Source organism: Phyllostomus discolor, chromosome 5 (genome assembly GCF_004126475.2).
Source record: "Phyllostomus discolor isolate MPI-MPIP mPhyDis1 chromosome 5, mPhyDis1.pri.v3, whole genome shotgun sequence".
Lineage (NCBI taxonomy): Eukaryota > Metazoa > Chordata > Mammalia > Chiroptera > Phyllostomidae > Phyllostomus > Phyllostomus discolor.
In genome coordinates, this window is record NC_040907.2 from 13,273,627 (window position 1) to 13,405,577 (window position 131,951).

General features: G+C 57.5%; 2 protein-coding genes across 14 annotated transcripts; one reads left to right on the forward strand and one right to left on the reverse strand.

Annotated features, from left to right (window-relative positions):
* Positions 1-7,171: 7,171 nt before the first annotated feature.
* On the forward strand, positions 7,172-17,205 carry LDLRAD2 (low density lipoprotein receptor class A domain containing 2). Its single transcript, XM_028512604.2, has 6 exons — positions 7,172-7,496; positions 9,206-9,649; positions 12,983-13,114; positions 15,747-15,905; positions 16,030-16,105; positions 17,196-17,205. The coding sequence occupies exons 1-6, from the start codon at positions 7,415-7,417 to the stop codon at positions 17,203-17,205; spliced, it is 903 nt and encodes a 300-aa protein (XP_028368405.1). The 5' UTR covers positions 7,172-7,414.
* On the reverse strand, positions 16,657-113,020 carry HSPG2 (heparan sulfate proteoglycan 2). 13 transcript variants are annotated; one of them, XM_036025486.1, is made up of 98 exons: positions 112,875-113,019; positions 80,635-80,770; positions 80,347-80,391; positions 74,607-74,716; positions 74,446-74,504; positions 73,982-74,142; positions 72,843-72,893; positions 72,268-72,396; positions 71,769-72,011; positions 71,556-71,675; positions 69,841-69,972; positions 69,526-69,670; positions 69,281-69,432; positions 69,040-69,186; positions 65,902-66,065; positions 65,215-65,397; positions 64,901-65,097; positions 64,664-64,811; positions 63,816-63,943; positions 63,410-63,496; positions 63,266-63,324; positions 63,053-63,120; positions 62,061-62,201; positions 61,768-61,944; positions 61,400-61,579; positions 61,162-61,280; positions 60,413-60,524; positions 60,118-60,231; positions 59,911-60,038; positions 59,430-59,516; positions 58,888-58,937; positions 58,454-58,548; positions 57,999-58,139; positions 57,406-57,597; positions 52,353-52,445; positions 51,930-52,010; positions 51,477-51,707; positions 50,102-50,215; positions 48,823-48,950; positions 48,599-48,685; positions 47,539-47,597; positions 47,174-47,338; positions 46,968-47,078; positions 44,867-44,967; positions 44,590-44,770; positions 43,684-43,809; positions 43,396-43,548; positions 43,174-43,316; positions 42,715-42,850; positions 42,476-42,630; positions 42,074-42,236; positions 41,315-41,484; positions 41,078-41,225; positions 40,479-40,630; positions 40,166-40,301; positions 39,919-40,070; positions 38,768-38,903; positions 38,510-38,661; positions 37,959-38,097; positions 37,711-37,862; positions 36,993-37,128; positions 36,736-36,887; positions 36,343-36,481; positions 35,630-35,781; positions 35,271-35,418; positions 34,068-34,219; positions 33,504-33,645; positions 33,058-33,212; positions 32,551-32,692; positions 32,297-32,437; positions 31,837-31,971; positions 31,396-31,577; positions 30,763-30,958; positions 30,326-30,505; positions 29,819-30,079; positions 28,555-28,759; positions 27,960-28,057; positions 27,309-27,575; positions 26,469-26,578; positions 26,139-26,286; positions 25,936-26,052; positions 25,156-25,267; positions 24,310-24,454; positions 24,125-24,224; positions 23,861-23,970; positions 23,663-23,771; positions 22,981-23,079; positions 22,380-22,601; positions 21,835-22,079; positions 21,300-21,471; positions 21,076-21,198; positions 20,915-20,971; positions 19,101-19,176; positions 18,909-18,987; positions 18,692-18,762; positions 18,424-18,507; positions 17,946-18,049; positions 16,657-17,826 (listed from the first exon to the last, which is right to left on the reverse strand). In XM_036025486.1, exons 1-98 carry the CDS (start codon positions 112,935-112,937, stop codon positions 17,654-17,656), a joined length of 13,266 nt encoding a protein of 4,421 aa, XP_035881379.1. In that variant the 5' UTR covers positions 112,938-113,019; the 3' UTR covers positions 16,657-17,653. The 13 variants fall into 13 exon arrangements, with proteins under 13 accessions (XP_035881379.1, XP_035881381.1, XP_035881380.1 ...); XM_036025488.1 differs by having other exon boundaries at positions 42,521-42,630; positions 47,174-47,341; XM_036025487.1 differs by having other exon boundaries at positions 42,086-42,236; positions 47,174-47,341.
* Between the last annotated feature and the right edge of the window lie 18,931 nt (positions 113,021-131,951).

Consider the following 131,951-nt stretch of genomic DNA (forward strand, 5'->3'; position numbering starts at 1 on the left):
CCTCTGGCTGGAGACCGGCCCTCGGGTATCAGGAGAGTGAAGAACCGTACGCCCTCCCGTTGCATCAGGATTAGGGTTCTTACTATGGAGGCCTCCCCTTCTGTGTGTACCGGTTTCCTAGGGAGGCCATAACGAATTATACAAACTGGGTGGCTTACAACAACAGAAATGGATTATTTCACAGCTCTGGAATCTGGAAGTCCAAAACAAAGTTTTCCTCGGGCCATGCTCCCCTTTTTCTGCTTCTGGTGGCTCCTGATGTTCCTTGGCTCACGGCTGCATGACTCCATTCTCTACCTCCATCTCCACAGGGTCTTCCTTCCTCTGCATATATCGTTGGGTGCTCTCTCCTCTTCTTCTGAGGACACCAGGCATTGGACTCGGGGCCTGCCCTGATCCAGGAGGACCTCATCTTAATTTATTACATCTGCAAACACATTACTTCCAAATAGTCTCACTCTGAGATTCTGAGTGGGCATGGATTTTGGGTGGACACCATCCCACCCACCACACTGTGAGCGATCGCTGTCTGTGTGTCGCTGTTCACACTCTCGCTCTGATTGGTTAGAGGCTATTTAGCAAGCCCTAAGGTGTTGCCCCTTGATCCAATTACTGCACACCCTGGTTCTTGCCACCTCACCCTCTGGACTGTAGATTTTACAGGAGTGGAAGTGAGAGACAACCCTAGTATTCGAACACTGCTAAGATGTGGGCTGGCCCTCACCGGGGTGCAGGCAACCCTCAACAGTGGGAATCAGTAAGATGCTGTGACCAGAAGCGGGGCGTCATTCAGAAACACGTGCACTCTACAGTCTACCCTGCCCGACTGTGTTACATTTATGCTTTACCACAAAGCTGAGTCAGTGTTATCTGAATCACAGCAAAGAAGGCATATCCTTAAGTACCTGACGACGTCGCAAGGTGTCCCATCACTGAGGTCATACCACAAATCCCACAAACGCCCATGGCACAGCGTCTTACCAAGCCAGGAGGAGACAGAGCTCCAGCCACTGTTATTTTTGCTGTAATTATTCCAGGGTTCGCTTTAGCTTACCACGGCTACGTGCAAGTTTATCCTTCTGCCTGGAACACCGACGGCCCTCTGTTCACCTGGTTAGGTCCTTCTCAGACCTCAGGTTTCGGCTCCAACGATTCTTCCTTGGAGAGGCAGGCTGGTCCCCCACTTCATCTCTGGGCCTCGACTTCTTCATCTGTAAAATGGGAGTGACAGTAGGACCCACTTTAGGGCACCACTGAAGGGTAAATGAATTGATGTGTGAAAACCATCCCTTGCAAACAGAAAGCACCCAATACATTAATTGTGATTAATGCAATCATTAATGACAATTTTCAATAGTAATTATTATTTATTCATTTTATTAATACTTGTTAATTTTATTATTCCCTGACTTCTCTGCTCTAGAAAAGGCTGGGTTACCCCCTCTCTGTTCCCACAGCCTCGGATTGTACTTTTGCTTTGCTTGTCTGCTGGGCTCTGGGCTGTTTGAGAGCGGAGGGGTGTCCTTACCTCTGTACTCCAGCTCCTAAGGCAGGGCCGGGCACCTTAGGACTCAAGGTCAGAGCAGGATGACACGGTGAAAAGAGAATGGGGTCTGTAGCCCATGGAAATGAGCCGTCCTAGCTCAGCCTCCCACTTCAAGGGCTCCTTTGAACAAGGCCCCCCTTCCCTCTGGACTCTCGCCTTCCCCCTGTGGAAGGAGGTGGTCAGACCCGCCTCAGGGCTTGCACCTTGAGGGCAGGAGCTGTGGAGCCACAGCGAACCCTTGAAGTGAAGGCATTCAAAGCACCAGGCCTGGAACTGCTGTCAGTGAAGAGCTGTTTACTGGTAGCTCCCCGAACTGCACGTTGCCTGAAAGAATGTGACAGATGAGATGTGATATCCGTGACACAGAAGCATCAGCCCAAATCCAAGACTCAGAGAAGGTCTAAGTATTCATCTGGAACTAACGTGGAGTGGCATTGAGTGGAGGCTGTAATTTAAAAAGAACAAGAAAAGAAGGTCTGGGGGGGAAATCCCTGAGAGATAATCCACCTCCTGACCCCTTGTACAGAATGTTAAGGGCATGTTGATTGGGCGGAGCGATGGTCCATCTCTACAGTTACCTGGACATGCAGCCATGAGACAGAGCCTCAGTCCTGAGATACTGACAGCTCTTGGTCTCTTGGTGAGCTGCCACCATCGGGGCATGTAAGCCAAAGGGCATCCTGCAGCCTCCCAGTGGCTGTATCTAGGGTGCTGGGCAGGGTTCCTCATCCTTGTGTTCCTGGCTTTGACTGCCCCCTAGTGGACATTTTCCCCTCCAGAACCTTGGGTACTAGCTGATTTCTCCAGGGTCAGGGTTTAGGGCACGGCCCAAGCCCCTTGTCCTCTCCTCTTCTCTCTCTGTGCTCACACGCAGGGCAGTATCGCCCCATCTTGTGGCTTTACTTTCCACCCATGTAAACTGACTACTTCCATCTGGAAGTGGAAGTCATCTGGAACTGGAAGTCATCTGGAAATCATGGAAATCACATCTCCAGCCCACACTTGCCCCGGTACTCAAGACCTGGAGACCCACAAGTAGTAGAAGACTACTTGTCTTCTCCCCTGGAACATCTAAGAGGCATCTCAATCTGAACGTGTCCCTAACTGAGCGCTTTATTACTCCCCAACCCTGCTCCTACCCAAGAGTCTCCCCATTCCAGTCACGGCAATAACATCCTCCCAGACGCTCGGGCGAAACACAGGGCGCCATCCTTGACTCTCCTCTTTCTTTCACGCCCCGAGTCTAACCTGCCAGCAAATCCTACTGTCTGTGCCTTCAAAATATGTCCAGAATCTGACCACCTCTTGCTGTCCTGGGCCAGGCCACCATCATTTCTAGACTTGTTAATAGTCTTCTATTTGGTCCTGAGGCATCTGGCCTTGTCCAGTGGTTCTCATCTCAGAGAAAAAGCCAAAGTCCTCACTCTGACCTCCAGGGCCCCATGTGATCTGACTCCTCCAGCAGTCCCTGCGTTGCTGCATGCACTCCACACTGGCGTTGCCCGTGCCAGGCATACTCCTGCCTCAGGGCCTTTGCACTTGCTGTTTCCTCTGCCCAACATGCTCTTCCTTCAAATAACTGCATGGCTGACCCCTCACTTCCTTCCTTAATATCTTTACTCAAAAGAACCTCTTCCTTGAGATCCCCTAATCGCTTGGCTCTCTTATCAAACTTTCAACGTCTCTCTGACATTTCATATCTCCCAGCATCGCTTTATGTATTTTCTTCTTAATATTTATCACTATTCAATATATCATACATTTCACTCATTTATTCTACACTGGAATGTCAGTTCCACATAAATAGAGTTTTATTTACTTTGTTCTCCAAAATATCTCCAGTGCCTAGACAGAGGCTAGCAATATTTGAAAAATGAATTTACATCCTTCTTTTATCTTAATCTTCCCAATAACCCAATAAGATACTTTAGTATTACCTCTGCCTTACAGATGAGAAGACTGAGGTACAGAGAAGTTAAGTCACTTGCCCAACACAGCTGGGAAATGAAACCTGGGGGAATGTCATTCTTCCCTTACCTTACTAGACTCATGTATTATCATTACTTGCACTCAGATGTCTCATCATTTTGATGAAGCTCATAGGAGTGTCCTTTTGACCCTGACCAGCATGGCTTTGTTGGTTGAGCATCATCCCTCAAAGCAAATATCGCCAGCTGGATTCCTTGTCAGGGCACAGGCCTGGGTTGCAGGCACGGTCCCCAGCGGGCGTGTGCAAGAGGCAATATATCAAGGTTTACTCTCGCACATCGATGTTTCTCTCCCTCCCTTTCTCCCTTCCTCCCCTCTCTCTAAAAATAAATAAATACAATCTAAGAAAAAAAGAGTGCCTTCTTTGTAGGGTCACTGTGAAGCGTAAGTGTGGTAAGCGCGTAACAAGCTTGCACCAGTGCCTGGAGTGTTGTAAACACTTAAGAAATGGTCATTAGAAACATGATAGTTTCTATGAGGAGTTTGTCCCTGGTTCGGGAAAGGGGCGGGGGTGGGCATTCCAGGCACAGAGCCCAGTCAAGGGGCTGGGAAGTTACTACTGATGCGGTCGCCATTCACATCCACTTCTCCGTGCAGCACGTCTTAGCCATACCAGCCTGCTCCCAGAAGCGGTTTCCCTGTGACTGCGACATGTCCCGGGCACTCTGCTTGGAAGGCATGTGGTGTCGTTTCTGCACAGAAGCTCCTACACATCCTTCAGGGCCCCGCTCAGAGACGCCCTCCTGTGGGAAGCCCTTCCTGACTCCCCCAAGGACCTCAAGTTCCTATTACAGTTAAGATGGCAATTTACTTAATAATTGGTTTTCTGTTCTCTCTTTTTTTTCTGTTCATTTTTCAAATTGTAAGGATTATCATTTGTTTAACATGAAGCCCCTACCAGGCTGTGAGCTCCCTGAGGGCAGGTGTCGCAGGACATGAAATATGGACAATTTGAGGGCCCTCTTTATTTATTTACTTTTAAGATTTTATTTATTTATTTGTAGAGAGAGGGGAAGGGAGGGAGAAAGAGAGGGAGAGAAACATCAATGTGTGGTTGTCTCTCTCTCGCCCTCTACTGGGCACCTGGCCTCCAATCCTGACATGTGCCCTAACTGGGAATCAAACCTGCAACCCTTTGGTTTGCAATGGCTGGTACTCAATCCACTGAGCCACACCAGCCAAGGCTGAGGGCCCTCTTGAAAAATATGAAATTATAAATGCAAAACCGAGCTTGAAAGTGAGTATTTATTTAGAATGAAAAGGAATCACAACTTTACCTGAAAAATACCACAAACAATATAAATCCAAAATAATAATAAACTGTTACTAACCAACTGCCTAGCACTCCTCTAATATTCTTTACTTAGTTTTTTAGCTGCACGCTCTTTTGTCTCTTATGCAACAATAGCGACATGGCATTTTCTAAAGCAGGACTAAAAAAATAATTCAGTCTTTCCTCCAGCACAATCAATCAAAATTAGTGTTTTTTATTAGTGATTGTTTTTATTTTTTCCTTCACCTTTGCAATTCATTACTGGTAAGGTTATTTATACTCTTAAAGGTTGTCGTCAAACTTGGGATAACCTCTATCCCATTTCTTACATGTGTGAGCCGTAAGATTTGGGAGGGTTTTTCCATTGACTAGCTCTGGCTTCATACATTTCAAACCTATTTCTCCTCCAATACCCTCATACCATGGGGCCCGCCAAAATACTGGTCTCTGTCCTGCACCTTCATATCACAACCCTGGGGAGGACAGCGCAGTGGGCATTAGCAGTATTCCCGGGAGGGAAGCCATTCGGGGGCACCTAGAAATGATAAGGCCACACATGCAAGGAGATAGGGCCCTGTGCATACATACACCCCCCCAGACCTAAACCCAGGCCAACGTCCCTTCTTCAGTCAGATCCCATAAAGGCCTGCGGCCATCTGACCTGGAGAACGGTTTGATGGAGAGATTCAGCGGAAAGAGACAGTGGTCTGAAGCAACTGTGGTTAAAAATATCGCACTTTTGCAAATTTTTAAAAAAGATTTTATTTATTTATCTTTTAGAGAGGGAAAGGAGGGAGAAAGAGAGAAAGAGAAACATCAATGTGTGGTTGCTAGGGGCCATGGCCCTCAACCCAGGCATGTGCCCTGACTGGGAATCTAACCTTCGACACTTTGGTTTGCAGCCTGCGCTCAATCCACTGAGCTACGCCAGCCAGGTTGCAAATTTTATATAACTAAACAATCCCATGCAAATAATGTATCTAAAGCTTAAGCATTACGAGCTTCATGTGAAATCCATTAGGCAGAGTTGAGTACCCTCAAGTCCCCCAAGGCCTAGCCTTGGGCATCATACACAGGAGGGTGTCAAGGTCGCCTCGGATGTCAGCGCTAGAAGGGAGAGCATCGGACCGGACCACTGATTTCCACCTCCCCATGGAGTCCCGGCACTCGGAGGTGGTGTCGCAAAGGCCTCTGCTGGGGTTTCTTGAAACATGGAGCACCTCTGTTTAAATCATAATGATGACCTTGAGAGTCATCATCCAGCCCTGGCTGGTGTGGCTCAGTGGATTGAGTGCTGGCTTGTGAACCGAAAAGTTGCCTGTCCAATTCCCAGTCAGGGCACATGCCTCAGTTGTGGGCCAGGTCCCTGGTTGCGGGCATGTGAGAGGCGACCTATCAATGTATCTCTCACTCATCGATGTTTCTCTCCCTGTCTTTCTTCCTCCCTTCCCCCCTCTCTAAAGATAAATAAAATCTAAAAAGAAAAAAAAGAGCCGTCATGCAGCCGAACACGCACGGGCATTTTACAATGTGACAGATACTATTGTATGTGCCCAGCCTGTAGCAGGTCACTTCACCCCGACAACATGCCTGTGAAGTTGGAGCCATCATTATCCCATTTTTCAGATGAGGAAACCGAGACTTGAAAAGTTTCAGTTTTGTATATTAAGGTTCCATGTAAGAAACCTTTTGAACAAAAATTTTTCTACGAATAAGTTTTGAAAAAGCCTGAAATGATTCAAGCCCTTCCTTTCACACACAGGGAAGTAACACCCTGAAAAGCGGGGGCCACCTGCCCAGCGCTGCACATTCACCCGTAACTCCTGGGCTCTGTCGCTGTGCCGGACCCTGTGTGCGCCACGACCTCGGGGTTCGGAGATCAACAAGGTAGTCATGGGGTGCAACTTTAGTGGGGGCCCACAGACCGTAAGTACAAGATCTGAATAAGCAAATGATCCCAGTGAGTGCTGACAGAGTGCCTCTGGGGAGATGTGATTGGGTGACAAGGAGGGAGGGTGCTAATTCAGAGTGAGAGGTGCTCAGGGGAGTGTGGTCTGAGGAGGGGACACTCAGCCTGAGGCCTGAATGACCTGAAGAAGGCAGCCATGGAACCCTACGGGATGAAAGCGCTCCAGGTGGAGGGAACCCTGAGTGAGTGCCGCGGCCTGGAGGCAGGAATTCTTTGCCATAGAGCCGACTCCTGGGCTGGTGCTCCTTCACCACTCGCTGCCTCCCCAGGCCCTCCCAGAGGTTCCCACTCCTTCCCAGAAGCCCTGTGGCTGAACAGGATCTGAGTGTCCTGGTTCCTGTCTGCCAGGGGGTGAGCAAACGTCCTCCCCGCCTTCTCCCCACTCCCCGCTCTGGCCCTAGCCCCAAATCTCCATGACAACTTCAGACACAATCCTGATCTGAAGGAGGATCTGGAACGCAGAGCACAAAGATCATCGTGAAGAGACCAGAGGAGCCGGCGGACTGGCCACTCCTTGCGCCTCGTCTCCTGTTGGCCTCCCCACTGGCCTGGCCAGGCCCCACACCCCGGTTTCCCCGAACACCCCAAACTGAAGGCTCTGCAGGTCTGTCCCGTCGCTGGACACAGCAAGGCCTGGATGGAGGCCCGTCTTCTGCAGCTGCCCCAGAGGCTGCTCCTGTTGGGGGCAGCCGCCCTGACGGCATCTGCTCTGGAGACAGGTGAGTGTACAGGGCCTTGGCTGGGGTGGGCAGGAGATTCAGACCCCACCACCCCACTGGGGTGAGGCTGTTTCCCCAGCCAGCACTCACCCTGACGGGCTGGGACCTCTTGAGTTGGGGGAGGCTGGGAACCCCTGTGCCCGGTCTTGCCTGGCACCCCCACGTCTACCCAAACCCCTCTGGAAGACTAGAGTTCAAAGTCACCCAGAAGCAGGTGTCTGGGCATGGGTGGGAGAGCCCTCAGATCTGGCAGCGGGAACCCTGTGTTCACCATGCACTCCGCCTCTTCCTGCATTGCTACCATTGAGATCGTTCTTTCAACTGGCTAGGTCTCCGTTTCTGCAGCAGTAAAATGGAATCCTAGCAGACCCTTGCCCCTTAGGAGAATTTACTGTGCATGTACGATGAGATGAGCCGTGCAAGACTCCCACACACCTGGCACACGGAAGGTGCTCAGTTCACGCCTACGCCTCGTCCCCCACACGGGCATGTTGCTCCCTGGCAGCTGGGGCTAAGTCAGGGTTTTGCTTTTTTTTTTTTTTAATGATTTTTTAAAAGATTTTATTTATTTATTTTTTAGAGAGAGGAGAAGAGAAAGAGAGAAACAACAATGTGTGGCTGCTTCTCCTGAGCCCCCAACTGGGGACACAGCCTGTAACCCAGGCATGTGCCCTGACTGGGAATTGAACCCGTGACCTGCAGGCTGGCACTCAATCCACTGAGCCACACCAGCCAGGGCTACATCAGGGTTGTTTTGGCAAGGAGAGGGAAAGGCTGCTGGGGGGGCAGGTGCCCAGCTCTGTCTACCCACCCGTAAGTAGGGTTACAGTAACAGCTGACACGGCTGGAACACTCATTAAGTGCCTTACTCACTGAGCACGTCCTTGTCCAGAATCCCCAAATACAAGAAGCTGTGAAAACCAAAATTTGTTCTTAACTAATTTACTGGCGACACCCGACCGGAACTGACAGGAGGCTTTATTTGTCTTTATTTGTCCTGCTTAGGACAAATGTTCTTACAGCTCGGAAAATGTGACCGTGGAGGGCTGCAGCACAATACACAGTACAGGGTGCGGCAGAAGCATTAACAGGGTTGCAGTGGCTCGTGTGGACATTAATACAATAATTAATAAACAACAGGCCCTGGCTGGTGTGGCTCAGTGGATTGAGTGCAGGCTGCAAACCAAAGGGTCGCCAGTTTGATTCCCAGTCAGGGCTCACGCCTGGGTTGCGGGCCAGGTCCCCAGTGAGGGGTGCTGGAGAGGCAACCACACACTGATGTTTCACTCCCTCTCTTTATCCTTCTCTTCTCCTCTCTCTAAAAATGAATAAATAAAATCTTTAAAAATAAAAATAAATGGGAAATAATATATTTGGAAAAAATAACCATACTAGAGTGAACTGTTTACTGTACTCACAACTGTAAACCTACTTCTGCCTCACCCTGTATACACATCATATTATCTTTGTGAAATCTGGAACGTTCTGAAACACCTTCTAGGGTTTTTGAATAAGAGATGGAGGGTGTGAATTAAATTATTCAATCCTCACAAACATTCAGAGATTGCTTGCTCATCCCCATTTTACCGATATGGAAACTGAGGCTCAGAGAGGATGAGGCCCTTACCCTGGGTCACGCAGCCAGCAGGAGACAGAGCCAGGCTTGGCACGAGGCGCGTGGCTTCAGGGTCCGTGCTTTTTCGCTGCAGCCGACCTGGTGGACCTCTGCGGACAGACGTGGCAGGGGGACGGGCTGCTCCTGCGCTCGCACTCCGCGTCGCGCAAGTTCTACTTCGTGGCCCCGGACACCGACTGCGGGCTCTGGGTGCGGGCGGCGACCCCTAGCGACAGGATCCGCTTCCAGTTCCGCTTCTTCCTGGTCTACAGCCTGACCTCCGCCTCTCCGACGTCTCAGGAGTCCCCAGCGCCCAACGCCTCCACCCCAGCGTCGGCGGTTGCCTGCGCCCCCGGCTCCTACCTGCAGTTCTACGAGGGTCCGCCAGGAGCGCCCCGACCTCTGGGCGCTCCTGTCTGCGGCCTGACTATCCCTGTCCCGGTGGCGTCCACCGGGGACTTCCTGGGCCTGCGCCTGGTCACCAGAGGTCGCCAGCCCCGCGTGGACTTCGTGGGCGAAGTCACCTCTTTCCGGTCTGGTGGGTTAGGGCTGTTGGTCAGGACCAGGGCCTCCAAGCTGGGGACAACTGCGGGGCTGGGGCCACCACCAATGGGGCGCTGGGGGCACTAGAGAAGGAAGGGGGCTGGCTCCTAAGGGAGGGAAGGAGGTGGTGAGTGGTGGCAGCGTTAGGGGTGGTCATAGTCAGGGACATTCCAGACCCAAAGAGCCAACCCCATAAATCTAGCTTCCATGGCTGTGCACACACACACACTCCTGCACACAACCCACACTCGAACACCCACCCCTTCCACACACTGTACATGTACACAACTCACACCTCATACACCCGTACCCCCAACTCCACACCTCGCACAGCCACACTGCAATGCACAACCCACGTGCCGCACACACGCTATTTACATCACACACACCTCGCACACACACAGTACCCCCTTGCACACTTCCACATAACTCACACACTCTCATGTTCACACACTGTGTCCTCTGCCCGGGTCAGCCCTTCAGAGAGTCCTAGTTAGGAGTCTCATAATTGTGAGTGACAGGACCCCACTCAGGCAGGGAAAGGGAAGTGATACTAATACCCGTCACTCACTGAGCATCGCCTTTGGCCCTTTGCACGCGAGATCTCCTCTGTCCCTCTCAGGGGCTCTGCTGTGGCCGCATTCTTATCCTCGTATGTATAGATGCGAGACAGCCTCAGGGAGGTTAGGGCAAGCGCCCCCGGCGTCCCTGTGCACAAGAGAAGCAGCAGGATTTTCGCTGCTAGAGTGTGTCCTCTCTCTCATATAGAGTTCAGGGCTTTAGCACCGATGGGTTCCCTCAGGACCAGAGACACAACTCACTGATGTCACAGCCAATGTCACAGAAAAGGCTGTGTCCAGGGACAGCAAGCAGGTGATCTGCCAAAGTCTGGAAGATCCCCAAACCACGGAGAAGCTCTATTGCCGCCTGGGGCTAAAAATCTAGACTGGAAGATTACACACGGGATTGTGCACACTTCAAGACAAGAACACGGGGGGACCCTGAGAGCCAACGCCGCTCCGCCAAGAACTAGCCACTGGCACACCAGACCCTGGACCGCCAGTCCCGAGACACTGAGCGTGGGGCTGGGCACTCTCACGCTGTCTCCTGTGTCTCTTTAGTCGAGTCCCACGGTACTTCTTTCCTGCAATTTTGCGTCGATGGTCTGAATATTGGATTTTTAGATTCTCTCTCTCTCCCATTAGATCCTCTGACTCTGGGAGGAACTGTATGAACTTTGTTCCCTGAATCCTTGGGGCCATGAGCCTTGGTGACTGGAGTCTCTTTCTGACTCCTGCAGGTTCCTATAATTTTTAAAAAATTATTTATTTGAGAGAGAGAGAGAGAGAGACAGACATTGATTTGTTGTTCCACTTATTTATGCATTCATTGGTTGATTCTTATTTGTGCCCTGACCGGGGATCGAACCCACAACCTTGGTGTATCATGATGATGCTCTAACCAACTGAGCTACCTGGCCAGGGCTCCTGTGATGTTGTTTTGCAAACAGCTCTCACTGGCTGATTAGAAATCAACCCCTCCTCCTCCCTCTCTCCCTTCCTCCCTCTGCCTTCTCCTCCCCCCACTTCTCCCAGTGGCCTTCCCCTCTTGAGGCGCAGCTGTCAGCCAAGGAGGCTGAGAATGCTGCTGCTGCTGGTGCTGCTGCTGCTCTGTGTTTGGCAGGACTGGGCTCCAAAGGGACGGTGGTGGTGGTGAATTCCTATCACAACTCTGGTTTCCTCCAATCGGTTTTGTCCTTTGAATGAAGAAGGTTCCTTTCACATCCCTGGCCTATACACACAGTCTCACTTGCTCATACCCGCCTGGCTCAGGCACACTGTCTGACGTCTTACAGTCACATGTGACTCCCCACACGCGACCACACTGCTGTTCGTTTCCTCTCTCAGAGACTTCCACTCTCACACCTAAACACCTTGTGTATGTTAGATGATTCACTTTCATTTGCAAATGAAAGAAACCCAACTCAAGTTGGCTTATGCCAAAGGAGAACTTTGGGGGTCTCCTGTAACTGGGGTGTGTGGTTCAGGTATAGCTGGATCCAGTCGTCCAAGTACTGTCCCCTGGGCTTTGTCTCTTTGCTCTCTCCCTCTCTCTGCGTTGTGTGGGTCTGTTGGGTTCCATGTCAGGCACCTCCTCTTTCCACTAGGCAACAAGGGGAGCCTGCAGCTCCAAGTCCACGGTCACCCTCACAGCTCTAACTTCAGTGAAATAGAGAGCAAGCACCTTTTTCATGGTTTTGGCAAAAGTCCTGAGGTCAAGTCTGATTTGTCCTGGCCAGGGGAGGGAACGCTCGGGTGCCCATGCCCACCTCTGAGCCCTGGTGTGGGGCAGTCCCACCTGAGCCGGCTTTGCTCCACCGAATGGGACGCTGGTTGAGTTGACCGGCCCGCCACCCCTTGCACTGAGTCATGCAATTCTTTCACCTGCGTGCCTATTCATTCACTTAGCAACTATGGACTGAGCGCCTGCCATGTGCCGGGTGCTGCTCTAGGCCTAGGGATCTGGCAATGAACAAAAGGGAAGTCCTGGCCCTCTCTGAGTTGACGTTTTGGTGGCGGAGACAGGCCGAAAACAAATAATCAAGTACATCCTCATTCTGCTTAGGGGGGTCTGCTGTGCTGCAGAGGGACTCGAGTCGGGACCGGGAGGGTGGGAGGACTGCAGGAGGGCGGTGTGCTGTTCCCGCAGGGAGGCTAGGGAAGGCCTCCTGAGTGGGGACCCGCAGGGAGCTGCGCCAAGACTTGGGGAAGAGAATGCCAGGTGGAGCTGATGGCGGGGGCAGCGCCATGAGCGAGGATTTGCTTGCAAGTGTTCGGGTCACTGGGATACTGCAGGCTGCATGCGTGCACACACGGACACATGGTCACGCCCACTGTGCCACAGTGTCTATGAGCAGGGACCGAGTTCCTATTCTGTTGCTTAGATGTGAGCTGTGTGGCCTCGGTTTTCTCATCCCAGATGGGGTTACTTTGAGAACTTACTGAGCTGGGAGGCCAATGAAGGCAGTGTTTCAGACCATGCCTGGCAAGGAATAGGAACTCCATAAATGTTAGCCACCACCGTCATCATTGTCAGTGTCATAGTTACGCACCTGTGTCCCATCACCACCAATGGCCTCATCGTGGCTACGCACCTGTCTCCCATCATTATCAACATCATCATCGTGGTTATGCACCTGTGTCCCATGAAATGCTCCTTCCTACTCTCCTGCCCACACCTCCCACATCCCCTCACTATAGGGCCACACCTCCTGCTTATTACGGGCTGGCCTGAGGTCCTCATAACATGCTCCCCCTTTGGGTTCCAGGTTTCTGTGGTCCCTACTTCCGCTGTCGGAATGGCAGGTGCATCCCCCCAAGCCTGGTGTGTGATCTCTGGGGCATGGACAACTGTGGCGACGGCAGTGACCAGGCTTCCTGGCCACCAGCCAATTGCACAGGTCAGTGATGGGTGCAGTCTGAGTCCTGCTGAGAAGCTGGGAAGGAAGGTGGGCCCCAGCTGCCCTTCCCCAGGGTCTGAGTTGGGGAGGGGGAGGGGCGGAGGCAGGGGCATGGCAGGAGAGAGCCAGGGGAAGCACAGTAGTGGGAACTGCGTTAGGCCAGAGGACCCGAGGAGCGGGGCAGTTAGAGCCAGGGTGACGCTAGGGGTGATCTGATCCACATGCTTTCAAATGGTATTTTAGTGGCGGAAGCTCCTCCTAAGTGGGACCTTGCACAGAGGCCCAAGGTATTGAAAAGAGAAACGCTCTATTTAAGTGGACATCGGGGGCCCCACGTCCCACTGAGGAACCTGACTTGGACTCTTTAAGACTTACTTTGAAAACCACTGATCCAGTCTGACTCACATATTTTACAGATGGGGAAACTGAGGCTCAAGGTCATAGAGTCAGTGAGTGACATAATCAGGAATGACCTCTGAGTGCAGAGAGACCAGGTCACCCAGGAACATCCTTCTTGGGAGTCCGGAGATGCCCCTTCCCCCAACAGGGCTGGCGTGTACTGTTGAGCAGGTTGTTTACTGAAAAACAGCGCCAGGCTGAGGGGTGAAACCCAGCCTCCCAGGACCCCACAAGCTTACCTCCCAGGCTACTCCTCAGTCCCCTTTGCAGGTTCCTGCTTATCTCCCTGTAGCTGTGCCACTCCTCCTCCACCCTCCACACCCGTTCCCCCGGGGGTCTCCTTTATGACGCATCACCAGCTGGAGTCGTCTTTGAACTCCGTTACATAACCACCTCCCTGCTCATCTCCATGTGGATGTGTAGGCGGCGTCTCAGACTTAACTTGGCCCCAAACTGAACTCCCTATCCGCAGCCCTCCGTGTCCAGCTCCTCACCGGCTTCCCCTTCTCACCCAAACTGTGGAGTGCCCCTTCGTTCCTTTTTGCAGCTCACAACCAAGCCATTGACATCGATTTGTTTGACGTTTTTCTCATGGTCAGACTGCAGTTAGGGCTCATTAGGAGAAAGACAACGGAGGACAAGTGTCATTTGCACCACACCACATCACAGGTACATACCCGCAGCCTGACTCGTGGCTGTCACTGTTGGCTCTGACCACCCGGCTGAGGCCGCGTTTGTCAGTGTTCTCCTCTGTTCCTCTCTGCCTCCTCTCCATCCTGTGCTCTCCGGGAGGCAGTCACTCTGTGCGGCCCCCACGTAATCAGCAGTGGGGAGTTAAGCTCCCTGGCCAGAGGAGCCACCTAAGACACTAAGTCAGATCAGGTCACCCCCGCGCTCAGAACACTCCCTGCTCCTCACTCCAAGACAAAGCAAAGCCCCCCGGGGGCCCACAGGCCCTTGCGACCTGCTGCCGGCACCTCCCACCTGCCTTCTCCGTCCCTCAGCGCCTCTGGCCTCACAGCCAGCTCTCTCCCCTGCCTGGAAGGTGCCTCCCCAGAGATTTTCATGCTCATTCCTTTGCCTCCTAGGGGTCTCTGCTTAACCCTCACTCTTAGTGAGCTCTCTCCTGACCCCTTTATATAAATATATATATATATATATATATATATATAAAACAACCCTGTGTCCAGGTCTGGGTAAATGGATAAACAAAAATATGATATGGCCACACAATGCAGTTTTATTCAGCCTTAAAAAGGCAGAAAATGTGGACACGTGCTACAACATGGATGAAGCCTTGAAGCCACTCTGTAAGGGAAGGGAAATAAGCTAGCCGGAAAAGGGTCAATGCTGAACGAGTCCACGTACTCGAACCTGACGACCTGGAGTCGTGGGATTCTAGAGGTGGGAAGTAGAATGGCGGTTGCCAGGGGCTGGGGGCAGAGGATGCAGAGCAGGTGTCCGATGGGGGCAGGGTTTCAGCTTTGCGAGGTGAAGGGTTCTGGAGACGGGCGGTGGTGACGGTCGCACAGCAACGTGAGTGTGCTTAATGCTGAGCTGTGCTGAGCTGTGCGCTTGAACGTGGGCACTGGTTGGTCGCGGTCTATTTCCCAACAATACAATAAGAAGAAGCCCCGCCCCCTGTCAGCAGGCCCTGTCCCTTTTCCCTGCTTGATTTTCTCTCCATGTGACATACTTTTCGTGCTTCTCACACTTCCACGTCTCCAGTTCCATGAAGACCTTTCTGTCTATTCCGCTCCCAGGCGAACCCCGCCCCCCCACCCCGGTCCCTATGGCAATGCCTGGGGCACAGTAGATGCCGGAGAAATATGAGTCAAGTGAGTGGGAGGACGGGCCTCTCTATGCCCCAGCTTCCTTATCTGTAAAACGGGGGCACTGAGCCTAACTTCTCAGAGTTGCCATGAGCTTTAAGTGAAATAGGGTGGGTACAGGGCCCAGCAGAGGAAATGCTCAATACGAGCACATTCTCCCTCCTGAGCAGCAGCTCCGTCCATCAACCCCGGGCCCTGGAGCTAGGCTTCATGAGTTCGAGTCCTCCCCCATCACTTCCAGCTGTGGGACCTGGGCAAGTGACTTAACCTCACTTGCCCGATCTATGAAACAGAAACACGAATTGTAACAAGCTCCGAGAGGTTTGGGGAGGCTTCAGTGAGACATAGTCATGCCTTCAAGGGGCCGTTCTCGGTGTTAGCTCTGCTGTTTCCCACTGCAGGTCCCTCTCAGACGCCCAGCCAGGAGGGGAGTACGGACAACACCTCCAAGCCCCCAACGGCCCCCCTAGCTCTCAGGTCGGCAGGCCCCCTTGGGCTTGCGGCCGGGAGCAGCCCCCCAGCAGGCTGGGGCCCTGCGCAACGGGATGCAGCTCTGGAAGGTAGATGGCTCTCCTTACCCCCCGCGCCCACGCCTCCCACGAAGACCACTGCCCCCTCTGCAGGTGATGGGGATGGGGCAGCAGGCCCGCGCTGAGGCCTGAGAGGGCTCTCCCTTTCCTGCAGGTCCCTGGCTGCAGAAGGTGGCGCTAGCCTCCTCGCTGCTCCTAGCCTCTGCCGGCCTCCTCACTGGCCTCCTCTGGTGCTGCTGCCCTGTCCGCTGGTTGGCCTGGTGTCCTGGTGCCCATGGCCTCTGCCTTAGCTTCCCCTCTTGTCGCATATGCCCCGGCCAGGTGGCCCCAGAGGGGCTGCAGCCCAGTAGGCCAGCCTTCCAGGGTCAGGGAGGCCATCCATAGAGGGGCTGAGACTTCAGAGGAAGGAGAGTGGGCTCTGGGGTCAGACTCTGGGTTCTGTCCCCATCCCCTAGCAGGCTGTCTGATCCTGGGCAGGTCACATAACCCTCCGAGACTCAGTCTGCTTCTCTGGAAAATGGGATGACTCCTGCCTCGCAGGGCTATGGGGAAGGCCACAGCGGGGCAAGTGGCCCTATAGCTCCTGCGGTGGCTGGGACTCTGCCGGATCAGCGAAGGCCAGGACCTCCATGCCCAGAGTGGGGAGCAGGGGTCCTGCTCACCCGAAACTGCCTTGATTCACCCCCCAGACCTTGCCTGCCCTGCTCTGCCTCGCTGGCTCCCCCCCGCCCCCCACAAGGCTCCAGAGTCAAGCCCTAGTCAAAGACACAGGGGACCGCCCTGGCGGGGATAGCACCGTTTATTAAGAAAAGATCAAGACAAAGACCACAGGAGGGTCCCTTGTAGGACACAGAGGTCAGGTGTCCCAACCCCACGTCTGGGGGACTGCTGGCGAGGAGGGCGCTTGCCCCCATCTGGGTCCTCAGGTTCCCAATGATGGGACAGGGCTGTTTATGGCCCCTTCCTGTCTCTCCATTATGAGGGGCTCTTAGCTCCCCCCACCCAAGGCACTGGTTCTTTCCACCCACCAACGACTCCTCCCCACATACCCCTTGGGTCTTCACTTCCAGGTCAGTAGGGGGATGTGGCCTGGGCGGGCAGGGAGACCCTCTCAGTGCTGGGCTCTGCCTGTAGCAGTTCCTGGTAAGAGCTGGGATGGATTTTCCCTTGTAGCCCCTGAGGGCTGGTGCCCTGGGCTAGGTGTTGGGGTGGGGGTGCAGACCAGCTGGCCAGGCGGAGGTGAAGGTGGAGGGGGGCAGGGACATGGGCCAACGGGGGTGGGGCTGCCTGTCCAGGGGTGAGCTGCCTTTTGCTCCACAGTTGGCACTAAAGAGCTTTTGCTACCCAGAGGAGGGTGGCAAAGCCCATTGCAACGCCCTCTGCTCCTAGTGGCTGGTGAGGACCCAGGCTGTATGCTGAGGCTGGCTCTTGTAGGGACAAGGGCTGCCCAGGGCTGCCCGGGGCTGCAGGAACGGGCGGCCCAGTGTTGCCACGGGGGCTCTCCTGGTGGGGGCGCTCCTGAGCCCACTGAGCCACCTTGCCTGCCCCTCTGAGGCACCTGCTCCCATCCACCTGCCCTGTCCCCCAGCCTGTGGCTTTGCCCAGGTGTTCGTGTGGGGGGTGACGTGCCCACCCTCCAGTCCAGCCCAGGGCAGTAGCAGCAAAGCGTGGCATCGCCTCAGTTTCTTACAAAATAGTCATAATAATAATATTAATAATAGACTCGACGTTGTGGGGCTGGGACGCCGCCCAGCAGTCCTTGTGGGCCCGGTGGCTGCCTACGAGGGGCAGGGACGAGTGTTGGCCCCCGCCTGGGCACCGTGCTGCAGGTCCAGTGGCTGCGGGGGAGGGCCACCGGGCTGGGCGGAGTGCAGCACCAGGTTCCTGAGACAGCCTGTGATGCCCGAGGAGAACCTGCCCCTGGTCAGCGTGGCCACGTGGGGGGCTCCGCCTGTGGGGAGGGGAGAGGACAGGACCCGTCAGCTCCAGGGGCCCCGGAGGAGAGGAAGACACGTGCTGGAGGTCTGCAGGGGCCCCACTGCTGCACCGAGGCCTGAGCCCAGGACTCACCGATGTAGATGCTGGCCTTGGTGTTGACTGCCACGTTGGGGCCTGGGGACTGGCCGCTGACCAGCTCCTCACCATCCACCTGGATGGAGCCTTTCCGGCCCTCTCTGTGGTGGGTAGAACTGGGTTAGGCCCTATACCACCGGTCCCTGACCCAAGAAGAGTCCCCTCCGTTTTCCACAAGACTCCAGAGAAGTCTGCTCCCTGAGTTCCTTCCTTCCCCACGGGTTGAGAGAGATCATCGTCCCCCCCACCCCGCCCAACCACCCACCACACACACAGCTTCCTAGCACCCTCCCAGGCTTCGTCCACCCCCAGGGAGCTTGCCCGCCCCCCCATGGCCATGGAGTTCTGCCCTGCCCTGGAAGCCCGTGCTTGGTTCTCCCTGACACAGGCTGCGAGCTGTCTCCCCAGAGCCCAATGCCTGCCTCCCCGAGCACGGTGGGGGCCCTCGCCCTAATGCCCAGCTGGGCTCCCTTACCGCAGTGCCGTCACCCGATGCCACTCGCCGTCATTGATGGGATCCTCAGAGACGAGGCGAGCCTCCCCGCTGCCCAGCTGGTAGCTGCAGTCACATGGGCCCAGGCAGGTGTGAGTAAGGTGGGGTAGGACGGGAGCGGGGTGGTGGGGGGTGGTGGTGCATCACGGGGACACTGGGAGCTGCAGCTTCTTGTGGAAGGAGCCATGGGGCTGACCAGAGAGGAAGTCACGGAAGGGGAGACGGGGGCCAGAGAAGGGAGGGGACCCACCTGAAGACAAGGTGCCCTTCCTGAAGTCCGAGGCTGATGAAGTCCTTCCCTTGGCCGGCCCTTCCCATCTCCTGCAAGGGAGCACAGGCTCTCTGGGGTCCCCAGCCTGGAGAACTACGGCCCCTGATGGCTGTGGCCTCTGCCTTTCTCTCTCCCACTGCCCTGGCCACCAGAGGGCTGGGAACACTAGGATCCCTGGCTGGATGCCCACACTCACCATGCCCTGCCAGAGCAGGAGGCCGCTGGCCGTGCGGGTCCGAACTTCCAGCTGGATGGTCTCAGGCACCCCCGGCAGGCTGGGGGTGTGGAGCGGGCAGCAGGTGAGCGGGCAGAAGTCCCAGGTTCCCATTCTCCTCCCTGCCACCTGTCCCCTCCCCGGGCCCACCAGCCTTCCCAACACCCGTCTCACCTCCTGGAGAAGACGTGGCTGGGGAGGGCTAGGAAGCCGTCATCGTGGAAATAGACTCCGTACTGTCCCGGGGCATCTGTGGGAGGAAAGGGGGTATGAGACAGCTGCTCACCTGCTCTGAGTATCCATCTGGCGTCAGCTCCCCGCACCCCACCTCCACCCCGACACGCACGACCAGAGGGCTCTGAACCTGCAGGCCCCTAGAGACCCGGGGGGCTGTGGACAGAATCCAGACGCCTGTGAACTTGGACAGAAAACACTACAACCCTCTGTTCACTCACATCTCGCTGAAATCTAGCAGCTCCTTTAACTACGCACGTAGGCAGCGCGCTAAAGGAGCGGCAGCAGCACATGCGACCTCCCCACTGAAAGGTTTCCTTTACGAATCACAGTAGGGGCAAGCCGCTCAAAATGCTGTTTATGCTTATTGACCTCGCGTCAGTGGTTAGGGCCAGCACTGCATCTTATTTAATGTGTTGATAAAGAAGTACACAGGTTACAGCCGAGAAAATGTAAAATATTTTGAGTCTTACTTCAGTGTAATTGGTTTCCTATGCATGTTTCAAAAGCAGTCAGTAGGTCTGGGGGAGGGGAGCAACCATCCCTGTTTGCTAAGTCCTTGTCCTGGTTTTAGCCTTGAAAGGCCCACATCCCCAGACACTCCCAGCCCTGAGGACACTGGGACAGTTGGTCACCGAAGTCCACGACACCTAAAAGGTTCAGAACCTTTGTGTTCCTTCCATCTCCCGGATGAGAAGATCGTCTGGGGGTGGGGGGAGGTGAGGGACTTGCTCAGGAAGTGGGAGGCCTGGATGGCAACCTGGACCTTTAGCCTCCAGTGTCCACATTGGGTGCGGCCCCAACACCCCCGCCCTGCCTGCTCAGACCCGTCCCAGAGGCCAGCGCTGGCCCCGGTGGGCCTCGCAGCTACGAAGGTCAAGGAGACTTTGCTGCCTTCCACCAGATGATGTGCCAAGCACTGTGCAAGGAGTTTCACATCTGCCTACAAATATCATCTTGTTTAACTGGAGCCTTACAGCAATCCTGTAACTTGCGTATAATATTAACAAAAACTAACATAATATACCCACTCTGGACCAGAAATTGTTCTAAGCATTTTAAATATATTAAATAGTTTCACCGTCACACAAAATTTTATCTGAAGCCTTGTGGCAGGATGTTACTTCTCTCCATTGTATGCATAAAGAAACTGAGGCACAGAGAGGTTAAGTGACTCACTCAAAGTCACACAGCTACCAAGTGGCAGGGCTAGGATTTGAAGCCAGGTAGGCTGGCTTCAGAGGCCACGTTCTTATCCCCTACGCCACCGGCTCTCCTATTACATTCGGGATCAAGAAGAAGATAATGTCCATAAAGCAGCTGGCACAGTGCCTGTGGGTGTTCAATGAACATTCATTTTTTAATTATTCTCAGTGCTTTTAAATGGACTGTGGAATCCTTGAGAGTGAGGGTCCTGCCTTACTCCTCTGACAGTCATTGCTCCCGGGACAAGGAGGGGCACATGATAGACGGACACTGACAGAATGCAGATAACAGAGGAAGAACAGGTCAGAGCGGTATATGGGCCTGGCCAAGGTCACCTAGCCAGTGAGTACATGGTAGGGCCCAGCTCCACGTGGCTTTGCTCTTCTTTATCCTGTCTACATGTGCCCAGTGGGCCTCTCACATGGACCTGTTCCGCTCAGAGGCCAGCATTAAGGGTGTGGGGTGACTGGACAAGGGGGCTGAGAGACCCGCCACCAGGGGGCGACAAGGCCGCTCAGCTGCTCTGGCTGGCCTCGGTGAATACGCACCGTTGCCCCCGCTGCCTTCAAGATGCCAATCGGACTCCGCTGCCCCGTGTCCAGAGCCTATGGAGAAAGGCAGGGTCCAGTCAGTGGGCACAGACAGCCGTGGGTGCTCTGCCCAGCCCCAGGGCCCCAAAAAGGGGGTGGAGAGAAGCCAGGGCAGTTACCTTGTTGGCAACGTGGGCCAGAGAAGCCGGGGGGACAGAGGCAGCGGGTGCCCTGGCAGGTGCCCCCATGCAGACAGGGCTCAGGGAGCTGGCAGGGGTTCTCCTCGTGCTCGCAGAGGTCCCCTGCGGGCCGTGGCGGAGGTGAGTGGGCGTGGGCTGGAGTTGCTGCCGACCACTCTGTGCCCCGCCCCTGCCCCCGCTGGGCCCCGGGCAGGTCCACGCACCTTTGAAGCCGTCCCGACACAGGCACTGAAACTCATACTCGCCAGCAGGAAAGCACGTGGCGCCGTTCTGGCAGGGCTGGCCCTCGCACGGCGAGTTGTCGTAGCACTGCCCGATGCCCCGACTGCCCAGGAAGCTGTAGGTGAGGTCTAGCCGCTTCCCATTCACCGACACCTGTGGGCACAGGGACACTGACGGACTCGGGGATGCAGGAGGCAGGGGCATCGCTGGACCGCCAGGGAGAGGCGTGCAGTAGAGGTAGCTGGGAACCCAAGTTGGAACTTGAGTGGTAGTAACGTGGGACTCCAGGGGAGCGGGCAGCAGAAGGAACAGGAAAGCCTGCCTACTGCGCGCCACCAACTCCATCAGCACAGTCACTCCACCGTACAACCCTTCACGTTAGGTGCAATGATCTCCACTTTACGGAGGAGGAAACCGAGGTGAAGATCCTGGTCCCAAGGGCCTTCGGCGAGCTGCAGGCGGGGGGGCCTGGTCTTCACCCCCCACCCCAGCTGTCCCCTGGCAGCTGTTCCTCACCTCGCCTATGCAGCCATGGAAGGGAGTGCTCATGTTGGTGGCCGGGGACAGCTGCACGGAGGGCTCCACGCCACCGAGGTAGAGGAGGGTGTGCAAGTTGAGGCCTTGGCTCTTGCCCGGTGAGGAGCGCAGCACAGGGCGCCCGCCGTTCACCCGCAGGCTGCCGTCCTTGTTGAGGCGCTCGGCGGACACGCGGTGCCAGCGGCCCAGGGCCAGCGGCTCTGTGCTCCGCAGGACAGCCAGCCCTGGGGGGGACGCCAAGAAGGGTGGGCACACGGATGGCCCCCTGCCCTGCCCCACCCCACACAGGGACTTGAGGAGATGGGGAGCTTCCTTCAGTGTCCTAGTGTTCCCCGAGGAAGCTGAGAGGGGTCTTGGGACTCAACCGAAGTCACACACACAGAGAAGGAACGGGAAGGAGCAGGGGACTTCGATTGGCCTGACTCCTGAATTCATCCCTCTGAGCCTCCTCGGGGCACAGACAGCCAAGGGGGGCACGGAGGGTGGCACCTAGAGCCCACCTGCGTTTGGTGCCCAGCGCTCACCTGACCCTAGCTCGTAGCGGAACTCCAGGTGGCCACCAACCATCGCCAGGGACACGAAATCTTCCACAGGCTCCCTCTTCCCTCCGCTGAACAGGAGGATTCCGCTGGGCGCCAGTGGCTTGAACTCAATGTCCAGGCGTAGCTCGTGGTGCGTGTTGGTGAGGGCGGGCAATGCCAGGTAGGAGCCGATGCCCGACATGGAGGGGGTGGTCACGGTCACACCTGTAGCAGCCACAGCTCAGCCAGGGGCAGTGGGGGCACCAGAGTCCCGGGAGGGGTCCAGCGACTCCGCCTTACTCTGGGACCCCTGCCCACCTTACTCTCTCATGCCGGAGGCTCAAGATCAGCTGGGAAACAGCGGTAGCTGCACGGGAACTCCCGGCCCACCCAGCACTGCAGACCAGGCCGGAAGGACCTCCAATACGACGGACATCCCTTTTGGAGGCTCTCACGTAGGGATGCAGACCAGGCAGAAGCTTGGCCAGTGACTCTGAGGCTAATTTTACCATCCTAGGACCCATCATGGCCTCAGAGGGCCCCTGCCCAGCTGCCCCCGATTCTTACTGGAGTCCCAGGGGGTCTCAGGCTGGGCCCCACTCACCTTCCTCACACCTCGTCCCTGAGCGGCCCAGGTGGCAGCGGCAGGTGTAGCCTTGGCCATCGGGCCGGTTCACACAGGTCGCGTCGGGCCCACAGGCCTCTGGGGGACACACAGGCCACGAGGAGGACATTGAGGTGACACAAGAGAGGGTGGGGGTCCTGCCTGCTGTACCCCAGGGGCCTCGGCTCTCTAGGGCTGGGCCGGCCTGAGGAGGGGGAATGGGTTAGAGCAAGGGTGGGGCCAGAGGAGCTGGGCAGGGGAGAGCAGGCGGGAAGTAGATGAGTGGTTCTGTCTGCAGGGTTCCTGAAAGACCGCACCTGGACCGCAGTAGTGGGGCGATGGGTACCTGGGTGGCAGGTGATGGGGCGAGTGCCTCGGTCACAGAGGGGGAGGGGCGGTAGTTACCTGGGTTGCACTGATAGAGGGGAGGCGAGTACCTGGGTCGCAGTAAGACGGAGCGAGTGCCTGGGCATCAGCGTGGGGGTGAGTTTTGGGGGAAGCAGAAGCGGGAGGCAGAGTATGAGGGTGGCAGTGATGACAGTCCGATCTAGGGGGGCCGGTTGGTACCCAGGTACGAGTGACGGCATGTGGTAAGTGCAGCTAGCATTTGGGGCGTGGGTGGACATGAAGGGGCACAGGCGAGCACCCAGGGTGAGGGTGGGCAGGAGGGGCGCACACGCACCTGGGTGGCAGTGCAGGGCCTGGGAGTGCTCACAGCGGCTTCCGGTGAAGCCTGCCTGGCAGATGCACACGTAGCTGCGGCTCTCCGAGTCCTGGCACCAGCCCCCGTTCTGCAAGGCAGCCGCCAGGGGTCAGGCCTGGGGCACTCTGGCCCCCCGCCTACTCCGGGCCCCAGGTAGCATGCGAGGCGTGGGGCTACCTGACAAGGGTGGTCCCGGCAGGTGGGGCAGTGGGAGATGCCGTGCGCTGTGAGGTTGAGGTCGTGGAAGACGATCTCCTCGCCCTGGATTCGTAGTTCCCGGACGCAGCCTGCAGGGTGGGCAGGTGGAGGGGTGAAGGTGGGGGTGCTGGGAGGCTGGCCCAGTCCCAGCCGTGCCCTGCTGGGCCCTCCCAGCCCCTCAGGGCTCTCTGCCAGCCAGCCAGGTGAGGCTTGGCTCAGGCTGGAGACGGAGAGGGGGCTCACCTATGAAGCCGCTGCTCTGCCCTGCTTTGGGGATGGTGCTGTAGTCAGGGTAGCCGCCCAGGTAGAGCTCCTCATTTAGGTCCAGGCCCTGGAACTTGCCCTGGGGAGTGGAAAGGTCGGATGTGGCAGACGGGCTGGGTGGAGGCGGGGCAGGGGCTAGGAAGAGGGGCTGGGTGGGGTCTCACCTGGGAGGTCCCGTTGACTGGGGCCAGGCTGCCCACAATCAGGGAGCCCTGGGTGAGGCTGCGCAGCAGGGTCACGGTGTGGAACTGGCCCAGGGCCAGCGGGGTGGGGTGGCGGATGGTGGCCATGCCTGAGCCTGCGTCAAACCTGCTCCGTGGGGCAGGGGCAGGGCCGGGGCAGGAGAGAGTGGCTGTCTGATTTGTAAGAAGAGCTAGGCAAGGGGCCCCGCTTGGGCAAAGGTGACGTCACCATTCCCTTCAGGACTGCTCCAGTGCCTGTCCCTGCCTTGTCCTCCACCCCATCCCCCACCCCCAGCCTGCCCCATCCCTGCATCTTCCAAGCTCTTCTATCCCCCCCACACCCCTGCCCTGGGAGCTTATGCAGAGCAGCCCCAGGGTTCTGATCGCCCCGGGTCCCAGGGCCTGCAGCCTCACTGCCCCTCCGAGCACTGCTTCCTCTGAGATCGCCTTGTTCCTTCCTTCATTGTTTAAGGCTGGCCTTCCCCAGCTAGAGCACACCCCACCCCGCCCCAGGGCCAGAACTCGATCTGTTTTGTTTATCCCAGTACCAGTGCCTGGCACGCAGCGGCCCCACTTCCAAAGGACACACGCAGCACCACGGAGCGTCTGCATGCAAGTCTCAGGCTGCCGCCTCCTCCCCCCCGGCTGGCTCACTGTGCCTCCTCCAGCAGACTGAGTGGCACCGAGGGTAACGGCCACATCACCTTCCTCCAGAACCTCCGTGTCCAACTCAGCCCGGGGCGGTGTGCGGCGGACTGAAGCCCTGAAGTCCAGTCCCCCTGCCCCCCCGCCCCTGCCCCTTGTACACTGGGAGGGCGAGGGTCTCACCGGAACTCGGGCCTTCCACCCACGAGGCCGAAGGAGATGAAGTCGGGCAGCCTGCTGGCCAGGTTGGTGCGGCTGCCGGGGACCCGCTTCTGGCCGTTGTACAGCAGCATCCCTGGGCGGCAGCACAGCCGTGTCAGGGCTTCCCAGCCAACCTCGGGCTCCCTGTCTGCCCAGCCCAGGAATGAACCACCCAGGCCGGGAGCCCTCCACTCTAAGAGCTGCCCCTCCCTCTGGCACTCTTTGCACGGCCAGAGCCTTCCCACCACCTCGGGATGGTGCCCTAAACAGAAGGCCTGGCTGCCTGGCTCCCAGAGAGAACCTGAATCAGCTTCGTTCCCACTGCAGGCTCTCCCTGAGCGGGGTGATGGCGGCAGACACTCACCCGAGAAGAGAAGGAGGCCTGGACAGTGAAAGTCAGAGACCCGCGAGAGGTGGGAGGAGACAGATGAGAGAGAGAGAGAGGGGGAGAGGGTGAGAGGTGGGAGGAGGAGGAGGGCAGAAGGAGCAGAGACGAGACTAGGAAGATGGGACAGGAGGACTGGGTGTGGATGCACCAATGGCGGAGGGACCATGGGGAGGCTCGGATGGCAGATGTCACAGAGGCGGGGATGCAGGAGAGAGGAGGCATGAGAGAGGGCCCAGAGGGGCAGCCTGGGGGCTCCAGGACAGAGAGGGCTGAGGGAGGTGAGGACTTGGGGCTTCCAGGGCTCACACCGTGATGGCAGCTACTCCAGGAGATTCCCTACCCTGGGCCCCCACATCAGCTTCTCTCCCGCTCACCATCAGCTGAGTCGGGCCGGAAGGTGATCTTGATCTCGAACTTCCTGTAGGCATCCTTGATCGTGGGCAGCGGCAGGAAGGAGTGGGGGGTCTGCGTGAAGTAGGGCACCACCCGCTCTGTCGGCAGAGAACACAGAGAGGATGCTTGCCGGGCAGCGGCCAGGGCACTGCCAACCCTGGGGGGTTAGGGGTTACTGTCTGACCTGGCACCTGCAGATTGGCAAAGGCTTTGACCTTGCCCTGACGGTTAGTGGCAGTGCAGACGTAGGTGCCTGCGTCCTGGGGGCGGACCGAGGGCAGCAGCAGCACGTTGTTCTCCACGCGGCTGTCGGGCGGCAGCTCCCCATCCAGCTGCAAACACACCCGCACTTGGGACCCTGGCCTTGGCCTGTCTCCCATGTCTGCCTCAGGTCCACCCCCTTACCCCGGGGCGCTGTGTGCCCAGCCTGGTCCAGGTCGTAGGGGCACAGAGATGGTGGAGACCTGGTCCCTGACCCTCAGGCATGCCCGCTGGCCCCCTGCCAGGCACTTACCTTGTTCCAGGTGATGTCAGGAGTCGGGTAGCCAGAGGCCATGCAGGGGAAGACAGCTGCAGAACCAGCAGGCACACGGACCTCGGGGGGCGTTGAGATCTGGGGCAAGGCTAAGAGGAAAGAGACCAAGGCCATCAATGCCAAGGCAGGCACCATTTGGGAGCCCAGCCTGTGCCCGACTTGTTTAATCTTCACGTGGTCTCTTGAAGGGAGGCAGTGTAACCCCCTTTTCACAGACGAGGAAACTGTGGCTTAGAGGGAAAAGTGGGCGTTAATTCCTGGTTGCAAAGCGGGAACGGGCTAGAGTCAGGGCTCAGGGACAGGCCCATTTGACCCCACAGCCCAAGACCCTTCAACGCACCTGGGCAGAAAAAAATGGCGTGGCCCTTTGCGGGCCTGCGAAGGGGGCACTGGGGCAGTGCGGGTCAGGAAGTTAAGGGGCAAGGCCTGGGGTTTGGCATGAAAAGGAATCGCCATTGAGAAAAGCACCGATCTGTGCCCGCCCTGCATCCATGGCCCTGTTTCACCCTGTTATGTCTGTCTGGTGTTCTCCTGGCTCCGCCCCCAACCGGGCTGTAGGTCTCCCTCATTGGGGCAGGTGCTTCAGGAGGGAGGGACTACGTATCTGTTTCCTCTTGATGCCCCCTGGCGCGGCCTTTTCCTGCGAGCTCCAGCCTGCCCCAGAGGAACACTCACTCTGACCCCCCCGCTGCCTCCAGCAGCTATGAAACCTGCCCCTTCCATAAACAAAACTGAAAATTCCCACGAGAGTGGAAAGGAAGAGTAGAGCAGGAGAGTGCCGCGCAAGAAGCCCCCGCCACGGTCCCTGCCGGCCTTCACCTTGCACGAGCAGCAGCACATGGGACTGGGTGGTGCCGGCGGCATTGGAAGCGGTGCAGCGGTACTGCCCGGCGTCTGCCATCTCCACGTGGGCGATCCTGACGATGCCCCCGTTCTGCACGATGCCAGGCCGCATGCGTCCTCCCACTTTGCTCCACGTCACTTGAGGCTTGGGGTCCCCCAGGGCCAGGCACTCAAACTCCACAGCGTGGCCGACCACCACGGTCTGCACAGAGGTCCGGATGTTGATGAGCACGGAGGGCAGGGCTGGGGGAGGAGGGGGCAGAGGCAGCGTGAGGCCAGGCCGGAGGGTCCAGGAAAGGTGAGCACGGGAGCCCTGGGCACTCATTTCTTCGTTCACTTTCTCACGCATTCACTCATTAACGCACTTGTTTCCTCTTGTGTTTATTCCTCTACTCGCTTGTGCATCCACTGTCGTCCTTCGTCGGTTTGTCTGGGCGCCACTCACTCCCCCCACTTCCCTTCCTCTGCCTTCCCTTGCGATGTCTGTCAAGCCCCCTTGCTCTACGCTAGACACAAGCACGCCGCAATGGAATCATTCTCTTTATTCACACACATCGAAGGGCTTCCCGGGGAACACGGTCCCTGTGCCCTGTCCTCAGCAGAGGTCTGAGCCACCCACCGTCTCACCTTGGACAATTAGCTGGGCACTGGCCTGGGCCTGTCCCCATGGCCCATGGGCCTGGCAAACATATGTCCCTTGGCAGCTCTGGTCCAAGTTCTGGATTCTGTGAAAAGAAAACAAGTCATCAGTGAATAAGAACAACTGCTGAGAATGCTTTGCAACTGCAATGGGAGTTTGAAGCCATTAGAGACCAGCACACGGTGTCAACGTCTAGTCTCGTAGTCACCATGGGGGGCAGGCAGGCAGGCGGGCTGGCTGTCACCACCCTCTTTTTAGACTAGCACCTTATGGTCTAGAGCTGAAGACACAAGTCATGGAGGAGCAGAGCCGAGACCTGGGTCACGTGTATATATCTGGCCCCAGAGCCTGTTCTTTCCTCTATACAATACGTACACGGGCCACTATTCACTAAAGCACTGTGTTCAGTGCTTTAGATAATTTCATGTTGGCCTCCTCTGACCCACCGTACAGCCGAGGACACTGAGGTTCAGAGGCGGAGGGACTTGTCCAAGGACCTCGTTTCACGCAGAGCACCAGGGGGCAGACACTCTAACGGCCCTGCCGTACAGCTCGGGCTGGGGTGTCCCCGCCCCCACTCACCGGAGCACCCCGTCCTGCACACTGTGGCCAGGAGGCAGCTGACCCCCTTCCTTGAACCAGCGGAGCTGGGTGCCTTGGTCGGTGGGCACGGCGCAGTGGAACTCCACGCTGGCCCCGGTGCTCTTGGTCTCCTGCTGAGGTGTGACCTGAACGGTGGGTGTGGACCCTGCTGGGCTGGCGGTGGCAGGGAGAGAGCCAGAGGGGCCTGCGGGGACACGTACGAGGTTCTGCGTGTGTGTGTGATCCCTGACGCCTCCCCAGGGCCCAGGAAGCCCCCATCCTAATGTTCAAGGAATGTTGTTCTTCTGGCAGCTTCCCTGACCAGAGAAAAAGACTTGTCATGGGCCCATCACCCATTTGCTCACTCATGCAGACACTCAGTCAACACACGCAGGAGCCAGCGGGGCGCAGGGCCCCGCAGTCATGGTGAGGGCACCTGCATGTCCTCCTGCAGGGAGGGGTGGGAGGTTGAGTAGGGGTGGATACATATCATCGGCACTTACTAAGGGCCTACTGTGTGCCACGGGCTTTACACATATGCATCTAAGTCAGCCTATGCACTGGCATTGTCCTCTCTGCCTGACAGATGAAGAAACCAAGGTGCGAGATGACTGGGTCACGCCTTGTCCTACAGCTGCCGAGTGACGGGGCTGTATGCTGAACCCGGGCTCACTGTAGCCCGGGCTCTTGACCAACGGGCTACATGCTGTTGCACTTCTAGAATCCGGGGCCTCATAGCACTTGTTTGGCTTTGTGTGATTGATGGAGGAGACCGAGGAGCCACTGGATTCTTTGGAGATCCACCGAAACCCTGGGAATGCTGGGGACAGTGCCGCCCTGCCACACATGCTCACTGTCATCGCTGCCCAGCCTTCACCGAGCCCCGTCTGGGTGCTGTGGTGGGGAAGCCCAGGGCTGCTGAAATGCCTGGGCCCAGGCCCTGCCCTGAGCGTCCTCAGTTGGGCTGGTGAGGAAGGCTGCAGTGTTTCCGTAAGCAGCCCTTGGCAGTGTGAGGTCACCGCCAAAAGAGCAATGCAGCCACGAGAGCTAGAGGTGCTGAGAGCTCAGTGAAGGGGGTCTTCCTGGAGGAGGTGGGCCTGCTCCAATCCTTGGAGAACAGGGGGAAAAGGAAGGATTTCCGGGTGGCGTAATGGAGGGAGGCCTTTGCATCCTAAGTAGGGGTCCCCAGGTGCCAGTCGCTGGGTAGGTAAAGGGCCTGGAGGGGGCCTGACCCCTGCGGCCCAGCCTGAGCTAGGTTGCTCACCTTGAACCAGCACCACGGCGAAGGCCTCGGCCAAGCCCACCTTGTTGGTGACCTGACAGCGGTAGCGGCCCGAGTCCTCGGGGGCCGCAGACTCCAGGCGGAGCATCTCGTTCCTGGCCGTCACCCTCCCGGGGAGGCCACCACCCACGCGGCTCCACTGGAAGGTGAGCGGGGGCGTCCCGTGAGCCAGGCACTGCAGCTGCACCGTCTCCCCTGCCCTCACCGAGGCGTGCTCCGGGACCGTGGTGGCATACGGTGGGCCTGGGGAGAGGGGACAGGGAGGTGGGGTGAAGGCAGAGAACAGAGACCACGATGGGAGGAGACTTGCCGAAGGACCGAGGGAACTGAATGGTGAGCCCCAAGGACTGAGGGTGAGGGACTCCGAGGCCCCAGGAGGGAAAACGGGTTCTAAGTTAGGGCAGGGTCTGGGGTGCAGCCGGGTAGGGGGGCTCAGACCTCCATGTAGTACAGAGAGGGTGGCACCGGGAGGGCAGATTAGAGCCTTACTGTCCACATGCAGGACGATGGTGGCCTCAGCATGTCCGAGCGGGCTGGTGGCATTGCAGATGTACTGGCCCGAGTCCTGCTGGGCTACTCGGGGGATGATCAGTGTGTTGCCTTCCAGCTTGTGCTGCCAGGGCAGGGGGGAGCGCAGCTTAGACCAGTGGATGGTGGGCGTGGGGCTGCCTGTGGAGTGGAGCAGAAGATGGCAGAGGTCGCCGGGCTGCCTCGGAGACCAGCTGGGGGCAGGGGTGGCGAGGAGGGGACCTGGATGACCTCGCCCTTCGTGGGGGGCACTAAGTGGGCCCCTCAAGAATCACTGGGGGATGCAGCAGCAAAGCCCCCTCCCCAGGCATGACACCATTGTCAGATTTCGTGAGTCTAAAATTCAAGCCCCAGGGCACTGCTGCCCGGCCCGCCCGGGTGCCAGGCCCCGTCCGTACCTGTGGCTGAGCAGCGCAGGGTGGCCGTGTGTCCAGCTTCCACGGTCAGCTCCACTTCCTCCACCTGGACCTGCGGGGCGCCTGGGAGCACGTGGCCCGTGTCCACGATCACCTCCACCTGCTTCTGTGCCGTGCCCAGGGCGTTCTGCGCCAGGCACACGTAGGTGCCAGCGTCTGACGGCTTCGCTGACGGAATCTGGAGGGAAGCCCGAGGGCAGGCTGTGAAGGTGCCGACCGGGGACCTCGGCATCTGTCCCCAGCTCTGCTTTGGCTGCGCCTCTTCCCTCTACCCTCCCTTTCGTTTTTATTTGACTGGCTGCTTGAGAGCTAACACTCAAGACATCCCGTTAGTCCATCCACCCAGTCACCCATCAAACTGCCCGCTTGTTCATCCATATACCCACCTGTTCTTTCCCCTTCCCTTCCTCCACCTTCCTCTTCCCACCCATCTGCCAGTCTACCCACCGTCCCCTTACCCCGCCCACCCCCCCTTTCTCTCTCCTTCCACTCATCACCCGTCTGCCCAGCCAACATCCCTTCCTCCCAGCACCTGCTCAAGGATGGGCCCTGACTGGGCCTCAGACCCAGAGCTAGAGCAGCTGTGGCCTCTGGCCAGTGGAAGCCACACCTCACCTGCAGCAGCGTGTGGCTGTCCACGACCCCGAACACCTGTTGCTCCACGCTGGCAGGGGTCCCGAGCCGGGTCCAGCGAGCGGAAGAGCGGGGCTCCCCGGCACCGACGCATTCCAGGGTGATGGCCTTGCCCACTTTCACCCGCACGGGGCCCTCGGGGAGCACAGACACCGCAGGGGGCCCTGCCCAGGGGAGTGACACGGCTGACACAAACGCAGGGCTCTGCTGGTCACATCCACTGTCACGACCCGCTTCTCAGTAACCACAGGGTGGGGACCGGGGACCTGTCTCCCCACCGCACCAACATGGGAACCGAGGTTCAGGGAGGAAGAACGCCCAAGAGGGAGGCAGAAAGAGGCAGGATTTAAACCCAGGGGGTTCCGAGCTTGGAATCAGGGCTGGAAAGAGGAAGGCAGAGCCCATGGGGTTGGTGTCCCTCACCGTGTACATTGAGGTTCACGACACTCTGGGCCACGCCGTAGACATTGGAGGCCACGCAGCGGTAGGTGCCGTGGTTGCTGGGCCGGGCGCCGACAATGGTGATGACGGAGCCATTGGGGCTGATGTGGACGTTGTCTGGGGGCGGTGGGGAAGGGACGGTTGGTCAGGGTGTCCGAGTGCCCTGCTGCTGCCCGTAGGTGTGCCTTGGCCCCACATTCCCGACCCCTCCAGCCTGGGTGTCTGGCTCACAGGGTGACAGAGAGCAGATGAAAGAGTCCTTGCAGACTCCTGGATCCAGTCCCCTGACCATCCAGATGGGGACACTGAAGCCCCAAAGGGGAAAGGCTACCCCCAGGATCGCACAGGGAGTCTGGTGTCATCCTCAGCCTCTGCCCGCCCGCAGCGGTGATCGCCATGCACTCACACCCGCCTCCAGCCCCACCCGGCCCACCCGGCTCACCCTCCAGCTCTTGGTTCCGCGTCTTCCACTCAAGGCTGATGGGGGCTGCCCCGTTGTGGACGAGGCACTTGAAGCTGGCGTCTTGGCCCTGCTGCACGGTGCTGCTGGGCGGGTCGATGGAGATGACGGGGCTACTGAGGCCTGGGGAGTGAGGGGCGCAGAGGGCTGGGCTCAGCGGGCTGGGCTGGCTCAAACCCCTGCCTCGGCACCAGAGTCTCCCCTCCTTCCCTGCCCATGGCATCTGCCACACTCACGGTAGGAGGAGCCTGCACTGGGCGGTACGGTGACCGTGAAGGAGGCCTCCTGCTCGGGGCCTGTGGCGCCGACCACGCGGCACACGTACTCGCCGGAGTCGGCGGGGGACAGGTGGGGAAGCCGGAGCAGGGAGCCGTGGGTCTGTTGGAGTGAGGGTGGGGCAGCCATCAGGCCAAAGCGCTTGGACAGGGTGAGTCCCCAGGCCGGGCCCTGCTGGTGCCCAGGAGCTCAGGGCTCCGGCTGATGCAGACAAACTTCATTCACGGAATCCTACGCGTCCAACCCAACCACCTCACAGAGGAGGAAACCGGCTCAGGAGTTGGTTTGGCAGCAGAGCCAGGAGAAGACCCGGGTGTTGCAACTCCCAGGCTGGTGAACTCTTCCCCCCAATAGTATTTTCTCCCCTGGGGTCCCAAGCAGGCTGGGGTTTGCATGAGGTTTGGGGTGCAGAAGGCACCTGCAGGTCAAACCCCGCCGGCCTAGAACCACCCGCCCTGCCCCTGTACCTGGTGCCGGGCGGGGAGGCTGCCTCCGCGCTTGTACCACGTGACTTGGGCGTGGGCCTGCCCGGGCACCACGCAGTTCAGATCCAGGGTCTGCCCTTCAGCCACGTGGGAGGAGGAGGAGGCCTCGACGTAGATGGGCTGGGCCAGTCCTGGGGCTGTGGGCACAAGGGGTGGGTGAGGAAGGCAAGGATCCCAGAAGTGAAGGCGGGAACATGAAGCGGGGGGGGGGCGGGGGGGGGGCAGTGAATGCTAATTGGTCCTGCTCCTAAGGCGCAGTGACTTGAGTGACTGACGTGGCCGAGCACCATTGGCCTAAGAATGATCTCCATTCGCCAGGGGCCAAGGTGCCTGTGGCGAGACCCAGGGCTGGACCCCTCTGGTTGGGGGAGCAGCGAGGCCAGAAAGCACCCCCCCCACAAGCACTGCCCACTGCTGCCGTCACTCACCAGGAATGGGGCCTGGGCTGGAGGCCTCAATCGTGACCAGGACGGAAGCCTCCAGGGTGCCCGAGCTGCTGGTCACCTGACATGAGTACTCGCCCGAGTCAGCAGGGGACACTTGGTTCAGCCTCAGCAGGGGGCCGTGGGTCTGCCAAGATTGGGGTGGGAGTGAGGAGAGTGAGCCGGGGGCCAGCGGCCAAGGCCTGAGGATGGCCAAGCCCTCTGGTACCCGTCCCCGGGACTGCCATGTATACAGTTATGTAGGCTGCGTCCCGTCGAAGGTAAGCCCCTTCAACATCAGACACTGTGGAGCATGTTTATTATGACACTTGTCCTGGTAGGAGGAAATCCAGTCTTGAACAAGAGCCATTTTCTTTAAATTGCCACCAAGGTGCTGGGGGGCCAAGGGTGGCCCTGCCGTGCCCAGCCTGTTCTTGACCTCCTGGTTCCCAGTGATCTTGGGGCCACCTCCCTCCTGGGGCTGGATCCCAACAGGACTGCCCCCCCCCCCCGGCAGGGGGTGGGGTGGGGTGGGGAGTACCAACATTCTGCTTTCTCCAGCCCCCTCACCTGGTGCCGGGCGGGGAGGCTGCCCCCGCGCCTGTGCCACGTGACCTGGGCGTGGGCCTGTCCGGGCACCACGCAGGTCAGATCCAGGGTCTGCCCTTCGGCCACACGGGAGGAGGAGGTCTCGATTCGGATGGGCGGAGCTCTGCCTGGGACTGGGGCATGGGAAGAGATCAGTGAGCTGGGTCCCCCACCCTTGTGCCCTCAGCCCCTGGGCTGGGAGCCCAGATATTCAGACTAGAGACTGTGGGGAGGTAGCCTTGATTCCCCCTTTTCCATTCTCCTGAGCCAGGAGCAGCTGGGCTAGTCTGGGGGTAGAAGTGCCCCATTTTCCCAGTCCCACCCCAGACACTGGTCCCTGTGCACCTCGAACCACTGGCGACCAGCGCTCAGGTCCCAGCCCCTCCACACAGATCAATGATGTTTCCTAAACTCGGGTAGTGTGTGGCTCAGAACCCAGACTCTGGGGCCAGACTGCCCAGGTTCAAAACCCAGCTCTGCCATTTATTGGTCCTTTGTAAAGGTACTTCACTTCTGAAGCTGTGTCTCAGTTTCCCCATCTGTAAAATGAAGAGAGCAATCCTACCTGCCTCCAGGCATTAGCATAAGGATGGAACGAGGTGACATGTGTGAGCGTAACACATATTTATGTGTTTATTACTTGTGCTATATCATGTTTATTACTGAACAGCTCATGCACTTTTATCATGACGTCTGCCCTAGTCATGTGCTCCCTGTGCTGTTAATTACAGTTCCTTTCTGTTGATTCACTTTCAAAAACCCTTTAATACTTAGCCCCATTATAAGCAACGATTTCCATGAAACCGTGACAGGTGTGATGTTGCTATTTTCCCCCTAATATATCACTATTAATATAAAAGATGTCCATCAGGCGCCACCTCAGACCACCTCACATGCCCCTAGAGGTGCAGCTCCAGCCTTTAGGGTGCTCAGGTAATTGTTGCAAGAGCTCGACTGTCCCCACTTTACAGACGAGGAAAGGGAAACGCAGAGACGACAGGACTGTGCAACATCTCAGAGTGCGGACAGAGGAGCCGGGACTCGAGCACATACATGCCAGACTCCAAGTCTGTGCCCTTGGGCCCTGGAGCTGAACCCCACTTGCCCTCGCTCCCGACCTCTGCCTGCTGGCCCCCTCCCTGTCCCCCTTCTCTAGCCTCCGAGCACCACCGTGGGGAAGCTCACCAGGGACAGGAACAGTGCTGGGGCCCGAGGCCTCAATGGTGACCAGGACCGAGGCCTCCAGGGAGCCAGAGCCGCTCACCACGCGGCACACGTACTCGCCCGAGTCAGCCGGGGACACCCGGTACAGCCGCAGCAGTGAGCCGTGAGCCTGAGCAGGGACAGGAGAGGGCGACAGAGGAGCAGATGTGGCAGTGGGAATGCTTGAAGGACTGGGGCAGGTGGGCACTGCATCCCACAGGGTCTCCAGGCCTCCTTCCTGGGCAGAGCTTAGGGGGCAGACCCCTGTCTGGGGCCTCCTCCTCCTCCTCCTCCTCCAGCGGCCCACCCTCCCACTATTTCCTGCCCCCAAACTCCGGTACCTGGTGGTGAGCTGGGAGGCTGCCCCCACGCTTCTGCCATGTGACCTGGGCGTGGGGCTGTCCAGGGACCACACAGTTGAGATCCAGGGTCTGCCCTTCGGCCACATGTGAAGATGATGACTCGATTCTGATGGGCGTGGCACTGCCAGGGACTGAGGGTACAGAGATACCAAGTCAGGGCGTTGGCCGTAGTCGGATTTGGGAACAACTGGGTTGCTGGACTCTTCAGCCACAGAAGCACCGCCCCCACCCAGGGTAATAACAGTAGTTAACACTTATTAAGCACTCACAGCGTGCCAGGCCCTGTACTAAGCAGTTTATGTGTGTTAACTCATTCAGTCCTTGTGACATTCACACACTTTCTTCAATGACAGAAATGCTCTAACACCTGCAGTGTCCAGTACAGTGGCTACTAGCCACACACATGTGGCCACTGAGCACTTGACATGTGAGGATGTGAATCTGCAATTTTAAATGACTGAATTGCCACATGTGGGCGGCAGCCACCGTATGGGACAGCTCTGTGAGGCCGGAATGACCCGTACACCCATTTCACCGAGGAGGAGACTGGAGCTGGGGAGGAGGGGAGCACTCAAGTCCCTTGGGGGCACAGGCGGGATTCAAACCCCAGCGTCTTTCGCAGGGTCCTTCTTCCCCAGGGAACACTGTTCCCTGTGACGCCCGGTCCCTTCCAGGGTCTTCATCAGACTTACCGGAGGGGTTGCCGGCACTGGGGGAGACTGAGACCATGATGGAAGCCTCCCGGGCATCGATGTTGTTGTTTGCCCGACACACGTACTCGCCCGAGTCAGCCACGGACATATGGTGCAGCCGCAGGCGGGAGCCGTGGGCCTGGCAGGTGGGCGAGGGAAGAGGGGAAGAGGGAAAGAGGGAGCAGAGGGGCCAAGCGGTCATGGGCCGGGTCAGGGCTCCCCGCAGCCTTTCTCATCAGACCTGCTGAGGCTACCCTCTGTCTATCCAGGGCAGGAGGGAGGACTGCCCCAGGATGGCCAGCGAATGCCTTGGGCTGCCTGCCCCTGGAGCTGTCCTTGTACCCACCCCAGGAGGCGAGGGTTCCATCCTCACTGCCACATTCCGCTCTGTACCTGGTGTCGGGTGGGAAGGTCGCCCTCACGCTTGTACCACGTGATGATGGCCTGGGGCTGCCCGGCGACCACGCAGTTCAGATCCAGGGTCTGCCCTTCGACCACTGTGGGGGACGAGGACTCGATCCTGATTGGTGGTGAGACGCTGGGCACTGGGGACAGAGAGGGTCCGATGTGGCCAGAGTCAGTCAGCAGCGATTACGCCAGGGACCTCCCCCTGCGCCCACCTCCTGGACCCCCCGTGTGTGCACTCTCACCGTGGGAGGAGCTGCTGCCCTGGATGGTGATGATCAGCGAAGTCTCCTGGGAGCTGGCACCGTTGCTGACGTGACACACGTACTCGCCTGAGTCTGCTGGTGTCACCTGGGGGATCCGTAGCCGGGAGCCCACGATCTGAAGGGGAGCAAGTGTCAGCAGGTGAGGGCAGCACATCCATGTCCTGGGCACTGCTGCTCAGGGGCTCCGGGAGCGTCCCTGCCTGGCCCAGGGCCAGCCCCCACCCCAGCCTCCTCCCAAATACCCCCAGGGGCCTCCCTGAGGCTCTGGGCCTGGGAGTACACTGCCTCTGGCCTTAACACTGCTCTACTGAAGCCCACGCCCAGGGGCTCCATAGCACCCTGCTGTGGCTCCTGCCGCACTGCCCCACCCTCCAGCCTGCGAGCTGCCTGACGACAGGCACCTGTCCCAGGCCGTCTGCAGTCCTCAGCGCCAGGTGCGGGACCTGGCTTGGAGCAAGTTGTTAGGGAGATGGAGCAAGTGATGGATCACAGAGTGTTCTGTTAAAGCACAGGATCCGACTGAGGTCAGAGAGACTCGTCTCTGGGTCCTCAACACTGGTCCAGGGCCCATATAGTGAGAATACCCAATGTTTGTTGAATGACTAAATGAGCACTGGAGAGGTTCTGAGTGCCCCTCCTGATTCCCATCAGGGCTGGTGAGCTCAGCTTTTGTTCTCTCTGCCTGCTGGCTGAGTACCTGGTGCCGGCTGGGCAGGCTGCCTCCACGCTTATACCACGTGATGGTGTGGGGGGCTTGGCTGGCCACCAGGCAGTTGAGGTCCAGGGTATGTCCGTTGGCCAGGGAGGCCGAGGAGGACTCGATGCGGACGGGGTACACCACACTCTGGGCTAGGAGGGCGAGACACGAGGCAGGTATGGGAGCCGCTGGGGATGACGCGGCCCTCGCAGCTGCACACCGCTTTCTGTGGCCCCTGAGATACTCACGCACGGAGGGGCCAAGGCGCTTCTGGATGGTGACGAGGACGGAGGCTTCCTGGGTGCCCGAGCTGCTGCCCACGCGGCACACGTACTCCCCAGAGTCGGCTGGAGTCACCTGGGGCAGCCGCAGCCTCGAGCCATGCACCTGGGAGGGCACAGGGAGGCAGGCACAGGGGTGGACACTGGGGCTCACAGCCAGGCCCCGGCCCCCTCCTCTGGCCCCTCCCAGCCTGGCTCCCCCGCTGGAGCTTGAGGGAAGCGCTGCCAGGGAGAACCACCATTCGTGACCCTTGAACTCCCTGTCCCAGTGTGCGGACTGGGCCCAGCAGGACCTGGGGGACTGGCATTTGTTGATGGATGGGCTGCAGGACAGGCAAAGCAGACAGTGAGGGCCCATTTGGCAGACAAGGACACGACGGATCGGGACGTCAAATGACATGGCAGGCCAGAGCCGAGAGCAGCATCTGAACCCAGACATGCCTGGATCCAAAGCCTATGGCCCTTATTCTGTAGTCACGAGGGTCCTTCAGGCCCCCCACTAGCTCCCCACCTCCTACCTGGTGCCCAGCAGGAAGGCTGCCCCCGCGCTTGTGCCATGTGATCTGGGCGTGGGCCTGCCCCGTCACCAGGCAGTTCAGATCCAGGGTCTGCCCTTCTGCCACGTGCGAGGAGGAGGACTCGATCCGAATCGGGAGGGTCACCCCGAACGCTGGGGACAGAGAGCAGAGGGGTCAGCCCCTGGCTGGGATGGGAGGAGGAGGAGGGGTGGGTGAGGGGGGTCAGGGCCTTTGTTCTTCCACTCCAGCTCCACTTACCGGGAACGGTGCCTACGGGCTCAATGGTGACCAGGACGGACGCCTCCAGAGGCACGGAGCCCCCGACCACGCGGCACACGTACTCGCCAGAGTCGGCGGGGGACACCTGGTGGAGTCTCAGCAGGGAGCCGTGGGTCTGGCGGGGACGGGGTCGAAGTCAGGGGGGCCCTGTGAGACCCCCGAGCCTGTAACGTGCCTCACTCTCTGACTCCTGAGGCCTGGCTCTCAGCTCTGTCTGCTGAGGGGTAGGGACGAGGGGTCTCCTCCCAGGGGTGGTGGGTGGGTGGCCGGAGGAGCCACGGTGAGCTGAGCAAGCACTGATAACACACTCCATCAAATCTGGGACACACTTGTCCACGTCTCTGATGCTTCTTACAGTGAATAATCTTACAGCTGAACGGCAGCTTTTTGTTCTTACAGGCACATAAAATAACAGTGCAGCTCGCAATCAGTGGCATCCTAAGTTCTATAAAATGCAGTACTATATTTTATGTATTGTTACATAATGGTGGGGGCACAGGTGAAGAGGGGAGGGGATTGAAAAGTACAAATACGTAGTTACAGAATATCCACAGGGATGTAAAGTACAGTGTAGGAAATGGAGAAGCCAAAGAACTTACTATATGTGTGACCCACGGACATGAACAACGGTGGGGGATTGCCTGAGGGAGTGGGGGGTACTTGGTGGAGGGGGGGAAAGGGGGGAAATCGGGACAACTGGAATAGCATAATCAAGCAAATAGAAGTTAAAAAGGTAGCTAATGGTATCACAGTAAGAACACAGTTCATTGCGCTTTGTATGAGCCAGAGCCCTGAGTCCCTTGCATCTGTATTAATTCACCTTATCCTTAAGACAGTTCTGTCAGGTAGGTACTATTATTACTACTTAACAGGTGCTGCAACTACCACACAGAGGTTAAGGAACGCGCCCAAGGTCATGAGCCAGTCAGTGGTGGACGCCGCATTCACACTGAGGACCGCTGCTCCAAGAGCCTGGGCTCTAAGCACCCATCGGTACGATGGGGGCCGAGGCCTCCCCTGTCTCAGAGGAGCCCCCCCCCCTTCCCCTCCCCCTCCCCCATCTCTGACCTCAGCACCCAGGAGCCTCTCTCCTGTCTCCCTCTTGGCCCACGCTTCCTCCAGTCCTGTACCTGGTGCCGGGCGGGGAGGCTGCCCCCACGTTTATGCCACGTGACTTGAGCGTGGGCCTGCCCGGGCACCACACAGTTCAGATCCAGGGTCTGCCCTTCAGCCACGTGGGAGGAGGAGGACTCGATGCGGATGGGCTGGGTGCCAACAGGAGCTGGGGGAGACGGTCAGTGAGTCACTCCAGGTCTCTGCAGCTGCCGCCACCTATCCCCTTTCTCTGTCCCGGCCCAGCCTGGTGGCCCTACTCACGGTAGGCGAAGTTGGCCCCCTGGGTCCTGGTTACTGTGACCGTGATGGAAGCCTCCGCACCATTGCTGGCCCGGCAAACGTACTCGCCTGCGTCGGCTGGCGACGTCTGGAAGATGTAGAGGCGGGAGCCGCGCACCTGGGCAGCATGGGCAGTGGTGTGAGGGTGGCATCCCGGAGCCCAGCAGATGCCCCCCTTGCCCTGCTGCTCTGAGCTGGGCACTGCCACCCCTCAGCTCAGGGGCCAGGATCCCTGCAACCCACTGTCCATGGCTTGTCCTGGCTGGCCCCCTCCCACCTTGTTGCCACTCTGTACCTGGTGCCGGGCGGGGAGGATGCCACCACGCTTGTACCACGTGACCTGGGCATGGGCCTGCCCTGCCACCACACAGCTCAGATCCAGGGTTTGTCCCTCAGCCACTGTGAAGGACGAGGACTCGATCCTGACAGGAGGGACAGGTCCTGGGGCTGTGGGGACAGGAGTGAGGGTAGTAGATGCTTCCAAAAGGGAGAGCAAGAGCTTCCCACCCTGGAGCCAGCTCAGCCTTGTCTTCCAAGGCCAGAGCCATAGGTTTGGGGGTTTGGTGGCCGGGGCTTGATGTCCTCAGCTGAGCAACCCCGAGGGAAGGCCTGGGGCAGGGTGAAGCCTTGCAGAGTAGGGTGCGGCAGTGGGAGAGATGAAGGCAGTTCAGGCTGGGAGAGAGGAAGAGGGGGCAGTGGCAGGAACATGGGGAGTGGTGTGTCCAGAGAAGAACGACGGGGAGATGGTAGATCACTCTGAGAAGTAGAGTCTGCCTGGGTCAGGCCCTACAGCTGGCTTCAGCATGAATCCCCTGCCCCGAGTCACAACACGAGTCCCAGGACCTCAGCCCCTTGGAGGTCCTCCAGGTAGCCCTGTCATCCGCAGTCACTTACCAGGCATGGAGTTAGTGCTGGAGCCAGAGGCCTCGATGGTGACCAGAACAGAGGTCTCCACGGGCCCAGAGCCAAGGACTACTCGGCACACGTATTCACCGGAGTCGGCTGGGGACACCTGGTGTAGCCGCAGCAGGGAGCCGTGGGTCTAAGTGCAAATGGGGGGCAGGGTTCAGAGGGCGCCAGAGCAGCTCAGCCCCATCCCTCCAGCGGGCCGGCCCTGGGGGGCTATTGTACCTGGTGCCGGGCGGGGAGGCTGCCCCCGCGCCTGTGCCATGTGACCTGGGCGTGGGCCTGCCCGGGCACCACACAGTTCAAATCCAGGGTCTGCCCTTCAGCCACGTGGGAGGAGGAGGACTCGATGCGGATGGGCTGGGAGCCGCCCCGAGCTGGGCCTCCACCAGGAGCTGGGACACAGAGAGTCTGGTCAGTAGGGAGGCCTTTCTGGGGTGGGGACCACGCTCTTCTGCCTCAGCGTGGCCAGCCAAACTCCCCTCCTTTTTCCCCCCATCTCCAACTCCGAGCTCAAGGTCCATTTGCCTTGATCTGTGATGAGCTTCTCTGGCCTGCAGGGCCAAAAGATGCAGACAGTAATGCCACAGCTCCCTCCTAAAGTGTTGGCCGTTTTCCTGCCGTAGGGTGGTGGTACTATCCTCATTTCCCAGAGGAGGAAACTGAGGCCCCAAAGGGTGAAATAACCAGTTCACGGCTGATAAGGAGTAGGGCCAGGATTTGAGCCCAGGTCAGCCCGGCTCCCAAGTCAGTGTTGAACCCTGACTCTACTGCCTCCTGGTGAATTCTGAAAACAGCACCTTCATCATGGTGCACCAGGTAAGCCGCGTCAGCCTTATCCCCACCTGCAGTGCCCTCATCTCCCCAAGCAAGGAGTGGAGGGCCACAGCCTGCCTAGTGGCCCCTCCTAACCTGAGGAGACCACGGGCACCTTCCCAGGGAACGGTGAGGAGACCCCGGGGCCCGGCCTCCGCCCAGGCCCACCCGGCTCCACACCTGGGGTGTAGCTGGGGCCTGAGTGGGTGCTATGGAGGACAGAGACGGTGATGGAGGCCTCCTTGGCGCCTGACCCGGTCTCCACACGGCACACGTATTCTCCAGAGTCAGCGGAGGAAACCTGGGGGATCCGAAGCCGGGAGCCGTGCACCTGGGCCGGGTGGAGACAGAGGTATGTGAGGATGGGGAGGGGGCCATGGCCGACACCCCCTCTGAGCCTCAGCGGGTCATCCATCAAGTGCTCACTGGCCCTGCTGAGCCGGCCCATGCCAGGGAGGGGGAAATCGAAGGGCTGGCCCTGATCGCAAGGAGTGCCAGGGCTGTGTGAGCTTCCACCTGCACACAGACCCACCCCCAGCACCCCTGCCACAGGCTCCGGGACCCTCGTACCTGGGCGCGGGCAGGCAGAATGCCCCCTCGCTTGTACCACGTGACCTGGGTGTGGGCCAGCCCCGCCACCACACAGTTGAGGTCTAGTGTCTGCCCTTCAGTCACAGAAGGTGATGAGGACTCAATCCTGACCGGCAGGGGGCTGGTACCTGCAGCTGGGGGCAGAGGGGGAGTGAGTAGGCCCCTCAGGGGGCCCTGGCTTGCCCTCCCTGCTCCTTCAGCCCCCAGAGGCCCTGCACCTGAGAGGACGACCACTTCGATCCGGGCCTGTGCGGTGCCCGCAGGGCTGGTGGCCACGCAGATGTAGAAGCCGGCGTCGGCGGCTGTGATGTCTGGGATGAGCAGCGTGGCGATGTCCGTGTGCTCGGGCTGGGCCTGCCGCACAGGAGACGGGTCAGCTGCCTGGGCGGCCGAGGCAGCCTGGCAAGGACCCGCCAGCGAGGGTGGGCAGAGTGCGGGAAAGGTACAGGCAAGCACAGAGGCAACATGAGGGCCCGGCTGGGCACCGAGGAGGGCAGAGTTGGGCTACAAAACGAGAGGCCGACAGCTGCTACCTGCCGGGATGTCTGAGCAGGCCGCCCTCTTGGAAGTGAAGGGGACCAGAACGGGGTGGAGCAGGAAGTGCAGGTGGGAGGGGTAGGCGGCAAGTGCTGGGACTCTGCTGAGCCCATGGGCCTGGTCCCGATGGATCTCCTCACCTGTGGGGGGAGGCTGCCCCCTTCCTTCCTCCAGGTGATGGTGGCACTGGGCACACCTGGAGCCCTGCAGTACAGCCTGACAGTGCGGCCTTCATACACCTGGGTCCTCTCTGGACTCACCTGGACCCTGGGCCCATTGCCCCCTGCAGACAGAGCCCTGTGAGAATACCTCTCTGGGCCGCCCATGCGCTCCCAGCCCCACCCACAGCCCTGTCTTCTCACCGTGCACGTGGAGCACAGCCCTGGCCACGTGCTGCCCAGCGCTGCTGAGGGCCCGGCACAGGTACTGGCCTTGGTCCGAGGGCTCGACGGCTGGCAGGCGCAGGATGCCGCCGTGGATCTGTGCCTTCTGAGGAAGCTGGCCACCAGGGCCCCCTGACGTGGGGGAATGGGGTCAGCACCTGCTGGGATGGGCATTGCTGTCCCCTCCCCTCCAGCCTAGAACCCTGCCCCTGGCCTCCCACGTCCAGGAGAGCCAGGCCCTAAACGTCATTGCTGTCACCGCCTCACCTGTCCACTCAAGGGCGGGCAGGGGGTGGCCTGTGGCGCTGCAGCGGAACTCGGCCAGCTGCCCGGGCTGCACCGTGAGCTGTGGTGGGTGGATAGAGGCCACGGGGGCAGATGGGGTGCCTGAGGCTGAGGAGGGAGGAGAAAGAACACGCGGTTGGGGCAAGAGTCCTCTGACCCATGGCAGCAGCCTCTAAGCTGCTGTCTGCTTCCTCTCCAGCCCCTCATAGCCCTTCGGCCACAGAGCAGAGGGAGCTCTTGAAATACCAATGGGATCCTGTTCCTTTCCCATTTAAGGTCTATCCGTGGCTCTCTGTCACTTTTTCAATAAAATCCAATCTCCCTGCTGTGATTCCCCACGTCCACGTGCACTCACCTCCGCTGACATCTTCCGGTTCATCATCCCCCCCCCACCCCCCGTCCACAGCTCCGGCCACACTGGCCTTGCCTCAAACACATCAGCGTGCTCCCGCTTCAGGGCCTCAGCACGTGCCGCTTCCTCTGCCAGGGGCACCCCCTCCCAGCTCTTTAAGTGGCTGACACCCGCCCTCCCTTCAGGCCTCAGCGCAGACGGCGCCTCCTCAGGGAGGCCTCCCTGACCACCCCACGCAGAGTAGCTCAGCCTTCTCCCAGCTGCTTTCTCACTTCCCTGTCACCGTTTGCTACGACCCCCGTGTGCAACTGTGCCGTTTGCCTGTCTGCTCCCATGTTTATCTTTGCGCTACTAGAACACGCGTGTAGTGCAAGAGGGTGGGGCTCCTGTTTGACCTTCTTTCCCCTGTTTCTTCAGAGTCTAGGCCAGGACCTGGCATGCCGTGGAGGCTCAGAGGCTGTCAGCGGAACACGTCCTGGGGGGGCACTGGGAAAGGCTGGGGGTGGGCGGGGCAGGCCTGGACGTGAACGGTGTACCTTGCACATGCAGCGTGGCTGTGCCTTGGTCCATGGCGAACATGTTGGAGCCAGTGCACACGTAGGTGCCCGCGTCACTCGGCTGGACATTGCGAATGGTCAGGATGCCGTTGAAATCCATGGCGCGGGCTGGCAGTTTGCCGTTGTGCAGGCGGGTCCACACCAGGGTATACGCCGGAGACTGCAGGTGGGGCCGGGGATGGGGTGGGGGTTAGGGGTGGCACTCGGAGGCTCTGGAAGACAAGTCTCCCCCGTGACCGCTCCCTGCCCCGCCCACCTTGCTCTTGGCCGTGCAGATGAAGGTGACGTCGGCCCCGGGGCGCACACTCTGGCTCCGCTGCTCCTCCACCTTCACTGTGATGGGCTTGCTTGGAGCCTCTGGGGGGGGGGGGCGGGGGGTTGGGGGGGTTGGCGGGGTGGGGAAGCCCCCCAGTCAGTGAGGGGCTGGCCAGGCCCCGTCCTGTGACCAGCTCTCTCTCTCCGTCATCTTGTCTGCGTGCCGCTTGCTTCCCAGTCTGGCTTAGATTCCATTCCACTCCCTGGCACTTCCCGCCCTCATCCATCCGATCCCCATTATCTGTCTTTTTGCTGCGGGCACTGAGCCGCCGGCGGGCTGTGACGGCAGAACCGCACACCAGGAGTCCACCTGGCTCCAATCATGACCACAGACCGCAGATGAGCTCTGAACACTTTGCACTTCACTCCAACGGGGCTTCCCTGTCTGGTTCAAGTTTCCGTCCGCCCCAAAACCATTTCACACCTCCTCCCATCTTCTTCACCCTCCCAACCCCCCAGGTTGCTTTCATGGCTAACGGTTTCAGCTTCGGTTCACACTTACTGAGAAACTTGAAACTGCTAGACAGGACTTTTCCCATCTCCCCAGGTCCACCTGCCTCCCCCTTTCCGGGTCCCTGAAGAACGAGACTCTGCCCCCCACTCCCTCCACTTTCCGAGTGGCGGAGCCCCCCCTCTGCTGTGCCCCCTGGCTGCATCCGTCTCTCCCCTCCCTCTCCTCTGGATCATCCCCCCCTGCAGACAAATGTGTTCTGGAACTTCCCATCTCTGAAAAGGGCCCCTTGACCCCGTGCGCTCCCCAGCTACTACCCCACTTCTTGGTCTCCCTTCAGAGCCAACACTCTTGAAAGGGTTGTCCACACTTGCTGCCTCCCCACCCATCCTCTGCCTCACCCTAATCTGCTCCCTCCCCCTTCCCTCCACTGAAAACAGCCCGTGTCAAAGCACGGCCTCCAGGGGTTATTTCTGGGCCATATCTCACTTCCTCGGGGCACATGGTGAGGCCGAGCGCCCGCCTCCTAGAAACCTTCTCCCCTCTCAGCTCCCAACACACCTCTCCCCAGACTCCTCCTCGCTCACTGGCCCCACCCGCTCAGTCTTCTACAATAAAAGACTCTTTAATTTGACCTGTTGAAATCAGGGTTCCTTGTGGCTCTGTCCCAGCCCTGTCCTCGAGCCACACTCTCCCTGGGTGATTTCACCCTGGCCCGTGGTTTTAAATGCCATCCCTGCGCCAGCAGCCCCAGATTCATTTCCCCAGCCAGGGCCTCCTTCCTGAGTCGCACATTCCCATGTCCGAAGCCTGCCTGATGCACCGACTTAGTCTCCACCTCGGGATCCCCTCTGATCTGTTTGTAGCAGCTGCTGCCGGTGACCCGCCCAGTTCCCTCATCCTGTCCCTCCGGTGCCATCCCGCCTGACTCCTGCCAGCTGCTGCGCTTCTTTGCACGAGGGCTCTCTCCGGTCACCAGAGACCACTGTGCCTGCCCAGGAGGGGCAGCAGGGCACAGGGGAACTGATGCTCCTAGAACAGGCCCCCAGCGATGACCGACAGGAGCTGGCACGTACATACCCCAGCTTCCTTGGCCCTGGGGTGCACGTTTTACTCGGGCATTTCCCAGAGTCCCCTTGGCTACAGTGAACGACAATAGTTCACGGTGGTCACTTGCTCAGTAGCACACCCTTTACTGGATGCCTTCTCTTCCCTCTCTCACTTCGCCTCTGAATAAACTATGTCCACACAAATCCTTGTCTCGGGCTCTGCTCTTTGGGGGAGCCCAAATAAAGACAGCCTCCTACTGAGCCTCTGTAAATGGCACCCCACTTGCCCAGCTGCTAGAGAGCTGATGGCTGGGCACCATCCTAGACTTCTGTCTCCCCCTCAGTGACCACAATCAAGTCCTGACCTCTGCTCTAAAACCAGCCTTGTCTCTGTCACCTCTCCCCGTCTCCACGGCCGGCGGCCTTGTCCAGGCAAGCACCACCCCCTCTGGTCCATAAATGCTCCTGCAGCCTGGTCTGCAGCCCGCAGCCCCCCCCAGCCTAGGCGGTCTTGGGGACGAGCGAGGCAAGCAGGGACTCACCGGTGACCAGCAATTCTGCCCGGCTGGTGTTGGCATGATGGAGGTTGCGACAGGTGCAGATGTAGACTCCGGCGTCTGCCGGCTGGACGCTGGGGAAGTGCAGCTCGGAGCCTGGTGGGGAGCAGGTGGGAGTCACCCCTCCCCCACCACCCAGCCCCGGGCCTCCCCTCCCCCGGGTGGTTCCTGGGGCTGGGGGCCACGGGTACCTTGATGTCGCTGCTGGGTGCCACTGGGCAAGGGCCGCCCATCCTCACGAGACCAGTAGAAGTAGTGGGGCGGGCTCCCACTGACCTGGCACCGCAGGGAGTGGGGGCTGCCTTGGGATACTATGCTCCGAGCCGGCTGCACCTGGACCACCAGAGGGGCTTGGTCTGCTGGTGGGGGGAGAGGGGCGTGGGAGAGCCCATTCAGGCGGGAGGCCCCCCGCACGCGACAGCATCTCCGAGTCTCTGTCTTTCCAGAGACGGTCCTGCCCCATGCCGAGCCCTGTCCTCCAGACCTCGTGCCTCTCAAACTCCCCAGGCTCCCCGACTTGCCCATTACCCTGGCCTGCGGCCGTGGTCCCACTTACCCTGGTGCAGGCACCGACCGCCCTGCACGTTGGGGTTCCCCACGTAACCTGGGGCGCACCTGTAGGGAAGAACGAGGACCAACTCTGTCAGCTTCCAGGGCACCTGGGCCTCATGGCGGACTTGGGGAGCCAGAAGTTCAGCCGGCTGCCCAGCGTGGGGTGGGAAGGCTCAGTGCTCTGGAAGGATCTCAGGCACCAAAGAGGCCCCCACACGGGGCCTTAAAGGAGGTGCAAGGGAATATCAGCAGGTCGGGTAGTGGGGGTGGTAAAGCCTTTATTCTCCAGGAAAACATTCATTCGACAAATATGTGTTAAGCAACTATTATGCTAGGTTATGGAAATCCAATGGTGAACATGGAGTCCCCTGCTCTACAGAACTTACCCGTCGTCGGGAAACCAACACGAAACCTATGTGAAATCAGAGTGAGGGACACGTACTGGGGGCTGTGCGTGCACAGATCCGGCCCTGAGAATGAGGCTTCCCAGAGAATGGGGCTCCTGAGCTGTTATGATCCCTGGGAGCAGGCTGCCCTCTTCCGAGAACTCATCGCTCTGCCCGTGACTCTCTATTGGTGTGACTGCCTTTTTGCTGTCTTGTCTCCCGTTACAGGTGGCAGACTCCACAGGGCTGGCACTGAATGTTTTGTCCACCACTGAACCTCCATCACCTCTGCACGCTCCACGGTGCTCAGCAGATGCTCAGTAACAATGTGCTGAATGAATGGATGAAGCTGAGCCTTGAAGGCTAAACAGGGGTTAGCCAGGAAGGGGCAGTTCGAGGCTGAAGAATGTTCCATGTAAAGGGAACAGTACGTGCAAAAACCTGAACATCGACTAGTCGAGAAGTTAAGCCCACCTAGAGCAGAGTTAGGTGCTGACGTGGGGTGAGACTGAAGGGTGACAAGGCTACCTAAGGAGCTTGGGACTGTCCCAAGGGCAACGGGGAGTCAAGGGGAGGAGCGTGATCCTGGTGGAGACCTTTCTGAGCAACACCATCCAGGGCTCTCATCAGGGGTTACCATATGCCCCCTCCCTTCACCCTTCCCATTTGCAAACTTACTGCTCACAGTACTGGCCGGTGTAGCCAGGTTCGCAGGCCGTGCAGCGGTACCCACCGGCCGCCAGGCTCTCACAGGTGCGGGAGAACCTGGGGCAGAGAGGCACAGGTCAGGCCAGGGGACGTTCCCGCCCCACCCTGCTCCCTTCGCTCTGCCCTGACAGCCGGGGAAAACCCTCTGCTCCTCGGTGGGAATTCCTCCCTGGGCCTTGAGCAAGGGCACCCACATGTTCTCGGGGTTGGTCAGCGGGCAGGCACAGGGCTGGCAGTCCTCGGGCGTTCCGGCCGTGGCATCTCCGTAGTAGCCAGGCGCACACAGCTCGCAGAACTCCCCGGCGGTGTTGTGCTGGCATTGCTGCGAGGCACAAGGACGTCAGCCACTCACCCCGGGTAAGCCTTACAGCCTCGGAAGGCTTTGCTCTGGAAATGCCACGTCTGTGGATGCATCCCAGGGGTGCTTATAAAAGCGAAATGCTGGGAATAAACCTAAACATCCACGAACAGGGGGCTGGATAAATGAAAAGCAACACTCACCCAAATATCTATCAAAAAGGATGATGTTGATTGCATTTCTTATATTTTTCTACCTAAACACCTATAGAATTATAGCACAGGCGGCAAACGCAAGGCCCTCCACCTTGTTTTATCCGGCCCGGCACCTTGTTTCTACTCGGCGGCAGCGCCAGCTCCTTGCCCCGAGTTAAGGAGTAGTTACACTTGTACAGTCCTGACATTACATTCAGTCCTTTGAAGGCAACCGTGAGGCTGATGTGGCCCCTGGTGAAAATGAGTTTGACGCCCCTGAATTATAGGAAAGTAAAAGTATACACCTGGGTATGTGGGGGGAGAGCTATTGTTAAAATAAATGTTTTATTATAAAAAATGCGTGAGGGTTTTTATATAGCCTGTTTCTTGCTCTGTCAACCCAATCCTTGACCCCATACCCTGGGGGGCTATACACACTGTGAGAAGTTCCGGAAAAAAAAGTGCTTAATGATATGGAAAGATAGTCATGCACCTGTAAGTGAAAACAGCCGAACACTAAACACGATGACCCTATGTCTGTTTTTGGAAAGCAAAAGGCACATTAATATGTATAAGTGTTTGCCCAGAAGAAGAGCGAAACCACCCCGCACTGATGCTGACCGGGATGGCAGGGTCACGGGGGACTTGCGCTTCCTCCTGGGCTACCTCTGCAGCCTCACTCTTCTACGGAGCGCATATGCCCCTTGGGCGGTGAAAAATCGCAGAGACCCAAGTCTTCTTTATAAAGATAGATGTTATTCTACAGTTCCGGCCACCCCACCATGCCTGCCGCCCCTGGGTGACCAGACCGGCTGCTCTAGGTGCTCTGTCCCACAGCTCTGGGGCCATGACCTTGGCCTTGGACCTAGGCCTACCTTCCTGAGCCACCCCCTCCCGATCCCACAGCCAGCCCCTGGTACCTGACCCAGACCCCGGTACCCAGCCAAGCGGACCCCTGCCCCGGCCCTGCGTGCATCGTACCGAGCAGGCCCCAGTCTCTGGGTGGCACAGGTCCGAGTGGCCGTTGCATTCACACAGCTCGCAGTGGCCGAGGTAGAGTCCACTCCCAGTGCGTGTGTAGCCCGAGGCGCAGTCCTGGGGGGAGAGAAAGGAAGGTTGGTCTCCATCTCCGGCGTGGTCCCATCAGGAGCCAGGGGACTCAGAAACCCACACCCTCCGACCCCTCCCACCATCTAGACTCCCATTGGCTGTTGGAGGGGCAATCCCAGGCCCAGCCCTCCACGCCCCCAATCCTCTCTCGGCAGATCCTCCTCCATGTCTCCGTGGTCACTTTCTCAACACTCCAAAGCTGGGATACTGTCCGACCCCAGCCTGGCATCTCCACCCATGCACATGTACTAAAATAGTAGCTCTTTCTGAATGGAGAACCCATCTGCACCCCCAGGACTTTGTTCCTGAAACTTCTTCTGGCGGGGTCTCTGTTGAAAACCTTAACCTCCGCATGGAAGGAGGAGACTGGATTTGGAACGAGCCCTTGAAGATCTTGATGACTATTTTCACGTTCACTAGAGTGAAGGAGGCTGCACGCACACGGCCAAGGATGTCTCGTCCGTTCTAAGTGAGTAATCGGGGGCTCTGAAGACAATGAATTCCTGTTCGCCACCCGTTCCTTTGAGACCTCCCCAGGCCCTCCCTCTCCCCCCCGCCCCCGACCATTTCAAAGGCATGTTTATACATCTGTTTTGCTTCACTGCACAAGATGCGCACCAGGGATTCTGCTTTCCCCAGGGGTTCTCCTTCAAAATTGCTACATTTTATCATTTCAAGGGACCTGAAGTTCACATAGTTGGATTCAGAAAATTCCTGTGGCCACAGCAGAGGAGCACAGAGGTAAAAGTGCGGCGATGCGAACGGCCCACTGCGGGGTTCCTGCGTGGGGGGTGGGGCTGTTCTCCCACCGGATCTCCCAGTGGCCCACTGGCACTGCAACCCCGCCCCTCCCTTCCTGTGGCTCCCCTTCTGCAGCTCCACGTTCACTCATCAGATGCGAACTGGTTGCCTGCTGTGTGTCTGGGGGTTGGGGTGGTCAGCGACGGGCTCAGGCCCTGTCCTCCTGCAGTTCTGCCTCCAGCCAGCCTTGCAGGTGCTCTTGGATTCTCTCCAACTGGCAGCCCCTGTCCCACCCTCACGGCCCTTCCCTCCCAGTAGGACTCTCCTACTGACCCATGCATCTCGCTCCCCACTGGCAGAGGCATTTTCCTGGGGCCTGGCTCCCATGGACAGCCTTATTACAGGCCTAAGGAAGGACCCCCACCCCTCCCACCCCCCTTTCAAAGGGTGACCCTTCTGCATCGAATGGCTGTGCCAGAGCAGGTGTTGGGCTGGCCATGCTCACCTGGCAAGACAAGCCGACATAGCCCGGGGGGCAGCGGCATTCCTCCACCTCCAGGGCCCGGGGCCCCTGTGAGGGCTCTGGCCGGGCGACCTCCAGGCTGACGGAGCTGATGCTGGCTGCCACTGGCATCGAGGAGAATGTGGCCCGGATCAGGATCTCGTCAAGGTCAGCCAGCGCCATCAGGAGGTGTTCACGTGTGGCTGGCTGTCCGTCAGGCCGGCGCCAGAATTCCTGGGTAGGGGGATGACGGCAAGTGTGGGTGAGGGGTGTTGGGCTTGGTGCGCTGCCTCTGCAGCCTCCCACCCCGTCCCCCAACTCCTGCCCTCCAGGCACTGGTGAAGGACTTCGAGGTGAGAACACAGAAGTGGGAAGCAGTACAGCTGGCATCAAAGCCAGGCTCCAGGGCGAGGGTGGAGGGGTCAGTTGGAAACAGGGTGGCCGAGTACCCCTCACCTCTCGGAAAACAATCTCATAGCGCTTCCTCTCGGGGCCCTGCGGCGCTGGCTGGGAGGCCACCAGCATGATGTTGTTGCCCTGGGGAGACAGCAGAGGGGTTGGGAGGGAAAATAACAAGCTCCTGCGGACAGTGGGGCTCTCCACCAGGTTCCAGCCTCTCTGTAACACCAGCCTCCCCTCCCTCCAATCTCCCAGGCTCTTGTGCCCAGAGGAATCTGGTACATGCCCACTGCCCCCTTCTCCCAGCAGCTGGGCCTCTGCCTGCATACTGTCCAGCCAGATGCAGAGGTGGGGGCATGGGCCTAATGCCTCCTGCTTGTGCCAGGCCAGCTGACGGCTGGACTGCAAGGACAAGAGAAACTCTGAGGGTGCCCACTGACTTCCCCTTCCACCCGCCTGGCATGGAATCCACATGCTCACCGTGATCTGGACATCAGGGTCAGAGAGCGGGCTACTCTGGGCCCCGGATGTGTAGGACAGGGTGTATCGCAGCTTCCCGCCATAGGCTGCCACCTGCAAAGAGGCCAGCCCTGCAGTCACAGCCTGACTCTGTCCTCCTCTGGGGTGGGGGGCGGGGTGACTGTACAGGTGAGGGGGTGGAGCCTCTCAAGGCACTTTTACACCTGTGCTGTCCCTCCCCTCCCCACCATCCAACCAGAGGCCGGTTACTGTGCATGGCCTGTGCTCACCTAGGAGACAGGATGTCGCTCAGTTCCTTCACAGCCTCAGAGCTGGTGGCAGTGGCCCTGAACAGTCTCTTTTCTGTTTTGGGAGGGGCTCCCCATTTCCCAGTGTCTGACAATCACAGCAAACATGCTCCAAGTCCCTTTCCGTTGAAAGGAATTTCCCAGAAAGCAGACGAGGGTAATGATGACAGTGACCACCAAGGGGAGGTTGGCCATGGGGGTGGGCCCTCAGAGTTCTTGCCTCCTGGGCAGGTGGGTTTTCTTTGCTCAGAATCCATTCCCCTGCTTTTTGCCAACTGCAGCCCTGTTTTGCGTTAAAGGAAACTATTTCCTACAAGCAGGCCATGTGGTCTGAAAGGAGACATTCGCCAGGCCTGGCCAATCTGTCATCCTACCATGTTCCCTCTCTGCTCCATCCAGGGTGGACACATGAACCTGGCAAGTCTGCTGTTTCTACTGAAACAGAAATTTCCTTCACTAGTCATATTGAAAGCCAGAGAAGGACGCCAACTGAGATAAAGTCCTAATGAACCCCTGGATCCAGCCATGCCTGATAGCAGCTATCCTTGGACTTTGTAGTCACATGAGCCAATATATTCTTTGCTGCAGGCAAGCTAGCCGGATGAGGTTCTCTATGGCTCACCATGGCACAGCCCTCGTGTTGGCTGCAGGCGGCTCTCCAGTGGGCAGCCAAGGCCTCGGCTCTGCCCCACCAGACTTTCCTTTCTCTCCTCTGCCACCAGGGCAGATCTTCAAACCGATGCCGCCGCAGGGCGTCAGGCCTGGCCCATTTGTTCACCTTGTGCTCATTCAGTTGGGAGCACTCATTAAGGACCTGTTGACCACATGCCAGGCCCTGGGCTACACGGGTCCCGAGGATGTTCTCTACCAGCCCAGGGGAAGGTAAGAAGAACATGGCCATAACCAGGCAGCCATGAAACAACTGGTTTTCCGTTTGCGTCAGATGCCAGCAAGTTCACTGCCATGCCCAGGACCAAGCTGCAGGCGTGTGCAGCAGGGTGGCTAAGGGAGCAGACTCTGCAGCCTGAGACTGGGGTTCAAATCCAGCTCCACTGGCTGGACAGCCTTGGAAATCACTTCACCTCTCTGAGCCCCACTTTCCTCACATGGAAATGGCAGTAAAAATACCCGGAAGGACAGCAGGAAGATTAAGTAACACAGGCCACGTAAAACACCTTCCTCGAGCCTGTGAGCTCACAGCCTCGGTGCTGCCAAGCCCCCAGCACGCCCAGCTCCACCCGCGGCTGCCACGGAGCTTCCTGCCCTCATTTCCCCCAGACCAGACCGTCTCGTCTGCTCCTCTGTGTGGTGTGTTATTGCAGATTATGCGTGTCCCTTAGAAGATCCTAAATCACTTGGGACAAGATGGTGACATCAGTACTGACACTAATGTTAAAAACAGTGACGACGCCGCTGAGGAGAACATGCAAGATCACCAGACTAACGGTGAGCCGGCTCTGAGAGGCCAGGTCTTCCGCCCACGCACAACGCAGCGCACAGTAAGTGCTTGATTAATGCTTCTCGAGTGAACAACCGTAGTGCCAAGAGCCAGTCCAGTGATCTAGATACAGGGCGAAGGGAACCTAAAGAAGGGGTGTCTACTTCCCAGTAAGACAGCTCCTCTGCCAGGGGCCTGTGGCCGCTGAGGAGCAAGTGCTGAGCTGGGTTCGACCTCAGCCCTCCTCTGACCCGAACGTGGGACCCCAGACAAGTCCCTTCCCTGCTATGGGCCTCGGTCTCCCCATCTGACTGTGGAGGGCTTTGACAAAGGGCCCTCTGCTATTTCAGGGTTCCACGACACCCCTCTAACCCTCCCACCTCCCTGTTACCTTGTTCCCCAGGAAGGCCTGGGGCAGCTGCCAATAATAGAGGCTTTCAGGAAGCAGAGAGAAGCCCTCGTAGGACAGAGAGAACTAGGACAGAAGGACAGGCGGTGAGAGCTCAGGGAGCAGGTGCGGGGCCACGAGGCCGAGGAACAGAAGCCCCTACCCCACAGCCCAGGTCCCGGCCTGCTCTTGGGCAACTTGCCCCTCCCATCCAGATCGGGACACCCAGCTGCTCTCCCGGGGTACGGCTTGGGTCTGTCACCTCACTTCAGGTGAGTGAGTGCCTCCCATGGACCCCAAGATGACTGATGCGGCATGCCAGAAAACATTTTAAAGTTTAGTGGCAGTCTTAAAATGCATTTAAAAATACATAGCCGGCATCATTGAATTGGTGTATGATGGATTTAAAGGAAAATCTGAACTGAATAATAGTCCAGGTAGTGTGTGGAAATGGCGGAATTTGTAAACTTGGTTCAGAAACACCCGACGTCTAGGAAGCGTGGCGTGTGGGCGCCCGGATGGGTGCCCCGGCACGTACCTGAGAGCCTACAGGAGAAGGCAGAGAAGCTGAGGAGGAGGCAGAGGAGGAGGGTGGAACTGCCCGCAGTGCAGCTGCAGGCTGGGGATGGGGTGAGAACCCTGGGGGAGGGGGGTGGGGGTGGGCAGCGAAGCTGGAAAGGAGCTGCCAGATCTCGGCATCCATCCTCCTCTGGGCCTCATCCACCTGGGGGACCAGGGGAGGGAGGATGGGGGAGAGGAGCAGAGAGGGACAGAAAGGTTGCCGTGAGGCGTGAGGCTTTGCCTCCCCTCAGGCTGTGCTCCGGTTCTATCTGTTCACAAGGTCTGATGCCTGATGCTCCCCTGTCCCCACCTCCCTCTTGCTCCTCATAAGCCTGGTGCAGCTCTCCTGGGACGGGCCCCCTTGGCTGTGGGCCCTGACTATGGGGAGAAGCTCATACAGAGGGTGCCCGGGGCAAGAGAGGGGCAGGCCCAGGGGCATCAGTGTGTGGGAGGCTCGCCTTGGGCCTCACTGTCCATGTGGACCACGGTGCCACACCAAGCTCTTCACGGCTCTGGAATGTTTCCCAGGGCAACCCCGGAGGGGACTGGGCACCAGGCCGGGGCCTGGCCTGGGGTGGGGAGATGGCCCAGGAAGGCCAGGGCGTCTGCTCAAGGCTCCTGATGGACTGTGCTCTCTGCCTTCCTCCCTGGGGCCCCTGACACAGCTCAGACCAGGCCCCGAGTTACCTGTGGTAGCCGCTGCGCCTGGCCCCTGCCCTCTGGGGGTCCCGGGATCCTCCCAGAAGTCACAGCTACCCGCAACTTCTCCTCTGAGAGGGACGTGCGGTTCTGATGGGTGGAGGGCACAGGCCAGCTCAGACCTCCCGGGGCCCCAGCGCTGGAGCCCTGGGGAGTGTCCTCTCCCTGGGGCTGTGATAGCCAGAGAGGCTCACACTGCCCACGGAGAAAGATGGGTGCTCCCCTCTGCAGGCTGGCCCACGGGGTTAACTCTGGGATGCTACAGGGGCACGTGCACACAGAGGGGGGTATAGAGGCTGCTTGGGAGGCGGTGCTGCGGTAACCTGGGGGCCAGGTATGGTCATGTGGCTTTTAGCGTTGAGTTAGTTTCCCTGCCACCTGAGTCACCACTCTAGCCACAGACGGCTGGCACCGGAAGCAGACCACATAGCAGATGAGGCTTGCACCCCTCCTGGCTGTAACTCCTACCGTCGCAGGGCTTGGGCACAGCAGTGACCTGACTGTGGAGCCACAGGGCACTGCCTGGCTTCATGCTGATCCACGCTGCCTTGGGCCCCAGGTATCACCCCATGCGGGGCTGAGGGCATCGAAGGACACACCATGCCCACGTCACAGCAACTTCACACCACTCAGATCATGGGCCTACCTGGTGAGCCCGGCGCATCCGCGCAAAATAGGCCTCCCTCTGTGGGGAGAGGGGAACGCCAGGAGAGGGCATCAGAGAGAGAAGTATGGGAACCGCAGGGCAGGGCAGTGGTGAGGCAGACAGGCAGGCCAGCAGAGGAGGAACCCGAGAAGGGAGAAGGGACGAGAAGGCAGCCAGGCCTAGGAGGAGGCTGGGACGCTTGGGTCTAGCCAGGGAACAAGCATGGGGCAGCCTCAGGACTCCCCCTCCCAGGGAGGCTGACCTCCCTGGGACCCTGGGTAAGGGGGCACATCTGCTGGAACACTGGCCTCAGCCAGCAGGTGACTCCTAGACCAAGACCCCCTTTCCCCGGGTACCACCAAATGACCTTGATTGGGGAACACATTTGGGCAGGCTGCCCTGGAGTCAGCCCAAGGTCCTGCACCCACAACATGACCATGACCATCACTTCCCCGCTAGACCTGGTCACCTAACCTCTCTCACCTCGGTCCCCTCACTGATGACATAGGGCAGTGGTAGAACGTAGCTCACACCACTGTGATTTGTGGTATGTAAATAAGTGCTCGGAATGGTGCCAAGCACAGGGTAACATAAATGACCTGCAATGAGAGTTATTATGATGCCTGACACCAAACAGAGCCGGAAGCACGGGTGAATCGTGAGTGAGCAAATGAACAGAACCTCGACTGTGTCTCATTTGTCCTTGTGTTTCGAGAGCCTCGCCCAGGACCTGACTGCACGAAAGCTAATAATCATTAACAGGTGAGCACGGCTTTGTGCCAGACACAACCTCCAATCCTCCCACCACCCTGCAGCTGAGGTTTATCAAAAGGCAGTCAGCTGGTAAGTGGTAAGGTCTATCTGACCCCAAAGGCTATGTGTCCTTAGCCATGGCGTGGCTGACACCTGCCTGCCGGCCCAGACTTCTCTGAGGTCAAATCCTGTCTGTGTCCCCACTGGCCCCGTGCTCAGCAGGGGCCTGGCCCAAAGCTGACAACCGGGGAGAGCCTGCCAGCTCCCGCCGCGCACCACACCTTGTCTCCCTCGTACGTCTCCGGCAGCTGCCAGTAGAAGGATTCGTGGCCAAGTTGGGCAAAGTTGCCAAAAGAGAGCCGGGCACCCTCAGGCACGGGTTCCACGGTGAAGCCCCCCGTCAGGCGGCTGTTCCGCTGTGGGTTCACCAGGGCGAAGCCTTGGAAGTCCCCTGGGGCAAAGTGGGTGGAGATCTGGAAGCAGGAGGCTAGGTGTCAGCCTGGGCCCTGGGACTGGCACCTTGGCGGGGGAGGGGTGGGGGAGGGGCACGGGAGGGCAGGAGGATAGGTAACAGGAAGGCTGGCTGAGATAAGGGCTGGGGCAGAAACAAGGGGGGAACAGGGAGGACACCTGGGAAAAGGGGGGATTGGGCTCGGTTCCGATGTAAGCAATAGTGGGGTCATGGGGGGTATTAGGGCAGGAGTGAGGGCTACTGGGATCTGTGCTCATATGGGCAATAACAGGGGTGTGGGCACAGGTGTCCTCATAGGCAATGGGGATGCCTCTGGGCCAGGCTTCTGACGTGCCCCAAAGGGGAGCCAGGGCGAGGCAGGTGGCAGGGTCTGGGGCTGGACCCTTGTGTGCAGGCTCTTACCAGGTGTCGGGTGTAGGAGGAGCTGGCGCACTGCTGGGTGATGCCCATGCAGAAGCAGGGCAGGCAGCCATCGGGGTTGCTGATGCTCAGGTGGAAGTGGTGGGGTCGGCAGCGGTTGCAGGTGAGGCCTTCCACCTGGGCCTGGGAGGATGGATGGAAAGGTGGGTGCAGGGAGCTAGGCTGGGTCTCTTGTACCTCCAGCCGCTACGGAGGCCAGCCACCCCAGCCACTTCCGAAAGTTCTGGGAGCCCCTGCTGCCCCCTGGCTTGGCCCCCAGCTCCTGTCAGCTGCCGCCTGACATCCCACCAGGCCCCGAGCAGTGGGGCAGAGAAGGGCCCTCTGGGGAAAGGCGGCAGGGGCGCAGCGACAGTCTCGAGGGTGTGGGGAGAGGGAAGGCCTGGCAACCATTGCGGCTGCAGGTCAGGGCCTCGTAAAGGGCAGGACTTTGGACTGACCTTGCACTGGCATTGGCCGGCAGCGTCACACTGGCTGCCGACGCTGCCCTGGGGGTCGCAGCCACAGCGGATCGGCTCTGGCATTTGGCCTTCTCCTGCGGTGGAGGGAAGCCACAGCTGGAATCCGAAACCCACCACCAAGCACCCGCATTTCCACCGGCCCCTGCTCATCTAACTCACCACCCAGAGAGGGAGTGTTTATTTCCAAACATCTACCACGTGCAGTCCTTCTACACATTCACACAGCGCTCGGGGTGGGGAGGGGGGGTGGGGGGGACGCCTTTTACTATCCCCATTTCACAGACAAAGAAGCTGAGGCCCAGAAGGGGAAAGTCACTTGTCCCAGGTGGAAGGAGAACAAAGGTAGTGTTCTAGCTCCACCCGTCGGGGAGACTGGGCAGCCCAACCCCAAAGGCCTCCCCAACCCCACTCACTTCGGCACGGCTGGCCCTGGCTGGGATTGCCATAGTAACCTGGGGCACACCTAGGGAGAGAGAAAACACTGGATGAATGGAGGGCAGAACTACAAAATCCCGGTGAACCTGCTGTGAGCCAGGGGTCAACAGCCTCACAGCGCTGGAGGGAACCAATCAGCTCAACGAACCCATTTTACAGATGGGGAAACACCTGGGAGAAGAACAGGCACGTGCCGTAGGCCATAGAGCCAGTGTAGTGAGCATGATTAGGCCTCGAACCTACAACCTTCATAAGAATGAGGTTTTTTCTGAGAGCATTCTGGTCTGCCTGAGGAAGGGGTGCAGGGGTTGGAGGTGAACTGCAACCCCAGATCTCTGAGGACCTCAAACGGCAGGCTGAAGGTTGAGGTGCTCAGGGAAGGGAGATGGTCATCTTCGGGGGCCTGTGTATGGGGAGCGAGAGACTCCTGGTCCCTCCGGGTCAGGGGGCACTGGGCCCAGCCTGACTCCAGGGGCAGCCTCCCCTACACCCAACCCACCCTGCCGGCCACCTGCCTCACCTCTCACAGTGTCGCCCACTGTGGCCTGCGGAGCACGCGTCACAGGTAGGGTGGCCGTCTGTGTCCAGAAAGCAAGTGTGGGTGGCCCTGAGAGCATGGGGACACATTTCTAGTTAGAAGGCCAGCAGCTCTTCCTTCAGGACCCAGGGAGACAGGTGAGGAAGGGCGGGCACGTGAACGGGCACATTCCGAGTGCCAACCACGTGCCAGGCATGTCGCTGAGTTCCGTGTGCATCACCTTGTGCAGTTCTCACATAAGCAAACAAGGTGGAGCACACCGTTATCCCCCTTTCACAGATGAGGAAGTCGAGGCCCACAGAGGGACATGTATCACACCTTAAAATGATACACTGAGGAAACCGTAAGGCCAGGATTTAATCACTGCCCTTCCAAAGGGCCTGGGAGGACACGAAGACTTCCTCTGTCGAGGGGCCAGTGGACATTTCAGGGAAGGGCAGGTACAGGTGGGAACTGAACTCACTGGCCAGCAGAGGGGGGCCCATAGCATGGGCATGGCTGGCAGTCCTGCGGTGTCCCTTGCTGGGCGTCCCCATAGTACCCTGGCTGGCACTGCTCACACCGAGGGCCAACTGTGTGGTGCTGGCAATCCTGAAGGGCAGAGCGTGGTTAAGGCTGGCCCCCGCCCGGGGCTACAGATCCCTGGGGTAGGAAGAGTGGTGGGACTCACCTGGCAGGCCCCTGTTTCGGGCTCACAGACCTCCGTGTGGCCATGGCAGCTGCAGCGTTCACAGGTGCCCAGGTAGAGGCCACTGGGCATGCGTGTATAGCCTGTGTCACAGTCCTGGGGGCAGGAAGAAGGCAGTGGGAGGGGCTTCCTCAGCAGGACCCATTCTGGGCAGCAACCACTGGGTGGCAGGGCTGGGGTGGGCTTGGGGAGGTGGAAAGAGCTAAAAGTGGAGGGGCCAGGGAGCACCCACCACAGAGGGAGCTGGCTGGACAGGTGTGTGGGGCCCAGGGCTCACCTGGCAGGATGGACCACGGTACCCGGGTGGGCAGGTGCACTGTTCCACTTCCAGGGCAGGGTCCTGGCCAGTGTCCTCGGGCACGGCCACGTCCATGCTGATGCCAGAGATCCTGGGCGTGACAAAACCCTGTGAGTGAGCCCCGGCTCTGTGCCAGGCATCTCCGGAATCCGATGGGTGATGGTCTCATTCACCCTCCCAGCAGCTCTGTCCTGATGCTAACTGGGCGTCCATCCCCCAGCTGCTGTGGGGATTGTGGCAAATGACTTCTACCTGCAGCTTTCTCCAGAGAATACATTTTCCTCTCCCAGAAAGGTCACACACACCACCCTGATCCCTAGGGCGACCGATGACAGACGGACTGAGGGTACAAAAGCCCCTTTGCCTCAGAGCAGGATGACTCTGCAGAGCTCCAGGGGGATGCAGTGGAGGCCCCACCTGAAACTCCTTCCCTGCCTGGCCACTTCCCCCTCCCGCGTCCCCCCCACCCCCCTTCCCAGGTTCCCCTCGTGAATCATGCACAGCTCAGTCCCCATCTCGGGCTTGGCTTCTGGGCAACCTGACCCGAGATGAGCCCAGTGCGGGAAGCACTGGTATAATCTCTATTTCACGGCTGGGGAAAATGAGGCACAGGATGGCCTCACAGCCTGCAAAGAAGGAGAGCCGGCGGCCTGGTGGCACCACATCACACACTTATACCGGAGCTGCCCGCCCGAACCCCCTTCCGGCCCCGCCCCCGCCCCAGACACCTGCTCTCGGCTGGCCGCTGGCTGTAGGATGCCTGGATCAAGAGTGTGTCGATGCCCGCCAACGCCATCAGCAGGTGCTCCCGCGTGGCCGGCTGCCCGTCAGGCCGCTGCCATGCTTGCTGCCAAGGTAAGGACACGCGTGCTACAACCCCTGCCATCCTGGGGTGCGGATACCCCTGAGTGGGAGAAGCAGGGGGCCTCCCCCACCCCAGAAGACTCCTGGGACAGTGTTGCTCACCTCCCGGAAGGGCACGGTGAAGGTGCTGGGCTGGCCGGGGCTGGGCTCCCGGGAGGGGTGATGCTCCAAGACGATGCCATTGCCCTGCAGTACCACCAGCGGCTGCCTGTGCAGGGGCAGGGAGCCAGGCTGCGGCTGCTGGGTCACTGTGAAGCGCAGCTCTCCTCCATAGGAGGTCACCTGGGACGGGGAACGGGCGCTCAGCTAGGGTCCCCGCAGTCGGACCCTGCCACTGCTCCGCACTCCCACTGCTCCCCCCACCTCTTCCACCTCTTCTCCAAAGGCACTGTAACACTCCTGCTTCCAAGCCGCTGCCTATGTGGTTTCTGCAGCCTGGAATCCCCTTTCTTTTTCCACCCCCTGCCTACCTTGTCCCCCAGGAAGCGTGAAGGGAGGGCCCAGAAGTAGGGTCCAGATAGGAGGCTGTGGAAGGAGGAGAAGACCAGTTCCCCGGGCACAGGGGATGAGATGCCCATGCTGGTGGTGTGGGTGCTGGCAGCGTTGATCAGGCTGAACTCAAGGGGTGTCTCAGAGGCACCGAGCACCTGGGAGAGAAGAGGCCGGTACACAGCTATGGCCCGGGACTGGCACTGCGTCCACCCGGCCTGGGCTTGGCGGTCCCGCCTGCCTGCGCGCCCCACCCCCCACCTCAGATAGGTACCTGGGCTCGGCTCCAAGAGGAGCTGGTGCACTGGCGACTGACACCCATGCAGAAGCACTTCAGGCAGCCGTCGGGGTTGCGGGCGCTCAGGTGGAAAGAACCAGCGACACACTCATTGCACAGGCGCCCCACCACGTTGTTCTGCAGGCACAGAGCTGGGAGCTGCAGGGCGGCCCACAGGAGGGGCTGCCTGGAGCTTCCGCCCACTCCACCCGCATTCAGGTGGGGACCCAGGACCAGGGGAGCCACGGAAAGAGCACACGTATGACAAGTGGCAACCGTGTGAACAATAATTCCCTCTTAAAGGGAATTTACGCTAACCAATCCTTTTTTCTTGGGTTGCTAGGCAGCTGACAAATGCATTTAGATTTAAAATACAGCAACATAGTTAGAATAATTACCACTACTGTTTATGGAGTGTTTCAAGCACTTTGTAGGTTTCTCTTCAACCATCATGTCATTTAAACCTTCTAAGTAGCTTGAGAGGGAGTGAGGTCTCCAGTGCTTCACATGAAGCAACCGAGGCTCAGGCACGGAAAATGATTTACACAAGGTTTGCTAACCTACTCCGGGAATCGAGGTCGGGGTGCTTGACTCCAAGCTCTGTTCAGTTCTTTTTTCCCATGACATTCTTGATGCAAATGACTCCCCTCCTCTAAGCCTCTATTCCCTCACCTGGAAATTGGCAATGCTACAACCTACATCACCGTGTCCACGTGAGAACTGAAGTATGGTACAAGCAAAGGTATGGTACACATACAATGGTCATACAAAGAATGATGAGCAAAGGGTCTGAGATTTGAACCCGGGTCACCTGACTCCCCAAGCACCTCTCATGAGGGGAAGATCGGCCAGGCAAGCCCATCAGCCTCTGGCTACGCCACCACCCACCAGCCCAGGAGCTATGGAGAGGATGGATCCTCCTTTCTCCCTCTCCCAGTGCTGTGCCAGGTCCCAAGGCCCCTGGGGTGCAGCAGGGGACGCATGCGTACCTTACAGCGGCAGGCCTCCCCAGGGGTCCCCAAGCTGCCTCGCTCATCACAGCGTGTAAGTTCCTGGTCTGGAGGCACAACGCAGGTGTTGGTAGGGTAGGAGGAAATGACACAGACGTAGTCTGGGCAGACGGGGGACAGACTGGGGCAGCTCCCCAAGGAGCATGGGGTCTGCGGGCAGAGGGGCCAGGGGAAGGTGGCTGGGATACTCACTGGTGGGCCTGCACTTCCCGCCCGGCTGGATGGGGTTGCCCTCATATCCGGGGGCACAGCTGGGGGAGAGAGCGGGTCGTGAGTGGCACTTTCATGCCCCCGCTCGGTACAGCCTGCTTCCCCCAGCCCCGCCGGCCTGTTCACCTCTCACAGCGGCGGCCTGTGTAGCCTGGGGCACATGCATCACACGTGGCTTGGCCATCTGTGTCCAGGAAGCAGGTGTCTGAGAATCTGTGGGGATCGAGTGGACAAGACATGGGATAGGGCTACAACGACGGGAAATGACTGCAGTTCACACTGACAGCCATGATGTCACCTCCCTTCCCAACTGTTCCTGATCTGCAGCCTCACAGCAACAACAGGAAGACCGATGGGCCCATTCTATAGGAAAGGAAACTGACTCCCAGAGAGATCAAGTGGCATAGGACAGTTGAGTGGCCGGGTTAGGATGCGAACCCAGGCCTCCCACCTCCTTGCCCACGTTTGCCCCTAGCACGTTGTACTGCCCGCTCACCTAGGTATATTCGCCCCATCCCAAGCTGGGTCCTACCTGCGGGAGGCATCGATGTACGGGCAAGGGCAGGGCCGGCAGGCAGTCGCCGTGGCCTTCGTGGCATCCCCAAAAAAGCCGGCCTTGCACTTGTTGCACTGTGGCCCTTCGGTGTTGTGCTGGCAATTCTGAGAGGAAGGGGAGGGAGTGGCTCAGGTGCTCCAGAGCAGCCCTCTGCCCCCCAGTATGGGGCCCGCACTGAACCAGATGGGCTCCTGGAGGGCGGGCCTCTGAGGCTGTGGCTCCGCCTCCCCTGGCACGCCGAAATCCCTCCACAGCTTTCAGACTGGGGAGCATCCAGCTGCATCCTGATGAGGAGCTCATCACCTCACATGGCAGCCTGTCCCTCGGAAGGTTCCAAATGCCTACTTTCTAAGGACCCAAGCCCACCTCCTTCTTCCAACCTGCACCCACCGGCCGGGTCTGTCCTCTGGAGTCCGCTCCTTCCACGCCTGGACAGCTCTTCGGAGACTTGGAGAAAATGCTTTTCCCTGCTCGAGGCCTCTGTTCCGTCAGCCCCACAACCCCAGCTGTCTCCACTATTCTTGAGAAATACCACGATTTACGGGCTCCTTCCCCTTAGGGCTGCCCTGCTAAGGGCCATGCTTTGCATGGACTCTCCAGGATTGTTCTAGAAGACCAGGGTGGAGGAAAGTAGGACTTACACTTCCCTGGTCTGACATTACATCTCTGTTCATGTGTCCAGAGATCACAGTAGTTTGTCTGGAGGCCATGACATTCTGGAGGTCGTGCTAAGCTTGTGGGCACGGGAAGCCTCAGCCTGGCCTCCTACCCTGCTTCTGCCTCTTGCCCCAAGCCAGGGTCAAGTGCCAGCTGGTACTACTCACCAGGCAGTGGCCGTACACAGGGTCACAGTAGCTGGCATGGCCATTGCAGTTGCAGCCAGAGCAGGTACCCAGGTAGGGCCCACCGGGCACCCGGGTAAAGTGGGCCTCGCAGCTCTCACAGGATAAGCCAGAATAGCCAACGGGGCACCTGTGGGGAGAAGACAAAGACAGTGGCCACAGGAACCACGAGGTTCCTCTGTTTCTCACCTTCGCCAGGGTCCCTGCTGGATCAGGCACCTGCACTCCTCCACGCTGTGGGCGTGGCCGTGGCTGGTGGCATAGGTGACAGTAGTATCCATGGCGATGTCGCTCAGCCCCACGCTGGCCATCTTGGTATTGTACACTGTCTGGATGAGCACGGCCTCCAGGCTTTGCAGCACCTGCATCATCTCGGCCCGCTGCACTGGCTGCCCAGACTCATGGACCCAGTGCTCCTGCATGTGGACAGAGGTGTTTGTGGGGGTGGGGGGATGGGTGCGGGTTCACATGTCAGCGCCTGTCCAGCTTGCACCCCCTGTACCCCTAGTCGTGAGGACTCAGGCGCCACTCACCTCAGAGAACTGGACCTGGCGCTGGTTCAGAGCACCGGGCTGGGTGGGCGTGTGGCCTCGGGAGAGTAGGCGATACCCGGCACCCACGAGGACCACGTCCGGCCGCTGCTGCACTGGCTCCAGCGTGCCACGTGCCAGCTCATAGCTCACCTTGTACCGCAGCGAGCCTCCGTAGGAGTCCACCTGGCCATGACAGGGCAGGTCAGGGCAGGGCAGCCATGGACGTGCCTGGTGCCCACCACGTGTCCAGTTGTCCCCCTCCCCTCTCACTCTGCAGGCCTGGTGCTCCCTGTGTGCCTGGCACGGAGCCAGGCACACACACAGCAGAGAGAGGTGAGACCCGGGCTCTGTCCTCGGGGCGTTCAGTCTGATGTGGGGAGCAGGACGATAATGCTACACAAAGGTGCCCAGGGAGGCCAGCAAGGGTCCCTCAACTCAGCCTAGGTGTGGTGATCTGGGAGGGCTTTCTGAAGGCAGAGTTGGCGTTTCTCCCAACCTGAGAAGGGGGGCAGGATGGAGAGCCAGGGCCCACAGGGGGCTGCACAAGGCCATGACCACCCCTTTCCCCACAGTGGGGTCTTCTCTGCTGCCCACCAGCTTCAGAGGGAGCAGCGCCCAGGCAGGTTCTGGGCCCGTGAGGAGGCGTTCAGCCCTCTCCCTATCCAGGGTGGCAGCCAGGCCCCTCACCTTGTTGCCCAGGAACTGCTCGGGCAGAGCCCAGAAAGAGTCGTGGACCAGGAAGCGGCGGGACAGATCGACCAGCTGGAACTCCTGCAGGGCGGGGTCGATCAGCAGCTGGGTGGAGGAGAGCGGCGGCATGCCAGGCTGCGCGGGCATCGTCACGTTCACGCCTGCAGGGGGCACCAGGGAGGGGTGCAGGGCTGTAGCACGTGACGGCCCGAGGCGACACCTCGAGGGGTGATAACCCAAAAAGATGGGAACGTTCTGGGAGAATTCTGATTTACAGAGAACCTTAGTCTCTCCCAAAGAGGGAGGGAGGAAGAAAGGAAGGAAGGAAGTTTCTTTTTCATCTTGAAGTTTTGGAGTGGCTTTTCCCAAAGCACGCTGTGGGGAGAGCCAGTGCAGTGGAATGACGGGTGATGGCTGGGAACTATCAGGGGAAGTTCCTGATAGTTCCACTTTCCCTGTGGGAAACACAGGGTCAGAGAAAGGTCAAGGGGAATCTTTGCAAGGGGACTTCTCAGAGCCTTTTGCTTTCCACTAGATCCGTGGACTGTCCAGGTTGGAATAGCCCTCGGGGGCAGTAGAGATTACACGGGGCTGAAGAACAGGTACCCAAGGCCTGACTCCACTGCCCTCCCGATATGTGAGTCTGGGCAAAGGCCTCAGTTTTCCTGTATGTAAAATGGGCTAATAGCAGCTTGCCTGACAGGGTTCTTGGGAAGATAAAATGAACAAACTGATAGAATATGCTTAAGACAAAGTGTGGCACAGAGGAAGTGCTCAAAAACCTGTTAGCTGTTGTTATTTGTTACTCTGACAGGTTGCCGGGTCCAGCACTCTCCTACACACACACACACACACACACACAGAGGAATTCTCTCCACAGCGTCCCCCAGATCTCCAGGGCAGCACCAACCATCCAAGAGGCCTTTCTGTGATGATGAAAGTGTCCTATATCTGTACTTTCCAATATGGTAGCTGTTGGGGACCGCTCTGTGTGGTTTCAGAGACTGTAGCTCCTCGAGAACAGGCCAGTAAGTCTCCCTGGAAAACCAGGTAACGCAGGTGGCAGTCACGACCCGACTCTAACACTGAGGGTTCCCGTGGGAATCAGGCCTGAAAATGTACACTTTATCCTTTGAAGCTTGCTCTGCCCAGCATAGCCCTCTTGATATAAACCGGATGTTTAAGTTCCAGGCATAAGGAGTAAATTCCTTATCTCATGAAACACGTCTTAAAGACCCTCTGGCGTCAGCATGACTCAGACCCTGACCTATGACACATCTCTGTGCTCCTTCAGTTGTTATCTATAGATAATACCTGTTTTTGTATAACTATAGCCTTTTGCATTGATTGACGAACTATGCATGTATATACCTACACACACCATTCCCGATAAAAGCCATTTGGGAGAAGGGCTCAGGGAGTGCCCCACTAGAGGGAATTACCACCCCCTTCCCCGCCGGAACAGCAAGATTGTGTCTGGGACAATTTATTCTCATCTGCGGTGGCCGGGAGAGCTCTGCGGGACGGAGATCTCCCACAGGTAACTACTAACCACACGTGGCTGCCGGGCCGTTGAAATGTGGCTGGAGCGACTGAGGAAATGAATGAATGTATTTAAATTTAAATAGCTACATGTGGCTAGTGACTACCACGCTGGACAACTCTAAGGGATGAGGAGCTCATTACTTCCAAAGGCAGTCCCTCCCGAGTCCGGGCAGTTTTGACTCTTTGAAAGTTCCCCTTACCCTGCTCCTATGCCTGTCTACACCTGCCAATAGCTTTTCCCCTTGATCCTAAATGTGCCCCTGCGACCATGGAGGAGTAAAGCCCCCTCTCCTGCAGAATGACCACACGCAACCCCAAGACCAGGCTGCCCTGCCCCACACCTGCCTTCCTCTGTCCTTTCAGGGATGTTTTTAGGTCTCCCTCTGTCCTGATTACCATCCACATGCAGGCTGCCTACTCATTCTGGAGCCCCGCCCACTTTGACCATCCCAATTCCAATCAGACAGGCCGGGGTTCCAGTTCTGCCTCTAAAATAGCTGTGTGACCTCAGGGGCGCCCCACAACCTTGAAGAGCCTTGGGGTCTTCATTTGAAAACAGTAGAATCAGCCCCAACCTTGCCAGGACTATTGGCCATCTAATGACTGTGTGACTCAAGGCAGGGCGCCAACCTAGAGCTTGTGAGGTGGCGCCTATGGCCATTATTATTCTAAATATACCACGGGCCAACTTGGGGAGGTAATTACATCTTGTAAGAGTCACTTGGAGGTCCCTCAACCCACAGAGGGACATAATAGGCAACACCTGCCGAGTGCTTCCTGTGTAAGGCGCTAAGCCCTCCACCTGCATTTAATCTTCCGTGATGAAGGCAAGGAGAAGCAGGGCTGCCTGACGTCAGGGGGTGAACGACAAAGCTGGGACTTGAACCCAGGTCTTTCTGATGTCTGGGCCCGTGCCGTTCTGCCTCGCAGAGCAAGAGAACTTCGTCCAGGTGCCTGCCTTTATGTTTGGGAAAACAGGCCCAGAGAAGCCGAGAGACCTGGCCAAAGTCACATAGGCAGTAACTGGTGCAGCTGGAGGTCAGTCCTGGGCTCAGATGCCAAAGTCTGGACTATTGCGCTCTGGGGACGATGGCACGTCTGAGTCTGTCAGGACGAGGGTGACCGGAGGGAATACTAACTGGGCACTCACCATCAACCAAGCACTATTTTGAGAGGCTGACCTAGATGAACTTACGGAGTCATTACAGCTACCTGAGAGGTAGTTATTATTTCCTACCCATTTGGAAGACGTGAAAACTGAGACATAAGCTAGCAACTTGACCAAAGGTGTACAGGCCGTAAGGGTCAGGGCCAGGATTTGAACCAGGAATCTGACTCTAGAGCCCATCCTCTTCACAACCTGAAGCAGGTAAATATGAAGCGTGGATCTGGTTTTTCCTAAAGAATGTATGTTTTTCTCCCTGAAATGCTTTCCTCAGAGGGCTTAGCATTTCTTCAACAGCACTGTGTCCCTTCCGAACCTGGTCCCACGGGTCTGGTGCTGCTGCTCTCCCATGTCTGCCTCCCTCTAAGCCCGCTGGAGCTGGTGCCCGCCTGCCTACCCACCCACTCACCCACCCACCCACGCACCCTTGAAGTCACCAGGCTGGTCAAAGCGCAGCCGGATCTGGTCTCGGAAGCGGCGGCTGCTCTGGCACACGCTGGTAACGCCGAAGCAGAAGCAGGGCAGGCAGGAGGCGCTGTGCTCCAGGTAGAAGTGCCCGTCGGGGCAGGGCCCTGCAGGGTGGTGTAGGAGTGGGCTGCAGCAGGCCCCGGCAGGCAGTCCCAGCTCTGCCCCCTTGCCAGGTGCCCTCCGGCCTGGTGGTGGTACCTCGCTGTGGAATGAGCTCCAGGACACCGTCAGGGATGCCAAACACCATGCCTCGGGCATTCATGGCCTCGCAGGTGTAGGCACCCTGGTCTGCCTCCTTCACATCTCGGATGGTCAGCGTGCCACGGCCTCCCTCACTGGTCACTGTCACCCTGGTGGGCCCCGAGACAGAGGCAGAGTCAGGCCTGGTCCACTGGCTCCGCCTCCTCCACATCCTCAGCCCCCACCTGGGCCTAGGGCCACACCTGGGATGAGATGGGATATGGCCCCAGTTGAGCCGCCAGTTGATGATGGGGGTGGGGACACCACTGGCCACACAGGTGAAGGTCACCGTCTGGCCCCGGGAAGCCTGGATCAACTCCTGAGGAGGGGTCACCACCTGGGGAGCCACTAGGAGACAGGAGTAGGGGTGAGGGGGGTGAGGACAAAGGGATGAGGAGCGAGGGGAACGGCTCAGAGGAGCCAGGCAAGAGGAGGTTGAGGCCGAGACTGTGGAGAGGGGCACCCGGAAACCCACCCAAGGCCCCCAGCTCGCCCCCCCACCCCAGCTCCCTGCTCACTGCAGCCAATCTCGTCGCTGCGGTCAGGACAGTCACTCTCCTCATCACAGTGGAAACTGGCCGAGATGCACGTGTTCGTGGAGACGCAGCGGAACTGCGTGGGCCCGCACACGTCCTCAGGGCGCTTGGCAGCTGGGACACAGAGCAGGGGGTGTGGGTGAGGGTGGCTCCCCCACTTCTGACCTATGCCCATGGCCCCACCCTGTCCACCTTCCCCAGGTGTTCCCAAGGTCACTGTCCCATCTCACCTCCATGACACACAGCCGCCCTGACCAGGCCCTGACACTGTCGCCACAACGAGGCTCACAATGTCACGGTCATCAGTCGGCCGTCAAACGGATGATTCCATTACCCTGCCCCCACCTCTTACTCCATCTGCATTCCCCGAAACCTGGCCCATCGCAGCCACTCAGTTCCTCCCACATCCGGTCTCCTTTAGAAGCACAAGGCCTCTGCCAAAGGTACAGCCAAAGGGCTGGTATCTCTGGACTCTGGGTAATACCCAAGGCAGCTCTCTCTGCCAGAAAGGCCCTGCAAGGGACCTGCCACAGCTCAGGCCTTGCTGCCCTCTGCCACTCTCACTTTTGGCCCGGGATGGCACCTGGCCTGAGGCAGCCACCTGTGCCCTGGCCAGAGGCCTAGACTTGGCCTGGTGCCAGGCCTGGGCCCTTGCTTGGCACCTCTAAGAGACAGTGACAGATGTTCTTCCTCGGGAAGACCAAACTGGAGACAGACACGGACACAGGGACGGACAGGACAGAATGGGACAGGGGTGGAGGCCACACATCCACAGAGAAGGAAGCAAGAGAAGGCCAGGACGCAGCTATCTATGACATTACCTCAGTGTCCTCTGTCCCAGCGACCTAAAGCCCCAAGGCCATCCAGCTTTCATGGTCTCTCTTTTGTACTCTGTCAATAAGGACTTCCTTTGACTGATTCCCAGCAGAGACCTGATCTCTTGACCCTTCCCCTACTCCTGGACCACAGATAGATGGATGGAGAGTGGGAGAGATGGACAATGGATGGATGGATGATAGATGCATGGATGGAGAGAGGGATGGGAGGAAGGATGCTGAAAAAATGGATGCATGCGCAGACGGACAGTGAATAGATAGGAAATAGACTGGACGGTGAGAGGGACAGGAGGGTGGCGAGATGAAGAGCTGTGCAGAAGGACAGCGGATGAATGGCCAGCTGAATGAAAGGGTGAGTGGGTGAATGGAAGGGAGGGAAGGAGGATGTTGGGCAGACAAACACTGGATAGTTGAATGGACAGATGGATTAAGAGCTGGGCTGATGAAAGAACACATAACTCAGAGCCAGCTCTAGGTGAGAACCCCCAAGGCCCAGGAGGGGGATGCTTTGACTCACACATACATCAAGGACCCCAATCATCAGGGGACCCTAGGGTATGTGTCAAGCCCTCTTGGCTACTCGTCGGACCCAAGCAAAAATGAATGGTAACAAAATGAAGAGAGAAGAGAGGGAGACGTTAGCCATGGGCGGTCTGGCCAGGCTGCCTGCTGCACAAGACCAGTCAGGGCCAAGGACCCTCACTGCTGGGGTCAGAAGGAGATGAACCCTACAGTTTGTCCCTGCCCGGGGCCTTTACCACCCAGCCAGGGAGAGCACACAAACCTGTCCAATAGGGGACAGAACAGGGGGAACTAGGCCTGGGCGGGGTGGGGGCGCCAGGGGAACCCCGGGACACTCACGGCAGTTGGCCTCATCGGTGTGGTCCTCACAGTCAGAGTCGCCATCGCAGCGCCACAGCTTGAGGACACAGTGCCCATTTCCACAGGGGAACTCGTTGGGCTCACAGGGCGGAGTGGGGCCTGAGTGCACCAAGCAGGGTTCAGCCAGAGGCCCTCTGCCGGCAGCTCCCCTATTTCCTGTACCCCCCACCTCTACCCCTGCCCTATCCTCACCGCAGTCCAGCTCGTCACTGCCATCCTTGCAGTCCTCCTGCCCATCACAGACATAGTCTTTGGGGATGCAGTGCCCACTGTGGCATGTGGCCTCGAGGGGCCCACAGGGTTCAGGCCTGTGTACAGCAGGGAGCTGAGGCCGGGGAGCCGGGGTGGCCAGTGGAGGCCGTGTGGTGGTTGCCTCTGGCCGTGGTGTTACAGGTAATACCTCCACCAAATGGGTTGGTGTGAAGGCTGTCTCTTCTGTGAACACAGACCACTTGGTGTTGGCAGGAGGGGGTGGCTCCTCGCCCCTGTCCCCTGCACTCCCCAGGCCCTCCCTGCAACATGCACCCAGTGCCCTGACCCTCGTATCACCCTTCCATGCGCCTGTCCACCTCCCTCAGACCCCTCTGCCTGCACCAAACCCTCACAGCCCAGGTTGACTTGGAGGCCCAGCAGAGCCTGGCCCTTTCCCAGCATCTGCAGGCCACGCACTGCCCCCCAAACAGCCCCTCACCACAGTCAAGCTCATCAGACATGTCCCTGCAGTCAGGCCTCCGGTCACAGCGATACTCCAGGGCCACACACTCATTGTAGCTGTGGCAGGCAAACTCGGTCTCGGTGCAGACTCTTGGCACCTGGGGCACTGCGGGGTCGGGGAAAGTTGGAGAGGCAGGCGGGAGGTTGGTGGAAGATGTCAACGCACAGGAGAGGGGGGCTCCTCAGGCATGCACAGGCACTGCGTGGCTGGCAGTGGGCTTTGGTGCTGCGTCAGGCCACGGGGTTTCTGGCCGACTCGGCAAGGGCAAGGGGCACATGGTGGACACATCCGCAGCGCACACGAGACATGGGACGTGTGGCAGTAGCCTCACCCAGCTCTTACACAGACCTCACACCCAGTTATCAGGCCACACACATGCAACCACCATGCCACACACATGCAGGCCACAACCTGACCCAGCGGGGACGAAGAGGGAGAGGAGAAGGGGTGGCCTGGGGGCTGTGCCCAGCCACCTAGCCCTCGTCCTTCCTTCTCCCTCATCTGTTAACTTTAGTTACCCGGCTGGGCCTGGGTCTGGCTTACACTCTCACCTGGTGTAACTGCGGCCGCCATGGCGGCCAAGGGGGACGGGGGTGTCTGTGCTGGAAAGGAAGGTGTGATCAGCAGCCATCCCACCTGGGACCCGGGACCTGTGAGCTGCAAGGCTGGGCCAGTCCCACCCTCCACCATCCCTAGCCAGGAAGACTCGTTGAAAAATAAAGAGGGCTGGACCCCCTGCCATCTTCATATCTGGGCCCGGGGATGCCAAAAGAGCAACCTTGACCTTCGAGTATGTTAATTTTAAAGTTTCATGGGCAGAAGGAGAAAGCTGATGGTTTCACTATTTTTTTTTTTTGATTCGGCTATACCATGGTAGGGATAGAGTTTGCTCAGTCCTGGGTTCCACCGAGTCAGAGGCCGTGACAAGGTGGAGCCCTCCCAGGAGAGGGAACTGAGACGGAGACGGGGCTGAGAATCGTAGCCTACGAGGAATGACCTGGGACTGTTCGGCCTAGAAAGGACAAGACTCGGGGAGTCGGACCAGGAGACAGGGTGCAGGAAAGGGGACCCTGAGCCAGGACTTGGCATCCAGTAGCCCTGTGACTGGGGCCAATGTCCTGCTCTCTCCGGGCCTCAGCTTCTCATCTGATCTTATCACAGGTCTGGCAAGACTGGCACAGACACATGGTTTGGCTTGAGTTCTGGCTTTTCCACTCTCTGTGTACGTGGGTTCGGACAAACCATTTATCCGTTCTGGGCCCTCGTCTCCGGAACAGGAGGAATACTATCTGCTTCACAGACACCACTGCGAGGACTGAGTGGGGGCTGCCCTGAGGGCCTCACAGGGCACCTAGCGTGTGTGCTCAGTAAATAACGTGGCTATTATTAAACACAGAACTATTCTTGACCTGAAAGTACCATATGAAAAAAGAATTGCTACCTATTGTCAACACAGAGAGGTAGAGCAGAAAGTGGGTCTAATGGGTACACGCTGGAGGAAACAAATTTTGTTCAACCCAAGCCAAGGCTGCATAAAGATCGATGGGGCGGGCTCCTAACGTGGTGAGCCCCCTGCCCCTAGTGGTGTGCAAGCCCAGGCTAAGAGAGCCCATGGTGGAGACACTCAAAGGGGATCCACATGAGCCTGAGAAACTAGAGGAGGGGACCGCAGGCTCCAGGATGGGCTCACCGGTGCCCAGGCGCCGAAACTGGAACCCCTGGGGAGAGGTGCTGTAGGAGGCAATGGAGCCGCTGGAGATGACCGTGTGCAGCACCTTCTGAATCTGAGCCCCGTCTGCGTTTCCTTCGGAGCCCACGTCCAGCTCCACAAAGACCCAGCCGTCCAGCTCCCTAGGGATGGGCGTGGGGCAGGGCAGCAGGGTGAGGGAGATGCCTGTGGTCTCAGCTCCTCCCTTGGCCCCTGCCAGATGCTCAGGCCTGATCTCTCGACTCTTCTACCCTGGATACTTTGTACTGCAAACAGGGCAAGTTAGGGTCCACATTGACCCCCCAACCAATTCCTGAATTTTCACCAATTCACCTGGTTAGGCCTCTGCTGCCTCCCCTCCTGGTACCCAGGCTCCCTCCCCATCTTTGCCAGCTTCCCCTGGCTTCCCCACCAGTCCCTCACCAGCCCCCAGGGACCCTTCTCACTTGATGAACACCACATTGACAATCTGGTCTCCGGGAATCTTCAAGTACTCTGACTCCAGCTGCGAAGGGACACAGCACCATCAGCCTCCAGGTACCTATACCCTACCCCCAATCCTGCCCCCCACACCCCGGGGGAGACCCCAAATGCCCCTTCACCTCACCGTGTCCACCACAGCCTTGGAGACTTCTTGGAATGCCTCAGAGCTTGCGTCCTCCAGCTGAGGGCTGTAGTCGATGGAGCGAGTGAAGTTTACCAGGGCTCGGAAATAAACTGCAGAAGCGGGGGGTGATGTCACCATGTGGTGGCCTCAGGTAGTTGGGCCAGTTGGTGGATATGGGGGGATGGGCCCTGGAGACCTCTTGCTGAGGCTGACACCTGTGTGCCCACAGTTCTGCCCAGAACTGTCCCTACAAGCACGCACTACAGTGGCCCTGGCTGCTATGCCCAGGGGCCGAAGCTGAGGCCCCACCCCAGGTGAGAGGTTCAGCTAACAGGGAAAGGGGCCTGATCCAGAAATCAAGTGGTGGTGCAGAAGAGGAGACCCCCAGCAGCTCAAAGGAAGGCAGAACAGGAAGAGTGGCTGTTCTGGTGCAGAAATTACCTGCAAGTGACCGAGATGTTTCCCCACTCTTCCCTGGCCAATTCCACCTCATCCCTCAGGGCTCAGCTCGGCCATCACCTCCTCCAAGAAGACTGCCTGAACTGCCCTCCTCCCCAAACCCTGGACAGATTAGGGACCCCCTCCACTGGGCTGTCCCAGCCCCTCTGCTTCCCCATCAGAGCACCTTCTACCCCACAATGCACAGATCCTGCCTGAATGCCCACGGACCGTAGAGTATCTTGATGAAAATCACAGGTTTTGAGGTCAGCCACATCCCAGGCACTGACCTCAGCTCTCTGAGCTTCCTTGGTCAGTTGGGACAATAAGCACATTAACCACACTGGGCTGCCATGGGGAATAAATGGTATCGTGTTCACAGGCGCCGCCTCCCTGTGCGCTCAGATGCCACACCTGGCACAGAACAGGCACGGGAGGACCAGAAGCTATTGCCGTATTTCACTCTCTGCAGCTAGATGTGAACTGGATGGCGGGTGGGAGGGACTGTAGACCTTATTCGCTCCCGTATCCCTAGCATCTGCATAGCACCCAGCACACAGTAGGTGCCCCGTAAGTGATGGCTGAGCCAATGCATGTCAAATTGGTGGGAGCATATACGTACAACTATTATTTCTTAGGCACCCACTATATACATTTTATATACATTCAATCTGGTTATGAGATCATACAGCAGTTACAAGCATGAGTTAATGTGAGCTGCAAGTGACTCATATGTATGCATATACACACACCGATCATTTCTTGAGCACCTATTATGGACAAGATTTTTGTATGAAAGAAGGTATACCTAGCAGGCGTAGCTCAGTGGATTGAGTGCAGGCTGTGAACCAAAGTGTTGCAGGTTCGATTCCCAGCAAGGGTACATGCCTGGGTTGCAGGCCATAACCCCCAGCAACTGCACATTGATGTTTCTCTCTCTATCTCCCTCCCTTCCCTCTCTAAAAATAAATAAATAAAATCTTGAAAAAAAAAGAAAGGAAGAAAGAAGGTATAGATTACAAATACCCAGCTGACATGAGTTACAAATGAGTTTTAAATATGCACAAAGTGCTTAACACAGAGCCTGGCACAGCAGAGCAGGTGCAATATAATGTGGCCGGTTACTATACGAGAGGCATGTAGCGCAGTGATTAAAAGCTCAGCCTCTGCAGCAAAATTGGCACTTCCAGCCCTGGGACCTTGAGCAAGTTACTTAACCTCACTGAGCCTCGGTTTCCTCATCTGTAAAATGGGGGCAATAGTAGTGTGCCCCCCCCAGAGGGCTGTTGTGAAGGGTAAATAAATTAACAAATGCTAAGTGCTTCTAACAGTATCTGGCACGTACGAGGGGCTGCACGGCTTAGCTGTCATTATTCCCTGGGGTCTTCATGGCGAACCGAGGAATGAATTTGGTTTCATTTTTTCCATCAGAGGGGGGCATTCATTGCTTTAACAGCTCTATATCGAGGGCCTACTGCATGCCAGGTGGTATTCTAGGGCCAGGGCACATAGCGGTGAACTCCGCAAATGACAATTCCCATCCCCACAGTGGCCACTTTCTAGTGAGAGGAGAAGGAGCATGCAACAAACGTATGGGGGAGGGTGCTGCTCTCCCAGGGGGGCCACGGCAGGCCTCTCCTCCAAGGGGAAGCTTCGGAGGGAGGGAGCCTCGGGGAGAACAGCAGCTACAGTGTCCCTGAGGCAGAAGGGGCTCAGAGAGGTGACAGATGACCAGCATGTAGGTGGCAGGGGCAGCAGCACCAGACCTGACAACAAGGCCTGTCCTCCTCTGTCTTCACCCCATTAGGCTCACAGGTGTCCACACGCCCAGAACCAGGCCCCTCTCCCTTGCACGCTTGGGCTGAGCAAGCCCGGGCAGGGGTGGGCGGCCAAGCAAGGTACAGGAGTAAACCTCAACTCCTGCACCAAGAGAGGGTGTCTGTGAGGGCAGCGCCGTCCGCTCTGCGCCACGGGGACCACGCCGGGCTGGGCTCCTGGGTGCCGGGCAGGCGGGGCTCTGGGGGCGGGAGTATGGGGGCCACGAGCTTGGCCACAGAGGCCCCTTGTGAGTGGGCACAGAGGCCCATTGAGAGTCCCCCCCCCCCACCCTGGCCCCTGGCCTCAGCCCCACAGCATGGCGAGGGCGAGGAGGCCAGGCCTCTGCCCAGGAATGTGCCCACTCCTGGGGGAGGGGCTGGGGCTCCACAAAGCCCCTTTCTACTAGGGCCTGGGAAGGGCACGGACCCTCCAGCCTGACCCCACCCCCGGCTTTCTTCCAGACCAAGGCAGGTCAGGGCACGCCCTTCCCTCTTCCACCCTGGAATGTGTCGCTGCAGCTGATGCCTGAGGATTGGGGCAGGTGAGGCCTGTCTGTTTTGGGAACCAGCTCCCAGAGCTGAGGGTGCTGGAAGGAAGGGAGTGATGTTGGGAGTGCTCGCTGGGTGCCTGCCCGGGCCAGCCCTCTCCCTCCTGGCCCTCACTCTGACCCCATCTGGAGAGTTCACTTGGGGCCAGAGGCCGGTCGGATGGACGGGAGGCCCAAAGCTGCCTTACACCCAGGCAGGGGTGGGGAATGCGGGCTACCCCGCCTACTCCCCGTGCTCACTCCCTGCTCCCCAGAACTTCCACATGCACTCAGGCCCCTGAACCCCAGCCCTGGTTCCCTCTCAGTCCTTTAGGTGGACACGAGCTGCATCCAGGACTCCAGGGCCTTATTCCCCGAGAGGCTGCCACACCCATCCCCAACCAGCACCCCATGGGGACAACACCAGGCCCAGCCCGCTCAGCTCAGACTGAGAACCCAGATGGGGCCTCACTGTGTCCTGGCCAGGGAGGGGGAGAAGAAGGAGGGCCAGCTGGCGCAGAGCGGTGCCTGGCCTGGCCCCCATACCCTGCAGGAAGGTGCCCCTGAGGCTCAGGGGTGACAAAGTGCGGGCTGGGCAGGAAGAGAAGAGGAAGGAAAAGGAGTGAGGAGGGACAGCTGGGAGAGAGGGTGGGGAGGGAGAGGGAGAATGAGCCCACCAGGCTGGCGGGTCACTTACTGAGAGGAGATGCCTCACCAGGCTCCGAGACCATCATGCCAGCCATGGGAGGGCGGCCCAGGCGTGGCCCAGGGCCTGCAGAGTGGAGCCGGAAAGCGGGAAGGGAGGAGAGACAGACACCAAGGGAGGTGGGGAGAGCCAGAGACGTGAAGAAAGAGAGACAGCGGACAGAGGGGGGAAACGACAGAGATTTGGAGAGAGAGCCCCAGAGATGGAAACAGAGAAGGTGGGGGCGGGGGGAGAAGGAGAGGTGAGACAAAGGCAGAAGGAAGCCAGGGAAAGACGGAGGGACACAGGGTGAGACAGAAGGAGGAGGCACAGAGGAGACACCGCAGAAAGGAGAGAGCGCAGGCAGGGCAGGAGGGGAGTGGACAGACATGGAGACAGGTGTCAGAGCGGGACAGACAGGAGTGGGAAAGACAAAGAGCAAAGTCAGAAGATGGTAGGGAACTGGGTGAGGGGCGGTGGCGGGGGCTCTCAAGGAGAGGCATCTGGGAGGGGGGTTGAGACAGGGCTGGGCAGAGCCTGGGGGACCACAGGCCAGTCAGAGGAAAGAGGAGAGGGGAGGGGCCATCTCTGGGGCTACAGCCCAGGGCCTGGTGCTGGGCCAGGGCCCAGGTGCGGGGCAGGGCCAGGGGCGGCCTTATTACAGTCAGCCCAGAGAGGGCAGGGCTGAGGCAGGCATGCTGAGCCCCTAGGGATCGGAGACACACCAGTTGCCTTCCGGGCTGAGATTCTGCTCAGCTTTGTGGACCTGCCCCAAAGGCAGCGGGCTGGTGCCAGGGCTTGGGCCAAGAAGGTCCAAGGCCCTACATCTTCCCACGGATCAGCCCTAGCCATGGGGAAAGGGGTTCTGCTCCCAGGCCTCCCAGCTGCTACTCCTCATCCCTTCCCTTCCCCCACCCCTGGCCTCTCCTGCCCTCACAGCTGCTTCTCACGGGGGGAGATGGGCTGGTAAACAACCCAGCGTGGGCAGAGCTGCTGCAGTGGGCAGCCCCGTGGGAGGGTCCACAGATACTCCAAATGGACAGGGTGGACTGGACCAGGGTCTCCGCAGGCAGGCCTGGCTTGGCAGAAGGCAGCTCCCAGGGATGCGCCAGCTCAGGCCATTCTGGGGTGTGAGCTGTGTGCACTGGGCCCCCTGACACCCACTCCCGGGGACCCGCCCAGCTCCCTGGCATCCTGTAGCCCTGCAGAGACCTAAGTGTGGAAAGGTCCAGGTAGTGTCTGAGTCCCAGGTGCTGGGAGGTCGTAGTCAGACTATCCCGCCCATGGGCCCTCCCTCCTATTTGCACTGGCCTAGGCAGGACGCCACCCTCTGGCATTTGGATCCCCTGTGATGCCAGCCAAAGGGAGGTCCTAGAGAGGCCCAGGCCGGACCTGCCCTATGTGGGCAGCACTGGATGCTATGGGGCTGACCAGTGGTCAGCCTAAGCAGCGTCCCATCCTTGGCCCTGATCACCGAGTGCCCAGCACTGGCTCCCAGAGGTCAGTAGGAACTACATGGAGTTGCTGGGACTTGTCACCAGGGAGCTCTTTCTCTCCCCAGAATCCTAGGGTGGGAAGAAGCAGGGAGTCGGAGCTGGGCTAGCCCTGGCTCTGGCCAGGCACTTCGGGTGCAGGCAGAACGGGCAGCCGACAGAGCTCCTGGTTCCTTTCCCTCCGTGGAGCCCAGCCCTCTCTCCATCCCAGGAACCCTGGGCTCCCCAGAGGTGGCCTGACCTAAGGCAGGGTTCCCTCCCAGGTTCCGGTGGAGCTGACTCTCCTCCCGCTGTCAGCTCTGTGTGGGCCTGCCCGGATGCCCCAGGCCACAGAGCCCCTCTGACTGCCCACTCCCGCCGGGGTCCCAGCTCTGCAGTAGTCCCCGAGAGGGCTCTGCGGAAGACCTCCACAGCGGAGCTGCCCTGGGAAGTGAGAATTTTGCTTTGAGTGCTGAGCAGCTCACTTCCAGTCCCCATCAGAACCAGGCATTTCCTATCTGTGGCCATCCCACCGCGAATGCGCCCAGCCTCTTCTGATCACAGAACCAGGCATTTCCTGGCACAGGCACACACACAGAGCCTAGCCATGCCCGACCATGCAGGCACTTGCCAGCCAGGTTACATGACTGTCACTCAGGAGGGCAAGCCCGCCTCCACGGCAGGCCCGAGGAGCCCTCAGGGCCCTCAGCTCTAGCAATGGGCCCTCCGTGGCTAGAAAGACCTGCTCCAGGGCTTTCCTGGGTGCGGGACAAAGCTTACAGGGCAGCCCCATCGACTTACCCATCTGGAAGATCGCGCTGCCCTCCTCCCCGCTGCCCAGGTCATCTGCAAGCAAAAGACAGACTCATTCAGCAACCACAAATATTTAGTTCACACCTACTGGGTGTCAGGCACTGTTCCGGGCACACAGTGGGGAAGGTCATGGAAACACAGCTGTTACCTCCTCCCCCGGCCTCTTCAGGCACCACTTTGGGCAAGTTTCCTGAGGTCACTTTAAGGCCCGGTGGGGGGAACCCCGACTCGGCCCCCCGCCCGCCCCACTCCCAGCCTCCAGAACCCTCTGCCCACCTCCGGAGGCTTCATCAGCCAGCAAGTCCTCGTCGTCGGATAGGTCCGAATAGCCCCAGCCAGTCCGGCCTGCCGTGACTATCTCTGCGTCCTCGGGCAGAGACAGGCCGTCGTACGCCTTCGTTGCAAGGGCCACCTGTGAGAGACCACACAGACAACTGTGTCACACTCTCCAGCCGCTGCCAAGCCCAGGACCCCTCCTGTCCCTTCAGGGGGGTACCCAGAGTCTCACTCCAAAGCCCTGCAGTGGTTAGGTCAGATGTGGTTTGGCTAAGAGAGTCAGGCTGGGACCGGACCACCACCTTTGACTCAGCGCCCCCAAACCCCATCCGCCCCTTGAGGCTGCAGAGCCCAGCCCTGCAAATTCTCCCAGTCTGCATGAATCCTCAGATAAACAGGCAATACAATTAAAATCACGTTGGTAAGTGGTGACTCTTCTTCTTTTGGAGAAGGCAGGAGATATCCAGGACATGAGTCAGTGGACAGGAGACACGGGCAGGGAAAGGGTGACCCGGGCCAGTGAAGATGGGAACACAGGCAGGTGGAAGGGTGGCCAGGGTCCGCGTGGATGTGGGACAGAGGCAGAAAGTGAGGGTGAGTCCATCGAAGCTGTTGCCTCCAACAGCAGCTCCCCACCTGGCCGAACTGGCCCCCTCATTCTGCCTCAGTCTGGCTTTCCAGTCTCCAGGCCACAGGGAACACATCCCAGCCATGTTGAATTAGCTCTGGCACCTTCTGCTGCACTGACAGACTCGGCTGCGCAGAAGCGAGGGTGGAGTCCAGCAGCTGGGCTGAATGGGGGCAGGACCGGGTGGAGCCCAGCAGCTGGGCTGAACAGGGGCAGGACTGGCCTGGTGTCAACTCCACGTGACCTCAGGCTCTGCTGAGCCCAGCACAAACTCTGAGAGAGGCTGCTCAGACCCTGCACCCTGCAGGCGGAGCAAAAGCACCCATCACACCTGCCTTTCTCGGGTGTGGCTATGGGCCCTGAATGCCTTTTCCCCTTAGACAAGCTCCAAAGGTGTTTTACCAGATCATTTAGAAGAAAACAAACCCAGCGAAACCCCAGGGAACAAACGCCAGAGCCCTCCCTCTCTGACACACATGCATGCAGGGGTCCGCTGTGGCCCCGTAATGCTCCTCTCGCTCCAGATGGCCTGGCGGGAGCCTCTCGTGCCCTGCCCTGGCCTTGGCCCCATCGGGGGAGCCCAGGCTGGCCAGAAGGAAGTGGTCTTGCTTGTGGAAACCAAACCCAGTCCTCACTGGCTAGACAAGGCGGTGACGGCAGAAGAGAGACCCGAGAAGAAGAAAAAAAAATCTAAGAAACGGGCTGTCTCTCTCCCTCCCTGCCTCGCAACTTTGCGTGTCCTGAAGCCCCTGGCCTTTTCTCGCACTGGCCTCTCTGCCTGAATACCTTTCCTCCCTTTGTTTATCTGGTTAATGTCAATTTGTTTCTGGCTAACTTCAATTCCATCCTCCAAAATTCAGCGAAAGATCACCTCCTTGAACTGCTCAGTAATAAAAAGGAACACGTTACAGATAGGCATGGCAACATGCATGAACCTCTAACACTTCCACTACATGGAAGAAGCCAGACACAAAAGACTCCCTGCTATATGGAAGGAAGTCTATGGCAAAAAGTCTAATCCGCAGCGACAGAAAGACCAGTAGCGGCCTGGGCCCAGCGGTGGGGCGGGGCTGACTGGGAAGGGGTACAGGGGAGCCCTTCGGACAGATGGTTCCCTGGATACATACACCTCCTTGTCACCACTGAACTGTACCCTTGAAGTGATGGGTACATTTCACTGTATATAATTTATACCTCAGTACAGATGACTAAAAAAAAAAATCTCAGCCCTGGCTGGTGTGGCACAGTGCATTGAGTGCTGGCCTTTGAACCAAAGGGTCACTGGTTTGATTCCCAGTCAGGGCACATGCCTGGGTTGCAGGCCAGGTCCCCAATAGGGGGCCCTCGAGAGGCAACCACACATTGATGTCTCTCTCCCTCTCATTCTCCCTCCCTTCCCCTCTCTCTACAAATAAATAAATAACATTTATTTAAAATAAAAAGAAGAGGAAGAACATCTCTGGGAAACTTTGTCCCGACTCCTTGCCCTTCCAAGGCACCCGCACCCCTCTGGGACTCATTCTGTAATCACCCGCACCTCCACGGACAGAGAAGAAGAACCTTGAAGGCAGGGATGGTGATGAAATCATTTCTACTTTCTCGGCCTCTGTGTTCGGTAAATACTTGAATGAATGAATAATATACTTGAATGAATAACTGAGTGGACAAAAACATGTCATCACTTACTAATTCTAGCGGCTTCCTGAAGATGACTTGCTTTGGGGGGGTGCACCCCCCCTCCCCCCCACCGTAGTCTATATGCATCTCCCTTCCTAGGCCAGGCGCCTGCTGGAGGCAGGGGCTGAGGGCCATCTGGGCATCTCTGTGTTTGTGGTGCTACCGAGCCTTGCGTGAGGCCCGCACTGCCTCCTTCATCCTCTGCTCTGGCCTAAGGCCCCTCGCCCACAAAATCCATGGGCAAACCCATCCTCCTCACCCTCTCCCTCTGGACAAAGGTGGTCAGTGAGCCTCTGGGCTGGGCCATGAGGTCCGCATCCAGCAGTGAGCCTTGGAACCCCCAGGAGGTGGTGAGACATGGATTCCTGGGCCGCTTCCCAGAGCCACTGAGTCAGGCTCATTCCACCCCAGGTCAGAGGGTTACAGTTGTGCATACTCAGGGGATCCTGACACTCGCTGGTTAAGAATCACAGGACCAGCCCCTACCAGGGGTTCTCCCTCCTCCTCTGACCTAAGGGGAGTGTGGGGCGAGGGCTGGTGCAGGGGCACTGACACTGAGCCTCTGAGGTTAGCGGGGCACTCAGGGCAACTCCCCACCTGAGGAGGGTCTCTGTGTGTCGTTGCCACGTCCTCCTCCTTCCATGCAAGGGCAGGCCCAGGAGGGCTGCACGAGGCACAGGGATTCCTGGCACCCCCTTGATACCATTCCACTGTCTGGAAAAGGAGAACCCTGGCGAGCAAGGTCCAGAGCTTCTCCCAGGGAGGGAGGAGCCAGGGTGGGGCTTGGGACTGGACCAGAAATAGCAAAGTCAGGTTCAGCTTGGAAAAAAAAAAAAAGCCAGGAATACATATCTGCAGTGAGAGAAGAGAAAATCCAGAGCAAATCAGGCCTGGACAGAAGCCCCGGACCCCGGGGACCTGGGGGAATGGGCCCTCCACATGTCCACCCGCGCTTGCTCGCAGCCCCCTCCCCAGGACCCACGGCTCCGGGGTCAGACCAGGGCCTGTAGCAAGGGCCGAGCCAGCAAGAGCAGAGACTTCGCTTGAGAAAAGCTGAAGATCAAAAGGTTGTAGCAGCTGCATTTCACATCTGGAAGGGAAGATGGAGCCAGACCGGAAAGAGGCTTCGGAAAGAGCCCGAAAGAGCCTGGGACTTGATCATAGATGGAAACTTGGATCCAAACCTGAGAAGTCCAAGGTCTGCTTGGGGAATAAGAAGAGCTGATTTATTGGGCACTTACTATGCACCAGGTACTCCTTTAAGGACTCATATGTGTTAACTCAGGTTATAGGTGTTACACAGCCCCGCTGTAAAGAGGAGGACATGGAGCAGAGTCAGGGCACCTGCTGGAAGACCCAGCAGGCGGTAGAGCTGGAGCCGGAACCCTGGTGGTCTGGCACCAGTGGCTAAACTCCCGGCACTGCATACACAGCCTCTGTAACCAGGGCTGTGCAATGAGCTGGAACTCACCGCAGCGGGGACTCCCGAGGTCACTGCCAGTCCCGATTGCAAAGCCTCTAGCCACACTGCATTTCAGTTTACAGAGCATTCCCTCAGCCTCAAGGCCATTTGACCATGACAATGACCCCCTGAGGTGGCTGAGCAGATGTGAATGGCTCCCTTTCACAGAGGAGGAAACAAGTGAGTGTCTGGCAGAGCCAGGACTGACCTAGGACCCCAAGCCCTCTGCTCACCAGGAAAGAAGGCAGGGCTAGGCTGGGCTGGGCTGGGCTGGCCAGGAAGCCCAGGGCTGGCTGGTCCCCATCCCCAACCTGACTAGCTCCCAGGAGGGACACGGGATGCATGTGCTGGCAGCAGCCTGGGCCCATGCAGCAGACCCTACAGTCTCAAGGAGGGCTGTCGGAGACTTTAAGGTCAAAGGCAGAAATAGCACCCAGGTTTCCTGCCTTCCAGCACGTGTCCGGCTGGGAGGGAATCCGGCTTCCTCCCAGAGGAACCCGGGACTTCAAATGGGCATTGAAGCTGGACGGCAGGCCAGAGAGGAGGAGTCCAGAGGGCAGACCTGGGCCGGAGAGGAAGGAGCCAGGCACAGAGAGGGAAGTGGGGACGGCTGACTCATATAGGCCAAGGTCAGCAGAGTGTTCTAGTGTGCTGAGAACAACTGCTTGGGATGGGGGTGTGAGCAGAGTAGCTCCCCTGCCCCCTGGGCAACGAGCACAGAAGAGAGGTTGGGGGTGGGGAGATGGTGTACCAGACAGACAAAGGACTTCTGGGAAACACCTGCTCCCTGAGGCTGGGCTGTGTCCAGGCCTCCTGGTGAGGAAGAGGGTGCACATAGAGCTCCAGGTCCTGCAGAGGTGCTTGGGGACAAAGGACAGAGACGGGGGCCCTCCTCTCGTAGCCTAGGTAAGGATAAAGAGGGAGGCAAGGGTGGCTGGAAGGAAGTGTGGGGGTAAAGGTCGAGCCATTAGAGAAGGGCACAGTAGTTAGACAAGGTTTGGGGTGCAGGGAGAGGTACAGATCCAGATATAGGACATAGGGTTTGAAAAGGAGCTTGTAGCAAGGACCCCAGGCTCTGCAAAGGTTACAAGCTTCTTCTGGAGCTGCTGAAATCCGAGCTGTTGGAAGATGGCCGCACCGTGCAGAGATGACAATAAAAACAGTCAGACTCTCTTCCGGGCCCCCCAGTTAGTCCTCAGCAACCGGGGTGCGCTGAGTGGCTGCAGGGCCACCACCCCTCGTTTGCAATAAGGGAAATCCAAGGGGCTCTGAAAACCAGCAGTGTGTGTGCGCGTGTTTGCAATAAGTTCATGACGAGCTCATTTGGTGCCGAGCCCTGACCTGAACTGACATGAAGCTATTAATAGCTCCTGCACTCCACTTCGGGGGAACCGTCACACACTTTGCTGCAGCAATATTAATGTGTTTTATTTCGGGGTGTTGCCTCAGACTCTCCTGAGGATGTCCTATCGCAGCTGGCATGTGCTCTATGTCGCCTTTCTCCAGTTGGAGAACTTCTGCATTCCAAAACACATCTGATCCCAAGGGTTTCGATGAAGAAACTGAGCTTGTATTGTCATTTCCATTTTGTAGATGAGGAAAGTGAGGCGCAGAAAAGGGCTTCTGTGTAAATGGGATCAAAGCTTACAAGGCACTCAGATGGTACCTGTGTGCAGTGTTCAATAAGCATTAGAAGTGGTACCACGTAGCGGGTACGGGGTAGAGGTGAGGGGATGAGAGGTCACGAGGTGATTCACGGGAGCGTGGGGGGTGGGCTCAGGCTTAGGGCCAGCCTCCAGGTGTGGGACAGAGGGAGGGGTCTGGCTCTGCTGCCCAGGCGCTGCGCCAGCCGAACAGGCAGGGCACTGGCTGGGGGTGACCACAAAGCTTAGTTCCAAGGCTCAAGTTGTCTGCCCGCTCTGATGCCGCCTCTGGAGCGACTAAGGACTTCAACTTCAGGCTTCTCCAGAGACATTCTTCACATGCCTTGGGCAGCCAGCCCACCCTCCCTTCCATGGCCCGGACCTGAGGCTGAACCCCCCACCACCCCCACAGCTGGACAGAGGGTCTGAGCACTGCGGTCCCCAGGGCAATTGCAGCTGCCCAAGGCAGGGCTCCAGGCATCTGGGCTGGAGTGAGCTCACCCCATCAAAATCCAGAGGCAGTGTGGGGGTGCGGGACAAACGGGCCCTGCCTGCCCACCTGCCTCCTGCCAGCACAGACTCTGCCTTGGCGGCCCCTCCCCTGTGCATGGCAGAGGGGCCGGCAGATGCTCGGACCCACAGCCCCCGATTCACTGGGACACTGAACCCAAGCAAGTTCCCGCCCCCACCCCATTTTCTGGTGCAGGCTCCCATGTAACCCCGCTGTGCTCTCTCCACACTGCTACAGCCCAGGCCCCAGAGAGAGGCTCAAGGTGCCCTGCCCCACCCACAGGTCACAGCAGCCTGTCCACAGGCAGCAGACGACAACGGGGAAGGAATCTGTTGGGGCAGCACTTTGTTGTGCAAACTGCCAGGGGTGGGAGACTCAGACACAAAGGCCAAAAGGCCTTTAATCCCCTGGCAGGCTGAGAGGGGCACCGGGCCGGAAAGAAGGTGGCCACGGCCTCCTCTGGCATGCCTATGCTGCCCGTGCCGCTCGGGAGGCCCGCCAGCTCCCCGCACGCAGGCTTCCAAGGCGGCAGGAGCTTCGCCAGCCAGTTGGCTGGGAAAACAAGGATCCCAAAATTAGGCGAAAGGCTGAGGCCCCTCAAGGGCTCATGCTGAGGTAAGGTCTTTGCAAGGCTTAGCTCCCGGAAATCCACAGCCTCATCAGGCAGACACCGGCACTCCCCAAATTTACAGAGAAGGATACAAGGCTCAGAGAAGTCAAGTCGCCTGACCAAGACCACACAGCGAAGGCAACAGGCATCCAGTGTGAAAGCAGGGCCCCCTCTCCTGTGTTTGGCTAGCTTGGAAGCTCTGACCCCAGCCCTCTATAAACTCATACTAAGGCCTGGGACCTGGAGGGGCCACATCCCAGCCAGGACCTGGAGGGACACTGAGGGCCCGTCGGGGCCTTCAACAGACCCCACGGGAGCCAGCAGCTGGGGTGTGGGATTCTTTGCCCCGGCTCTGCCCCGAACTCATCACGGATCTTCGACAAGCTCCTTGACACCCCTCCCTTCTAGCAAACTGCCGTGAGTCCCCACAACATGTGCTGGGCAGTGATTTTCACGAGTGTTGTTCCTCGCTGCAGCGTTGGAACAGAAAACACACCCCAGGCGCTCAGTTAGTGTCTGCGGACACGCTGACAAGTCTGCCATTGTGAATGACTGACTGACTGAACAAACTTGGAAAGCGTGGCCGGAGAACTCTGAACCCGCCCAGCCCTTTCCCAGGTGGACCTGACGTGCTCTCTGCTCTGAAGGCCCCTCTCCTGCGGCCGGCGTGCATACCGAACGGCCTGCCCCTGCGGGAGCACTTGCTCCCCCGGGCTCGGAGAGAGGCAGCCAGTGGGGCTGAGGGTGGACTCTGCTCAAACACCCCGATTCCAGGCTGCCTCAGCTTTCTGTAAAAAACAAAAGGTGTGGGGGGTGATAATCCAGCACACCTGCCCCATAAGGTTCAATTCAAGTGGTTTTGACCTTTACTTATGGAGCACCTACAATGTGCGGGGCCCTGGGAATAAAACCGGGAAACAGGCAGACACAGAGCTCCGTCTTCCCAGAGCAGACATACCGTTACACCCGCTGGTGACAACACTGTGTGTGGAGAGCTCTGCAGAGGAAGGACGGGGCCTGGGAGAGTCCAGAGGAGGGTCCCCTCCCCCGGGGCAGGCTGGGAGTATGGGGGAGGCTTCCCGGGGGGGAAATGACAATTCATCTGGGTCCAAAAGATGATTCCACCCAAGTAGGGTGGGGAAGGGGAACAGGGTGTGCGTCTGGCAGAAGAAAGGGCGCAGGCCGGGGCCCACAGGCGGGAGAGCGCACGGCCGAGTCAAGAGACCCGAAGTTCGGCGCAGTGGGACGCGGTGTTCCAGGTGGCAGAGGATCGAGGGGGCCAGCTCTGAACGTTCATTTCCATCAGAGCGTTGCCCCTTGGTCGCGTTGTCGTCATGCCCAACTCTCCGAGCCCCCCCCTTGAGTCCCCACACGCTCCTCCTGCCCCCAAAGACACCCTAAGAATGGGCCTCCCCTGGGGCTGAGGGAGTAGCCGGCCAGCTCTCAGGGAGGAAGCAGGAAGCCACTGGGAAATGACCCTGCCTCACCCGTTTGCCAGGTGCCGCTAAGGCGATGGAGGTGGCCAAGCAGGAACGGCTTCCGGGCTGGGCCACCCGGCGAGAAGATCCCCAGGGGTTGAATATTATCCTCTAAGCACGGTCGGTGCCAACAGCGCCTGCGGTGTTCACGTGCCTGCCTCCTGCCCGAGGCCTGGTGCCATTCTCAGGTTCTCTGGCTCCCGGGTGGCCCTGCTGTGGAGTGCTGGTGTGTCTGTGGGCCTCCAAGGCCACACCAACCTGGCTGGAGCTGTCTATACCCACCAGGGTCATTGCCAAAGGATTGGAAGAAAAAAGCCCCTATTGTGGCCACCCGGGTCCTGTGTGGCCTGCCTGCACACATTTCTCCAACCTCCTCTCTCCCACTGCGCTCTCCCTGCTCCTTGCCACGTTTCTCTCAATTGTCCTCAAACACACCAAGGCCCCTCCCACCTCAGGGCCTTTGCACTTGCTGCACCCCCAGCCTGGGACACATACGCTCTCTCCTCTTCCCCTGCTCAAACGTCACCTTTACAGAGGCCTGCCCTGACCACATTCCAGGTCCAGAATCTATCACGGTTAGCTCTCTGTCACCTCCCGTCCCGTTTCATGGCATCTCCTACATTTAACCCCATTTTACGTTTACCTGCTTATCATCTGTCCCCCCTCCAAGAACACTGGCTCCACGAAGGCAGGGACTTTGTCCCCTTTATCCACTGCTGCATCCCTAGTACCTAAAAAGTACCTGGCAGACAGTGGGTGCTCCATAATGTTTGTTAAATTGACCAACGAATGAATGGGGTTTTACAAATGAAGACACCGAGGCTCAGAAAGGTGACATCAATGATCACAGAGTGGGAAGAAATGAAACTGAAAGCCAGACGGACTCCTGGTTCCAGCCTGGAAACTCTATGTCACCTGAGCCCTCCTCCTGCCATCTCTGGACCTGGGGCTTTCTAGCCGGAAGGCCCATCTCTGGGGAGACAAGAAGCAGCCCACGGTCACTGACGAGAAGAACGCTGCCAGCTGCCCAGACCAGCATCCCAGGGAATGGGCAGGGGTCTGGGAGGCGAGCTGGGCCATGGCTCTGGCCACCCCCAGGGCCTTGCGCAAGGCAGCCAGGCAGCCAAGCCTCCATGGCTCCACTCCTGCTTGCTCCCGCGGGCATCGGCAACAGGAAAAAACAGACTGGAACAGCAACCCAGCAGCTGTGGCCAAGGAGGCCAGCTCCCCCTGCCCCCCCAGGGCTTTCCCCATCTGCTTCCTGGATGGGGAGGAAGGGGCAGGCCGGGCCAAGCCCATGGTTGACCAGAGGCCTGTGGGCAGCAGAGCTGAAACTAAGAGGGAGGGCCCCTTCCTCTTCTGGAATGCCCCTGTCCCCCTTCCTCATGACTAATGTCCATTCCAGGGACAGTAACGCTGGACAGGAAAGTTACGGGGGAGGATGCTGCAGACACACGCGTCTGGGAAAGGCTGCTCACACAAAGCAGAGCCGGTTCCCTGAGCCCTGATGTCTCCAGCACCACGAGGAGGGAACGGGGAGACTAGTTAGTGTTTCCCAAACTTGCTTAACTTGGAAGCCTTCCTCCATGCAGAGCTCAGGGGACTAGGGTTGCACAGAACCCATTTTGGGGGCACCCCCCCAGGACACCCCTTTGTTCAGCTAGCTGCCCAGCTAGCTCTCCCTGAGTAAGGCTTTGGAGGTAAGATGTGACCCACCCCCACTGGGGTCTTGACAAGGGGGTCCTGCAGACACAAGAGCCCTATGGAACGAAGTGCCGATGCAGGAAAAGCAGGCCAGGCCACAGGCTGGTTGGTGGCAAGAGGGCTATGTTTTCTTCTCAGGGTGAACACCCAGGCAGGAGCCGCACCTTCCCTGCTGGCCTCGGCCCGCCCTCTCAGGCGATGAGTCCCATCAGAGGGGACAGAGAGGGTGGCCCAGCGCCAGGTCACTTCCAATCCCTTAGGACGGTGCAGAAGGTCTGAGGGCACCCATGCCCTGGAGAGGGAGGGAGCTGAGTGTTCTGAGCGGCAGTTCGGCTGAGGGCAGAGGCTGGGACTGGGGGTGGGGGTGGGGCGGGAGGGGAGGGGAGAGGATGGGCCTGGGCAGCAGGGCCGGCCAGGGAACTAAGGAAGATTAAGAACCCACTGTCCTGGGGGAGTCCCTTGGTCCCCTGCCTGGGCCTCTGGCTCCCACTGTCAGATGACAGAGATCCCAAGTTTCCAGTCTGTTCTCAGCAGCCTGGGGGGGGCCACTTTAGAGGACGGGTGAACGGTGGGGGCAGACGGGTAGTTTGGACACCCTCCCCCTAATACTCCCTTCAGTAAAAACAAATTGACCTTTTTTCCATTTTACATTCTGACCTTCTACAGAATACGTCTGGTTCAGCCGCTGGTTATCTGTGAGGCCGCGAGTCACTCCCTTTTCCTGTCTAGCGCCTCCATTTCCTCATCTGTGAAATGGGCGTGAAAATTCATAACAACAGTATCTACCACACAGGGTTGTTGTGAGGACTCGATAAAAATGGAAAAAGCTACAGACAGCACTAGTGCACGGTGGATGCTCTGTGCTTGCTACTATGTATCCGAATACTATAGCATTTCATCAAAATACTGTTATTTTGATTGAAATAAGGGTTTCAACTGCCTAGTAATAATAAGCTTGAAAGCTCTCAATGTAGGTGATTCCAAAGGTTCCTTTTGGCTACAACATTTTAGGACACTGAAATTCTGGAACAACAGGATTCTGAAATTCTAGGCTGTGACTCCACCCAGCAGAGAGGGCAGAGCTATGGCAGGGGATCACCAAGTCGGAACTGAGCAGCGGGAGAGGATTGCGGGGAACTGGCCAGCAAAGGGTTACCACCATCCATCTATTTATACCTCCCCCTCCACCCTGTTCCAAAAAGGCTCAAAGCAGCTTACAAAAATGTACATAGAACTGCAAGGGAAAATTAACACATGTAATAAAACTCGGGCAGAGAGGACAGACGGGGCCTGGGGTGAGGTGAGCAGACACGGCATGTGCCAGATGCTGCAGGTCTGGGAAAGCGGCGGCTTGCTCGGCTCTGAGCTTGCTGGTGGCCAATGGGGAGGAGGAAACCTGACCAGTCCCTGGATTCCGCGTCCCGTGAGGGAAAAACAAACCCGTTGCTTAGAAGAAGCACAACTATTCCAGAGGCCGAGAGCAGGGGATGTCCCGAGGGGAAAGGTGTGCCCGGTGCCCTTCTCTGCCTTTGTCAGTGGGGCCAGCATCCCCTTGGGGCCCACTGACCATGACCCTCGGAGGCTGAACTCGGGGTCAGAGTCTACGGCAATCAAAGATCCAGGAGGCTGGACTGGCAGTCTAGGCAGCGCCCCCAGCATCTTGGTCTGGGCAGGATTACCCATCCCTCCCCAAGCCTGAACACAGCCAGCGCCCGAAATAGCCAGAGCAGGCGAGGGTGCCAGGAGGCCCCGGGCAGGGACCTGGGTAGGCCCGCCCACAGTCGAGGGCGCAGTGAGCCAATGAACACACATCGCTGACACAAAGGAGCACCTTCACCAGGGAACAGGGCCCTCCCTGGGAGTCCCCCACCCACCAAGCTCCCCTCTCAGCCTCACGTTGCTCACGAAGAACCCAGGCAGCTGCTCCACCCTTCCCACAGGGCAGGCCTTCCTGCGGGAGCCAACTGGAGAAGTCTTCGCAGAAACACCGCCCATCCCGTAGAGGAAAGTGCCCACAGACCTCCTGCCCCCACCTCCAGGATCAGCCTCCCTCAGAACCCTCCTGGGTCCCCCAGCTGCTGGCCAAGACAATGGGAGCTATTCTGGGCTGCAAGGGGTATTTAAAGCTCTGGCTGCGCCTCCCTCCCCGGGGAACAAGAGGCCCTGACCTCAGCAAGACCTTCCTGAAATTGTTGCTGCTCAGACGGTGATGGCTATGCTGCGTCCCATACAGTCTGAGTCCCACCTCTCCTGCCAGGCCCCGAGGCCCTGTGGGATAGTAGCACCAGTGCCTCCTCCTCCAGGAAGCCCGCAGGGCCATTGTCCAAGACCCTCCAAAGAGCTGGGCTCTGGCCTCTGCTACCAATCTTCTCAACCCCGGTTTTCTCAACTGCAAAATGTGCTAATAACACCAGTGTGTGCGCAAGTGCTTGGAGGCTGCTGTGGTTGAGAGGAGGTCGTGGCTCCTCAGCTACCTGCGTGGGGCAAGATGGGGGTAGGGTTGGGACTTTTGCCTATTGTGTCACTGTTTTTTTCTACACCTTGCACATAGTAGGTGCCAAATAAATATTACTGATTGACATAAATATTTGTGGAATGTGTCTGTAACCCCCATTGCGCCACCCGCAGTGCTGGGTGCACAGGCGGCTAGTACCCTTTGATGATAATACAGCTGGATCTCATTCGGGGCCTGGCTTAGGCTGCACACTTTACATGGATTTCCTCATTTAATTTGCTCCGCAATCCCAAGAGGTAGGTTACTCTTATTGTCTTATTTACAAGCAAGAAAATGGGAGTTCCACTCACAGCGGTTAAGGAGCTTGCCTGGGGTCCCAAAACTACTAAGTGGCCAAGCAGGGAGTCAACCCCAGGAACCCCAAAGTCTCTGTCATCCTGCACAAACGCACCCTGAAGAAAAGGCAACAGAGTCAGCAGTGAGCTGGGAGCCAGGAGCCTGAACTCAGCCACTCAGGAGCTGTGTGGCTTCAAGGAAGTCACTTGGCCTCTCTGGGTCTGTTTTTGTCTTCCATAAAAACAGGGGCATTACTTCCCATTTCTTTGCGTCCTTAGTTGGATCAAAGGAACAAAGCGATGGGACCCTGCTCCCATAGTAGCCCCCTCCCCAGGGGCAGGGGCTGTCTGCTGTGAAGAGTGGTGGGAAGATGCCCTGGGGGGAGGGCGGTGCCCAGTGCTGGCTCAGGAACAAAGCTCAGCAGCTGCTGACAACAGCTGGTACGAGCTGTGGACCTGGCCCAGGCCTGGGGAGAGAGAAGGGGCGGGCTGAGAAGTCACCTCTGGCCTTCCTCTGTCACCATTCCCTGCTGACAGCTGCCGGGGCCTCAGGGCCAAGGGCCCCACTGCAGGAGAGGGTGGGAGCAGGCTGGCTGGGGTCATCTCAGTCCTCGTGTTGCTAACTGCTCGAATCCTAGGGTGCCTGGCCCTGCTGGGCGCACTGGGTAGGACTCAGGCCTCGCTGCCCGGCTCCACAGCCCTTTACCCAGTTCCCAGGAAGCCTGGGGTGGGGAGGGGCTGGGGCAAAGGTCTGTGGGCAAACACGCCTTGCCTGGAGTCTGGGCTCTCCCAGAGACCCTGGGGAAGGGGGAGGGGCAGCGCTGGGTAGGAAGGGGGTTTGAGGAGAGGCCTTGTGATTTTCCTGGCAGATGGATGGGGTTGCGGGCCATTCAGGGAGGCTGTGAACTTGGCCTTGGTTGGCCCCACCCAAGGTCCCTCTCAGCCTCCTCAGCTCCACTCCCAGTTCAGAGCCAAACCTTCCCAGTCTGCTCCGGCCCACGCAGCTCTCCCTCCTCTGAACTCAGGCATACCCATAATTATGACTGACCATATTTTCCGCAGCAGTCGAGAAACAAAGTTTAACGAAGGATTCCTGGGTCACTTCTGCGTGTCAGAGGCAGCCTGGGAGACGTAGTTTGTACGCACGGATACTCAGATTCTGGAGCATGTTCATAGTCTTTTGGGAGGACTATTATTTTTATTTGATTTGATTAATAAATCAAAGCCACCCCAGGAAATATATGTGGCCACATGCTGCCCCACGACACCCTCGCCTGGCAACTTCCTAGCTGTGTAACCTTGGACAAATCACTTGACCTCTCTGAGCCTCCTCAGTTCCCTCATCTGTAAACGGAAATAAAAGTGGCCACCGGACCGGGCTGCTGGGAAGATTCGACAAGACAACGTAAGGCCTTAGCCCCGTGTCTGGCACTTGTGAGGTTTAAGTGTCACTTCTTCCCTTTCCTCCCCTCCCATTCTCACCCCCACCCATTCAGGGGCTCACAAGCCAGAGGGTGACCTTTCTAGAACCCGCTGGGGAGAACAATTCCCATTCTGTGCCCCACAGTCTAGGTCAGGCTCAAGAGAAACCTGCCTGCAAAGGTCCAGCAAATCCCTGGAGCCCGGGCTGTCCGGGCGGGAAGGGTTCCCTAGCCAACACCTTCAGTTATCGGAAAAGGAAACTGAGGCCCAGAGCAGGGAAGCAAGGACATTGAGGAGGACCAACCAGTGTTGGGGAGCCTGAGTTCAAATCCCGTCTGTGACAGTGACAGCCCGCTGGGTGACTTGACCTACTTGCGTTTCGTTTCAGTGCCCGCCCCACCACGTGCTGCTGGAAGGTGGGTGCTCAGAGGGCACGCAGAAGCTCCAGGAAGAGAGGGAGGAGTCTCACAGAAAACCAATGGCACAGGCAGCCCCGGGACAGGGTCCTCCTTCCACTGTGTCACCTCCTTCCCCAAGGCCAGAGTCCGGGGCCACACAGACGAGGACTCTGGGAGGGGGACATTAAGCTGGGTCTTCGTCAGGGGTTTGCTTAGTACCTGAGACCCCAGTCTCAACCCCTGGTACTTCCAGCTGGCCCCTCTGGCCTGGCCTCAGCCCCGGGCAGGCAGGCCCAGGCGAGGAAATGGCAGGAAGGGCTGGCAAAGGAGAGTCTGTGTCCTTGGCAGGGAGAATTCACCTCCCAGGGACTCAAGTTACAGGAAAGGAAATGGTAAATCTCCTGCTGCCTGCCACCTCTGACCAGGAATGTCTGCTGCCTGAGGGAACATCCTGTCCACCTGCCCCCGGGCAGCCCCAGGACGGCCACAGACCTGGGCCCCCACTGTGTCCTCCGCCCCGCCCCTGGGGTCTCAGGCTGGCCCGCTGGGGATCCCCAGCCAAAAGGGCACCTGTCATCCTGGGGCAGTGAGAGCAGTTGGGACTGACCAATTACAGAAGAGAGAGCTGGAAGGCAACCCCCCAAAAGATTGGGAGCCACCCCTATGTCTGGTGTGTTCAACCCTGCCAGGCACAAATTCGGAAACCCACATGTGGGTGAATGAGCTGAGCCCGTCAACCCAACACAGGAGGCGGCATGCGGTGAGCTCTGGGGTAGGACCAACCCGTTGGAAACCCAGCTGACATGTCACAGCTGGGTCACTTTGGGCAAGTTGCTGCAGCCCCTCCTGCCCTTCTTCATCTCTGCTATGGAGGTGACAAAGCTATAATGGGGTCCCTGGGAAAACCATGGAGCCGAGAAGGGACTCACTTAGCACAGGGCCTGGCACACAGGAAGGGCCCAGTAAACGGAGGCGGTCAGGTGTGGAGAAGTACTGGGAAGGAGCGGGAAATAACCAATCACTGCCACGAGAGGGTCCATGGCCCACGCGTGTTTTCTGCTCATGTGGAGCCAGCCGGACCATAAAGATGGTATTGGTCAGATGGTGAGGATGCTCTACAGGAAAATACAGCAAGGTGAGGGGTTCAAGGAGGGGCCGCATGAGGCTGCTGTTTCACACAGGCCAGTTAGGGAAGGCGGCATGCAGGTATGAAGGACGCTGGTGCACGCACAGGGGAAGAGCACTCCAGGCACAGGGAGCAGCCGCTGTAAAGGCTCCAAGGCAGGAGTATCCTTGGAATGCTCTGGAAAGAGCCAGAAGACCAGTTATCTAACCCTCACAACTGTGCTGAGAGCAAGGTACAATTATCCCCCGTCTCTAGATGAGGCTCAGAGAGGTTTGTCCAAGGTCACAGAAGGAGTCAAGTGTCAAAAGGCCAGGATGCCAACCCTCCTCAGCGAAGTGTCCAGGGGCTTTTGCCCTGGGAGCTCCCACGGACAGAGACAGAACGTGACAAAAGCACGCAAGGTATTCAGAATCAGAGTAATCCTCCCTCCAGGCTGGCTGTGCGACCTCAGAGGGTACCGTAATCTCCTTGCTGGGCCTTCATGCCCTCAGTACTCAGACCAGTGGACCAGCGACGCCTGTTCCTCCGCCTCCCAGCTGATGAGACAGGAGGCCAAAAGAAGGGGGAGGGGAGAGTATAACACCTTGAGCTTCCCTGGCATCTCAGACCCAAAGGTCCTCTTGGACAGGTGTGAATGCTGCAGGCACGAAGACCTTATCAAACTGAACTGCCCAGGTGACCTCCTGCCGGGCCCCCAAGTGTCTGCGCTCTGCCTACACCTACCTGGGCCTTGTCCCCACCCAGCACCTGGGGCCCAGCCACGGCTGGGCATGTGTTCTGCACTCTAGCACCAGGTGACAGACACGCCCCTCATCCCTAGAACCCAGACCAGGAACAGCTCCTGGTGTCCTGACCCATGACTGGCCTTTTTAACCAGGGGTGCCAAGGCAGGCCAGCCCTCACGGGCACCGGGCCAGACCCTGAGGCCCGGACAAGTGCAAACAGCATGCTTGGTGCCCAGAGACAGGCGCGCTAGAGCCGGCAGGCTGCCCCGTGCCCCCGTCACAACAAACCGTCATCTCCGCCCTGCTGAGAGGGGCCCTGGCAGCCTGATGGGAGACAGGGACAGCCGGGGAAGGCCTCCTCCCCTACCCCGTCCCCCTGGGAATGGGCAATGGGAATCTTGGAGGCTGGACATGCAGATTCCAGGTGCCAGCAGCTGAATGGGGGGGACAGAAGCAGAGACAGGCCGAAGGGAGTGAGTGGGAAATTAAGGGGAGAAGGTGGGCTGGATGGAGCCAAGTCGTGGACTTTTTAACATTATGCATGGCGTCAGGTGAGGGGACAGTTGAGACCTCCCAGCTGCTGAGGACCACAAGAAGGGCAACCCTGTCCACCTCCATCAAGTCCCAGGGGTCTCCCAGGGCTCCATAGGGGTCTCCCTCCCAAATGGGCCAGGAAACCAGTGATAATGGCAAAAACCACTTCTTACTGAGTGCGCATGGCATTTTATACACACCAACACCATCTAACAGAACTTTCTGCAGTGTCAGAAATGTTCTGGATCTACGTTGTCCAGTAAGGTAGCCACTAGCCACCTGTGGCTATCGAGCACCTGAAATGTGGTAATGCAACCGAGTTTGTATTTTTAAATGCTTTATTTCATTAAACCTTGAATTTAAAGTGTCACGTGTGGCTAGTGGCTACTCTCTTGGACGGTGTAGATGACACCATCCTTAAACCAAGACTGGAGGCGGAGCCACCTGCACTTGACAAAGGAGGAAACGGAGGCCTGCACAGAGCACACAGCTGGTGAGCCAGAGCCCAAACCAGAGCCCCGGCCTGGCTGCTGTGCCCTGCTGCCCACCCAGGCTATCGTCAACTCTGGGAAAGAGTGACAGAAGTCGTGCACGTGCGGGTGACCAGGCTGCCGTTCATCAAGACGCCAAGTCTCCTGCCTCTGGCCTGAACGCTGTCAGCTCCACTGGTTATCACACGCCGACCAGAGGCTCGGACAGGCCGTTCACAAAAGCCTTTGATTTCCTGACACGAAGAAAGGGCGGAAAGAGGATGGAATAATCCCAGCTGGCTGAGGAGTCAAGTCTCGGTGCAGACTGGGAATCTCCAATGACAAGAAAGCTGGGCTTGGCCCCCCTACCTCATCACCCCAGACCCCACGCAGAGGTTCCTGAGAGCTGGATGGCACTCTCACAGGGCACATTTTCCTGCCTCTAGGCTTTCGTGTATGCTGTTCCCTTCTGCTGGAATCTATTGCAAGATTCTATTGCAAATGCACATAGATTCATACACAGTCTATTTGCTCTGCCTCCCAATCTAAACTACTCACCCATCCTTCAAGGCCTGGCTCAGTTACCACCTCCACTCTGAAGCCTTCCTGGCTGCCCCCACAAAGACAACTTTCTCTTCCACACATCCACAGGACTTAATTTCTACCTTTTAGAGAGGCAAGAGATTGGATCTTTATTCTAGTCACTGTGTAAATGTCTCTTCTCTCCTGCTGGAACCAAAGCTCCTTAGGGACCAATGCCAGGTTGGGTTTTTTTTTTAAAATCATATACATATAGCTACTTCCCAATGTTGAGCAGCAGCTAATGGATAATAAACAAGTATTGACTAAGTTGAATTGGATGATAATAGTGGGTTAGAGGTTTGGGAGCTCAAATTGTTATGGCTGTGCCCCAACTCCTGTGACCTCTTCCCTGCTCTGAACCTCAATTTGTGCATCTGTAAAATGGGGTCACAGATAGAACCCACCTTTTTGGGAATTATTTATACTTATTATATTTATTTAACAAACATCATGGCCCAGCACATGATAAATATTATCCTCATAACAACACCATAAGATAGGTATTATTACTAACTATCCCGATTTTATAGAAGAGGAAACCGAGAGTGAAATTAGATAAATGAGATGATGTCAATCGAGTGCTGAGTGCAGTGTGGCACGTAAGCGCTAAGTAAATTATATTAACACTTTTTTTGTTCTGTGTAACAAAAAGCCTACAGAATGGGGGGAAATTCAGGATACTTCCCCAGGTCTGGACACATAGTAAGTGCTCCTGAAAAGACCTGCTTCCAGACTGACTCAGTCTCAGGGATTCCAGGGACAGGCAGGGCAACCCTAGCTGGGCCCAGGGAAGCCCCTGCTCTGACTCCCCCGCCCCTCCTCTGACCTGCAGGACAGGAGCTACCGTCCGTCCGTATCACAGGCCACAGCAGTAGAGAAACCTTTTCCTGCCCCCATCTTTCTCAGAGAACCGGAAATGTGGACTGACTTTGGAGAGATGACCCCTGTCCAGCTGTGCTGGTCCCATGGGTGAATGGAGAGAAGAGAGTCTGACTGCATCTCAAAGGCAGGGGACACTCTTGACTTTGTCCAGTCCTGCCAGGGGCTTTGACACCACATGCAGCTCTCAACCCTGGCCCAGACCAGAAGAGGGGAAGCAGGGGCAGAATCCGGGAGAGAATGAGCGCCGATGGAGTTGCTACGTGGCACCCCTCTCCACGCCACAGCTCTCACGACTGTCAAGTGGTAAGAACTCCTACGTCACAGGGGCAGGTGGGTTTCAAGATAAAATGAGAAAAATGTACGTGAAGAGGCGCGTCCGTGGCTTTAACAAGCATGGGAATCTCCTGGGGGTCTGGGATCTGGTTAGCAGAGATGCTGATTCCGCAGATCTAGAGGGCCTAAGACTCTGCATTTCTGATAGGCGCCCAAGTGAGGCCCAAGCTGCTGGTGCATGGACAACCCCACTGAGTTACAACAAACAGCACCTTGCACACAGTAGCCCTCAATAGAAGTCAGCTACCCTTTTTCTTCTAGAGATTTAATCCTTAAAAAACATCCCCAGGGGACTGGAACCGTCATCTCACCACGGGTGACGCTGAGGTCCAGTGAGGTTGAGTGGCTCGCCCAAGCACAGAAGGCTAGGATTCGAGGCCAAGCCTGCAGATCCATCCTTCCCAGGCGTCATGCCACCCCGGGCCCCACCCACCTGCGCAGCAGCCAGAGGCCTGGAGCTGAGGATGCACCAGCTCGGCCCCTCGGCCCCATCACAGGCGCCTGCCAGGTCAGCCAGGCCTCCAGTGAGGGCTCGGGATCTCCCCAAAGAGGCCCGGGGCCATCACTTCCACCGCCCCAGCGGCAGCTTCCAGAGGCCTCCCCCCACCTCGCCTTATAGAGCAACTGGAGCCGCTCTTTTCCAAGTTGCAGTTTAATTTTATATGGAGTGAGCCGACTGTCCTCTCCCTGCAGCCTGGGCCCGACTGCTTCACACATTCCTTCTGGGGCAACATTACCTAATTTAACCATACCCCTGCTCTCCGAGGCTCCCAAAATAGCAGCTGCAATGGGGGAAAATGCCCTAATGGTATCAAAATAAACAGTTCTGCCTCCTCCCCTATTCTTGGCCTGCACCAGCCTCAGCCCCAGCCCAGGGAGGAGCCAGGGCAGGGAGGACGGAGGTGGGCCTGGGGGAGACCAAGAGATGCGGCCAAAGCCCCATCCTCCCCATCCTTCCAGCCGTCTCCATACACACGTGTTCCTGGCATCTCGCCACACTCCTGCCTCCCCCAAATCCTTCAGCTCCTACCACGGGCCAAGACTAGGGTTCAGCTTTCACTTCCTCCTAATAATAAAAACTACAACAGTAATAATTGCCACTCTCCAGGTATTAATTATGAGCTAAATACTTCTCACTCCTTGGCTTGCTGATACCAGCAAAGTAAGAATTAGTATTCCCCTGTTTCAGGTGAGAAGATGGTGCTCAGAGAGGGAAAGTGACTTGCCCAAGGTTACGCAGCCTGCAAGTGGCAGCGTTGGGATTGGAAGCCAAGCCCAGCTGCCCCGAAGCCCTAACCATCACACCATCTTCTAGCTCAGACTTTTCTGCAGAGTCCGAGGTCGGGAGAGGAGGAGCCCAGGGGTTTTTAGGAGCTCACAGAGGCTCGCTCACCTGGTGCATCACCGTAGGGTCTGCTTACGTAGCTGGTGCCAAACGACAGGAGGCCATTATACCCTAGCGTACATTGTACTCAGACCCTGTAGGCCCTAAGTCTGTCCCCAGGACACCAGGGGCACCGGCTGCTTGTCAATCTGCGACTCCGAGCCCCTACTCCCTGCTCCCCCACCCCCCGTGCCCCAGAGCAGGGCTGCCACATTAAAGCAGGGAGCACCCAGGCTGCTGACATACCGCAGGTGCAACCAGTGGTTCAGGAGCTGGGAGGGTAGGCCTCCCTCTCCCCTGCTCTCCTGCAGCCCAGAATAATCATTAACTGAGGAGCCCAGGCTTTAGTGCCCCCAGAGCCAGTTCCCCACCAGGGGGTTCTGGGGCCACCTTCCCAGGCACATAACTGGGTTGCTAGGGCCCCTGGTATAGGAGGGAGTGGCTTGGACCACAGGGCTAATCTAGGCTGGCCAGGAAGGCCTAATGGGCATCACTAGGGCAGATGGCCCAGCAGGTGCCTGGGGGGCACTTACAGACGTCTAGGTCCTCTTCACCCACAAGCCTTCCTGCCCTGCCCCCTCCCAACATTATGAAGACCCGTAAGTGAAGGTGGACGGGTGGATGGGGCCTTCCCAAAGGAGGTGGCGGGGCGGGGCGGGGGGGGAGGCAGAACAGAACTGAGCCCCCAGGTTTACCTAGAACCAAGGGACAGCATTGAAGTGGAAAAAGGAAAATCACAGATAATAGGTCTTGTTATTTATCAACTGTCTCTTCTGGCTGTAGATGTACACGATCTCTAATCTTCACCCAAACTCTGCAAAGGTTTTAGCATTGCCAGCAGACAGGAGGCTCAGAGAGAGAAAGCCACCAGCCCACGGTCACACAGCAATACGTGACGGGGCTGGGCCAGGACTCAGGCCTGTGCCTCCTGACACTATCCCAAAGTACGGCGGGTAGAATTAACTAGTGGGGGGCTGACGGGCCACGCAAGGGAGCCTCTGGATCCCTGGGGTGAGAGAGCTGGTGGGGGTGAGGACATATCCAGTCTGCATGTGCCAGGTAAAGGTGGCCCCTGGGACTTCCGTATCTGCCAGGGCAAGAGCTGGGACTTCTGGGAGACTGGGGGAAGGTGAGAAGGGATTCCTGAGGCCTGCAGGAGGCCTCTTGGAGGGGGCGGGGGCTCCTGCAACCCTCCTCCCCCAGGAGGTCACCATTCTTCATCCTCCTCCTGCTGAGAGAATTCCCGTCAATTGCTCAGGTGAAACCAAGGTGAGGCCCAGGCAGGGTGAAAGCTTTGATCTTATCACACATTCCTGCCCCAGCCGTCCCTGTCCTCTCTCCTCACCTCCCCCCACCCCCCACCCAGGTGAAAAGTCGGGCCATCTTAACCCTTTCCTCCCATTTCCTCAAGTCAACTGAGGCTGGAGCTGATCTCTGCCTTCCTCCCAAGCTCCCCCAGTAGAGCCGGGAGACAGGAAAGAGGAAGGGAAGCGGGAAGCAGGAGCTTGGGGTTCTTCTGCTCATTTAACTCACTCAGTGCCACACAGCCCCAGACCTGAGCTCGGCAGACAGCTTCCCTGTCTCCTGAACTAAAATAACCAGCCTCAGTATGAATAGTCCCCACTATTTTCCACAGCCATGAGCTCATCTGGGACTCACATCAAAACGGGCCTGCTCTCCTCTCCACCTTGGGGGGGTGAGGGGGGGCCTATCTCCTGCCCTAGCCCCGGGGAGCTATCCCCCTTGGTCCCCTCTTCCCACCAGCTGATTGGGCAGGAAACAGACTACTTGGTAGCTAGAATAACAAATGGAAGCTGAGGCAGAGTCACAAACACTCCAGATTATCTCCAGGAGGCCGTGTGGCCCTGAAAACCTGCTATAAAGCTCTTGGGAGACTCTGCCTTGAATGCAGCCTCTTTACACACCCCCCCCCCCCCCCCCCCCCCCCCCCCCCCCGGCCTTTTACTGATTTGTTTCCCCTATCGGCCTGAAAGCTCCTTCAGCCCCTGCTGGGTGTTTACACCGAACACAGGGCCTGGATGGAGCTGGCACTCTACAAATGCTTGCTGAATGAATGGTCCCATTTTTCACCTGGGGAAAATTTGGCTGGGAGAAGTTCAGTGACTTGCCCAGGATCACACAGGCAGAGCCAGGGGAAGCCCAGGAATCCTGTGCCTCCTAGTCTACGCTCACTCACTGAACAGATATTGACACGGGGCTCCCGGATGTTAGCTCGGTGGCAGGTGCCCAAGGGGTTCAGAGGTGCACTGACAAGGCAGGCCACTGCAGAGGTCATCCCAGGTCAGCACAGGAGGGCGGGAGAGGCTTCGGGGAGATCTAAGGGAGCAGGAGGCCTCTCCTTCACCTGTTTCCCTGGCCCAGGCCCTGGCACTCGAGGGCTGGTGGCATCAACGAGGGAAGATGTGGGATTGGTAAGGTGGTAGGCTCCACAAGGTGGCCGCCCCCCCCCCAGCCCCAAATCCATCTCCCTGGGGAAGTTAGCGGCTTTCTCCAAGAACCCAAGGTCTCTTTCCTCTGAGTTGGCAGGTGGCCAAAGAGCAAGAAAGAAGCCCATTTTGTGGGTAGGAAAAGCGAGGCCCAAGGAAGGGGGTTGGTAGTTGGCTTGGAAACCCAGTGGGGGCCCAGGCCTTGACCTCTCGCGTGCTGGGACAGCCAGGTACAGGGCAGGGGGCTGGGATGGATGTTACCTCAGCCCCCCTGGGGACTTCCTCTCATTCTTTCCCCAGTGTTAATGACTCCAGCAGCAGGCCAGGACCTTCCTGCCCACACTCTCCACTACAATGCAAATCTAGGGACAATGAGGACGACTCCCTGACCCCTGCCAGGGATGTCTCCCTCCTCCACCAGCCAGATCCCTCTTGTTCTTTAAGCCCCACTTTCCCCAGAAAGTCTATCCAGAGAACTCATTCCAAACCGATCTCTGACTTCCCTGACCACCTGCTCCTTCTGGACTTGGGGTTGTGCTGGGTACTTATGGTTCATGAATCCTGCAAGACCCAGCGCTTCTGGAGAGGAGGGACCATGCCTCTCATTTCTTCCAGGAGGACGAGAGAGGGCTGATTTCAGCTCCCACTTTCCTCTGCACCTGGCTGTGTGATCTCGGGCAAGGCACTGGCCTCCTCGGAGCATCTGGGAAGTGGAGGTATTCCAGCCACAGAGGAATGTTGATAACGGAGACAAAATGCTTAGCGCAACGTCTAGGGCAGAGGTCCTCAGGCAATGAACAAGTGCATAAATAAATGGACGGGTGGATTCTTGACTCCTTCACTGCACAGGGATGTTCACATGATACAGTTTGGGGCTTATGCATAGATTCTGCCTTCCGGCGGGGTTGTGGGCTTCTGTGTCTTCTACAGTATTTCAGCCAAGCCGATCCGGAGGTAGACACAGGCCTGGCTCAGGTCAGGCCTCACTCACACTAACTCACTGAGCTCCCAACAGCAAAACCTACAGGCCCGAGACCCGGCCGAGAAGAATCCAGGTTCTCAAGGGTCTCAACCCCAGGGAAAGCCAAATCCATCTCCCTGGGGAATCTTATCACTAACTTAAGACAGAGGCCGACCCAGGGGCAAAAGGCACCCAAGCCTGAGCAATAGGAGCTGGATAAGTCCACATGGCCGATATGCAGCTTACAGTAGCGTCTACCAAGCCTAGCCACCTCCTCCGGGCAGCCTATCCTGACTATGCCAGTCCTCCCAGATTGTCTTCTCTCTGCACCCAACAGGCTAAACCCACTCAGGAAAGGACAGCTTTGGAGTCAGACAAGCTGGGTCCCATTCCCAGCTGTGCCACGCGCCAGATGGATGACTGGAGACAGCCATTTCCCCCCTCCAAGCCCCAGCTTCGCCCTCCGTAAGAGGAAGATTATCGAGCCAACCTCACAAGATTGCTGGGAGGATAATACTTGATACTGCCCCGAGAGAGCCCCTCGAAGGGCTTGGCTCGGGAGAAGGTGGAGGTTTTCGACAGGAGAAGGCGTGACTGTCCTCTGAGCACCGGCTGACGGTCTGGGTGACTGAGGTCACTGGGGAGGAGGCCCTGGGAGTCCCAGGGCACAGGAGGCACTGGTCTGTGCTCAGAAAATTCCTAGGTCTCTCTTCCTCCGGCCCAAGGGTCACGGGGACATGGCAGGAGAGGGAGAAAAGCTGTGCAGTGACAGAGGCCACTGAGGCCGGGATTTATGAGGCCAGAATTTCAATCCAGCCAGCCCAGTAAGGGATCCAAGAGGCATGATCCCAGTTCCCAACTATTTGAGACCTGGAAAAGCCAAAACAAAAAGAGGGATGAGTCAGCTGGGGTGAGGACGGGAGGCCAGGACCAGGGTGGGGGGGCAAGCTGGCTCCTTGGGGGCCAGCATGGGGAGGCGGGAAAGGAAGACGCGGGGGCAGAGACCTGGAGGTGGGCTGGGGAGGGGCCAGAGGCAGCTGGGAATTCCCGGCCCCACCCCAAGAGAAGCATCTGTGGGGTCACCCAAGGCTGCCTCCCAAGTCCTCCCCTTGCCCAACCCCAGGCTGCCTCCCCATCCCCACAGACTGGACCCGGGGAAAAGGTGGGGAAAGGTGCCAAATGGTAAAAAATAAAACACCTGGACGTGATCCACACAGCACCCCAAGCACAAAGCACAGCGTCGGGGGGAGAGGTCACCCCAAACTTGTGCGTCTCTCTCTTTAGTCCTGCTGTTTCTCTGACAGCCCAGGGGGGCCAGATTTAGAGCTGCGAGGCCTCACCAGCCCTTGAAGATGAGAACCTGCTACAGGTTTTCTCAGGACTCCCTGGGCCAGGCCCTGCCTCCTCCAGTGGGCCGGAGGGAGGATGGGACTGGGATAGAGTCCCAGGAGCCCCCCTTGGCCGTTCCCCTTAAGATGCATGAACATCCTTTCTGCACCCATGGGAGCCTCTAGGCCACACCTCCTTTTGCTCAGACCCTACCAACTGCACACATCTGGGAAGGGGACAATGGGTCCACAGGCCCCAGCCTTTCCCAGGCCCCACCCTGGGGTGTGCTCCAGGAAGGAGCAATCAGTGTGGAAGGGTGGACTCTGTCCTGCAGCTGCAGCCTCCGTGGGGGGAGGGGGCAGTGACAGATCAGACGCAGTCATGTCCAAGGCTCTCAGACTTTGGAAGAGAGGCAGGGAGCAGGAATGATCCCTTTCCTTGGTCATTCCTTCAACCGGCCCAGAGCAGGCCCTGGGTCAACAGATGGCAGATGGCAGCAGTTTGGATCAGAAGAAACTGTCACGCCAGGCGCTGGGGAGCCTGAGTCACATACCACTCTGGCCTTGCCCTGTGCAGGACCAAGGCTGATGGTCAAACCCCTACCACATTCCAGACACCGTGCAAGGTGCAGCCGCCTGGTTTCATATTCACTTGGAAAACAAGCATGATCCTCATTTTTGACCTGAGGCTCAGAGAAAGGAAGTAACCTGTCCACAGTCACACAGCCGGTTGGGACCGAGCCAAGACTTGAAGTCAGGGCCCTCTGAACCTCCACCTCTCGCTCCACCACAGTGCCCTGGGGAAAGGGGCTCAGAGTCCAGCGAGGGCCCCGAGGGTGGAAGACGGACGGCAGGGGAGACACTCGGGCCTGCCCGTCCTGCTCCAGGTCTCAGCAGACAGCAGTGGCTTGGGAGAGCAGCTCCCCTGCGTGAGTCCAGGGGCGAGAAGCAGCCCCTTCCCAATCCTCAGCAAGGAGCTGGGGCTTTTTTTGCCTGCTGGCTTCCTCAAGGTCATTACTGCATTCACTCAATAAATGTTCACCTACTGTCTCCTAGCAGGAGGCAAAGAGCCATGAACAAAACTGAGTCCCCACCCTCATGGAGCTTCTGTTCTAGAGGGTGGAAGAAGTAAATCCCAATTAAGCACACAGATCTAGGAACCATGAGCTCAGGCTGTGGGTTCTCAGGGCTGTGTCAGTAGCTCCACAGCTGTGCACTTGGCAAGACCCCTCACTGTGAGTGGGGGGCAGGGAAGGGGCTGATTGCCCTAGCTGTGAGTCAGCCCAATACCGCCCTCATCCCGGAGGCACCCCCTCCACCCCCTGCCATTCCCCATCTTCCTTCCAAGCCTGCACCTTCTGGAGTTTCCCCATCTCAGTTAGGGGCATCCCCATCCCTTCGGACGCTCAAGCCAAAGGTTGTGGAGACATGCCTGACTCCTCTCTTTCTGTCCCACCCACCCCCACCCCCACCCCCGCAGCCAACCCTGCTGGCCCTACCTTCAGAATGAACACATTCAGGATTCAACCACTTCTCCCCATATCCATCGCCCTGGTACAGCGCCCATTTTCTCTGGCCTGAGTCATAGCCTCCTTGCTTTTGCCCTTCACCCCGTGCTCTCTTCTCCATGCGGCAATCCGAGTGATCTCTCATCTCACTCAGAAGCAAACCCAAAGTCCTTCCCATGGTCAAGGCTCTGCCCGGCTCCCCTAGCCAACCCTCTGGCCACATCAACCCTGCTCTCCCTCAGGCAGCTGCTCCGGTCACATGGACCTCCGTGCTTCCCGCAAACACGCCGAGCACACCACCGGGCCTTTGCATTAGCTGTTCCCTCTTCGTGGAGCGCCCTTTCCCGAGATATCTGCAGGGCTCACACCCTCACTTCCTTCAGACGCCTCTGTTCAAATGTCATCTTATCAGAGGATTTCCTGCCGGCCTTATCACTCTTTATCCTCTCTCCTGCTTTATTTTTGCTGGCACTTCATGCCCCTGACATGTATTTATTGCCTGTCTTCCTGCGTTGGCTATGATGCAAGTTCTACGAGGGGAGGGAACTTGGCGTTTTTGTTCTCGGCCATAACTTCAGCCCCTAAAACAAGGTCAGGCGGTCAGCAGAAGATGCTCCATAAATATTTGCTGAAAGGATTTTAAGTCGAACACACACCTATAGGGGACTTCAGTTTGAAGACCATTCGGGCACATACATCATGGGCCCACTCGGTCACTCAGTGCACACTGTAAGCCTTTGTGCTCCAGGCGCCCCCTGAAATCCAGAGCACCAGGGCACCAGCACTGTCCTCGTGCCTCAGGGAAAGGGCTCTTCTGGTGGAGAGCTAGGAGCTGGTCCTAAGGATGTGTCAGGGATGCCACAGTTGCCCCTGGCGATGCTCTGAGGTCCCTGCAACCCTGGACATGCACAGGCACTGGGGAAGGAGGGAGGGTGGGTTTTGGAGGTGGCTGAGACTCGAAGTCCCCACATTCCCTGGCCTCAAAGAGCAGCCTTGTTCCCAGGGCTTTCATGGTGGTGCCCCTGGCCCAGCCACCCCCAGCAGCCACGAGCCACTCCCCTCTCAAGGCCGCTATTGACATGGCCGACGCCACCAGGCTGGGCAGCGAGGCTGGCGGCTCCCTGCAAAGCAAGTTCCACACATTCTTCTGGGTTTCAGTCAGCCAGCTCTGGGCGTTAGGGTAGCCAGCAAGCCCCAGCCAGGCCCTGGGAGCGGGAAGGGGCAGCAGGGCCAAAGAGGCCAAGGCTCAGGTTGGGGCAGCATTCCAGCAGGACCGGGACCCTGAGCCCAACCTCCCCCTCCCTGGCAGAAGCGAGATGGGGGAAGGCCAGCATGGGCCCTAGGAGGAGGGTGCAACAGGCTCACGGGGTCTTTGGGAAGCTGCCGGGGTGAGGAGGGGTCACATTCGTCCCTTCCTCCTCCAGCCTGACACCTCACAGCTGGGACGGGCTGAGGAGCAGGGCAACGGGCCAGGGCTGGGAGTCCTTCCCTCATGCCCTAAATGGTCTGAGGGTCCAGAACCCAACAGTCTGGCTTCCAAGTGGCCGCTGAATCATCATCCCAGATCTTTCCACATTTTGGGCAGCCCCTCCCAACCTCCCTTCTGAGGCTCATGCCCCAAGGCCAGACAGCCCTGAAGCCTCTCTGCACACTCAGCCTAGCCTCGAGCCCCAGGGGAGCCCCGCGAAGGCTCCGTGCAGGGCAGCTGGCCATTTTCGCCCTCGCTTTCCACACAGGGAAGGGAAGGGTAGGGTAGGGCGGGTCCCGGCCTGGCCTACTCCCATTACAAAACCCTGGATTAATTCAACTGTCTACAGGGTCTCAGGGAATACTTAATGAGGAAATTAAATAGTTAACAAGCCTACAAAGGAACATTTAATCCCACAAATGACTGCCCTAGAGGGTAGTCTTTCTAGGTTCCCGCCCAGGCAGGCCCTGCGGACCCAGCAGCCCAATCATCCCCAGCCAGACCCGCTACTCTTGCCTCAGGCAGGCCTGCATTGCCTAGGACCCTGGCTCTTCCTTTATCAACCTGAGTGACAACAGTTTCATCAACATCCACCGCTTGCCTGCTGCAGGCCGGTGGGAAAGCAGGTAAGAGCGGCGAGAAAAGCGAGCTCCATCTGGCTTCAAAGCCTGGCTCGTGGTCCAGCCCGGCACGTGCGGGAGTCCCTGGGCAAGTAACCTTCTGTGTCTCGATTTCCTCTGCTTGGAGAAAGCAGACTGCACTGGCAGCTCTAGCTTCAGGATTCAACAGCTATATTTACTGAGCGCTTACTACCTGCCGGCGCTAAATATCAAGGAACAGTGAACGAAAACACAGGTCTTGCTCTTGTGGGGCTTAAATGGGGGGTGGGGGGGAGACTGAGAAACAGGTACACAAATACACGTCGGACGGTGACCAGAAAAAAGTAAAGCAACGGATGTCAGGCAGAGTAGCAGAGTAGCTGGGGACCTGAAGGAAGTAAGGCAGAGCGTCACGTAGAACGTTGCAGGACAAGCATTCTAAGCAGAAGGAACAGCAGATGCAAAGGCTCCAAGGCAGGCGTGTGTTTAGTATGTTCGAGAAACAAAGAACACTGGACCTGGGCTGAGCAAATGCGGGGAAAGTGGGCAGGAGGAGAAAATTCGAGAGGTAGAGGGGCCACGTTAAGTCAGGGGCTTGGGTCTGACTGGGAGCAGCGGGGCGAGTGTGGAGAGATTGTGAGCAGGGGGAATATACGAGGGTCTATTGAGAAACTTTGTTGCCTAGCAGACAGGGGGCGCTTGATTAATGTGAACTATCCACATTACATCTGGCCTGGCACCCCAAGACCTCCCTCCCCACCACTCCAAGCCCCGAACCTAGTCAACCTCTGCCACCTTCCTCCCACCCATCTCCCAGGCCGGGCATCGGACCCACAGATCCCAACTTGCCTGTACTCAGTCTGAGAACAGGTCCAGGCCAAGCCTGGCGGGGCCAAGGCTCCCCACACACAGGGAGCTTGGCCTAGGGCTTGGGGGGAAGGGGTCCACCTCTGTTCCTTCCAGCTTCCCCCTCCCACTGTGGACTGACCTGCAGCCTCCTCTCTGGAAATCTGCAGGGCACATCCCCCCCCACCGACCCCAGCAGAAGGTCTGGAACAAGAGGGTAGTGGGGGTTGCTCGGGGCAGCCAGTTATGTCAAGTAGAGGGCCGAGGGAAGGAGAGGCGCCTCCATTTCCGGCCAGCCCACAGCCTCCCGAGTGAGGAAGCCCAGTTGAGGCAGGAAACAGGTATCTCAGTGACTTCCCCCCTCGGCTCTGGAAAACACTGTAATCACAGTGGCCTCCTCAAGGCTCCTGCCTCCTGGCAGGGCAGGCCCCAAGAAAGGAAGGGCTAAGGCCCCAGCAGGAAGAAAAGGGGTCAGAAAGCCAAGACGAGCCCTGAGTCACCCAGACTGGCCCCCTGCCCCAGCAAGCCTCCCCACCGCCACTGAAATAACCCCTACACTTAATCACAGACCACTGTTTCCTCTGTCTCCTGCCCCTACGGAGGTCTTGAACTCCCTAGGGACCATCTCATCCTCCTCTTGTATCCTACCCTCACCCACTCACTACTGGCTCATGGATGTGAACCGAAGGGCAGAAGAGGGAACGGGCAGCAGGCGAGCCCAGGGCTTGCTGGGGCACTGGCTAGGAACCTGATTGTCATTTGAAACCTAACCCCTATTTGATAGATTTGCAAACTCAGGCTGAGAGAGAGGAACTTGCCCCAGATCACAGAGCTGAAAATTGGCAGAGCTGGGATTCAAACTTGGGTCTGTGAGCCTCCCGAGGCCAAGCTCTTTCCAGGCCTCCACCATTAGCCTGGGGTGGGACAGTGAAGGCCTGATGTGGTTGCTGAGAAGGTTCTGTAATCGCACAGGATGGGAGCTGCCTATTTGCAGACCTCAGTTCTGGGAAAGCACAGACAGGGGCTGATCTTGCTCACCCATAAACCGCAGCCCCGGGTGCACTGGCGCACAGTAGGTGCTTAGCAAATATCTGCCCAATGAGAGTGAATGAACCCTGAACTCCTGCCGACTGTCATGGGATGCTGCTCAATGAAGATGTGTTGAATGAACACGTGAATGAGATGACTGGCTGCCATCCGGGAATTTCTGTGCAAATTCCTCCTGCACGCCGCAAACAGCTCTGTCTGCTCCCCACTCCCGCCACTGTAGAACCCAGGCATCCAAGATGCCGTCATCAGTGGGCAAAGCTGGAGGAGGGTCAGAAAAGACAGGCAGCCCATGTGCTAGGTTGGCGCCTACCTTTTGGAAAAGTGAACTTCAGTGTCGTGAGCTGCAAGTTCAGATCAAGACTGGGGAGCCACTGAATGGGCCCTGCTGTATGTGTTGGGGTAAGAGGCTGAGAATGAGGGTTAAGGAAGCTGCCCAGATTGGGGCAGGGGGAAGTAGGGGAGATACTGATGGGTGGGGCATTAAGGGGTCAGGTCTGGGCTGGGGGTTAACAAGTGACTCAGGAGGGCAGAGGTGAGAGGGAGCTGGCAAGGCAAGGAGAGGGAGTCAGTCACTGGGTAAACACTGGCCGGCTTAGAAAAATCCCTCTCTTGGCTCTGAGAACATGGAGGCAGGAGCAGGGACCGCCTCGGACCACCTCAAAAAGGGTGGGGATGGTTCTGTGGTTCCCCATGGCAGGCCCAGCTCCCCAGATGTGCCCCCGCCCACATCTGCCACCAGCTCCCTGCCCATTGACCCCACCCCACCCTCCTGGGGTTCACTCAGGTCCTCAGCGCCTCTCCTGGCCAAGTGTTCTTTTCCTCTGCAGGGGCCCATCCAAGCTCAGAGCAGGGGGCCAGGCTGCAGGGGCAAGCCTCCCCTGCACCTCGAGGACCTGGGCAGAGGAAAGCTGAGGAAGCAGATCCACGGAATCTCCTCTACACAGCAGGCCTAGCACCAGTCACTTTCCTGAGCATTCCACCCAGTCCCATCAACCACCCTTCCGCTATGCACTTGGAGGCCACGCATTTTAAGTTCCATTTAGGCATGTGGGCTGGTCTCAGAGAATTTAACCAGCTTGCCCCAGGTCACACGCTACTCAGTGAAGAGCAGAGATTGATTCAAGAGTCCTGGGCTGTAGGAATCTGGGGCTGGCGGAGTTCACACAACTCACAGTTGCGTCCTGCACGGCCCTTTACTTGTGTCTGCCTGGTTACTAGCTCCCCAGGGGGAGAGACGCTGGTCAAGTTCCAGTGAGAGCTGAGGGGGTCTCCATCACCACTGACTGCCCCTTTTCCAAGTTGGCACAGAAAGGGGTGCCCTCCCTCGCCCAACCAAGTTCCCACCCTGCTCGAAAGTTTTTCAGCCTGGTCCCCAAGAATGGCAGGCCGAGCCATGCCTAGCGCGACTCGGAAACTCGGCAACGTGGCCGGGAGACCCACGGGCTCCCACGCGGGCCGGCCCCGCCCCCGGCCCCACGCAGGGTTCCCTGGGCGCCCCTCAGGACAGCCCCATGACGGAGGGTGGCGCTGGCCTGTGTCGACCCTGGGGTCCCAGATCAGCGCCGCCGTTCCGAACCAGAGTCCCAACCGCGCAGCTTCGGCGCCCCCGCCAAGTTGGCGGGCGTGGCGAGTAGGGCCCGGGCACCCCTTGGTCCCTCCGCCCCGCACACTTACCAAGAGCAGCTGCCAGTGCAGCAGCACCGTCAGCAGCAGCGTGCCCGCTGCCCGCCGCCCCATGGCCTGGCCCGCTCCGCTCACTCGCAAGCTCGGCGCCCGCCTGCCGGCCCGCAGCCACCCGCTCGCCAGCCTGCGGAGTCCTCCGGACGGCGCGGCCCGCTCCCACCACCCCCACCCCGCCCGTCGCCAGCCCCGCCCCGCTCTGCCCCGCCCCCGGGCGCCGGGCCCCGCCCAGGGACCGCCCCACCAGGGGCTCCGGGCCCCGCCCCCGGACTGAGGGCGCCGCTGTCCCGAAGCCCCACAGCAGCCAACTGCGCCTTTGTCTGGGCCCCCAGCCCCCTCCGCGCCGGCCGCGGCCCAGGCCGGCTCCCCACCAAACCCGGCCTGGAATATGGAGTAGGACGGGGGCCGGGGCCCTGCCTCCAGGCGCACGCCGCTCCTGCACGCCCCTATTGGCTGCTAGACCCCTGAAACCACTTCACACCCCTTCACACTCCACACACTGAGCACACCCCACGGGCAACCCTCGAGGACCCTCCAGAATCCCACGCGCTCACACACGCACCTTTCACACATGCACCTGAGCACGTGCGCACGCACTCACGCCATGTTTGGCTCACAGGACACTTTCACACTCACAACTTGCACATACTAACACTTTCATCCGCTGCCTGTGAACACTCAGCACATTTTCACACTCCTGCACCCAACTTTCATTCACTAATAGCCTTCACAGACTCAAAAGAACACTTTATCTCGTCAAAACTTTCACTTCTGCAGGTGTCACAGCGGACACATCTTACACACTCAGCTGCTCACATTCATATTCCCATTTTTTACACTGACTCACATATGTGAACCCCAAGACACGAAGCACAAGGACATGTTTTCACATACATATTCCTCCCAGGTGCTCACAGTTCACACACAGGCCAGCAATTTTCTCACGTGCACATTGTCCTTTGTTGCACTTTCTCACCCCCTGACCGCATTGACTTACAGTAGGCACTCAATACTGAACTGCCCCCGATGCATGCCACTGTCCACGTAAATCACTCACAGACCAACTTTGATTCTCATAAATCACTGCCACAGTGCCAGGGGCACACCAACTCACACATCCAGGCCAAAGCCCAGGCCCAGGCCCAGACAGACCTGCCAAAGCCCCAGTCACAGATGCTTGGGCGGTAAATCACAGTCCCTGATGATCCACATCTGACACAGGCCCACAGACAGCACACGCAGCCATGCCACCAGGCCTTCCCACCACCCACGCTCAGGACTCCTCTCTGCCGGAAAAAGTTTCCAGGGCAGCCCAGGCTGATGGGTGGAGAAAACTGGTGTGTGTGTGTGTCCGTGTGTGTGGCTTAGAGGAAAACCTTTTGAGTAATGATAGAGGGAGGAGAGTAAAAACTGAAGTTTCCATTGTTTCCTCAAGAGTTGCTAGGTTCCGGAGACTCACGGCTGGGTTTGCCGCCAGGAGTGAGGTGAGCTGCGGACAGAAGGAAATGCCTGGTTAATTGGGTGGCACCAGGCCTGGCTCCGGAAGGTGTGTTCCCTGTGATAGCGGCCTGCCATCTCCCATGCACTCTGGGGCCTCCTACCCAGGCACCTGGGGCATGAACACTGGCATACTGACCCCCACCACTGAACCCCATCTCCAGAAGATGGGGTTCTCCACCCTGTGGGGCATATTTCTGGGGGACCAGCTCAGAGCTGTATGGGGCAGAAATAACATCCACAGTGCTTCTGCCAACTCCCTGAGTCTCCCCCTGATGCCAGGCACAACACTGAATAAGGTCTGTTTCTCATTCAGATAGGGAGACTGGGGTGGGCAGCGGAAGGACACCAGATCTTGGCCCTTGGTGAACCCCTAATCTGGTGGAGGAAAGAGGGAAGATAGCAGCCCTATTTTCATGTTCTTTTCAGTTCGATGGAGATTGCAGCCATCACCATACCATGCAAACTTGGGCAAATAATCAACTTCTCAATGCATCTCAGTCTCATCATCTAGGAAAGGAGAAAAACACCAAGACCTCCCTCACAGGGTTGTTATGAGGATTCTCAGAAAAGAATGAATGTCTTTTCTGAGAGGCAGGTGGGTGGAGGTGGAAGAAGGTATAAGGGGAATAAGTGGTCATGGAAAAAAAGGCAGTAAAAAGTAAACGATTAAAAATAAAAATAAAAAAAATTTTAATGAATTAAAATATTATTTTTAAAAAGAAGAGTTTCAGGCACATCACAATCACTAAGTAAGTGGTAGCTCTTTCTCTCATTACTGTTTCTGGGTGAGCGCCGTATCTGAAGAGGGAGACACAACTCTGCCCTTGGGTGGTGGGGGGGGTGGGCAGGGGGACTGTAGCCTGCTGGAGGAGCAGCCTCTGCACCCAGTGTGCTGCTGCCAATCTGAAGGCCAGATGCAACCCCCACCCCAAGGATGTCCAGTCGGAACGCAGGCCTACAGCCTCGTGCTGGAGCACTCCCTATCTGATGAGGAAGGCTACAAAATTCCACTAACTTCAGAGTTGGCGGGTGGCCAGCTCTGGTGGCACGACTTTTCCAAGGCCTTGCCTGCCTGTGGAGGTCAGCGCCCGTGACAAATCGCATTTTGTGAGCTGCCTCAGTGTCTGTTCCCTACCTCGGGCCCTTTAAGTCCCAGAACTTTGGCTTCTTGGATGATTTGCTCATGAGCAAAGGGAAAAGGGGAACAAGTAACCCTTTGTAGAAGTTGGGTCAAGACGAAACCCAAGCTATAAGTCCTGCTTCCAAAAGGAGGTTGGGGAAAGTGATGGTAAAGCTGGCTGCAGACGGGAAGGAGCTGGGCTGACGCAGAGAGCAGGAAAACATGGCCTGTCTCGAAAGTCTCCCAGAGCAACTCCACCCACCCTGCGAATTGGTCATCCACCTATTTATTCCGCATCCTCTCGCCCCACGAAGGGATCTGGCCAGCTCTGTTTTAGTTTGCAGCCCTCGATATCTTTAGTAAATGTTCTCAAGTTGCTTTGTTTAGGGCCTGGCTATCTCCGCATTTGGCTTTGAAGGGGAGCAGAGGCAGGGCCTTCTGGGCTTTGCTGAGCCTCAGAGGCGCCTATAATTGCATCCTATGTACTCATAACTCCCAGTGCTCAGCACACTCTTTAGGGAAGGAAAACGCGTCTTGCACAAGGCTCCTTAGATAAGGAGAGGCTACAAGAGATTTTACAGGCAAGAGCAGCCAAACACTCTGGCTTCTGAGAAACAGGAGATGACCTTCTGGAACCAGCGGCCAGAGTCTCTGAGTCACCTGCATGCTGCTCCAGAAGTTGAGCCAGGACTCGACTTCTCCTGGCTTCCATTCCCACTCCAGTTCCTGTCTCTGCCTCAGACTCTGTCTCTGTCTCTTTTCACATTTCTTTATTCATTCATTCATTCATTTGTTCATTCATTCAGGGCTGCAGTGGACAGTTGACCAGGGTTGTGTACTGAACAAGGTTTGCAGCCAAGTGGGCCCTGTTGTGGGGCTGTATGTACCCCGAAGGGGTATCTTTTGCTAATATGAGCAAAGGCACTCTACAGGCTAGCTGGGGCCCTGCATTCATTCGTAATTAATAAAAGTGAACATCTACTTTGCACGAGGGTTCCAACGCCTGTGTGGAAAAACAGGTGTTGACAGGGCAAGGATATGCTACCGGGTGAGAGCGTAGGACAGGAAGTTGGTATTGAGAGGGAGTGGGGATGGGGGCAAGGAAACAAGGGGATGACGTGCAGGAGAGGAGCGGGGACGTAGCTCTAAGCAGGCCTCTACCCTTGGGCGGGGAGAGGGCTCTGCAGGGCCTGACAAGATACAGCCCTGCCCGTTTCTCCAGCCACATCCCTTCCCCCGTGTGGTCTTTGCACGTGCCATGTCTCTTTGGGTGCTTTTTTCACCCACCACTGCCTCCCTTCACCCTACTCTCTTTTAGAATTCAGCTCAAACTTCACCACGCACACCTTCCCTGCCCTCCCAGGCCAGATCAAGCCCCCCGCTGCACTTCCCCACATACTCCCCGACCCCCGCCGCCCTAGGCTTCTCTCTCAGAACATCTTTGACTACAGCAGTGATTGGGAGGAGGCATAATGAAGGCAGGGAGCACGACCGTCGGGTTTCTGTCTTGTTCCCACTATATCCTCTGTGAAGGACACAATGCCTGGCATGGAGTTGGCACTGGAATAATTTCACTTGAATGAAAGAACAAGTTGATTCAAGCACGTCCCAAGGCATAAATGTCCCCCTTCTGGTTTGTACTTGGGGCAAAGATAAACTCCCTTCGCCATTTGATCAACACTGAATCTCATTTGATCTCTCCCACAGTCCTGGAATTAGAGACGAGTAAGTGGACTTCATGACTCCCCTTTACCAGACCAGGAACCTGAGGCCCAGGGGATGGAGTGGCCTGCCTGGTTCACACAGTCAGTTCGTGGTAGAGCCGGGATTCACGTTCATGACTGTGTGACTCTAGAACCCATTCCCAATCCTGCCCCCTTCCTGGGGTTGTTCTCAACTCTGTAAAGAAGGGTGACTCTTGAAAATGGCCTTGGATTTGACCCTCTGACCCCTCCTGATATCTCCCCATCACCCCTCATCAACCCCTTTCTTGCTGAGCTCCCGCTGTGGGTCCCAGGCTCAGGGCAGGGCTCCCACACTGTGCCTCATGCATCACCGGCTCTCTCAGATGCTCCTTGGGAAAGGGGTTCCCTGGTCAAGAAGTCCGGGGATTCTGCACTCTTTCCCACACTTGGGCCCTCTCAAGAGACACCAGTGCAGGAAAGTTACTGAGCAGACCTCCAGGCTCCCGCCCAGCTCTGCTTAATGCAGCATTCCTCAATGTATTCCAGATAGGAATCTCCCTTGTTTTCATGGAAAAACCTGTTAACATCTCACAAGACTGGCCTTTCTTTTTTTTTTTTTAAGATTTTATTTACTTATTTTTAGGGAGGGAAGGGAGGGGGGGAGAGAGAGAGAGAGAGAGGGAGAGAAGCATCAATGTGCGGTTGCTGGGGGTTATGGCCTGCAACCCAGGAATGTACCCTGGCTGGGAATCGAACCTGGGACACTTGGGTTCCTAGCCCACGCTCAATCCACTGAGCTATGCCAGCCAGGTTAGCCTGGTGTTTCTCATAACACACTTTGCACATACTGCCCCAGAGCCTAGCTCCTGAGCTGACCGTAAATGGTTTCTATAATTTGAATTTGTCACTCCTGCTCCCCCACCCCCACCGCTCCCCTCCAGCCAGGGTGCAATTCTTAGGGGCTCCACATACCCCCTTACACTCCCGCCCACACGCCCCTGCTTCAGCCATAGGAGACTTCTGTATAGGGCCTGTAGCTGGAGCTCCATTAATGTTCATTTCCCCTCATCACTGTGCACATGTGCATTTCACCTATCGTGATCCACATATACATACGATTTCATGTTCTGCTTTTCCTGCTTAATGTTCTTTTTAAAAACACAGCTCTATGTGTCAGTAAAGACCAGGACTACTTTAAAATGGTGCTGTGGATCAGTGCCAGTCCCCAAACTGTTCAGTACCAGCATGAGACGAGATAAGAAGCTTGCTTAGAGTGGAAACTGACCATATCAGTAAGCACTCTGTTTAGCTTAACTGACACGTTTTTTCTTGCAACACTCAGTCTGTTTTGGGAACAGCACATAGATTTACATTCTGGTACAAGCTCTTTATTGTAGATGCTAACCATTAGCAATTTGCTGGCCAAGTACTTTGACTAGCGCTCATATTGAGTTTGCATACGGTATTTCTAATCATTTTTTTTGCTGTGGTATCTCATCGACATATCATTGTTCATTAATCCTATCCTATTGTTGGCTATGTGGGCTGCTTCCAGGTCATTAGGATTAATACAGCATTGCTATGACCAGGCATGTATGCATCTATGTATTTACTTTTGCAGCTCCTTTAGTTTCAAAGAACCACAAACCTGAGGCCAGAGTGACCTTGGCAGGGTCAAGAGTGGCAGAGGCAGGCCTTCCACCCAGACCTCCAGAGCCCAGCCCCCTCCCCCCCTCACCGTTCCTTCCTCCAGCCTGCACTGCCCTTCCTACCCAGCAGATTTTCCATCCCTTTCATGCTTTTCTTTGCTAGGCTATAAACCTTCTACAGTGTTCCCACGTGTTGTCTTTCGGAACTTGAGAGAAATCCTTTTGGAATGTCCTGTGCCTTCTCCCTCTGAGTTCCCGGCTTTGTTCAATTGTTCCCAAGAAATTCCTGCCCTGCTGGGAGGGGCCCAGAAAACTGTGAAGAGCATTGGCCAAAAATGGTGATACCAACTCAGGCGCAGCACACGTCTGAGGCTCTGGCCTTTTCCTGAGATTTCAACTTGAAAGAGGGAAGTGTGAATGCCATTGTGGGGGGAAGGTGTCCCCCACTCCTGATTTTATGTTTCTTATGAAGAGCAAGCAGGACCAACCACGTGTAGCCAGAGAAGACAGTAAGGAATGAAATGGGCCTCAGGAATGGGGGAGGGGACGGGGCGGACTAAGGCTTAGAGGGTAGATCAGGATAAGGAGAGGTTAGGGGTGGAGTAAAGGGTTGGGAATAGGATGAGTGTGTCTCTCAAACACGCACTTTGGTCATACAAAAACCTCCATTTGTTTTCTAGGATCTTAGAAAAGCGATATCATACATTATCTGTCTGAAAAGGGTCACGTCAGATTTGTTTTAAAGATACAAAAAGAATTCTAATATCATGCACCTATACCCAATGTTACCAAATGATGCAGGGCCTGGTGGGTTGGGCAATTGAGACGACAAGTGACCTTCGAGGAAATTCCCCCTTTGCTCACTGTTTCCTCCAAGAGCACGCACCAGGTTCAGGCTCCCCAGTTCAGAAGACTAGCGTTGGGGGCAGCCCACACCCTGGGCTTAAACATGACCCTTGCTTTGTTTAATTTACTGCGTATTTTGGAAGCTAAGATTTACCCCTCTTTCTCTTCAACTCCATTCAATAATTACTAAGGAAAAAAAAACACAGTGATTTGGATAAACAGGGCATTGGCTGAGGGTCAGGGCCTGGGTTGGGTCCCAGCTCTGCTCCGTATCAGCTGTAGGAGCTCGATTGACCACATCACTTTCTTTCTCTGAGCCTCAGTTTCCCCCTTTGCAAAACAGGGCACTAACACTGAGCCTCACGGGGAGCCGAGGGCTGAGAGCCCACGTTTCAGGCCTTGGCAGCATGCCTGGCACTCAGCATGGGTGCTTAATAAATGACAACATCCTTCTGCAGGCGTGAAGGACTTTCCCCAGCCACCCTCAGCCGCGGGGACAGCCAGTCTGCTTCTGCACTCGAGATGGACAGCACGGCCGGCCCTGACATTGTTCCGCAGCCCACGCGCCGCTTCCTGTTTACATGGACCCTGCAGACGCACGTCTCCAATAGTGGATAAGGGGAATTTCTGTGGCCTCTGCGTGGCCACGTGGAGCAGAAAGTCTTCTCTAACCATTTTCTCTGGACTTGGGCTGAGTGACTGACTGATGGAAGGGATTTGTGAGCAGTGAGTGTTTATTCTGAGAAGGTTGAGCCAAGCACAGACCCTCTCCCTTTAGGGTACAACCTAATCCCCATCCAATGGTCAAACTTCATTCGAGCACATACTATGCACTGGGCTCTGTAAAGACACCTACCATTCATTGGGCACCCACAGTATGCATTTGCGGAGCACCTACTACTTCCAAGAGGTTGTAATCACAAAGACAGGTATTATTATTGAGCATCTACTCTGCACAACCATTTCTCGAAGAATCACTGTTTTCTATGCACTGTAACCATCTTCATCCCATCCTTTATATATGACCTCTTCGTGCCTTAGTTTCCTCATCTGCACAATAGGGACCTTCTTTATTTAGGGACTTCCTTATTATTTAAGGATAGTACCTTCCTTAAAGGACCGGTATAAGGATTAAATGAATGAATACATAGAAAGCACTTAATGCCTGAGGTATTGTTAAGAACTTAATAAATGTTGGCTGTCATCATTATTCGTCATTGAAACCCACTGCATGTAAGATACTGTAATTACTCTTAAGACAATAGTAGCAACCATGACTGTGCGTCTACTCGGCACCTTTAATCAACATCAGTATGTAGCTGAGACCCTGTTGGGAACCAGAACTGGGCTAGGTAGTGGAGTCCCCGAGAGGAGTCCTGGGCAAGGATCCTATGCTCTGATTGGAGAACTTGGACCATTTTTGAGGTAGGCATCTCCAGGAGGATGCAAAGATGCAAATATGGACTTAAAGCAGGAAGGGAGGGGACGGCTCTGAGTGGCCAGCTAGGTTTTGGGAATCAGGACACTCTTGAACTATCTCTTGAGCTGGGCCACAGTGGATTCCAACAAGCTGAATTCCTATGGATGTTCGCCTGGGGAATAGGTCACTGGAGGGCTGAGGACCCCTCAGACAAAGGCCAAAGTGTTCTTCCTGGGGAGGGAAGGGATGCCAGAGACAGGGAAAGGAGTTGCTGAGCATTGGGCCCAGGAAAACACACCCTTGTCCTCCAGAGATGGAATAGCAGTACAGGTGAATTCAGTGGGCTGGGGATTCAGTGCCCCCTTCTTTCCTCCTACCCTAGGACCACAGTGCCAATCTCATGGTAAGGATATTCAGGCTTGCCGCCTTCTCTGCTCGGCCATAGGGCTAGGCTACAGCAGGCCAGCTCCTCCAAGAGCCGTGGAACCCTGTGGACATCCAGGTTCTGCATTATTTCAAGGTCGGCCCCATTCCATATTCTGAGCTGCTATTGGTCCTCATATTTCCAGGGAGATAGGAGACCTCTGGCAAGAAGCCCAGCTGGGCCTGAGGTCCAGAGCCATACAGAAATGGGCCTGAGACCTGAAATGGCCCCTGGGCAGCCTGGGTTGATGATTCAGGACTCAGAAGGCTTGAGTTCTTGGGCGGGGGTGGAGGGCACTCTCAATTCTCAGCTCAGAAGAGATGAAAAATATCAGAGTCTGGGGGCCCTTAGAGACCATCAAAGCTACCCCACCCACGTTACAGAAGGAGAAACAGGCATAGAGAGGGGGAACGTGGCACCCAGGGTATTTGGGCAGGTGAGTGGCAGAACTAGGTTGAAGTCTGGCCTTTAGAGTCCCCTCGCCAGCAGGAGAATGGACCCCTGGGTGCCTGTGTGGCCTGGTTTCTCAGCACCCAAATCAGCTGAGTCTGAAGGTTTGCAGCCTTCGGTGGCCCAGGGAACATTTGCCCAGATGTTGCCAACAAGAAATATGGGATCAGCTCATTCTGACCCTCTAGGCCTCACCTGACTCGGACAGGACAGAACCACTCTCTTCAGAGATTTCCCAGGAAGAGTCATCTTTCCACCTGCCACGTGTCCCATGTCTCCCATTCCAGCACATTTCACACTGGCCATTGTAAAGTTTTCTCTCTGTCCACCTAGGCCCCAGTCAGCAAAGTCACCTCTTTGAAAGAATAAGTGTGTATAAAACACTTAGAACCATGCCTGCTGCATTGCAAGGGCTCCACAGGGTCTGCTGTCACCTTCATCACCATTACTTCTACCTTTCTGCTCCTGTGCGGCTGCGCTAAAACCCGTCATCCTGGCAAAAGACGAGTTCAGCTGGGGACTGGGTAGAAAGAGTCAGTCTATTTCTTCACGTGGGGGACCCAAGGGCAAGGGAGGCCAGGAACGTCCACGGTGACCCACGTGAGATAAAACCCAGAGGATGTGGGCTTCACATTCGGCCAGCAAGTATGTCTGTTCAGCCCACGGAGCATTATGACTTTTTTTTGAATTTGTTGCTAACAGAGAAAAAACTCAGATTCCTGGCTTTTCTTGAAAAGGGAACCACCCATTCAAGAGCTGGGCTTCGAGCAGGCGCTCCCTCCCCACTCAGACACAGTGTCCACCACTCCCTGCCACTGCCCCGCCCCATCCACCCATTCACTTTTGGTGCCTGTCCCACAGGTCCTTGAATTCACAATCCCCAATCCAAACGGCCATTCCCCCTCAACGGAGCCTTGGGAGCAGCGTATTGTCACAGACAATTTATTTTGCACAGCTGCCGCCTGATGGACACGTGTCCATTTCATGGCTGGTGTCGATGTCACCACCAGCTACAGGGTTTGGAGATGGGCTCGGGGTCACTCCAGCCTGAGCGGATCATTTCCCAGAACTTGGGCAGACGACCTAAAGAAAAGATCCCGTGGCCAGACAAAGGGAGCTCAGGCAACTTGATCTCCGGCCTCCGTGGCGTCACGGGAGAGAGGTTCCGGCTGCGAAGCTGGTGGGGGAAGCTTTTGTCGGTGGAGTCATCCTCACATTGCGAGGCCTTGGCACCCCTGTGGGACAGCACCATGGAGGTGCTGGTGTTGTGGGAGGCATCCACACTGGTGCTGGGGTTGGAGTAGCTGCAGGGACAAGAGTCGTCTGGAGGATCCAGCTGGATGGAGTTGATAGCATGACCTAGGTAGTCGGCTGCGAGCCTTGGCAGGCTCAGTGATTTGGGGCAGTTGGTGTAGAAGGCGTTGGCGGATCTGTCAAGGTAGTTGATGCCTCTGATGAGCTGGTCCAGGAAGTTGGGGCTAGAAGGGTCCGTGGGACCCTCTGTGCAGAGCAGGCAGTGGGGGCTGCCACGGCAAGCAGGCTTTGGGGCCACCTTGGGGCGGTTTGCCAGATGACTCGTCTCTTCCCACTTGGGGTTGTAGGGCCGGCCAATGCAGAGTTTCCTCACTGAAAATTTAGGGGAGCTAGGGCTGTTGGACTCCTCCGAAGGGCTGCCGCAGCTGCCGAACTCCAAGCCTGCACTTGGGGTGCAGGGACGTTTGAGGCTGTTCGTCCTGGTCGGGGGGCACTTGAGAGTCTGGGCCAGATTGGACACAATGTTGGGAAGGTTCAAGTGGCTGTAAGTGTTAGAACGGTTCACCTGGCGTCCCGACATTGGCCTGCGGGGTGAATAAAGCTTTGTGGCACTGAACTGCTGTGAACTCACCTGGAGGCTGTTACCTGGGCCTGGTGAGGGGAGAGTTGGGTCAGCTTTCCTTGGCTCCTCGCCACCTCCTTCCAGGATTTCTCTCCAGGTGTTCTGTCTGCCCCCACGGAGCCAACGCCACCCCTCTCCTCCTCCCCACCTTCCTCGTAGGCCCAGGGGTTTTCAGACTAGAAGAGAGACATCCTATTCTTCAGAAAGCACAAAGAGAAGGGGAAGAGATGGGTGGGAAGGCAAGACCCTGAGAATAACAGGGGCCAGAAGAGCCCACGAAAGAGTGGGAGCAGTCTCTCTTTTTCTTTAACTCTGGCCCACATTCTGAAATTCCTATTCTCCCTTTAAGCTGGGGCTCCGGGAGACCACAGAGGCCAAGGAGTGACTAATGGTGAAATTCCAAGCACTGAGACAGGCCTTCTTTTGAGGAAATATCAACTAGCTAATCTTTGCCCTCGTCCAGTGGCTCAGTGGGCCGGATCATGGTTCATGCACCAAAAGGTGGTGGGTTTGATCCCCGGTTAGGGCACCAACAGGAGGCAACCAACTGATATTTCTCTCCCACATCGACATGTCTCTCTGTCTCCCTCCCTCTTCCTCTCAGGTGAGGATTGTACTCTGATACTAAAAAATGTGTCTTAGAGGCAATGCAACACTATGTGCACTGAGCCTGGACCTTTGCATGTTTCTTGCATGGAATTCTCACTGCACATCAGGGTGGTTGTTACTATTCTATTCCTGGTTGACAGATGGGGAAACGGAGGCTTAGAGAGATGATGTGAGTTGCCTTTGGATCACACAGCTTGTTAGTGGTGATAGCCAGCACTATCTTGGGTGCGTCTGATGACCCCTGAAAGACAATGCCTCCCTCACAGCCTGCTTAGGAAGAATTCTCGCCACACCTGGGCGGGAGCACGATGGGGAGAACCAGATGGAGAGGGGCCCTTGCTAACCCCGTAACTAAGTTGATCCTGACTTTAGGCAACCCCAAGTGGTGGAGGGCATTTGGGGTGACAAGTCCATTAATGAGGTTGGACTTGTGAGATCAGAGCCTTCTGGGGTATTTGGCCTCGATCCTCTCTGACGGCAGGGGGTCTCCCCATCCCCTCCACAAGAGTAGAGAGAGTACTGGCACGCCTCCTGCTCCTGCTGGTCCCAAAGCGGGCACTTCACAGGGACCCAGCCCTGAGCAGGCCCGTCTAACCCCACCTCCCGTTCCTGGGCCTGCCTGGGCCAAGCCGGGGCAGTGTCACCTCCCCTCCCTGTTCCCGTTGTCCCTGAGGTCCCACCAGAAGGAAGGCTCTGGTTTCTCTCCCCCAGTTCTTCCAGCTTGATGCTAATTTTCCACTTCTGCCTGGTGAGAACAGAACTGTATTTGATCCTGTCCCACCCAGAAAACAGCTGCCGGTCCCTGTCCTAGCCAATGGCCCCTCAGCTGCCCTTGTCCTTTGGGTCTGAATCGCATGGAATGTCCAGACCCTTTGCCTCTGCCCTCCCTGGTCCAACCCCACCCCATCTCTTCCTCCGGAAATACAGGAGGTAGCCGAGGGCTGACCCCCACGGGGCCCTGCCCTTCCCTCCCTGGCTGGCCGGCCCCCATCTGCCGCAAGGGCCCTCTCCCGCCGCTCTCACTCTGTCTTTAGGAGGTAGATGACTTAGCCCTCCTCTTGCGGCCCGCTGGGGATACCCTCCTGCCGCCGCTCCAGACTGCTGACCATGTCATAGAATCATGGAATCCTGGGGCTGGGAGGGGCCTCCCGGGGCCGCCCCGGACAGGCCTCTGTCTCAGCACCCGTGCCACTTTAAGCCTTCTAGGGACAGATGGGCCCTATTTTTAAAACGAGGTTGGGGTGGACATTTTTCAGCATCCCATGCTGGTTTTGAAGTGTTTAATTATGCTAAGAGATGGGACATTCTAGGCTGGGTCTAGTAAATGCCTCCTGGTTGTGGTCAGCATCGATCATTAATATCTTTTTCTCATTGGGTCAAAATATATTTATCGAGAGACCCTGGAGTGCTGTCCTTCTGAATGACCCATTCCTGGACATAACGGCTCCTTCTTTCCTCCCTTCTCACCCTTTCCGCACGCCCTCGATGATCTGGTGTCGAGTCCCGGCGGCCACACAAGGGGGCTGTGGTTGGAGCCGAGGCTTCTTCAGGGGACAACTCTCCACTCTTTTCAAAACCGCCAGGCCCCTTGCTGAGACCCGGTCCACAGGGGACATCAAAGACATATTTGTTGAATAAACAAAAATCCCCCTTTTGAGTTCTCATGGCGTGTGCTGAGAAAAGCCTCCCTCCATCATTTCCTTCCCTAAATATTGGAAATACAGGTCTACCTTTAATTTCGAAAAAATTTCTACGGACTAAAAACAGACAAGACAATGAACTCCCATATAGTCTTCATCCCAATTCACTAATTATGAACACTTTTGCCACATTGGTCACTACACACACAAACACACACACACCATTTATTGTTTTAAGAGTAAGTTGCAGACAGCCCCAGCCAGGTGGCTCAGTTGGTTGGAGTGTCATCCCCTACACCAAAAGGTTGCAGGCTCGATTCCTGGTCAGGGCACGTGCATACACTCAGCTGCAGGTTCGATTCTCAGTCAGAGCCCATAAGGGAGGCAACCGAATGACGTTTCTCTCTCACATTGATGTTCCTCTCTCTCTGTCTCTCTGTCTCTCTCTAAAAATCAATAAACATATCCTCAGGTGAGGATTAAAAAAATGTTGCCGACAATAGCATCTATATCCTTGAAAACACTGAGAGAAGAAGAAAATTTTCTTATATATCCACACTACCATGAAAAAATAGAGGATATTTAACCTTGATACAGTGCTATTATCAAACATACGCTCTGTATTTAAATGTCACCTATTGTCCCTTTGATCTTCTTTGTGGCGACTCTTTCTCCCGCCCAGGATCCAACTCAGGACCAGGCACTGCCTTGAGCTCACAGGTCTCCGGTTTCCTCCAGCCTGAAAGTCCCTCGACCCTGCTTTGTGCTTTCCAACGCTGGCATTTTTGAAGACTGCAGGCAAGTTGTTCTGAAGAATGTTCTCTGGTTTGGGGTTATCTGATATTTTCTAATGATAAGATCCAAGATTACAAAGCACTTTCACACAGCTCTGCCTGCGGCCTCCCAGCCCACAATCACTGAGAGCGAAGGGCTTTTGGCACTGGGGCTGGGTGGCTATACTCCCTGAAACAGGGAGCTGAGGGGAGGGGCCAGAGTCCCCAGCCCACCACCAAGGAGGAAGAGGAGCCCTGGGGAACTCAGGGGACCAGGGAAGCCGTGTCAACAGTTCCTTCACAGGGCCTCAGCCAAGTCTGGTTCTGCTCTAGGCTGGGGGCCGAACTGGCAGGCAGGTGGCCAGTGAGAGGGCTGGGCCTCTGTGCTGTTTGTCCTGAAGGTACCCAGGCATCGAGATCACTGGCCATTTCGGGCCTGGGCACCAAGAGCCTCTGGAAATAGCTCCAGGACAATTATTTTGGGAGGAATGTGCAGTTCCTCCATCCTCCCAGAAAGCCAGGCTGTGTCCCTCCCACATAAGATCAGGAATGTCCCTCAATGGTCTGTCCAACTCCAGGGCATCTCTAGGATTTCTGGGGGCCACGGAGACCTTCGGAGACAGAAGGGGCTGGGAGCCAGGAGCTGGAGGGGGGTGGGGTTCTGTGCTTAGATCCTGGGCTCTCAGGACCCAGCCTGGAGTCAGGGCAGCCGTCCAGGCACAGGGACACACAAGGGGGAGGAGACGGGGAAGCTGCCTGCCCCAGCTCTTGCCCGGGCCCATCCCGGAGACACTGCCATTGGTGGAGCACCTTCTACGCGCCAGAGAACCTGACAATGTCAATGCCGGGAACATCGCATCCGCCCTCTCATTTAGTCCTCACAGTACCGCTAAGAGGGAGGTATTTTGTTTCCCAGGTGAGGCGATTAAGATTCTGAGAGGGTAACATTTACCCAAGCTCAACCAGCAGTTGAGAATCAGAAACCTGTGTTCTGGGGTCTACAGGCTTAAGCAGGAATTGAGGAACAGGGTGCCCCCCCTCCAGCCTCAGTGAGGATGCAGTAAGTAATCCTGTGACCTGAGTGGTGTTGGGAGGGGTCCAGCCTGGAGACAGGGGTTGGTTGACCACTGGGGCCTGTCCCCCACCAAGCAAGCCTCCCTCCTCCACCATCCGGACAAGCCCAGCTGCTGCTCCCTCCCTAGAGCTGCAGGGAGGGATATCAGGGTCTCAGGACATCCTGAAAGGGTGAGGTGCCCCCCCAACCCCGAAGTCTCCAGCCATGGTGACCCCCACCTTTGCCCCTGCGGGGCAACCTCCGATCTTGGCTTCTTAGCTCTGTTGTCAAACCAGCTGCAAACTGTGGGCTTTCCATTAGCCTTGTCCCTCCCACCCACTCTCTCTCTCCCACTTTACTCCCCTTTCCTGTAGTTCTACCCACATTCTTGTCCTCTCCCGTGCCCCACCAAGACCATCGGGAACCCTTTCCCTACTTCAGGCTCAAAGAGTTCAAGGACATCTTCCTCCCCGGGGTGCCCCAGAATGGCAGGAACAGCCCCACCTTTTCCAGAGACCTTAGGACCCCAGCCCATGGATGCATATGCTACTCGTAAGAGCCCCCCTTCCCCCACACGCAGGCTACCAGCTGTTTTTCCCCTCCCTAGGGCCTAATACGGCAGGAGGAGTGTTCCCCCGTGCTTTCCGGCACAGTGCTCGTGGAAGCATCACAGACAAGGAGCAAGCCCAGCTCAGTTCTGGGGACAGCCAGAGCCAAGCACAATGAACCTTTTGGCTGTCCCACCCTACTTAAAGGACATCTGTGCCCAGCCCCAGGTGACTATTGGCGCTGTGACTCACCTGAGCCCTCACCTGGAATGGGGCCAGCCTGCCTGCGGGGCTGAAAATCTTTCTTGGGCTTGGTTCTGGCCCTCCCCTGGCTGCAGTCTTCCACCCAGCCAAGGGATGAGTGAGTCACACTCCCTCATCCCCTCACATCCCCAAGGATAGGGCCTTCTGCTCGCCATCTGCCAAAATAGCGCTTCCCCAAGCATGTGGAAGGTACAAGCCAGGACAGAACCGCGCTCAGGAGCACTGGGGCAGGTGTGGGTTGGCAGGAGCCCCAGCAAGAGCTTCCTTCCTGCCAAGGCACCTCAGGGCTTTTTGGGGTAGAGCAGCCGGTCCTAGCAGGGACAGGGCTCCCATCTTTACTGGGCCTGGGAAATTCCCTCTCAGGGGGTGGGGATGATGGTCACATGCAGGCTTCTCTACAACTTGCTGAGAGAAGACACGGGAAATGGATAGCAAGTAACCGGCTTGTGCTGGGTCCTTGGGGAGCTGAACCCCAAGTCTCAATCTCTGGCTTGGAAGATGGGGGGTAAGGAGGGTGCCCAGTGAACACTGTTGACCTGGCTGACTTGCAATAAAAGCTAATGTTTAGGAAGCCCCCCTCCCCACTGTTGGGGGCACATTGGAGCTGCAGCAGCGCGCCGATGTAGCTCACACTGGCTCACGAGAGCCAGCTGTTAAATATTCTGAAATCTGGTGCACTGCTTGTTGAACCACTGGTACCTTGAAATCAGCCGTAGCAGGAATATTAGCAAATGTGACACATCACGGTGGCCTGGGAGGGTTGTTTTGTTTTGTTTTCTGGTTTGAGACCCAGTTCACCAGCACACTGCTGAAGCTGCGTGACTATATCCGAATGAATTGACCTTTTGGGGCTTTTGTTCCCTTATCTATGACACTGTAATGTGGATGCAAAGGGGTTCTACGGAAAGCCACCCCTGGGGAACACGATACAGTGTATAGATGATGTGTCGTGGAATTGTGCGCCTGAAACCTGTATAATTTGGTTAACCACTGTCACCCCGATAAACCCCATAAAAAAAGGAAAAAGAAAAAAGGAATGTCACCTCACAGGGCTATCTGATCATAAATTCCTACCTGGGAAGGGCACGGTGGATAGTCACGCCCCAAGCATATAACTTTTTAAAAATATATATTTTATTTATTTCGAGAGAGAGTGTGACCGAACGCAGGTCCAGCCGCCTGCTGCTACGAAAGCCAAACATCGAGAGGCAGGTGCTGGTGTAAGGGAACGTGGTTTCTTTTCCAGAGCTGGCAACCTGGAAGGTGGGGGGCTCGTGTCACAAAGCCCATCTCCACATCTCAGTGCAGGCAGAGGTTTCAACAGGGAGGGCGAGGGGGACAGAACAAAGAGATCAAGGGAGGGGGCTGCAAAGCTCTTTACGTGCAGACGAGCACAGTCCGTTCGATACAGCACGTGGCGGTCCGGTTGGTGTGCCTCGTCCCAGTTTAGTCATCCTGGGTTCCCATCATCTCAGCTTCACGTCATCCTGGATCCGTGGACGAAGGGCAGCCAATCTCCTGGAACTCGGATGCCTGAAGGTCTGAGTCTGAATCTTTTGTAGTAAGTTCCTAGGATTCTTAGACAAACATACTGCTTATCTGCAAGCCACACACTAGTCAGAGTCAGCGCCCACAGAAACAATGTCAAAAGAATGGTGGGGTGGGTTAAAATTTCCCACCGTTATAATTTTCTATGGTTGCAAGGGGAAGGGAGGGAGAAGGAGGGAGGGAAACATTCCCAAATGGGGACTGAACCCACACCCCAGGCCTGGGCCCTGACCGGGAATTGACCTGGAGGCCTTTCATTTTGCAGAACGATACCCAATCAGCTGAGCCACACTGGTCAGGGCCCTATAGCTTCTTCAGCAAAAGGCTTAGCTTTGCCTTAAGCCAGCCCTTTCTTGGTTTCTGTACATCTAGGTTAACACACCTTCGAAACACAGGCTTTCAGACCCTGCCTTCTAAAACATGACTTACCCTCTGGAAAGCACATAATCTTAACTATCCTGTAATCCACTCCTCGCCTTGTTTTGTCTTACTTCATGTAATCTTCCTTATCTTCCTCCCTTAATTTTAAATGCATTAAAACAAACTACAAAACTGTCCTTCTCCAGAACATTTGAGACCTTGCTCCCCCACCTATGTCATCAGTTTGACTCAGATAAACTCTTACACAAATTCTCTACAGGTTTGGACATTTCTCATGCTGACAGTAATAATGGCCTGTGTGTATTGATTGCTCACTGCTGTGTGTGTTGCTGGGTATAATTTTATGTGTCAACTTGACCGGGCGACAGGAGGCCCAGATGTCTGGTTAAATATGATTTCTGAGTATGTCTTTGAAGATGTTTCTGGAAGACATCAGCATTTGCATTGGCGGACTTGGTAAAGCAGACAGCTCTGCCCAGTGTGGGTGCGCATTATCCAATCTGTTGAGGGCCTGCTAGAGGTCTGGACCGAGTGATTGTTAGTCAGTACGGGCTACTGTCTTCGTTGCCTTAGGAGTTGCTGACTATCAGGTGGAAAGGCCAGGTCCCTGAGGGATATGGATATATATATATATATATATATAGAGAGAGAGAGAGAGAGAGAGAGAGAGAGAAAGAGAGAGAGAGAGAGAGAGGGAGAGGGAGAGGGAGAGAGAGAGAGAGAGAGAGAGAGAGAGAGAGAGGGAGAGGGAGAGGGAGAGGGAGAGAGAGAGAGAGAGAGAGAGAGAGAGAGAGAGACACGGATATGATTTCTAGAGCTAGGATTTAAAACTAAATTTAATCAAGGTCATAAGGACCCTTGGTTTCAAGCCTGAATAGAACAAAAAGGCGAGCAAAGATGCATTTGTTCTCTGCCTGCTTGCCTGAGTTGAAACAGCAGTCGTCTCCTGCCCTTGGTACTCCTGGTTCTCAGACTGTTAGACCTGGGCTGGAACCTACACTCTCAGTTGTCGGCTCTCAGGGCTTGAAGCTACACCTCCAGCTTGCCTGGGCCTCTAGCTTGCGAACAGCAGATCGTGCGACTTCTCAGGCTCCATAATCACATGAGCCAGTACCTAATAACAAAGCTGTCTCTCCATGTATGTATGTATAATGTGTGTGTGTGTGTGTGTGTGTGTGTGGCCAGTTCTCAATGAACATCATTTCCTTCAGTGTCATTTGGCAACGTTACCAGACAGGGAACAGGATGGAGCAAGTCTCCCTGAGCCTGCAGTGTGGGGGTTCT

Bases quoted from the DNA above. Each gene is read 5' to 3' on its own strand.
- HSPG2 (XM_036025485.1), bottom strand. From the start codon at position 112,937: ATGGGGCGGCGGGCAGCGGGCACGCTGCTGCTGACGGTGCTGCTGCAC. The intron at 42,631-42,714 runs GTGCAGGGCCTC...CTCTGCCCCCAG, and splicing joins CGAAGTGGTCGTCCTCTCAG to CTGCAGGTACCAGCCCCCTG. The intron at 38,662-38,767 runs GTAAGTGGAGCT...CTCTGTCCCCAG, and splicing joins GCCCGTAGGCACCGTTCCCG to CGTTCGGGGTGACCCTCCCG.
- LDLRAD2 (XM_028512604.2), top strand. From the start codon at position 7,415: ATGGAGGCCCGTCTTCTGCAGCTGCCCCAGAGGCTGCTCCTGTTGGGG. The intron at 7,497-9,205 runs GTGAGTGTACAG...TTTTCGCTGCAG, and splicing joins GGCATCTGCTCTGGAGACAG to CCGACCTGGTGGACCTCTGC. The intron at 13,115-15,746 runs GTCAGTGATGGG...TTCCCACTGCAG, and splicing joins GCCACCAGCCAATTGCACAG to GTCCCTCTCAGACGCCCAGC.